The following is a 144,179-nucleotide window of genomic DNA, read 5'->3' on the forward strand; positions in this document are numbered from 1 at the left end:
CAAATTGTTGTTGGGTCAGCAGGAGGCTCTGGGTGAGCTTGGGCCCCATGGTGGAGGGAGTATACTTAGGTCGCCCAAGCCCAGCTAGGATGAGCTAGGTGAGAGAAGGTGGAGAGCAGCACTTTGTAACCAGTACAGGGGAAGAACCAGTGGCCAGAGAGGAAGGAGGAAAACCAGAAGGGCTAGATGGCACAGGTTCCAGGAGGGAGGAGTTTGAAGAAGGAGGAAAAGGCCAGTCATACCTAACCATGCCTAGTATCTAATAGAATATGGAGCTGCATAATCCCCCAAGGCATTCACAGAATTTCTCAACTTAAAAAATAGTTATTGGAAGTGTTGGTGAGGAGGTGGGGAAAAAGGTACACTCATACATTGCTGGTGGGACTGCAAATTGGTGCAACCAATCTGCAAAGCAGTATGGAGATTCCTTAGAAAACTTGGAATGGAACTAGCTTTTTACTCAGCTATCCCACTCCTTGGTCTGTACCCTAAAGACTTAAAAACAACATACTACAGTGACACAACCACTTCAATGATTATAGTAGCACAATACACAATTGCTGAACTGTGGAAGCAAACTAGGTGCCCTTCAATTCATGAATGGATAAAGAAACTGTGATACATATACACAATGGAATATTACTCAGCGTTAAAAGAAAATAAAATTATGGCATTTGTAGGTAAACGGATGGAGTTGGAGAATATCACGCTAAGCAAAATAAACCAATCTCAAAAAGCCAGGGGCTGAATGTTTTCTCTGATAAGTGGATGCTAATCCACATGAGGGGGCATGGGACAAGTGGAGGAACTTTGGATGGGGCAAAGGGCGGGAGGGGGCAAAGGGGTAGGAAAGATGGTGGAATGAGATGGACATGATTACTCTAGGTACATGTATGATTGCATGAATGATGTGACTCTTCTTCATGCACAACCAGAGAAGTGAAAATTCTGCTCCATTTGTGTACAATGAACAGAAGAGCTTTCTACTGTCATCTATACCTGACTAGAACTAATAAAAAAATAGTATTGGGCTGGGGGTATAGTTCACTGGCTAGGCCCTGGGTTTGATCCATACAGAGAGAGAAAGAGAGACTGAGAACAGTAAAGTACACAATTACACATACCTTAAGCACATAGCTCAGGGATTTTCTTTTTAAAAGCCATATTCATACATGCCTGAAACTACCACCAAATCAAGATCTACACTACATCAGCACTTCCTCAGGACCCCTCCCCATTAACCCCCCTCCTTCCCCCAGGTAACACCATCCTGGCTTCTACCCAATAGAGTCCTTTTGTCTGCTTTTGAACTTACACAGCCTGTACATTTTGGTGTCTGGCTTTCCTTCCACACACGTCTGTGAGATTCATCCCTGCTGTTCTTGCTCTGCATGGAGTGAGCGAGGACTGTGAACAAACTGCAGGTTGAAATCATGGAGAGGGAGCATAATAATCAGTGGGGAAAATTATGATTTTAATCATAAAAAATTTAAAAGCTTTTGTCAAAACAAGAAAAGCTTTCTCACTGTTGGTTATAAATGCATAATGAAATTTAAAAATTGTAAAACTAATACCCATTTAGTACATTGCAATTTAAGACATCAGAAATATTGAGAGTGTAAGTTTTATTTCATGGTGGAATAATTTACCAAGAACTGTTTGAACAACACTTGTCATGTGACTTGCAACGTGGCAAACATTCTTTTCTATGCCTTGGAAAATTGTTCTACTGTTTGCTGTTTGGATCAGCTTTTATCTTTGTATTTTCAGTGTTGTGAAGTATCTCTGAAAGTGCCTTCAGAATAAAGTCTTTGGGTAGGGTCACTTTCTCAGGAACATTCTCATCCTTTTTATCACAACCTCATTTATGTCACTAGGTTCCTTTGCTGCATGTCTACAAATAGCAGCCATGTCAACATTCCCACAGCCAGCTATTTCCACCTAAACTCCATTTGCCTTTGATGCAAATTTCACTTCCAGAATTATTGTTTTTTTTTTTCAATTCTCTGTTACACTTTCAGCTCTGTTAACTAAGTCATTCTTTTGATTAATGATGTTTGCAAGCTGTCCCATGGGTTTCTAACTTGGAGACAAGGAGGCAACACAACAACACACTTTGCTGTCTGTGTGTGAGCTGAACAGCAGAAGCCCAGTGTCTAGTCACCAACAGGCTTTGAAAAAAGTGACATGATTGATCACAGTTGGTGTTGTACATCTGCCATTTATGTAGCAACCTGTGGACTGAAGAGCTAGCAAGGAAGTTTGTGCTTCTTACCTTTACTTGTGTTTAAAAATGAACCATGGGCTGAAATTTAAACACCCTTTTGAGAGGCTGGTACTATATTTAACTAAACCATGGTAACTGTGCCTATTGGAACCCCATAAAATGAAGATGGCCTAGAGAACTAGTCTGTTTTCAACTGCTATGTACTATTCCTTGCACGGATGGCACTATTTCTTTATCCATTCTTCTACTGAGGGATGTGGAAGCCCTTTTCAGCTCGGCACTATTATAAATAAGTTTTTTGGAGTAAACACTGCAGACACTCCAGAGAGGGACCTCAGTGGGTCCCATAGAGGGGCCATCAGGGAGGCTTCTGGCTGTGATGAACATTCTCGCATTTGTCTTTGTCAACATTTGTACTCTTTTCTGTTGACTGAAGATTTCTCTACTTGGGTTTACTAGGTATTTCATGTGACCCCTGACAAGCCCCTACCCTTGCTGAACTGGGGGAATCTGAGCCAAACTGTAAAGAGAGGATTGACAGAGTCATGGTTGCACTGAGATGGAAGGAAGTGCTTGCAGGGACCACCTGATTTGGCCCTTTTCCTCCAGACCCATTTTACAGACAGGAAGACAGACTCTAGACAGAGGGACTTGTGCAAGGTCACACAGAGAGTTGGACCTTGGGTCCCTGAGCTGCCTTTGTGAGGCCTTACTGCTCTGCCAAGAACTGCCCTCAGGTGCCACTCCTCCCCAGCTTCTGGGCTGGAGCTTGCCTTATTCTGGAGCCACTGGGGCTCTCCCTTCCTCTCCAAGGGCAAATACATTTGCCACCCACACGAGGGTGGAGGCCAAATCAGTCGTGTAGGGCAGGAGGCTAATGGAAACCCTTCTTCTCCCTGACACCCCGGAAAATTTCAGCAAAAACTCAGCCCAGCCCAGCACAGGCGCCCCATTTAGTTCTCATAATTAGCTGACAGCTCATTAGCAGCTCATTAGAAGCCCTAGAAATGTGGTGACAGTAACAAATTCAGTGCAGCCAGGCAGCATGGGGGTATCCCCAGAGGCCTGACCCAGGCTGGGCTTCCAGGGGGCTGCTGGGAATGAGCCCACCTCTATGCCCAGGTCTGGATCCTCTGTTTGAATCATATTCTTTGGATTCCATGAAAGTGATTCAAAGCATCACCCTGGCCGACCTCCGGCCCCACCTGCACAGCTCCCAGCTGCAGAGCCTTCCTTAGCTCCTCAGCCTTCCATAGCTCCTCCCCTGAGAGCCTCATGGATGGAAGGAGGCTGGCACCAAGGTAGGAAGGGGACCCTAGCCTCTGGCCCAGTCGGGCCCATCACTGTGCCAAGGCAAACCTGCAAGGTCCATCTGCCCTCTTCCACCTCATTGTTCTTGGGGTTCCTGTTCTCCAACACCCCTGCCCATTTGTCCCACCAATTTTAGTCTTTGTCTTTCTGTACATCTTTCTGTCCATCTTTCTGTCTTGGTCTATCCCTATTTTTTCAACATCCATCTGGCAACTACTCTTTGTTAGGTTCAGTCCAAAATAACTACAAAGAATCATGAAAAGAACCGGATGGAGTAAACAGTGCAGACACTCCAGAGAAGGACTCCAGTGGGTCCCACAGAGGGGCCATCAGGGAGGCTTCTAGCAGGAGGCAACCTCATGAAGGAGGAGCAGGGGCTTGCTGCTCTGTCCATCTGTCCTCCTAAGACCATCTCTCTGCCTTGGTTTTCTTGCTGCTCTCCAGGCTCTCCCCTCTCCCTAGCCAAACCCCTCCACCTCATGGTCTCAACCACACAGAAGGTCCCAGCCACAGAGGACAGAGAATGGGAACGAGTCAGCCTCAGGGAGAAAGTGAGGACTTGGGGAACCGGGAGGGATGAAGGGTCTTCTCCCAAAGCAGGAAAAGGGAAGAGGAGCAGAGAAGAGGATGGGGGGTCAAGTGGGAGGTGCTGTGTTCTACATGGTCAGGTGGCCCCAGCCCCCAGCAGATAGGTGACTGAGGGCAAGCTGTTTATCTTCCTGAAATTTCCTTTTGTGCTCTATGAGGAAGCCTGCAAGGAAGGGCCTTGACACAGTTTTTGTGGAGGAACAGGGGCTCCTGGTGTGGCCACCAAATGTCAGGGATCTGCAGGGGAGGCCTGGACCCCAATCCTGAACTCGTAGCTCCACCTCGGGGCAGCCATACATCTGCCACAGGGATCGATGGGAAGTCATTATCATTGCCACATGTTAATGACACCAATTAATTCCCCATCTGTGGGTCCAATGCAGCCTTCAGCGCTGAAGGTTAAAGGGAGGGGACTGGCTCAGGGTGAGTTTTCCCCAGGGATGACAGTTCTAGGCCTGTTTGCCAGACTTGTGAGAGTCTGAGGCCTTGTGTTTGGGACTGTACACTGTGTGCTCATGTGTGTGCATGTTTTCATTATCCTGCGTGACTTGCATGTAAAGGTCGTGTGTACACACGTGAACATTCTGGATATGCCTGCATTGTGATTATAATGTTTATGTATACAAAATATAACTCTTGTGTTTGTGTGAATGAAGAACTTTATGTGTGTCCTGTCTGTGTCCCTTACTTGTGTACAAAGTATGTTATATAAATTATGCCCCTGTATTAGGTTGTTCATATGGAAGGTTTAAATCTGCAAAGATTATGAGTGTGAGTCCTATGCCTGTGAATGCTGAGAATACAAAATATTTGTGCCCTGCAAATTGTGTGTGGGCATCTGGGTGAGCGTTCTGTGTCTGTGTGATCATTGTACAGATGTGTACCAGCCCAAGTTGGTGTGTTTACTTACACATTTGTATCTTAATTATGAGGTATTGAGGTACGTTGTGGGGGTCATAGTCTCCTCCCTGCACTGAAGTTCTGCCCTTGAGCCTGGGATTCTAAAAGTAGATCTCCTTGTACAGTGACGTGGGCCTGATGCTGCCCAACCCTTCAGCTGGGTCTTGAAGGACAAATAGGATTTCACCAAGCAGAGGGACTAGTAGAGAAGGGAAGGACATTCTGGGCTAAAGATGCTTCTCCAGCCAAATAATAATGGCAAGCACCTCCATTGCACTTGTACACACCAGGGAACGTTCTAAGCATGTCAAACACATTTACGTAATCTTCACAGATTAGTGGGCAGCATTGACTTCATGGGGTACTATCATTATTCCCACTTTACAGATGAGGAATATGAACTATAGAGATGTGAGTAACTTGCCCAAAGACTCAGCTTGGAAGGGGGATAACTGGGATCAGAACAGACGTACACTTACATCCATACACATTCACATGCACACATGCACAATGATATACACACTACACACAGAGAGGCTATGAACACACACTCGTTATCATACAGGAACACAGGGAACACACTCACACTCAGGCAGTCTCCAGGTGTGCTCACCCATCCAGAGTACCCTAGGCCAGTCCTCTAGCTCAGTGCTTTGGGGAGGTGGGAAAGAAGGGCAAGGAGCACAAGATAGCGGGTGTAGAGGGAGGTGATTGGAGTTGTCTCCCTCTTGTAATCCCTCCCCTACAGCCAAGAGACAGAAGGCAGGATCCTTCCTACCCACTGCACTCAGAAAATTGGACCTGCTCTATCTGTGTCTGCTCAGCCTTGTTTCGTCCATCAGCTATGGGGGTTTTCTTGCTGCTGTCCAGGCTCTGGGTGGGGGGTGTGGAATGCTGTCCACACCCCCACTCCCCATCTGTGGAGAAGACTCTGGAAATAGGAGACCCCAAGTCCCCACCCAGGCCACACAAGTTCCCAGCCTCCTTGAAGACCAGCAACCACCAAGGTTCAAAATGAGAACAGCTAAAACTGCTGCTCTCCCCTGCAAATGCTGTCTCTTACCTGAGGAGGCTCCCTGAGGGCCAGGCTGTCCCTGGCCTGTGCCCTCAAGGTCACACTGTGCCCCAGCCACCCCCTCACCCACAGAAGGCCCAGAATTGGCAGGCGGCTGGCCTGTTGGTGCCAGACGCCTGGCCTACTGCCTCCCCTGGGCTCCCGCTCTTCTTAATTAACAGAACGCCATTGTGAATACTAAAGAAGAAATTAGCACATGTCAGTCATTTCCGGGTGTTTATAGATTTCTCAATCCATCTTTTATTAACCCCTTCAGTTCTGAAGCCCTGCCCAACTGGTTGGATTCCTGCTTCCTTTGGATGGGAGCCTGCCCTTATCCTCAAGGAGCCCCGCCTTTACAAGTGGCTTCCCACTCAGAATCAGAGGGATTCCTACACCACCACCAAGCAGGGCCCCAGCCAGCCCAAGATATGGAGCAGTCAGATGGAGACATGAAAGACTGGTGCATTTCACCTTCAATGCCACATCCAGGATTGGTGGAAAGCAATCACCTAAATGAACAATCCGCAGAAGATCCATCACAGAGCATTTATCACCGCAAAAACCCCAAACAGCCTGTGTCAGGACTACTGGGCCCAGAACGACAGGGATATGAACCCATACTGATGAATATGAGAAACATACTGTTTTGGGAAAACTGTAGGTTACTAAAGCATTTATAATATAATATTTAAATAATATCATATTGTTTCAGTCAGCTTTTTCCCTGATGTGACCAAAAGACCTGACAAGAACAATTAGAGAAGGAAAAATTTATGTGGGGGCTTATGGTTTCAGAGATTTCAGTCCATAGAAGGCCAATTCCATTCTTCAGGGTTGGAGATGAGGCAGAGCATCATGGCGGAAAGGTGTGGTGGTAGAAAGGAGCTCAAGACACAACAGGGAGCAAAAAGAGAGGAGGGAGGGAGAGGGAGAGAGTGTTCTGCTCAAAGACAAAATATAAACCCCTAGGGCACCCACCCAGGGACCCACCTTCTCTAGCCACATCCTATGTACCTACCCTTACCTACCAATTAATTCCTTTCAGGGGATTAATGCACTGATTAAACTTCTTATAACCCAATCATTTCACCTCTAAACTTTCTTGCATTGTCTCACATGAGCTCATCACACATTGCATTGACAAAGAAAAGGCAAGAGACGAATATTTTGAAGTCACCAAAAATATTAACAGTTATTATTTCTCTGTAGTGAATTCTCAGATAATTTCTTTTCTTTCTTTTATTTTGGTGCCAAGGATTGAGCTCAGGGGTATTTACCCGCTAAGCTACATCCCCAACCCTTTTTATTTTTTATTTTGCTAAATTGCTTAGGGCCTCACTAAATTGCTAAAGGTGGCTTTGAACTTGCAATTCTCCTGCCTTCGCCTCCCAAGCCACTGGGATTACAAATGTGCACAGCTCAGATGATTTCTTTAAACTTTCTTTGTTACACTTTTTGAAGGGAAAGCGAGGAATGAGAGAAGGGTAAGCGATAAATGAAAGACCAGGCAGAGATACACAGGAGAGTTTATTTGTCAGAGCTGGGTTCAGGGACTTTCATGGGGCAGGCTCAGGAATCAGAGCTGGGCGGGTCTTAATGCAAGAGGTTAGGGGTTGGGTTGGTGTGAGGGAGTCTTTCTCAGAAAGGCCCTTGGGCGGGAAAGTGAGACTTTTTCCTTAAAATGGTGGCTATCACTTAAGACGGCCACCCAGATGCTAAGCAAGGACCTTTTCTGTGGTGTTTTTAATCTGTGTGTATGTACATGTGAAGCCAGATTTAAAATTAGGTAGTCAGTGTAGTTAGGTAAATGGGGTCTAATATCAGTGAAATCTAAAATGGAGGCCATGCTGATAATGATTCCGGGAAAAGCAGGACAACTCATGGAATGTTAATGAAGTCCCTGAAAAGCCCTAGGCCAAAGTCCACCTCAAAGAAATGTTAATGGAACCCAGGAAACAGCCCCCAACAGATTTGGAGATAGCCCATCCCAAAGAAGTGATAATGAAGTCCTTCCTGCCCAGATTACTTGTTTGGCCCACCTGTGTCCCAACCCTTCCCCGTACATTCCATCACCAAAACTATAAATAGGTGAAACAACCACACTTCCACGGATTCCACCTCTTGGGTCCCCTTCTTCCTCTGGGAGAAGTCTTTTCTGCTGTCCTTTAATAAACTTCTAATTTCTACCCTGACCTTGCCTCAGCGTGCTCTCCCTCTATGGTGTTATTCTTCAACATTGGGGAACAAGGACTCGTCACAGGCCAACAGCAGTAACACGTGTGTGTGTGTGTGTGTGTGTGTGTGTGTAAATTTATTTATTTGTAATCAGAAAAAAAATCTGGGTTAGGTGTGCTAATTAGGGGCAAGGGAGGGGCTGATGGAATCTTTAGACCTAAATGGGGCAGCAAGGAGCCTCTGAAGGGTGAGAAAGCCCAGGGAGGCCTGCTTGGTGACACTGTGTGAAAAGAAAGATTATTTGTAGCGGAGGAGGAAGGCCCTGGGAAAGAAGACAGGAGCACATTGCTTTTCATCTCTTATCCTCCTCTCCTCCAGCCATCGTAGGGTGCAGGGGCCTGGGTTTCCAGCTCAGTGGCTGCACTCCCTTCTCATTGACCTCCAGCCTCCAGGATCTTTATTTATTTATTTATGGTGATTCTCCAGGTTAGCTTGCAGTACCTATAATACCTCCAGTTTCTTAACATTCAGAATTTGCAGTGCTTGAGAGCTCTTGAGAGGCTGAGCCCAGTAAGGCCCCAGGACCAAGGTCTGGGTAGCCACAGCCACCCTCCGGATAGCTAAGGGCTCCTTGCTCTCAGGGCCTCCCCAGTTGCAGAGGCCTGAGATGCTGGGCCTTTAAACCAAGTGGTCAGCTGAGGAAGGCTGGTAAGTAGGCCTGTTTTGTGTGCTCATGTGTCCTACAATTGAAAGACCCCAGCCCAGCAACCTTAGGCTTAGTTACAAAATTATTAGGGCACGTCACAAACCTGCAGACAATGTGTTTTTCAGATAATCAGTTAAGTGTGACCGATTGAAAAGGGAAAAACAGGATGGTTGGGAAAGAGCAGAAAAACAGATTCCAGGGCATGCCTGAATAAACAGGGGCTAATAAGCAGGAACAGAAAAATCAGAATGCTCATATGTAACTGTCATGTGGTATTGTTCCAGGAACATAAAATAAAAAATAACTTTACCCTTTAGGTAACCTACATGCTGGGTTCAAAATAGCCAATAAGAAACCTGTTGCTTACCGCGCGCGCGAAACCTGCCCCTTGACCCTATAAAAAACCTGTACCCCAAAGCCCGGTGTGCCAGCTCACCAAAGCTCCGGCTGAGGTTTCGCTGAGCACCCACAGGCGTCTGTGTCTGAATAAACCTCATGCGTTTGCAGCCAGTGCCTCGTGCGTCTTTCCTGGACAGGGAATCGGTGGGTCTTTCATTTGGCGAGCCAGCCAGGAGAACTCCTGTAACCCCGTCCGGATCCCTGCCCGAGGAACACCCGATAACCACTGGGAGGTAAGCTGGCCAGTTCGTGTCATTGTGTGTCTCTGTCTATGTCTGATTGTTATCTGTTCATGCGCAGCGTCTGTACAATTACGCGTAATTGCTCTGTATTCTGGGCAGCTTGAGAAGGAGTTGACGAACTCAGACTTCTCCCCTGCCACCCTGGGAGACGTCCCAGGGACTCAGGGAGGCCCATCTGGGGGGGCCTCCAATGTTCTGTAGAGTACACTGTACTCGTGGGTGACGGAGGTGACGGTATCCCTCCTCTCCCTAATCCGTTCGGTTTGTGCTCCAGCCGCGCAGCGTTCTCTGTGTCCAGTCTGATATTTGTGTCTGTCTTCTTGCCTTTGTACTTTCTCATTCCATCTAAGACTAACATGGGACCTTAAAACCAGTAGATATCCCTTAACACTTAGGTGGCTTCTTTAGTCTACAGATCCACCATGAGGAGAGAGAGAGTCAAGAGAAAAATTTGAGCCGATCAAAGTACATACCCTCTTCCCCCTTTAAGACCTAAGACAGATAAAAACTGACTCTACTGGAAAGTTAGGAGATATGCCAGATTGCCTGAAATTGGGTCTATCCAAAGAAGTTAATCCTGTAAGTAAAGGAGAGACTGAGAAACTCCCAGCAGCTGCCAGAGCCATCTTTGCTCTGGGGAATTTTCTCATTCTTTCCCTGCACTGCAAGGATTACTCCACTTGAATGCAGTAAAGTCAGTCACACTGAGACCCTTGATTTTACACCTATAGTTGCCCCTATGTAAAAACATCTGGTCCACTCATGGAAAAATCTATGGTGCCACTGATAGGAGTCATAATTAAATGGAAGTTCAAAACCTGGAGAGATATTTTCTTATCTAGTTGTCTGATTGTTTCTTGGGGATAATCTAGGTTAAATGTGTGTCTAAAAGATAATTTTTTTGTAACAATCTGGTACCTAAATAAGTTTGAAGCATTGCATAATCCTGCAGTTAAAAGTTGGGGTTAGGTAATTGTTTAGTTTGTGATTTCAGATAATTCATGCCAGAAAACTTAAATATTTAGGATAAAAAAAAATTAAAAAAACTCTACTTCCAAGTTGGCAAGTAACTCCCAATCATTCAGTTTTATTTTTTTCCATCAATTTTGAACTGGGTAGCCTAAAAAGATTTCACTAGGTGTACCAGTGCATTAATTTGGGCAAGGATAGTAAATTATGATTTGGTATCTGTTCCCCTTAGTGTGTAAGATTCAGAAAAAAAATGTTAAATTAAAATGTTGGTCTGGCTTATTAAAATAACATTAAATAGCAACAGTCTTGGAAATATTTAAAGCTTAATTTTGGATATACATGGTAGTGTGTGGTTCTTTTTTTAATTTTTTTTTTTTCCAGGTGATTTAATGTAACTTAGTACTACTTTAAAAACTTCAGAACAAAGAAAGTGACTTAATGATCCTGAAGGGATCTCTTCTGATGGTAGCTTTATATTATTAAGTAAATTCCTATTTTCAGTTTTGTGTGAGCAAGTTTTTCTAGTATAAAAAAAAAAAATAGTAAAAGTCTTTTTATGGGAACTCAAACTAGATTAAACCAGAGGGTAAATTGTATGGCATTTACTAATTACTGGCCAGTCAATTTTTTCTAGGATTTTTGCTTTTTCCTTAAATTTTGTATTTTTTTGAGCTCATGATTTTGATCCTACAGACAAGTTAATGTTTTTCTGATAAGTTCTATTTTTGATCAACTATGGCGTTTTTAAACATTGCAATGAGATATCACCTGAGAAAGCAACAAGGCCTTTGCTATTGTATTGTGTTACACTTGTTACGTGTTATATGTCAGTATGTCTGTATGTGTGTATGTCCGTGTATCATGTAGTGATATGACAATTGACAGATGAGGAGCGCTCATAAAATATTTTAAAAATGGATCCAAATATCTTTGACTCACGTGATTCAAATGGTTCAATTTAAATTGGGTAAACAGATAAAAAAAAAAAACTGAAAGGTTCTAGATATAAATTTAATAAAAAATATATTTCTGGATAAAAGTCTATATGATTAAATAATTTAAAAAGTTTAAGTAAATGATAAAAAAAAAGGTCTGTATAAGTTGCTTATAAGTGTAAGTTTTTGAACAAGTAATCTTAAAAAAATTAAACAGCTGGTTAAACAAGTGCTGTTGTTTTAAAAAAATTGTGCTATGTTATCTCTTTAAAAAGCTAAACTTGGTTAATATAAAAACATCAATGTAATTGTAGTGCCATTAATATGTTTATATCTTCCAGGTATACAAGTCTGTAAGGTAAAAGCTTCAAAAGAACATTATATCAAACTGGTGTCCTAAAGTTGTATGGTAATTTTAGGTTTAAAAAATGTTAAAAATTTATTTATGTCATTTGTGTTCTATAACTGGACTTGTTATCAATAAGATATGTAAAGTTCTATGTTACTTTTTACACTGAGATACAATTTAAATATATTTTTAAGTTAATGAGAGCCTAATCTGTGTAAAGGTTTTATTGAAAAACACAAAAGTACTTTGCCACTTTTCTACAAAAGGTTAAAAGCTTTCAGCCTTTCTTTAATTCATGTTTTAGATGTGATATTATGTTATGTTTGCTCAAGTTCACAACAATTTATGTAAACTTTATAAAATGATGTCTAAAAAGTAAAGATCAGTCTCAGAACTGCAGTAGTTAAGATTTATAAAGAGCCCCGCCTTACTTGAGATAAAGCTCTATGTCCCATCCCACTATATGTAAAAGTGACTATAAAAAAGTAGGCTAGATTTCAGTACATTTAAAGTTATGTCCAAAAGTTAGTTTTTGTTAAGATTACTAAGATCTCAAACAGGAAATTATAATGTATAACTCTGCCAAAATTCAAGGTAGCTATTATATGAACTAAATATGTTTTTACTCTTTGATAATTTTATCTTGTAGTTTTCAAAATGGCTAAAAGACTGCCTGTTAATGTTCTGCAGAGGTACTGATTTAAGAACTCACAACCTGGGTTAATGTAAGATAAAAAGTTATCACCTACAGGATAGAGAGATAGACATTAAAGCCCAGTGCTCTTAATATAAGGCTGTTGACTTATTTGCTGGATGTTTAAGATCAAGTTTTAAAATTAAAAATTTGGCTTTTGCCCTCTGAGTCAGTCTGAGTCAGGGGATAGGGGACTTTTCCAAAGGGCTCTGCAACTCTAGGCCACATAACCTCCTGAACAGGGAGATTAATGAGACCAGTGGAGGACAGAAAGCCAATCAGTGCATTTGCTGTGAAGAGGAGGGTCATCAAAAAAGGGAGACATCCCTGATGCTTCCAAGGGAAGCCACATGGTCAAGCAAGGCCTGGACCCATCCTAGCACAAATGGCACTAGCAGATCTGAAAAGCTGCTGTAAGTTCCCGAGGACTCCCAAGAAAACTCAGCTGACTGTTAACAATAGATGGAAACAAAAGTCAGTTTGACTTGCTTCATCTTGAACACTTAGCAAAGACAGTCAAAGCCAAAACACAGTTATTCCTGGACATTTTAAATAAAATAATAGTTAAATGTAACTTCCATAAATAAATAAACTGGAGGCTTCAAAAGAGATTCTTATGTAGAAATGCCTGATAACCATCAAAAGAAAACTGCCAGAGTAATTTTAGCTTAAGGTTAAGGCCTTTATTTCTAACCTATACAGGTGGGCTTAGTTTTTGCTAGTATGGTTATTCAGCCCTAATAACAGAATTAAAGATTTCACAAGATCAGATGACATTAAATTATTAAACTGTGTCTTAAAAAAGGACATCTGTAACCCTAAAAGTTAAATGTTATGTTTACAGTCCTAGTAACTGGAGATGTTAAAGCCTGATGAGGGAACTTATGTACAGTGACATGTTCCAGCTGCTGCAACACTTATTCAGTACTCATGGTTTTTGTTTCTCTCATAGAAGCACCCATCCCCAGATGACAGCCTGTTTTTCCCCAACCAGACCTCAAATGGAACTGACTTCTAAAAGGAAACTCACGTCCCCCACGTCGCTCCCCAACGTCTTCAAGCCCCCTCATGTTCGACACCCCTTTTCAGCTCTGAAGCAGCAAGAACGAGTCATCGCCCCTTCTCCACACAGCAATAAAGTTTCTAAAATTAGGGGGGGAACAAAGCCAAAAGTAGATAGATAGTATAGATAGGTAAATCGAGTCAGGTTGGATCTAGGAGGTCAATTTTAAGTTAAGTCTGGGAAGTTAAAGACTGTCCCCTGAGGATTACTGTTTACTAAGATGTAGAGCCAGCCCAAATAGGCCCCCAACTGAGGGAACCATGATTGGTTCCCAAGTTTCCAGACAAAGGGGGGAATGAAAGACCCCAGCCCAGCAACCTTAGGCTTAGTTACAAAATTATTAGGGCACGTCACAAACCTGCAGACAATGTGTTTTTCAGATAATCAGTTAAGTGTGACCGATTGAAAAGGGAAAAACAGGATGGTTGGGAAAGAGCAGAAAAACAGATTCCAGGGCATGCCTGAATAAACAGGGGCTAATAAGCAGGAACAGAAAAATCAGAATGCTCATATGTAACTGTCATGTGGTATTGTTCCAGGAACATAAAATAAAAAATAACTTTACCCTTTAGGTAACCTACATGCTGGGTTCAAAATAGCCAATAAGAAACCTGTTGCTTACCGCGCGCGCGAAACCTGCCCCTTGACCCTATAAAAAACCTGTACCCCAAAGCCCGGTGTGCCAGCTCACCGAAGCTCCGGCTGAGGTTTCGCTGAGCACCCACAGGCGTCTGTGTCTGAATAAACCTCATGCGTTTGCAGCCAGTGCCTCGTGCGTCTTTCCTGGACAGGGAATCGGTGGGTCTTTCACAATGAGCTCTGGGAAAGGGACCCAAAGGGAAGTAGGTGTGTTCTTGCTGCATTTCTGGCTCAGGTGGATCAGCTGTAAGCAGAACCCTCTCTGGTACTCCAACTGCAGCTGTGGCCAATGATGGAAGGAGCAATCCCTCCTGCTGGGTGTGGCGGTACAAGTCTGTATCCCCAGCTGAGGCTGAGGCTGAGGCAGGAGGATTACAAGGTCAATGCCAGCCTGGGCAATTGAGTGAGAATCTGCCCAAACATAGATAGATAGATAGATAGATAGATAGATAGATAGATAGGAACTGGGGGTGTAGCTCAGTAATAAAGTGCTTGCCTAGGAGGCCCCGGGTTCAATCCCAAGTACTGCAAAGAGGAAAAAAGGAAAAAGAAAGGAAAAAAGGAAGGAACGAAGGAAGGAAGGAAGGAAGGAAGGAAGGAAGGAAGGAAGGAAGGGAGGGAGGGAGGGAGGGAAACGGTGATGAGCTGCTGAGCTGGAGGGGCCACGTGACCTCCAGAAGGCCAGCTCTGGGGTTGCAGCTAGTTTGGGTAACTGGGGCAGAGTCACCAGAATAAAAGATTGATTTGATTTTCAGTTCTCAAAAGCTGTGGTTTTATAGGATTCTCTGGTGTTTCCTCCAAGCAGAGCCTCAAGGGAGTCACAGAACACATCCCTTAGCCAAAAATTCTCCATTATTGAGGTGAGAATTTTTACTGGGTCTAGACCTCCAGGATGGGATCTCATAGGAACAAATGTAACATCCTGAATTTAGGGTAAAAAAAAAAAAAATCAACCACTAAACTTGAGGATAGAGAAGATGAAATAGCTCATGTGAACAGGGGATGGAGAGAAATCTCCGGAGCCTCTGTATGATGCCCGTAGGCATTCGACGTCAGCCTAAGCGCTTTATTCAGGATACTTTCCAGCCACAAGAAACGACCAGCCGGGGTTGGTTCTTGGGTTCAGTGACACAGTGAGTGGTCCCTACATCTCATGACTGGTGTCCTTATAAGAAGAGATGAGGAGAAGACATACAAAGACACAGGGAGGGCTGGGGTTGTAGAATGCTTGCCTAGCACGTATGAGGCCCTGGGTTCGATCCTCAGCACCACATGAAAATAAATAAATAAAATAAAGGTACTGTGTCCAACTACAATTAAAAAAAAAAAAAAAGACACAGGGAGAGGCCATGTGGAGATGGAAGCGGAAGTAGAAGCCGGATGTGGTAGCACACACCTGTAACCCCAGCTACTCAGGAAGCTGAGGCAGGAAGATCACAAGTTCAAGTTCAAGGCCAGCCTGGGCAACTTAGTGTCTTTCCACAACAGACACTTGTTTTCTCACAGTTCCAGGGGCTGGAAGTCCAGGATCAAGTTCAGTTTCTGGTGAGGACCCTCTTTCTGGTTTGTATACATTCACCTTTCTGCTGGTCCTCACGCAGGTGGATGGAGAGCCCATAAGCACACAAGTAAGCTCTGTATTGTCTCTTTCTGTGAGACACTAATCCTTTTCCATCACAGCCCTACCTTAGTGACACATTTTACCTTAATTACTTCCATAAAGGCTCTACCTCCAGATACAGTCACACTGGGGGTTGGTTATTATTTGTTTGTTTATTTATTTATTTATTTTTTATGTACTGGGGATTAGCTACTGAGCCACATCCCCATCCCTTTTTTTTTTTTTTTTTTTTTTTTTTTAATTTTATAGGGACTCGCTAAGTTGCTGAGGCTGGCCTTGAACTCTCGAACCTCCCGAACCTCCCGCCTCAGCCTCCAACACACTGGGATTATAGGCATACGCCACTATGCCTGGCTGGGGGTTGGCTTTGACATAGGTAGGACACAAATATTTAGCCCCTAACAGGGATCTTCACTCATTGCAAGTAGAGGGTTTGACCATCTGGAATGCTTCTCTCACTTTCTGTCCCAGAGAAGTGGACACATCCTCCCCACCTCACCCTTCCCTCACTCTCCTCTCCTTCAATAGCCATACCAGGATTCATTCCTGTCAGGCATCTCATCTTCTAGCCTCGTGACCCATCTTGGGCTATTTTGCAAGCAAGCATGTTCCCTTTCTAAGGGGAACTTTAACAGGTAACATTTTCTCCATCCCAGAATTGGGCTAAACTTAAATGTGTTTCCAGAGGCTGTGAAAGATTGCAAAGCCAAACCCTCCAAGACTTGTGGCTGCATTCGTGCTGCAGAGCTCCCCACAAAAGCACATTTGCAGGGTTTAAGGAGCCACTGTCCTAAGTGGTGGTGGTTTTAATTAGCTACTATTCTGCTTTTAACTACAGACACCCATGAATTTAGCTTTGTTGTTCTCCATGTAGTTGCTTGTCGATCTACCCTGAAATTGCATAGTAACATTTATTTGCAGCAACAGGGTATCCAGGGTCTAACCTCCCAACCGTGAGCATTTGAAGTGGGTGTTCCTGTTGGTTCCCACCACTCTCACAGAAAGAAACTCATCATTGGTGATGTACCCCTTGAATTTGTGTTGAGAGACTAACAATACCATCCAGGGTAATAGAACTACCAGCCAATTTTCAGGCTCGCAGAGAATTGTTTTATAATGTGTTTAAGCTTATATTCTTGAATCATATGTAAGCAGTTCATATGTGCTGCCAGCAGCAAGTTGTGTACAACTCATTTACTTGCAAATCCCTTTTTTCTAGAAAGTAGAAGCAGATCAGTGAATCTTGGGGTTCAAGGGTCCTAGTCTGGAGGGTTGGGAAACTCAGTTTGAAGAGCACAACCTAATCCTTGGGCTCTTGGGCTACTTAGATTTCAGACTTCCAAAAGAACAACAAGTTCCCTTCCTTCTCTTCCTCCCCGCTTCCCACCCTCCTTCCCTTTTTTGTTCCTGAGCTGGCCGTGGACTGTTTCCCAGGTAAGTGAGCTTGTCAGAGCTCTAGTTCTGACCCAGCCAACACAGCACACTGGCCACACGGGGCAAGGGGGCTCCTGGAAACAGGGGTCTTTGTGGAGGCTTGGAATCCTGAGTCCTGGAGAGGAGGGGTGGCTGACATAGCCTCTGGGCTTCAAAAGCAGAATCTGAAGGTGTTTTCCTAGTACCTGTTCTTTCCTCCTTGCTGTCCCATTTCCTGCTTCTGTTTGTCCATTAATCAAAACCAGTGACCAGACTGTGCCCCATTGCACCTTGTAAACACTACCACTTTCCTCAACCACGTCACAGCCAAAGCAAAAACTCGAGATGGTGTCCTGTTGACCAAGAATGACCAGTAGATGCCCTACAGTCTTGATGTTGATACTGCTGTCTCCATTGTGCAGGTGGGTGCCACTGCAAATCCCCAGTATTCATCTTAGTCCCAAACAAGTTCCCCATAAACTGGCCAATTTAAATGTACCTCATTTTAAATCTCTTCACTTCCAAAGGCTGTGATGGGGACCTCCACATGATTTCTTAAGGGTACTCCAAGAAATCTAGGCCAGCGGAGAGTCTCCTGCCGGCCTCTTTTCCCCCTTATAGCAGCTAAGGGTTAGGGCTTCTGCTGCTCACCCTAGAGACAGAAGGTGGGCTAAGCTGTCGGGGGACCCGCTGCCAGAGCTGTGTGTGACTAAGCCATAAGAGCTGTGCCTTCCCTGACCCCGTGTAGGGGTCCATTTCGTTTCCACTCTCTGACACCCTGCCTGGCTCTGGTCTATTGAGCACTGAACCGCCACAATCCTCCTTCCCTGGGCCTGCTGCAGGGTAGGGAGGGCTGGGCTACTCCTTAAACTTTGCACCTCCAAAGATGCCTCTTAGTATCTCCATGATGGGCTCTGTGTTTTGAAAGATTTTGTCACTCAAAAACTTTAGGTATGAGTGGACCTGAGCCGCTTCATCACAGGCAGATATGCTCTTTGCATTCTGTCCCTTGACAGTTGGAAATAGCCTGCTGGTGTCTTTACTTTGGAGTCCAGATAGGAAGCAGACACATTGCATGTCAGGATTCCTGGAAAGCTTCAGAGACCCAGGAGTGGGGCCAAAGAAGCCTGAGCAATTTCTGAGGGCCCCTCCCTCCCACTCACATCCCACAGGACACCCCTTCCCAAATACTCCTACCTAGCTCCCACCCTATATCTTACATTGCGTGCTCCCCAGCACTCACTCACCACCCACTCACTCTGCTCCACAAGGCCAGTCTACTTAAGGGACACCCTGTGGTGAGGGAAGAAGGACCCAAGAGCTTAGGCAACTGCATCATGCCAGGTCAGGATGGATCCCTAGGATTCAAGACTGACCCTCACCACATTGGACATGTGGCATGTTGCTGGCAGCAGCTACCCCAGCCACTGGCTCACCAGAATCTGCCCAGTAGCCAGTAAAGCAGAGGCCTTGGAAGGAACAGTGAAGGCCAGGATATCAGAAGCAACACTTTGGTGTTGAGAGTCACACCTGAACTTCTGCTCTAGGAAAAAAGACACAGGTGATCAAGGACATGCAAGAGCACTCCTGGGAATTCTCAGAGATGTTTGGGTGGAGCTCAGAATTTTCTCTGAAAATAACCCAGATTCCTGTTAGTAACAGAGGAGGAACACTCAGAGCCATTGGAGCCAGTCATGGAGGTTAATTCCCACCCCACACGCCATGCCTGAGGATGGAAAGGCAGGATGCCCACAGCACACAGGCACAGATGACAACTCACACGTGTCTGCTAGAGGGCTTGGGACAGGTGCTGTCTGAGGTTGCCAGGCCTCTCCTCTGTGTCTTACTGCCCCTCCAGAGGTAGCTGGGCTGCTAATGCATTCCCTGGCAAGCAGGTCTGTAATTTGGTCTGTACCTTCTTACTTTTCCATATATCTCAGTGCACAATTAGCAAGACAGAGACTTATGGAAAATGATTCTGTCTTCTCTGGTAAACTCAGGGCTCTGTGACTCAGATCCAACCCAGGCACATCAGTATACTCTGTTACTCCTGAGGGCATTATGCAGCAAAAGGATTCTTTAGTGGTCACAGGAAGTCTGCCACAAGGACATAAGTAAGAAAATAAATGTGCTTCAGAGATATGTTGTCATTAAAGCCTGTCACAGGGAACTAAAGTCAGATAGCCATGAATCCTTGTTAACAGGAACACACGACACATGACAGAGGTGTGGCATCCAGAGTTCTGGGGTCCAGGTCACACTTGGAGAGACAGACAAGTTAGACTGGAGCCCAAGAGAAGTGGGGATGTTTGGACTGTAGAAGATGCTCGGGAATTTAGAGATCACCCTCAACCCTGAGGGGCCATTGCATGGCAGCTGGAGCCGACTTTGTAAGGTTCCAGAGAGTCTGGAGAGGAGCAGATGTCAGATAATGTGAAGACTCTTCTAGCATTTGTGTGTTTGCAGAGTAGGATTCATCTGTGTTGGAAGGCAGGGAGCCCCCATCCCAGGAAGCATGTCATGGAGGTGGGTGGGTGCTGACAGAACCATTCAAAAAGTTATTATCCCACAAGTTTCATTTGGGATAAATACATGGTCCACCGTCTTCTGACTTCTGCTGATGGGAGGCTATGGAATGATGATTTGGCTGCTGTGGCCTTGTTACCTGTCACAATTCAGATTTGGTTAATCAAGTTATTACGAGGTTTGGCTACATCCTCCTTGATCCATTCTACCTTTAAATCTGTTTCAGGCAACCATCTCCACTTCAAGATCTGCTAGGCATCTCAAATTTAATAGGACCAGATAGAAGTCTCCATCCCACTGTCAACTGCCAACTCCGTCTTCCCAAGCACATGTACTCACCATTAATCTGGTTACTGAAGCCAAAGGTCATTCCTGCTTCTCTCCTACTTTTCTTCACCCTTCACATCTAATCCATCATTGAATCCCATTAAATCTATTTCTAACGTATACCTCATGTATTTCTCTTCATCTTCTCTGCCACCACCTCACTTGATGTCCTCTTAACTAATCTCCCTGCTCCCCTTTTTGCTCCTCTTTGAGTCATTCCTTACACAGAAAACAGAGTAGTACTTTATACACACAACCATATGTCATTCTCCAGTTGAGAGCCTGTCAATGGTATTTAGAATAAATGAGATCTCCAAAGTCCTGAAGGGCCTGGCTGTGCCTCACTTCTTCCCCATCACCCTGGCTTTTGAACCAAGTCTTGGAATCCCCTGAGATCTTTCCCTGTTCCCTCTGCCTACAACATTCTTACCCTGGCTCTTCCCATGGTTGACTTCACTTTAGCCTTCAAGTTTCCTCAGAAAGGCTCTCCAAGGGGGGTCTTACCCTGCTGTTCTCTATTATAGCGCTCTATTAACTCTGTTCTTAGATCTAGTCACAAGATAATCATATTACATGTTTGTATAGACTGCTATCATGTCCCCTGTACCTCCAAGACTATGTGGCTCTTTAGCACACGTGCCCGTCACGGTGGCTGGTACATGGTAGATGGTAAAGGTGTTTCTTGAATGAATAGTTGAAGCTCTCAGTCTATTCTTACCTGGTGAACAACATTTGTGCAACTCCATCTTTCATGCTGCTGCCACAGAGCCAGAGGCTGGTCACTTTGGAGAAAAAATAGTTTAGCTATCCTCCAAGCAATCAGGATGCACTGCAGGTGAGACATTCTTGCTGAAGTTTAATATGGGATGGGGCAAGTGGCAGTGTTTCATGAATGTGAACTAGTCTAAAAAATCAGGAAGCAGAAAGTAGATATGAAACTTTAACTGAATAGCTGAGGTCTGTGACTAAGTTCTGCATTGCTGGGGAAAAGGGAGTACAGCTAGAACCAAGCAACTGCTCCTGTGGGAAACACATAACTCCTGCAAAAAATGACCTATTTCAGTATGTTTGGGAGCTTTCCCACTAGAAGGCGTTTCCTCCAAAAGTTCTAAACCAGCAGCGAGGACCCTGATTTAGATCTGCCTCTCTTCTCTCAGCACCAAGGAGCAGACAGCTGACTGAGAGATGGGCAGCCCAGGGGAGGCAGTACCACCCCTAGCTGTTGGTTTCATCCCCCAGATCAGAAGTCCTTCCTGCCTTGCACGATGAGTGTGTCTGAGACACCTGAGCTAGAAGGATGTCAGGAGGACAGGGGAAGATGTCCTTGTGTCTAGTGTTATCCTAAAGCAGTAAGTAATGGTAAAAATTAGAGGCACACAAATAAGGGTGCAGAGGAGAGTTCCAGCAGCTGGCTCTGAGCTCTGCATCCTCAGCCACACAGCTACCCATCCCACCTGAAGAAGAAATATAGAAATAGAAATATTATAATGATTCTTAACCCCAATTTACCTGAGATGGGAATTGCAAACCTTTGCTCCTGGGAAGCATCAGTCTACTACATTCACACAGAAGGAGTGCCCGCTGGAGGAAGTAACAGAGCCTTTGCTCTTTGGTCAAAGACATGTTCAAAGGCTGCTGAAGACTGTTCCAGATAATGAGTGACCAGTGAAAACACTGCAAATTTATTTTTATCATGCAGAGTCCTTCAGAATGTAGCCTTTCTTGTTTCATGTTGTTGGATCTTACTCAAATTTATCAAGATGTAAAATAATTCTGCTTTCTTCTGATATCTTAGATCTCAAGCTTGCCTATATTACTACTCTGGGAGACAGAGGTGTGCATGAGCCACTGACCTTTTGAAACCCTGGGATCAAACTTTACCACAGTCTCAGGCCTAAAGAGTAAGGAAGCAAAGCCACCAAGGCCTTGAGAGGCACGTAGTGCTACAATAGCACTTGAGCCTGGTGGGCTCGGATCCTGGTTCTGCTACTTATTAGTTACGTGACCTTGAACAAATTTCTTTATCTCTCTGTGCCTCAATTTGTTCCTGTGTAGAGATAAAAATAGTACCATCTTCGTAGTTTACTGTAAGGATTAAAAGAACTAATACACATAAAGGGCTTAGCATGGTGTCTGGCACAGGGTAAGTGCTCTGAAATGTTGCTGCTATTGTTACATCATCATTCTGGAGAGGGACTTTAGCTAAAAGACAGACTAATATAATCTAAAATCCCCTTACAAGAGGACTGTAATGTCAAGTAAATTCAGTGTAAATCAAATCTAGGACCAGGACATACTAGTGGCCACCTCCACACAAGGGTCAGTTGCTCTCCATCTTCCAATGCACCCATCTTGTCTCTTGGGGAGGCTGGAAATGCTGTTTCTGGGACTTTGCAATTGCTGCTATGGATGAAACAGATTTCTGGGCTGATGAGGGAAGTCTTCCCTGAACAACAGCTTGCTTTCAGGACCTTGCCTGCAGAAAAAGAGTGAAAGGTGTGCTTCAGTGCAGGGAGACAGGTGGGCCCCCTGTATCATTGCCATGGCTAGGGTGTGAAGATGCTGCCTGATCTAGTTAGGAGAGGGGTGAACCAAGTCTGTACTGGGGCAATAGGGCTGCACTGCATCTGTGGCCCTAACTTCAGATGCAGCAGGCCAGAAACCACTGCCTCCTGTGGGGAGGAGGTCCTCTGAGGTTTTGCTATGTGTTCCCAGATGGGATGGCACTGGTCAGCAGGGAGAAGAAGGTCTCTGAGATTGCAGCAACACCTGTGACGACCCCTTTGGCTTTCCCAGTGTTCTACCACCAATTGAGTGCTGCTGCTCAAAGAGAGGCCCATGGGGCACAGGTGAGAGGCCCCAAGACTCCTGCTGGGGGCTGCTCCCAGTAATTTAGGGAAATGTGGAGAATTGACACAGCCAGAACAGGGTTGATTACACCAGCAACTAAGGAAGGCAGACACTAAAATGCAAGACAGTTGCTGAATATGGCCTTCCTTTGAAGACAAAGGCAAAGAAAATTGGCTCACCAATGAGAATTAAGTGATAACAATTCACTGAACAGAAATAAAAAATCAGTTCGAAGTCAGCTGACTCAGAAAAATACAGGATCCTGAAGAGTAAAACTGAACTATGTAAGACCTTTGAATAGTGGAAATTTTACTTTAAAATGTTCTTATGAAGTGATTTTTGTGCTTGCAAAGATGAAGCAAAGGCAAAGCCCAGGGAGCCGTCCTGCCTTCAGGCCACTTGTGCTTCTGTCCTTGGCACAACTGGTCCTGGGTCCCCTGGAAGCCTCTAGGCAGATGTTCATCAACAGCCAGGAACCAGCAGGGTGGTCCCCCTCCCAGGCTGGAGGGCCTCTTGGTTTTTTATTTCTTTAGGCCCCAAAGCTAGGGTTGGAATTTAAGACAAAAACACAAGCCTTTTGGGTCGAGTCCATTTTGTATTTCAGATTCAGTTGGTTAATGCTAGGTTTATTTTACTCTGCTTAGATTCCAACCCTGGGAACAGTTCCCCTGCACCCCTGCTCCAGCCCCCAGTGACTATCCATGTGCCTCATGTTTTCAGGAAGAACTCATTTAGGTTCATGCTCTGCTCATTGCTTAACTCTAATATGATAGGAACCATCCTGGGTCAAGAACAATGTAGAGTTGGCGAGGAAAGGATCTGGATTGTGGGAAAGAAGAGAGTTCAAGGAAGAGACAATTTATAAAGAGACAGAGAGGGAAACCCACAAAGGAAAATATAGTACCCAAGGGCAACAGTGGCTGGTCTTGTCCTTAAAGGGACCAGGAGCACACTGCTAAGGGATGCCAAGGAGCTTGGCCTATAAAAGGAGGATGCAGCAAATGCCAAGTGGCCCAGCACACAAGGCACTGGGAGGAATGTCTGGGCCTCGCTCTCTATGGACAGAATCCTAACTAATCCAGGAGTCAGGGCAGCCCGATAATGCAGTCCCTAAAGATCAGCCTCTGGATAGAGAGGACAGAGCAGGCAGAGTAGTTCTGAAGGGGTCAATAGAAAATATCCAGCTCAGGGTCATTTCCCAGAGACCACAGCATCTTGATCTCCAGCCAAGTGCAGCCATTATAGGACACAACTTCCTCAGCCAATTTCAAAGCCCTGCTTACTGCTGGGAATGCATGTTTGAACAAAGCCTTTATTCTCTATTCCAACAGCAGGGCTGGAATTTTAAAAGATTCATTTTCAAGACTCACTGCTTTTGATCTGTCTAACCTGGAACTTACATTTTGGAGTCAAATAGAATTATTTAAACAAAGCATTTCCATGATAAGCACAAAATGTTTTTATTTTTTCTCTTCTGCTCCCTCCCCTGCCCATACCACATAACATTCTTACTCAAAATGTAAGGACTATGTGTGGACAAATCTTCAAACCACAGCCTCCCAGCTTCCATAGATCTTTGTTTCCTCGCCCTGTCTTTGGCTTTGATTATATACAGGCCAGGGAGGGGGCTAATTTTGTTTTAGACTGGCTATTCAATGAGCAGTGTTTCCCTTCTTTGACTTCTGCTTCCAGGTTTGGCAAAGCCACATGCCATTCTTCAGTTTTTTAACTGTACTTGCTTCTCATCTTGCTTTCCCCAACCCCAACCATTTTCCTTACTTCTCTGATACCATCTTCTGTTCTCAGATGAACTCATCCTCAGCTCCAGGCCTGCATTCCTATCTTTTTTACATTCTTCCTGCCTTGACTTACCTGCCATCAAGTCAGAGAGTTGATCAGTATTGGAAACAACTCCTTTGTACTGTGGAGACAAAGTGTGTCCCTCTGGGCAAAACCCAGCTCTCTGTCCTGTGGTGCATGGAAGGTGTCAGATTGTCATGGATGCCTCAGAGATAGCCTTTTGGTCAACGAAGCCAAACTGAAAGGGAAGAGCAACTTTTTTCACAGCAATGGAAATCAAATGAAGAAAGAGGACTGGGGCTAGGGATGTGGCTCAAGCGGTAGTGCGCTCGCCTGGCATGCGTGCGGCCCGGGTTCGATCCTCAGTGCCACATACAGACAAAGATATTGTGTCCGCCAAATACTAAAAAATAAATAGTAAAAAAAAAAAAAAAAAAAAAGAAAGAGGACTATTAGTTGGAAAACAAAGCTCAGATATGGCCCAGTCTCAATGTGTTCCTTATGAATAAATAACAGAAATAATAGGGAACTTCTCTCTCCAAAGAGTGAGTTAAATTTCTATCAGAAAGATTCTATGCAAATAAGATGAAGATATGTAACAGAATATCTCTGTTATTAGGAGAGCTAATAGAATGCATCTTATGATAGGAAGGATGGCTGGTTCTTGCCTGGTGTGTGATGGGAAAAGGTACAGAGACACTAAAATGTTATAAAACAACTTCAATTTTCAATAAGCAGATAGTTCTGGTGCTTTGCTCAGGCTTACTGAACAGAATCATTAATTTAGGGCCCAGAGAAATGTGGATAGTACTCAAATTTACCACAGATTCCTCTAATCCCCAAAGACAATATCACTGTAAAAGTAAAAGCATTTTGAACACAGGGAATAATCCATTTTCAGGCCTGGGAACTCTGCAGAGTCATAGCCACAGTCTTGGTTGGCTTTTTTGCAAGGAGACCAGCTCTCCATCAAGGTCTAGGTCCCTACTCTTCCCTCCAGAGGTGACAGACTATAGTTCTCCCCTCTGCTTCCAAGTACTACTAGGAAAAGGAAATTTCCATATAGCTAGTGAGGCCATGGTTATGATCTAGTGGACAGAACACACTCCTCAAAGGCTGGCTCACAAAAACCTAAGAGAATACTTAAAGCTTAGGAGATGCTGTACAGCATTCCAAGAGAACTGGAAATAATTATCAAAAAGGGGAAAAGAACTTGAAGAAGCTACATCAACTTCAGTTTTAAAATAAGACTAAGACTACTTACACTAGACATGTTTGGCTCACAGATTCCCTCAATGGAAGCAGGTTGAAGGTATTAAGAAAATACTGGCAGAACCCTTTGGCCAGGGTAACTCATGCCAGTGTTATCTCTGATGCATTCAGAATCACAGCAGTGTCTTCTAAATTAACTGCAAAAAGCACATGTACGTCCTTTAGCCACTGAATGGATTTATATATACTAGTACTTGCTTAACTGGCCAAGTATGATTCACTTTGGAGTCCTAAATGACAATGCCATGAGAGTCTGAAATTAAGCTAGGTTATTACTTTATAAAGAAAAACACAAACTGATTTTTTTTTTTTTTTTAAATTGGGAAGCCAAAAGAAACATTCATTCACCCAGTTTAGCCTCTGGATAACAAAATTATTTAACTGGGTGGAAAGGAGATATCTCCAATACTAAGATTAATGATGTATTTTCCCTATATCCAGCCTCATGCCCGTCCCCAAGGTGTGCACCTACCATTGCAGCAACAGGCCAACCATGGTCTAAGGATTACAAGACCTTAATATATTCCCTTCTCGTTAACATAAAAATTAACGTGCATGGGTAACATCTGGTTTTTATTGACTTAATCAATACATTGAAAATTTAGCAGCAAGTTAATGGTAAGTAGTTACAAAATGTCCTATTTTTTTATGTTTAAAATAAGTTGTCCTAAACAATCTACAGCAACCTAAAATCACAAGAACACGTGAAGGACTGAAGCATTTCTGCCATAATGCCTATGGCAAGTTTATTAGTAATTTTCTAACAAAGTCTTCTAGTGCAAAGTGCACATAATTATTTGGAACCTCCATTACCATATTCGGCCTTTTGTTTTTCCCTTGCAAATAATTGTGCCTAAATGCAAAATCTTAAGTAAAACTGAGCAAGTATGCCCATAGTCTTCCATTGAGGGCATTTGCACCCCTCCCAAAGCAAACTTCAGGTACAACTTATGTTGATTTCAGCTGCAGCCTGACATCAAGCCTGTTGGTGACTGTCCTCCAACACCCTGTGCAGTTTATACTGCTTTGGAGATAAAAGCTTCAGTTTTAACCTGATGCAAACACAAGGCAGGGCCCAGCCGAGCTAAAAAAAAATCTCCGTATAGTATTGTCCTTTCCCCTCCTATGCCCTGCCTTTAGCACTAGAGAGAGCAGTTTGTTTTTGTACTATTCAGCACTGGAGGGAGCCTTAGAGTTTCTTTTTGGATCGAAGCAGGGCAGTGGATTTAGCAGTGGATTTGGTTGGAGACACAGGGGTTTTCTCTAGTTCTCCCTTGAGATCAGCTGGAAGGAATTTGCTAGAGGTGGAAAGAGAACAGCACGTGTCAACGTCTTCTGTATCTGCCCTCTTACTGGTTCCAAGTAATTTCTTGGACTATAAATGAAAGAAGAGACCTGAATTAATTTTCAGACATGAAAATAAACATCAACTCAAAGAACGACACTGTCATTAAAGATTTGCAAGTTGAAGCATTCTATTTTTGGGACACAAAATAGTCACACTGTAAACTTATTATTTAATCTCTCCAAAAAGATCCTTTAGTTGTTTTTTTTTTTTTTTTTTACATTTTATTTTGAGACAGGGTCTCACTAAGTCCTTAGGGCCTTACTAAGTTGCTGGGATTGGTTTGAAACTTACAATTCTCCTGCCTCAGCCTTCCACATGTGACACCACACCTGGCCCTTTATCACCTTTAAGCCAAGTGACTTTTTTAGTGTTTGGTGTGAAGCAAACCATATAGGCTCAATTTCAAAACTTCTGTCATGCAAAATGACATGTGCCCGCCCAGTAGGGTACAAAACTGCTACATACCAACCACTCTCATATCCTTACCATTCTCCTGCATGAATCCAGGAACTAACTTATAATCCTAGTCACACCATTTGGGCAGGTCTGTAGACCCCTTGAAGTCTCAATTCTTCACTGGTAAAGGGATATGGAAAACAATAATTGCATGTTTACTTTGATTATGAGAATGAACAGAGGAGGTAGCCATGAAAGTACTGTGTGAGCTTAAAGCACAAAACAAGCAGATGAATTTTCACAGGCAACTGTAAGTTCTCAGATCACCTCACTCCAATAGTAGAAGAGGAACTAGTCTCAAATTCTGATGTCATGAGGGAAGCAGAGTCTACTTTGACCTTTGGTTCATTTTAATTAATCACTTTTAATTAAATTAAACTGAGCAAAAGAGTTATAAAAGAGAGCAGAATGTTCCTGGATGCTATAAAACAGGACAGGGGCCAGGGGCATGGGATATAGATATAACATGCTCTCATCTACACACAACAGTCTGAGAAAGGGTTCACAAGTTTACTCTTCTGGTTAACTGAAAGAGTACATGTGGATTAATAATCAGGTGAACAATTTTCAAAAATGTGAAAAAATTATACATAACACAAAGCAAATTAATCTGGTGTTTCTTTGATCATTCAAACTCATATATAATAAGTACATTTTATAACACAAATTATAACTACATTTTATGCACAGTAGTGTGTGTATGTATGTATATATATATATATATATATCTCCAATGAATAAACAACTTCCCAGAGATGCAGCAAAGTTTCAGGTCATTTACACTTTTTGATATCTATATTTAAAGAAAGAGAAGAGCTACCTGGTGTCTGTTTATGGCAGACAATTCTTAAATATGTGCCTCTTCAGAGCCTCACTCATGTCTGACTTTATAACCATGTATGCTAATTCTTGAGCAGGTAATACTCAAAAAGCATTTTGTACTTTGAATAATTTGTATAAATCTGAAATGCAAAAAGGTTATTTTCTCTTCCTTTTTACCCCCAAGAAGACTTCTCAGTTGCTTCTATGTATTCTTTCAAAAAGCAGAATATATTTAAAAGTCTTTAATATTCACTAACATGGGTTGTTTCCTCTTGTTGAAACTCCTTATGTTCGTCAATACGGTGAGATTATGGCACCCTTAATGTTCTGGTATCTGACTGAGGACACATGGCTTTCTTTATTACAGTCCAAAACATAAAACCTATTTAGGAGTTTCAATTCATAAAATTTAATTAACTTTATATACAAATCCTATTAAAAGACAAATCTAAGTGTAACTCTTTCTCTCTTTTGATATTTCTACTTGGATTCTGAGTTATTATTCACATAGTTGAGGGAATGTTTTTCAATATTCCACTGCAACTAATATTATACAAATATTTCCTTTTAATTTGCTTATATTCATATCTGGCTTAATGTTTCCATTCTTCCTCGCTGTTTCATTTGTTAATGTATGTCAGTCCTTAAAGTAGACTAATGGGTCCAGGAAGAAATACTCAGAAATACAATCTCTATGGTCAGGGATAGCAATATTGTTCCCCACAACACACACACACACACACACACACACACACACACACACTATCCTGAAGATCATTCTATGACAATTTTTTTTAAAAAAGATTGCTCATTGTTTTTTTCTGGCTAGGCAGTAATTCTTTTCTTTCAATGTACTATATTTATTTAGTCAGTCCCTTCACAATGGACATTGAGGTTGTTTCCAGTACTTTACTAATACAAATAATGCTGCTATCATAGTCTTAGACTTGTGTCATTTTGCATGTGTCACTATTATTGATTGGCTATATATTTTAAAAGTAGAATTTCTGGATCAAAAAGGTATATGAATTTATAATTTTAAAAGATGTCATCATATTATCTTCCACAGCAGTTATAGGAATTAATAATCTTACTCTCAGTATAAAAAGGAGTCTGTTATTACTTCTTTGTCAATTTGATGTTTAATACAAGTTCGAACTAATATAGAGGACCATAATTTAAGTTTCAAAATTGGCCTAAAACTAGCTGCATTGAAACAAATCCCTTGTAGCATCAATGCAAACATGCTTACCTTTATTTCAAATGTTTATTGCAAATACTCAGAAGCTTCTGTGTATATGGGTTTAACCTATAAAATACTGTGTGTGTATGAGCACAATTATACCTTACAATTTTTCTTTGTTCATTTGCAGTTGCATTAAGTTTAGAATGGCATGGCTCAGGAAGCAGAACCATTTTTCTAAATAGTTTTTCTAAAGAGTTTCCTACTTCCCTTTTGAGCACCCCTCAACTGAAACCTTTCTCCAATGCCAACAGAGCATAGATGCAGAATGGCCATCACAGGGCCTTTAGGTCAAGCTGTCGTTTTCTTCATAAAGAGCCAAGTCCTTGGAATATAAACAGCCAAAATAAATTCCAGCTTCCAGGCTTTTTCTAGGACTGTGAACAAATCTTACTTTTTCAGAGATTTCTTGTTAGGTTATAGATTATCTGAGTTTTGGGTTTCTCCTTTTCTTCTCTCATAGCTGGTGGGATTCCTCGGGGATCTATGCTGTCACTGATGCAATTTTACAGTTTTGTAAGTAATAGGACAGAGAAATGAAAAGTGAAATTGCCAAGGCTACGAGATCTTGCAGGTCATGAAAGGCAAATAGAAGGAGAGGAGCTCCCATAAGACTGTACAAGAAAGATGACAGAAGAATTTCAATATTCAGTTGTAGGGGAAAAGGTCCTAAATGATCATCATGAGACTATTGGCCATCTATTTGTCAGTTCATGAGAAGATCTAAAAATCACTGTAGATTGTGCTCTGAAGATATGCATCTAAAGTACCACTGTACAGTGGGCAAGAAAACCTTACTATCATCAGAAAGCATCTTAGATATCAAGGGAAAATACTTCTATCCTCATATAAAATTATGATGAATTTTACTTAAAACACTGAAACCAGGTGAAAATATATGTAAAGGAACCAAAGAAGGTTTATAGTCAGACTACTATTGTAACTAAAGGGTGACAGTTTCTTTATAAGAGAGCTCTTCAGTCTAAAAAGAAAGAAGAATAATTTATAAATACACACACATATAAAATTAAAATCTATAAAGTGAAGGAGATACTGTGAAGATAGAGGTCACCCCTAGTGCTATAGTCAGTCACACTAGGGGCTTCCCCAAGCAGCATTTCAATTGTTCTTCATCTTTGACAAATTCTTAACCATTTGTAACCGTTGAAGAATAGTCAGTCCTACTGGAAGCAGAATGATGGAAAAGATGACCTTACAAGGTCCCCTCCAGTTTCACCTTCTTGTAATTCAATACCCTTGGCTTGATTTCTTCACCTCCTATTATTAATCTTGAATAAGGGGTTCCATGTGTGTAAGGGAAGATATGTAACAAAGATTGGGCTAAATATATTTCATTTATTCACTGGCATAACCTTAACCTGATGAATTTATCTGGCGATAATGGATGCAAAACCTGTAAGCTTTAGGCATACCCCTGCAAGTTAATACCAGTGCATGATTACTAGAAACTGTTACCATTTCTCTGAATTTTGAGTAAAATACATGCTATTTAAGTAAAGTGGTTTATCACCATAGCAACCATTTCTAGTGTCACACATTCAAATTATAGGCCTGCCCAAGGTCCAAATGACAAAATTCCAATGCAAGTTTTCTTTTTTTTTTTTTTCAATGTTCACCCACCTTATCTCACATACTATGGTTTTTAGGAGGAAGTGAAAGAAAAACAAAGGGAAGATAAATCAATTTCCAAATATATAAACTTCTTTTATAAGGTAACCCAAATAAAGACTTGGGTCTTATATGGAATTAATGAAAATGAAATCTAATTTGCTCATTGGAGAAAAATGTAAATATCTTTCTTTTCATATTAGCTAAGGTATAATTTATATACAGTAGAGCACACAAATCTCAAGTGTACAGTTTGAGGAGTTTTGAAAAATACATAGATCTATATAACCAACACCATTGTCAAGAAAGAGAACAATTTCCCAGAAAATTTCCTGTGCCATATTCCACTTAATCCTTTTATCTTGGGGTCATGACTGTTTTTGATTTTTCTAAACACAAATTAGTTTTGCCTTTTCTAAAACTTCATATAAACAAAAAAGAATATAATATGTTATCTTTTGTATCTAACTTATTTTGAATTGATATTTTAATTGAAAATTTTATTAAAATATTTGTGGATTATTATGCTAAACCTTTAAAATTTATATTTTTTGAGATTAATTTACTTATTGGTAATTTTTTTTCTTGCCAAGTTTTACTCCATGTAAGTATATCCCTTAATTTGTTTACCTATTATTCTGTTAATGGACATTTGGGTTGCTCCTAGTTTTAGGCTGTTTATATATGAAGCTTCTATAAATATATCTGACAAAATTTTGTGAATTTACAAGTCATTCTGTGAATTTTGAATTTCTGGGTAAATGCCAAGTGAATACTTAACTTTATAAGTAACTGCAACGTGTATTTTAAAAGGACTACATCCTATGAGGAATGTAGGGAAATTTCACTTGTTCCATATTCTTGCCAACATTTGGACTTGCCCGTCTTTAATTTGGCCATTTTAGAGTCTTTGACTCTCTAAATTTTAGAAAATTTATCTCATTCACAATATTTTGTAAATTTTGGTATAAATATTTTGTACAATTTTGCTAGGTGATATTACAAATAGTATGTAGATTTTTTTTGTTTGTTTTCCTGCTAGTAAAAAAAAAAGAATAAAAAATGCTCTCACAAAAATAGAAGGGAGACTAACAGAATAGAAGATGGGGATCAAGAGGGAGAGAGAATAGGAGGGCATGGGTAAGTACTGGGGAATGAAATCTACTATGCTTGGATGAAAATACCACAGTGAATCTCACTTTTATGCATAATGATAATGCATGAATTAAATAATGTTAGAAGGGAGACCAGTACAGTACAGCAAAGAGATGGCGGGAGGGGAAGAGAGAAGGGAAAAGAGAGGTAATGGAGAATGAAAATGATCAAATTATGTTATGTGCATGTACAAATATAGCATAATAAACCCCACTATTATGTATAGTTATAATGCTCCAAAAACTTTAAAATAACTTTTTCATTTTCCAGTTGTTCATTGCTAGTGCAGAACACCACAAGTGGTTTTTTATGTACAGATCTTGAATCCTGTAATATCCTCAATTCAATTTTGGTAGATTTCTTGGGATTTTCTATGTACACTACCATGTCATCAAATAAAGATAGTTGCATTCTTCCTTTTCAACTAATGTAAATTTGTTTATTTTATATGCTGGTTGCATTGGTTAGGAGCTTTAGTACAATGTTCAAGAGAAGAAGAGAGAACATTCTTGCCTTTCTCCTATTTTTATCAGGAAAATGTTTACTATTTTACCATTGAGAATGATACTAGTGTTAGTTTTGGGGTTTGGACTTGATTGTTTTGTAAAATCCCTTTTGTAAAAGAAGTTTCCTTGTATTCCTCACCCAGGGTTGAATTGTCTCTCCTATATTTGAGTTTTAAATTTTATCAAAAAAATTTTGAAATTATTGAAGTAATAATATGGCATTTCTCCTTTACTTAACAATATAGTGAATTACACTGATTGCTTTTTAGATGTGAATCCAAAATTGCATTTCTGGAATGTACTGTATATTTGAATGTGATATATTATCTTTTTTTATATATTTCTGGATTCAATTTGCTAACCTTGTGCTGAGTATTTTTGCATCTATATTTATTAATTTTCTTCTCTTGTAACATTTATGTTATGTTTTGGTATTAATGATTGTTCTTGCCTTATAAATCAGTTGGGCAATATTCTCCAGACTGTTTGGAAGTTTTATCTTATATCTTCTTTCAAGATTTAAAATAGTTAACCAGTGAAATCATTTGGGAATAAAGCTTTATGTATAGTTCTTTATCATATATTTTGTTCTTTAAATAAATACAGAACTATACTGATTTTCTATTTTTGTGTTTCTATTATGGTAATTAATTTATTGACATTAAATTACTCTTGGGAGTCAGTAAACCTAAAGATAGATCAATAGAAAGTATCCAATATAAAGAACAGATAGAAAAATGTTTTGAAGAAATGAATACAGCCTTAGAGACCTGTAGCACAATTTCAAACTGACATATGAGTAACTAGAATCAGGGGGAGGGGAGATAATGACAAAACTTCCTAAACATGGCTAAAGATACAATTTTACAGATTCATTAAGCTCTGTGTAAACTGAAGCAGGAGAAATGTGAAGAAGAACATGTTTAGTACGTTCATTGTCAAAGTGCTGAAAATCAAGGATAAAGAGAAAATCCTAAAAGCATCCAGAGAAGAATGACACATTACATGTAAGAAAAGAACACTTCAACCTACCACTAAATCCTCATCAGAAAAACTGAAAGCCAGAAGGCTCTGGACTAGCTTTAAAGTGTAGACTTTAAAAAATCTGTCTGAAAAGAATTCCAAATGCAGAGAATATACATTTCAAGGTTTAAGACAAAACTGAGATGTTTTCAGATATAAAGAAAAACCACGAGAATTCATTGCCAGCGGACATGCAGAACAAGGAAAGCAAAGGAAGTTCATCAGGCTGACGGGAAATGATACCATATGGTAACTCCAATTTCCAGGAAAGAAAGAAGAGCATCACAAATGGTAAATAGCTGGATAAATATAAAAGACAATTTTTCCTCTTACTTTCTTGAAAATACACATGGCAGTTTAAAGCAAAACTCATAACATTTTTTTGTGGAGTATATAATTATATAAATATAAAACATATAATAATTATGATATAAAGTCAGAGTCAGAGATGAAGGGACCTAAATTAATACATTTGAAATTAAAGAATTATTTGTTATAACCCAACACAGTTTTCTATTGAGAAAGGTTGTACACAGAATAGCTAAACAACTATAGGCCCCTAAGGGAAGCTGAGCAAAAGCCATCTTAGGAGGACAGGGAAATGATTTAAAGGATTAACCAACAGAGCCCTTTAACCATGGGAATCTCGTTTAGCTGGTTGTGAAACCTTAGCAGTACACAGGAAGTTTGTATGTGGGAGCAGAAGTAGGGACACAAGGTCCCTTTACAACAAAAGATTTCTTATTTATAGAAGCCTATGAATCCAAACAAGCAGTGGCATTACAAACAGCATCAGAACACCAACAGGTCATGAGTCATGTTAGTACAATCAGTTATTTGCACCTGTATTTGCTAGTGCAGCAGTTACTGAACTGTGTTTGGGAGGTCTCCAGATTAGCCCCAGGTTTGATGATTCACAAGGACAACTCACAGGACTATGATTTATTACAGTGAAAAGATGCAAAGCATAACCAGCAAAAAAGGTACTTAGGGTGAAGTCCAGGAACATCATACACAGGATTCCAAGTGTTGACTCCCAGTAGAGTCACTCAGGATGCCCTCAATTTCCCCAACAATGAGTTGTGAGGATACAGATGAAATGTTGTTTACCAAGGAAGCTTAGTAGATATTCAGCATCAGTGTTTTTTTTTTTAAATCAGGGGAAGGTCACGAAGCAAGACTTTGACTGATGCATACCAAAAGCCCACACTCCCAGAAGAAAAGCAGACACTCAGCACAAACCATATTGTTTGTGCAAATAGTGAAGATACAGTTGTAGCAATGGCCTGAAATCAAAGTTTCAAGAAGCCAGCAAAAGCCAACTTTACAAAGAGGGCTTTGCAAGAACAACAACAGTTCAGGATGGGGTTATACCTCAGTGGTAGAGGACTTGCCTAGCATGTTGTGAGAACCTGGGTCCAAAATCTCCCAACACTGCAAAAACAACAACAACAAAAGGACAGCAGTTTAGGTCTACTATATTAACATTTTTTTTCACAGCTATCTAACAACTGCAAAAATATCAGGCTCTCATAATGACAAATATTTATTTTTCTCAATAAGCTGCAGGGCTTGCCCTTAATATGCTGAGCTTTAGGCTTTGGATTGATTTCACATCTATTACAAAAATCAGAGTTCAGGAACCTGTGGCTCTCTGCAGGTAAATTCTTCTCATTGCAGGTGACAGACATACAAGAGGGCAAGCCCAATCAAGAAAACACTTTCAAGAGCTCTATATACATCACATCCAAAGCAAGTCATGCAAGCAAATCAACACTTGGTGACAGAATAGCCTTCCACTATTCTAGTAGGGGAGACTGCAAAAACAAATGGAAAAAACTGTGGATGTACAAATCCTGTTCAGGGAGGGGTTAAAGAATTGAGAAAAAATAATGCAATCTACTACTGTACCTAGGAACCTCAAAAATTCAGAGGGCAAATGAGGTTAGAAGCATCACTTTATTACCTTTGAAAATGACACCTCTTAGTTTGTGTATTAGTTTATTCCCACATCTATACCCAAAGGAGCCCTGAGACAGGGAATAAAATATAATTTTAGTAATATTCTATGCAAATACTTTAGTGATATAATAATGAAAGTAATAATAGCTAACATTACTGAGAACTTACCACATGCCAAGAATGTCACATGAGTGATTTCATTTAGCCCTTAGTTGATGAAATTATTATTCCTACTTCACAAATGAGAAAATAGAGGCTTAGAGACTCACCCAACATCATTCAGCTTGTAAGTGGCAAATCCAGGATTTTAATCCAAGCAGAGTAGAGTCAGAGCTTGTACTTTTAAGTGTACAAGCTGCATTGCACACATGCCAAACTGCATTGCTTCAATATTGGAATATAATAGTGTAAGAGTTCTTTCCATTAAATATAAGAATTCTGTAGTTCTATCAAGAATTCTGATAATTCTATCACAGAGATTCTAGACCTTTCCTCCATGGCCATGGAGAGGTTCATTTTAATAATAGATATTTATTTAATATCTATAACATTTAATATCTATAATAATAAATATCTCCAGTTGTTTTCTGAGTTTATGAATAATGCAGCTGGTACCATATATCAGGAATCCCTAAGGACTTAATGTTAAAAGGCATGCTACTGTAATAAGTAGGTTCTGCCAAGAGTCTCATCTAAAGATGAGCAAATACTGCTGTAGGAGTGAAAGTTGGGTCGGATAGAACTATTGATTAAAACTCCATCCTAGGGAAATTGGAGGGTTACTAACAACACAAAATATCATCTTGAGGTCCTTGTGCATAAACACTTTTGTCTTCAAGGAGTACCTTTATCTAAGAAAGGTGGAAATGAAAAAAGGATCATGCCAAGTGCCACCTATTTGAAAAACTAATTTAAAAAAGTATAGTCCAAATATGAACAGTGAGGAGATCAGATTGTATTTTTCCACAAGGTCTGAGGCATATGGGGAACTAAGGGACTGTTACTTGGGGAAGAAGAAAAGTGCTTATTTCAAAGTATTTTTTATTTTAAACAAATTTTCACTTATTCTTTCTGCTAGTTTTCCAATAGCTATGCCACTTATTTAAAAGGGGTGATTTTACCCAGCTTGTGAGAAATGCAAAATCAGGAACTCCAATGAATTTATGAGAACTATTATCCAATGGAAAATAGAAACTGCTGAGATACTTCCTTTTACAGTAAAGTCAAATTTCAAATATTTTAATGGAAAAAAAATCATATATTTCATTAGTTTAGTAGATCTAAATTATTTACATTTTCCACACCAAATTGTCCATGTAATCTACTTTTAACAAAGAAATATTTTCTAATAAGAATGTATTTCAAGATTCATAGAAAAATTTTGATAAAATTCAAATTCAAATTTCACTTTTAAGAATATTAATTACAGGCTGGGGCTGTAGCTCATTGGTAGAGCGCCTGTCTCATACGTATGAGGCACTGAGTTTGATCCTCAACATCACATAAAAATAAAGATATTGTGTCCAACTACAACTAAAAAAATTTGTTACATCCCTAATATTAAAAGAATATTAATTACTATTTGAATCATGTATGCACTCAAGAGTAGTCAATTATTTCTTATCACTTCAGACTTATTTTTTTTATCAATACATAGTATTTGTACTCATCTATAAGGTACAATGTCATGTTTTGATTTATATATATTGCTTAATGATCAACTCATGGTAATTAGCATATCTATAATTTTAAACTATGATCATTTCTTTACAATGAATACATTCAAAATTCCCTCTTTTATTTTGTGTTGATTTTGTATCCTGCAACTTAATTTTATATTCACTTATTAGTTCCAACAGTTTTTCATTGGAGTCTTTAGGGTTTTCTATAAACAAGGTCATCTCATCTGCAAAAAGTGACATTTTGACTTCCTTCTTTCCATTTTAGATACCTTTCATCCTTTTTCTTGCCTAATTGCTCTGGCTAAAATTTCTAGTACTATGTTAAATAAAAGTGGTAAAAGTGTATCCTTGTCTTGTGATCTTAGGAAAAGAGCTCTGAAATTTTTCCATTATGTATGATATTAGCTGTGGGTTGTCATAAATGACCTTTATTGTGTTGAAGTACATTCCATATATACTTAAATTGGTGAGAGTTTTTACCATAAGCTGAATTTTATCAAATGCTTTTTTCTGTATTTATTTCTGTATCTGTATCTATCTATTGATCATATGATTTTTTGTGTTTGATTCTTTTAATGTGGCATATCACATTTACTAACTTGCATGTATTGAACCACCCTTACATCAGAGATAAATCCCATTTGATCGTGGTAAATGATTTTTTTAATGAATGTGGTTTCCTGTAATTTTATTGCAGAATTTTGTATCTGTGTGCATCAGGGATATTGGCCTGTCGCCTTCCTTCCTTCCTTCCTTCCTTCCTTCCTTCCTTCCTTCCTCCCTCCCTCCCTCCCTTCCCTCCCTCCCTCCCTCCCTCCTTCCTTCCTTCCTTCCCTCCTCCTTCTTCTCTTCTTCCTCCTTCACCTTCTCTCCCCACCCCTCCTTATTTTGTTACTGTTGTTGTAGCTGTTGTTGTTACATCCCTATCTGGTTTTGTATCAGAGCTACGCTGATTTCATGAAATGAGTTTGAAAGGATTCCCTTGTATTCAGGGAAGAGTTTGAAAGAACCAGCATTCTTTAAATGTTTGGTAGAATTTAGCAATGAAGCCATCAGGTCCTGGGCTTTTCTTCAATTGAAGACTTTTTAAAATTACAAACATTTAATCTTTTTGCTCATTATTGGTCTGTTCAGGCTTTCTTTTATCATGATTCAAATTTTGGTAGTTTGTATGTATCCAGAAATTTATCCATTTATTCGAGGTTTTCAAATTTGTAGGTGTATATTTATAATATTCTCTTATAATCCCCTGTGTTTCTGTGGTATCAGTATCAGTTGTAATATTTCCATTTCATCTATAAATTTTAGTCTTTTTCTTGGTTTGGTTAAAGATTTACTGATTTTTATCTTTTTGAAAAAATACAACTTTTCATTTCATTGAACATTTGTGTTTTTTAAGTCTCTATTTTGTTTATTTTTACCAATTTTTCCTTCTACCAATTTTGGGTTTAGTTTGTTATTGCTTTTCTAGTTTTTGAGATGCATTATCAGGTTGTTCACTTGAAATCTTTCTACTTGTTTGATATAGATGTTCATTGCTATGAACTGTCCTCTTAGATTTGCGTTTGCTTTTACTCCATAAGTTTTGATACACTGTGTTTCCATTTTCATTTGTCTTAAAAAAAAAAAAAAACCTTTTAAAAATTTCTTTCTCTTTCTTCCCCAACGCCACCCCCCTCCCACTTTGTTTTGGTGCTGGGATCACTTTATTACTGAACTACATCCCTAGTCCTTTTCGTTTTATTTTCTTTAATTTTGAGACAGGGTCTCACTAAGTTGCTGAGGGTCTTGCTAAATTACCAAAGCTGGCCTCAAACAACAATCCTCCTGCCTCAGGCTCCCAAGTCACTGGTTTTACAGGTATGTGCCACCACACCCAGTTTTAATTTAACATCCAATGACCCACTGGATATTTGGGAATGTGTTCTTTAATTTCCATGTTTCAAGTTTCTATTTACAGATTGCAGAGTGCCTCCTATTGCATAGTTATCAGAAAAGATATTGGATATTATTTTAATATTTTTCCATTTGTAAAGACTTACTTTGTGTCCTAATATCTGACTTATCCTGGAGAACGTTCCATGTGCTTTTGAGAAGAATGTGTATTCTGTAGGTGTTTCATAAATGTTCTGAAAAAGTTTGTTAGGTCCATTTGATCTAGAGCACAATTTAAATTTGATATTTCTTTGTTGAATTTCTGTCTGGATGATATGTCCAAATCAAAGTGGGGCATTGGTCTCCTATTATTTTATTGCAGTCTATCTCTCCCTTTATATCTATTAAAGCCTGTTTTATATATTTAGTTGTTCCAATATTGTGTGAATATACATTTATAATTATTATGTTTCTTGCTGTATTAAACCTTTTATCATGATATCATAGTTTTTTATAGTTTTTGACTTGAAGTCTATTTTATCTGATAGAACTACAGGTACTCCTTGGGTTCCACTGCATAAACTGTCTTTTTTAACCTATTCACTTGTAGTCAATGCACCTCTTTACTGGTGAAGTACATCTTTTGCAGGCAGCATATAGTTGGGTCTTATGTTTTTTTACTCATTCTTCTATAGGTCTTTTAATTGAAAAATTTACTCCATTTATATTCAAAGTAAAAATTGATAGGAAGAAACTTAACTCTCTCACTTAGTTGCCTGATTCCTACTTTTCGTAGAACCTTTGCACTTTTCTTCTTCTTTTACTATCTTCTTTTGTGGTTAAGTGATTTTTCTCTAGCAGTAAGTTTTGGTTCTTTGTTTTTTAATTTTAGTGTATCTATTATAGGCTTTTACTTTGTCATTACCATGGGGCTTACTAAATATGTTTTATAACAGGTTATTTTTAACAAATCACAACTTTAATATTGATCACAGGAAAAATGGAAAAATTTATATTTTAACTTCACTCCTCCTCACAGTTTGAATTCTTTTTGGTTTATTTATCAGTGCCTTATAGTTATACATAATATTTGGTTCATTTTGGCATAACCGTACAAGCATGGAATGCAATTTGCTCCAGCTCAGTCCCTAATACTTCCCTTTTCCCTCTCTCCTCCCTCTCCTCCTGTTCCCTTTTCTCTGCTCTACTGGCCTACTCTATCTCTTTATATTTCTTTTAAATTAGGGCATTATAGATATATGTAAATGTAAAATTCACTGTGATGTGCACACATACACACACACACACACACACACACACACACACGGCGGGGGGAAGTTTAGTCAGATTAATTCTACCATTTCTTGACTTTCTGGATCTAGTTTATTTCACTTAGCATGATGTTCTCCAGTTCCATCCATATATCTACAAATGCCATAAAATTCTTCTTTATGGTAGAGTAAAACTCCATTGTGTGTGATGTGTGTGTGTGTGGTGTATGTATGTGTGTGTGATGTGTGTATGTGTATGTATGTGTGTATATATATATGTGTGTGTGTATGTGTGTGTGTGTGTGTGTGTGTGTGTGTATCACATTTTCTTTATCCATTCATCTGTTGAAGGGCACCTAGCTTGCTCCATAGCTTGACTATTTTGCTGCTATAACATTGATGTTGCTGTATCACTGTAGTAAGCTGATTTAAATCTTCTGGCTATAAATTGAGGAGTAGGATAGCTGGGTCATATGGTGGTCCATTCTTAAGTTTTTTTGAGGAATCTCCATATTGCTTTCCAGGGTGCTTGTACTAATTTGCAGTCCCACCAACAATGTATGAGTGTATGTTTTTTCCTCACATCCTTGCCAACATTTATTGTTACTTGTATTCTTGATTCAATCAGTCTAAATGGAGTGAGATGAAATATCAGTGTAGTTTTGATTTGCATTTCCCTGATTGTTAAAGATATTGAACATTTTTTCAAATATTTGTTGGCTCTATGTTTTTCTTCTTTTGAGAAGTGTCTCTTTAGTTCTTTTGCCCATTTACCAATTGGGTTGTTTTTGTGGTGATGAGTTTTTCGAGTTCTTTATATATTTTGGATATTAATCCCCTATTTGATGAACAGGTGGTGAAGAACTTCTCCCATTCTGTAGGCTCTCTCTTCATGCCCTTGTTTCCTTTGCTGTGCAGCAGCTTTTTAATTTGATGCCATCCCACTTATTGATTCCTAATTTTATTTCTTGAGTTTTAGGAATCTTGATAAGGAAGTCAGTGCCTTATCAATATGTTGGAGGGTTGAGCCTACATTTTATTGTAGAAGTTACAGAGTTTCTGGTCTAATTCCTAGGTCTTTGATTCACCTTCAGTTGATTTTCATGCAAAGTGAAAGATAAGGATCAAGTTTTATTCTTCTATTTATGGATATCCAGTTTTCCCAGCATCATTTGTTAAAAAGGCAACCTTTTCTTCAATGCATGTTTTTAGCACCTTTGTTGAATAACAACAGGTGACTATATCCATGTGGATTTGTCTCTGTGTCTTCTATTCTATTCCATCGATCTTTATTTCTGTTAGGTGCCAAAGCCATGCTGTTTTTGTTACTGTAATTCTGTGGTATAATTGTGATGTTTCCAATATCATTCTTCTTGTTCAGAATTGCCGAGGCTATTCTGGGTATATTCTTCTGTATAAATTTCAGAACTGTTTTTTATAGTTCTATGAAGAATGTCATTGGTAGTTTGAAGGAAATTGCATTGAAGCTGTATAAATTTTTGGGTTAGTATGGCCATTTTAATAATATTAATTCTAACTCTTCAAGAATATGGGAGGTCTTAATATATCTAAAATGTTCTTCAGTTTCTTTCTTTCTTATTCTATAGTTTTCATTGTAGAGGTCTTTCATTGGTTAGGTTTATTTCTAAGTAGTTTATTTATTTTTAGGTTATTGTGAATGGGATAGTTTTCCTATTTGCTTTTTCAGCAGATTCATTATTGGAATATAGGAAAACAATTGATTTATATATTATGAACTTGTATCCTGCCAATTTGCTAATTTTTTAAATCATCTCTAGAAGTCTTTTTGGTTTTTTTAGAATAGCATCATGTCATCAGCAGAGATAATTTGATTTCTTCTTTTCCCATTTGTTATTCTTTTAATTTCCTTCTCTTGCCTGATTGCTCTGGCTGGAGCTTTAAGGACTATGTTGAATAGGAGTGGTGAAAGTAGAAATCCTTGCCTTGTTCCTGTTTTTAGAGGAAAATGCTTTCAATTTTTCTCCACTCAGAAATGTTGGCCTTGGGTTTGTCATATATAGCCTTTAGAGTGTTAAGGTAAGTTTCTCCAAACCCTAGTTACTCTAGTGTTTAAAACATGAATGGGTGCTGTACTTTGTCAAATAATTTTTCTTTATCTATTGAAATGCTTATGTGATTCTTTTCCTTAACTCTTTATATGTGGTAAAGTACAGTTATTGATTTTCATATGCTGAACCAACCTTGCATCCCTGGCTTGAAATCCACTTGACCACAGTGGATTTATATATGGATTATAATAATAATCCATCTTATTAATGTGGTTTTTGAATGTGGTTTGCCAATATTTTATAAGATTTTTTGCATCTATGTTCATCAGAGGCATTGATCTGCAGTTTTCTTTCCTTGATGTCTCTTTATCTGTTTTGGTATCAGAGTGATACTTCATAGAATGAATTTAGCAACATTTTCTCCTTTTCTATTTTGTGGAATAATCTGATGAGAATTTGCATTTGTTCTTCTTTAAGATCTGGTACAAGTCAGCTGAGAATTCATCTGGATCCTCAGCTTTTCTTTGTTAAAAGTCTTTTAATAGCTGCTTCAATTTCATTGCTTGATATTTTCTATTTAAGTTCTCTATATCCTCATGGTTCTATTTGGGTAGGTCATATATCTCTAGGAATCTGTCGATTTCTTCAAGATTTTCTACAGAAATATACATTTTCAAAACAGTTTCTAATGATCCTCAGGATTTTAGTGCTTGTGGTGATATTTCCTTTTTCATCTCTAATTTTGTTAATTTGTGTCTTCTCTCTTCTTTTGGTTAGATGGCTAAGGGTTTAACAATTTTGTTATCTTTTCAAAGAACCAATTCTTTGTTTCATTGATCCTTTGTGTTGTTTTTTATTCTCGATTTCATTACTTTGGGTTCTGATTTTAATAATTTCCTATCTCCTACTGATTTTTATATTAGCTGGTTCTTTTTATAGACTCTTGAGGTGTAACATTATTTATTTGGTATCTTTTAAATGTGGGAACTCAGAGCTATAAAATTTCCTCTTAGAAATGCCTTAATACTTTCCCAGACACTTTGATATGTTGTATCTTTATTCTCATTTATTTTTTCTAACATTTTTTCCTCCCCTGATTTCTTCTGTGATCCATTTCTCATTCAAAAGTGTATTATTTAATTTCCAGGTATTAGAATGGTTTCTGTTTTTTTAATCTTGTCATTGATTTCTAATTTCATTCCAGTATGAACTGATAAATGCAAGGAACTATCTCTATTTTTTGCCCTGAAACATGATTTTAGAGAATGTTCCATGTACTGCTGTGAAGAAAGTGAATTCAGTTGTCAATGGATGAAATACTCTGTAGATGTCTCTGAAGTCCATTTGATTAGTGGTATTTCTTAGTTCTAAAGAGTTTTTTCTTAGTTTATGACTGGCTGACCTATCAATGGTGACAGAGTTGTATTGAAATCACCCAGTATTATTGTATTGTGGTCTATTATTGTATTGAGAAGGGTTTGTTTGGGGGCATAAATATTTATGATCATTATATCTTATTGTTGGATGATTCCCTTAGACAGTATGAAGTGACCTTCTTTGACTCCTCTGATTACTTTGGGCTTGAAGCCTACTTTGTCTGATATGAGAGTAACTATCCCTGCTTACTTCCAGTTTCCATTTGCATGGTATATCTTTTCCCTATCCTTTCATCTTCAGTCTGTGGATGTCTTTGTCTGTAGAGTAAACAACATACAGTTGGGTTTTTATTTTTGTTTTTTAAACTCAATCTGCCAATTTATGTCTCTCTTTTTTTTTTTTGAAGAGTTTAGATCATTTACATTCAATGTTACTAAATTTTTATTTCCTGCCATTTTATTTTTAATGCTCAATTCAGACTTTATTCTCCTTTAATTGACTATTTTTCTAGTGCAAATTCTTCCCTATGCTGGTTTTCATTTTTATTTTTTATTTCTTCTGCATGAAATATTTCATTGAGTACGTTTTGTTGTGCAGGCTTAGTTGTTATGAATTTTTAGTTTCTGCTTATCATGGAAGAATTTTTTTTCATCTTCAATTCTGAAGGATAATTTTTTTGGATATAGTAATCTTGGTTGGTACCCATTTTCTTTCAGGGCTTAGTATGCATTAAACTAAGCTCTCTTGGCTTTTAGGATCTGAGTTGAGAAATCAGTTGAAATACAAATTGATTTACCTCTAAATGTGACCTGCCATTTTTATCTCATGCCTTTTAAAATTCTTTCCTTACTCTGTATATTAGGCATTTTCATTATAATGCATTTTGGAAAGGTTATCTTTTGATCTTGTATGTTTGAAGTTCAATATGCCTCTAGTGTTTAGATTTCCATCTAATTTCTAAGATTTGGAAATTTTTCTAATATTATTTTATTGAAAATATTGTGCATTCCTTTAGTTTGTATTTGGAGCCTTCTTCTACCCCAACAATTATTAAATTTGGCCTCTTTTAAAACATATTTTTAGTTGTAGATGAACACAATACCTTTATTTTATTTATTTTTATGAGGTGCTGAGGATTGAACCTAGTGCCTCACATGTGCCAGGCAAGCACTCTACCACTGGCCTCTTAATGTTATCCCAGATTTCTTGAATATTCTGATCATGGTCTCTTACCATCTTTTGTTTATATAAGATTATATATTTTTGTCTTCAAGGCCTGAAAATCTACCTTCAAAGTGGTCTCATCTGATGGTTATGTTTTTCATTGAATTTTTTATTTTATTGAGTCTTTCATTTCCAGAATTTGTTTTTTTTTTCAGAATCTGTATCTCTTTATTGAAATGATCTTTCACTTCCTATATTTTCTAAGTTCATTTCTGCCACTGTGGTGTCAATGGGATCAGCTGTTGAAGTATTGTGGACTGTCTGGGTCATTTGCTCCCTTACTTCTTCATACTGCTTATATGTCCTACCCATCAATTGGGATGATTATTGCTACTTCTTTTATGCAAGGGACTATTTTGTGAGCTTTTTTCTCCTAAGAGCCCCAGGCTGGGCTAATATCCAGGTATTTATATTTTCACTTAATATGTGTCCTCTGCTGGTCACCACTTTAAGAGAAAACTCTAAACCCTATTTACAAAATAACTTCAGCAAAGCCACATACTATTCAATCTTCTTAGGAAAAATGAAAAACTTGTTGATACTGTTCTCCACAGCTTGTCTATACCTGGGTATAAATTTGTAGTAAAGTTCTGAGATTTGTTGAAAAAATAGTTATTAAATATAGTAAAATTGCTATATAGTACATAGAGGCTGAAGGGGGAAGGAGAGAAAAATTGGAAAAAAGAAGAGAGTAAAAAAGAAAAAAGAAGAGAGAAAAAAGAAAAAAAAGAAAAACAATGGACAAAATATTAGTACACACCAAGCTAAAAAGAAAAAGGTGGATGGCAGGGGCAGGATTTGAGGCAGTAGCAGGTAATGTAAGAGGAGAAAGCAGGTAAGATAAGCAAGTATAAACCTGAACTAGGAAAACAAAGAATGGTTCCAATTCATGTATTAAAACATTAGAAGAAATACAATCAAACGGGTTGAGTATAAAACATCAAATACTAAAATAACAACTATCAAATCAAGATGAAGAGTTGGGCATTGTGGTACATACCTATAATCCCAGCTGCTCTGGAGGCTGAGGAAGGAAGATTGAAAGTTCAAAGCCAGCCTCAGCAATTTAAAAGCCCTACACTACTTTGCAAGACTTTGTCTCAAAACAAAAATTTAAAAGGGCTGGGAATGTGGCTCAGTGGATAAGTGCCCCTGTGTTCAATCTCTGGTACAGAAGAAGAAGGAGAAGGAGAAAGAGAAGGAGAAGGAGAAAAAGAAGAGTGATATACATGTAATCAAAGTTGAGGATGGAGCTATTTATAATAAATCATGCCAAGGTAGAGAAAATTCTTAATGAGTCTTGGTTTGCATTTCATCAAGGTTTGGGAACTTTAGAAGATGTTCATCAGTTTTGTTTGATTTTTTTTTTTTTTTTTTTTTAGATCCTCTTATAGGTGCTGGGTCACGTGAGCCACTCCTTAGTTGCTATGGACCTCCCATCAGCTGTTCTCACTTATCAGCCCAGGGTCCCAAGGTGGATGATCAGAGGGTGCTGGGTTGTTTCTGTTAGCTGTTTCTATAGAGTGTAGGAGCACAGGATGAAGGGCATTAGGTTGTCGCTCTGATTGCAAAGGATCACCACACGGCTGTTCCCCTCAACAGGGTCTTTTTCAAAGTGGCACAGAGCCGATTGTCTTTCTGCAAGAGGAAAACCTGTGGTTGTGGGTTCTCCATGGTGGTCTATGATACAGAAGCATAGCTCCTGTCACAGGTCCCTGGGGCACCATCCCTGCTATTGGGAAAAAGACTCAGACAATTAGCCTAGGTTCAAGCTCCCTCTGCCCAATGTTGTGAATCATGGACACCATTCCTCTTGACTGCCCTGGACAGAGACTGCCTTCCCATGTGTGTCTGAGTTATCACTTCCCACGCCATGAATATGGGCATTGCTCCCATCCCTACCCAAGCTCCCATGGAGGTTGTATAGAGAGTGTTATGTTAAGCTAGCACTTTCTGGGTGTGTTTAGCTCTTGGGTCTCCTCCACCCTACTCCTCTTGTTTCTGGAGAGAGGGAAGATATTTCAGCAACTTTCAGCTAGTAGGGATCCTTCTACAAGTTCCTCCTGGATATATTATTGAGACATTGCATCTCAAGGGTACTCCCTCTGGTTTTATTTGTTGCTATCTGAAGGTGGGAGATGTGGTGTTGATTTATCTTCTAGGGAGGCTGGCCAGCTGTGTACTCCACAAAATGGCTGCCTTGCCCAGCATGGCTGGCTGGCTTTCTTTCTTTCTTTCTTTAATTTTTAAATATATGACAGCAGAATACATTATAATTCATATTACACATATAGAGCACAATTTTTCATATCTCTGGTTGTATACAAAGTATATTCACACTATTCCTGTCTTCATACACGTACTTAGGGTAACGAAGTCTATCTCATTCCACCATATTTTTTATTACCTTCTTGCCCTCTCCCTTCCCTTCCCTCCCCTTTTAAGGTCTGGTATAGTGATGCTACCTGTTTCACTCTTCCTGCTAAGGATTGCTTTAGCTATTCTGGGTCTCTTATTTTTCCAGATGAATTTCATGATTGCCTTTTCTGTTTCTATGAGAAATGCCATTGGGATTTTGATCAGAATTGCATTAAATCTATATAGTGCTTTGGTTAGTATGGCTATTTTGATAATATTAATTTTGCCTATCCAAGAGCAAGGTAGATCTTTCCATCTTCTATGGTCTTCTTTGATTTCTTTCTGTAGGGTCCTGTAGTTTTCATTGTATAGATCTTTCACCTCTTTTGTTAAGTTAATTCCAAAGTGTTTTTTTTTTTTAGGCAATTGTAAATGGGGTAGTTTTCCTCATTTCCCTCTCAGAGGATTTGTCACTGATATACAGATATGCCTTTGATTTGTGGGTGTTGATTTTATATCCTGTTACTTTGCTGAATTCATTTACTAGTTCTAGAAGTTTTCTGGTGGAGCTTTTTGGGTCTTCTAGTTATAGAATCATATCATCACCAAATAGTGCTAAGTTCTTATTTTCCTATATATCCCTTTAATTTCTTTCACCTTTTTAATTGCTCTGACCAGTATTTCAAGAACTATGTTAAATAGAAGTTGTGAAAGAGGGCATCCCTGTCTTGTTCCAGTTTTTAGAGGGAATGCCTTTAATTTTTCTCCATTTAGAATGATGTTGGCCTGAGGCTTAGTGTAGAGAGCCTTTATGATGTTGAGATATGTTCCTGTTAACCCTAGTTTTTCTAGTGTTTTGAATATGAAAGGTTGCTGTATTTTGTCAAATGCTTTTTCTGCATCTGTTGAGATGATCATATGATTCTTATCTTTGAGCTTATTGATGTGTTGAATTACATTTATTGATTTCCGTATGATGAACCAAACTTGCATCTCTGGGATGAATCCCACTTGATCATGTTGCACAATCTTTTTGATATGTTTTTGTATTCAATTTGCCAGAATTTTATTGAGAATTTTTGCATCTATGTTCATTAGAGATGTTGGTCTGAAGTTTTCTTTCTTTGATGTGTATTTGCCTGGTTTTTCTCTCCTTTATTTCTAAAATGCAGCTTTGCCAGGTACAATATTCTTGGTTGGCAGGTTTTTTTGTTTTGTTTTGTTTTGTTTTGTTTTTCATTTAGCACTTTGACTATATCATCCAACTTCTCCTGGCCTTCAGCTGGGAAGTCTGATGCTAGTCATCATTGTATAAAAAATGCATTTCTTCTCTCTCTCTTTCAGTATCAGGGATTAAAACCAGGAGTCCTTTACTACAGAGTTAAATCCCCAGCCCTTTTTAATTTTATATCTTTTAAAAATTTGAGTCAGGGTCTCACTAAGTTGGTTAGGGCCTTGATAAGTTGCTGAAGCTTACCTCTGACTTGGGATCCTCCTGTCTCAGCCACTTGAGTCACTGGGATTATAGGAGTGTGCCATTATGCCCAACTCCATTTCTTCTCTCTTTCAGTTGATGCTTTTAGAATTTTTCTTTGTCTTCAATTTTTGATAGTTTATTGTGTTCCATGCTGAACTCCCCTTTGGGTTGTATTTGATTGGTGATATTTCCATTTCCTCTACCTAGGGTGGCTTCTTTTTCAGATTAGGGGTATTTGTATCCGATATTTTGGCCTTTTATCATCTTTAATTTGCATTCTTTAACTCCTATTGTGTATAGGTTAGGTCTCTTGATGGTGTCCCATAATTTATATCAGCTTTCTTTATTCTTTTTTTCCTCTCCTCTGTTTGGATAATTTCAAATGTTCTGTCTTCAAGCTCACTGATCAAGCTAGTTATTAAAGCTTTCTATTGCATTTTTCAGTTTAGTCATTATATTATTAATCTTTTTAAAAGATTTTTAAAAAAAGTTGTTGATAGACCTTTATTTTATTCATTTATATGCAGTGCTGAGAATCAAACCCAGTGCCTCACACATGCCAGGCAAGTGTGCTACTGCTGAGCCACAACCCCAGCCCAGTATTATTAATCTTAGGATTTAAAAAAACATTTCTACTTTTTTGTCAAACTTTTCATTTTGTTCATGTAATTTTCCAAGTTTGTTTGTTTGTTTATTTATTTATTTATTTTATCTGTATGTTCTTGGAGTACACTGAATTTTAAAAAAATTATCCTGAAATTTTTTTCTGACACTTTGTAAATATCCCTTTCTCTGGGGTCCATTGTTGAACTTTTGTAACTCTTATGTCCTTACATTGATGTTTAAACATATTCAGAGGAAACTATCTTAAGAAATGATAGATCTTCACTGTTTATACTAGCCTATGATTTTGTCTAGACCAACTAGTAAAGTCCTTGGGCCAGCAGAGCTTGATTTCAGGTTCTCTAGGTGGCTAGGCTTCTGCCTTTGCTCTGAATTCAGGTGTGGCAGCTGTTTTTGTTCTATCAGGCAAGACCACCGGCTATATTCTGCAGTTAGGCTGAGCTTCTGGGTGGGCCCTGCAATTGCCACTAATCCAGTAGGGCTACAGTGTGTGTTTCTTTGCATTGCACTGTTCTTGTTCCTCCCTGGGTGGGGTCTGTAGGTGTTCTTTGCAGTACCAATGAGTACTATTTAAACTCCCAGATGTGGCAGAACCAGTGCCTGTTAGTGGTTCTAATTCACAGCCTTGGTAATATCCCTTTCTGGGTGGGATCTGAAGTGTCCTTAAAGCTGCAAAAAGTGCTGTTTAAACTCCCAGGGGTGGCAAAACTGGAACCTGGTTTTTTGTTATTTTCAGCTTTGCTCTTATTCCACTCTTGGCAGAGTCTGAAGGTTTTCTTTGTGGCCACTGGAAGCACTCTGTAAACTCCCAAGTGAGACCTGTAGATTTGGGGATTTGATGTGGGTCTTTTCCCTTCCTGAGTAGCCTTGGATTATTGAGTAAGGCTATGCCTAGAGGTTGGCCATTTGGGGAATCAAGCCACATAGCACTCCCTTTAGGAGAGACCAGACTGGCTTTGCTGATGGGTTATATTATTACCTGGTATCTCTGATTGAGTGTCACTGCTGACAGGTGTACTGTGCTTTTCCTAAAAAACAGTGTGATGGTCTCTGTGGGTCCTCCTTCTCTCTTTGTTTCTATCTGGCCCTGCTTGTTCTAGCTATTCAGTTTCCCAAAAGGTTCCCTGAGCTAAGAACACACTGAGCTTCTCAGGAGTGTTTCAGACTGCTAGCAAAGCCTAGTGTCTGCTACTCCTATTCTATTTTTCCCTTTGTAGGAGCTGTGGACCTGGGGGATTTCTCTCTGTGTGGCATTGTGTTTCCTTGGGAAGGGTTGAAGGAGGATATAGTTCAAGCAAGATTATTTTTTTCTACTCTATCAATGCAGATTTTTTACTCAGTTTTGCAGAACACACAGGTGACTCCATCTTATTTCGTCGTGGGGCTCTCACCAAGGGGTTAGTTTCTGTGGACAGCTGCTAGTTGATCTATCAGGCTAGGGGAAGGCTGATATCTCCTAGTCAGCCATCTTGGTGATATCACTCATTCTAAAATTTTTTATGAAATAAATGTACAAAAATTTATTGCTGATAAAGGTTTGAAAGAACAGAAGTAATTTATTAACATAAATGTAACTTCACTACAATTAACAAAATAATATATTTATAAAAATGCATACAAAGCAATATGTTTAAACACATGAAAAGTCTGTTTCTTTTAAGATGCATCACTTTTCAGAGACAAGCTCATCCTAAAATCTAAGCATGGGAATGTTTCTTAGAGGACAAGAAGTCAAATACCATCTTACAGGAATTTCTGATATACCATTTATAACAAGCAGTTTTTCAAAGTCTGATTGATTTTGCTACCTATAGATCAGACTCTTCGGCACTGGTGAGGCCTAACTATGGAAAAGTTAGACCTATTGATGAAATCCACTTTCTTTGAATTATATATTCTTAAGTTTCCAACCTATATTCATAAAATATCTATGTTCTACATTCTTAAATTTTTGACCTACTGTTTACATTTCTAGCATCCATAAATAACTCAAATTCCAATTCTCTTGTTCCCCAGTTGAAGTAGCTGAGAATAGCATATCTCATATTATTTTGTGATATGCCAGAAGTCTGAGGGAAAGTTAGGAAGGAGGTGTAAAAAAGCAATGGTCCAAATTGTCTTCCATCTCCTTTTCCATTGTCAGACTCAGTGATAAATATAAACCAAGACTACAAATAGTGTGTATACAAGTATTTGTATATATGGATGCACAAATATGTATATGCATGTGTACAAATATGAGTATATATAGTACATATGTTAAGAGTATGTATATGTATATATATGTTGCTAAATCAGCCAACAGAGAAATATTCAAACTGTGTTCAATAAGAAATGCAAATATGGGATTTTAGGATATTATTTTTAAAAATAAGATAAAATAAATACATCTGCTATGCAATGCAGGATTCTTGTCAGACTAGATAATAGGAAGGGAATTCAATAAACTTATGTTTATATTATGGTAAATTTTTTTCCATTTTGGATCCATGTTTATTGTGTTAAAATTATGGAAGAAAATATAGGAATTGAAAAGAAGGTTAGAAGGAGGAGAAGGGGGAAAGGTGAAAGGAGACAGAAGAGGGAAAGTTAGAAGAAATATTCAAGAAGAAATTCATGAAGTGCAAATGCATCTTTGATACTGTAGTAGGTTTTGATCAACTAGCAGCAATAATTATATGGCAGGAGATTTGCTGGTATAAAAAATGATTAGTTTTTTTAAAATTCAAATATTATGTTAAGCTTGATATCTAGACATTTACTATCTAGTATAGATGAAGAAGTGCTCAACAAGTAAATAAAACAATCACTCTCCAGGTCCCCTTCTGCATGTTACTGACAGGACACTTAACATGGAAGAATATGGGCAAGCAGTATTCCACTTTCCTGGGTCTGGTTCAGGATCCCTGTCAGTACCTCTCTATACTCTAACTATCAACAGCCTGCAAAAACATTGAAAAGGAGTGACTGCTCACAAGAAGTCTGGGCTGTCCTAGGTGACCATAACCCCCACTGGCAGAATACATGTTTAAGTAAGAGTTAAATGATGGTTGGAAAATAAGCATACACAGAAAAAAATTTCCACAAAGAAAAAAGGGCCAGAGTGTGGCATTTTGGGCAAACTTTGTCAGGATACCCAGTTAGTAGACCACAATCTAAAATTAATCAAAATAATAGTAAAGCTCTATTTATCAAAAGGAATAAAAATGTATTCACATCTAATAAAGTAAAATTAGTGTGATTAATCTACACAGAGAAGTTTGGTTGTCATAAAATTAAACACAAATAACAGATGATACATTAATTTTCTAGGTTATATACAATCTAATTCCAAATTCTATAACCTGTAAAAAATAAAAACTTTTTAATTTGGACACATTGGCCAAATCTGTCAAACTATCTGTTTTGTTAAAAATAAATAAATAAATAAATAAGCAAAAGATTAGTAGAACATGGTCATGCTTATTCATTTGTTGTGTATGGTATTCTTCATGCTCTTCTATCAGAGTTGAGTAGTTATGATGGACTAATATGGTTCATAAAGCCTAAAACATTTACTACAGGTTGAGTAGCCCTTATCAGAAATGGCTGAATTTTCAGTTAGGAATGCACAATCTTTATGTGTTCCCTTACAGAAAAAGGTTTGCAGATCCCTGATATATAATCACTGATCTTAAACATGTAGAGCACATCACTAAATCATTATAGCCCAAAAGGCAGAAAGAGCTTTATTTGCTATATAATGCAGATCCTTCATTACAAACTAATAACAAAATAGATAGTGCAGAGAAGGAAGAAGAGGAGGAGGAGAAAAGGAAGAGAAGAAGAAGGAGGAGGTGGGCGGGGGAAGGAAGAGGTGGGGGGGGGAGGAGGAGGAAGAAGTAGTAGAGTAGTAGTAGTAGTAGTTGAAGTTGTTTCCAGCATTGTGAGAGTATTTTAGAGTTTGGAGAAATAAACAATTGTTTTTTTCTGGTTTTGCTGGTTCTTCCTACCTGTTTTTCATCCTGTTCATCTGAAGTGTTATAAGGTAAAAGATGATGTAAAGAGTAAAATCAGAAAGAAAGTACAAGAAGTAAAAGATCATTTCAATATGAAGATAGAGATCGTGAAGAAGAATGTTTCCTGATTGCAGAAGAATAAATCAAGAAATCCTCAAAATGAAAAAAAGTCAATAAAACAAATTAAAAATGCAGTGGAGTGGCTGGGGCTGGGGCTCAGTGGTAGAGCATTTGTCTGGCATATGTGAGGCACAGGGTTTGATCCTGAGCACCACATAAAAATAAATAAAATAAAGGATAAAAATTCTGTGGAAAGTATCACCAATAGATTAGATTGTTTGGAAGATAGAGAGTTTCCAGCAATGATGACAACGTATATAATCTTGAAAATAAATTTGTGGAGAAAAGATCTTAAGAGACCATGAACAGTACTTTCAAGAAATATTTATAGGGATAGATGAAGGCTCTGAAGTACAAATTAAAGGAATGTATAATCTTTTCAATGAAATACAAGGAGGGTCTTAGAATAATACCAAGCTCTAAAAGAAAATGGATGCCAAGAATACTATTTTCAGCAAAATTAAGCTTCATAACTGAAGACAGAATAAACCTTTCATGATAAACAAAGTTAAAAGAATTCACAACTAGGAAGCCTGTCTACAATACATATTCAATAAAGTATTTCATGAAGAAGAAATGGAGAATAAGAATTAAAACCAGAATAAGGGAGAAACTATACTAGAAGAATAGTCAAGCAAAGGAAAATCAATTCAATGTAAAAACTAAAAATAAATCCAAATGACAGGAAATAAAAATAATCTCTTAATAATAACGCTGAATGTTAATGAACTAAACTCATCAATCAAAAGACATAGGCTGCTGGGCACACTGGTGCAACACCTGTAATCCCAGCAGCTCAGAATGCTAAGCAAGAGGATTGCAAGTTCAAAGCCAGCCTTAGGAAAAGTTAAGCAACTCTGTGAGACCCTGTCTCTAAATAAAATACAAAATAGGGTTGGGGATGTGGCTCAGTGGTCAAGTGCCCCTGAGTTCAATCCCTGGTACGTATACACACACACCCACACACACATACACAGACATAGACTGGCATACTGGGTTAAAAAACAAAACCCAACAATATGCTGTCTCCAAGAGACTCACCTCATAGGAAAAGGCATTCACAGATTGAAGATAAAAGGATGGGGAAAAAAACATGTCACTCACATGGATCTAGTAAATAAGCAAAGGTTTCTATCCTATCCTCATATCAGATAAAGTAGACTTCAAGCCAAAATTAATCAGAAGAAACCAAGAAGATCATTTCATACTGCTTAAGGGAATAATACAACAATAGGAAATAGCAATCATAAATATTTATGCTCCAAACAATGGAGCACTATATACATCAAACAAACCCTTCTCAAAATTCAGAATCAGACCTCAACACAATAATACTGGGTGACTTTAACATGCCTCTTTCATCACTAAATAGATCTTCTAAACAAAAACTTAATAAGGAAGCTACAGGACTTAAAAATACAATTAATAATTTAGACTTAATAGACTTACATAGAGTATTTCATCCCTCAATGAATGAACACCCTTTCTTTTCAGCAGCACATGGATTATTTTCTAAATTAGATCACATCACAGGCCACAAAGCAATTCTTAGCAGGACAATACCCTGCATTCTATCAGATCATAATGGAATGAAATTAAAAATCTACAATAAGGCAAAAAATAAAAACTACTCTAACACGTGGAGACCAAAAAATTCACCATTGAATAAAGAGAGCAGAAGAAATCAGGAGTGAATAAAAAATAGAATAAAATAAAAATTTTTAAAAAATAAAATAAAAATATAATTTAAAAAATAAAATTAAAAAAATACTTAGAACCAAATTAGAATAGAGATATAACTTATCAAAATCTCTGGGATGCTACGAATGTGGTTCTAAGAGGAAAGTTCATTATATTGAGCTCATTCATTAAAAGAACAGAAAAATACCTAATAAATAACCTAACATTACATCTCAAGATCCTATACAAGGAGGAATAAACCAATCCAAAATCAATAGAACACAGGAAATAATTAAAACCAGAGCCCAAGTCAATGAAATCAAGATTTTAAAAAAATTTTTAAATCAATGATACAGCAGCTGTAGCTCAGTGGTAGGGCGCTTGCCTAGCTCGTGTGAGGCACTGGGATCAATCCTCAGCACTAAATAAAAATAAAAAAATAAAGGTTTGTATACATCTACAATTAAAAATAATTTAAAAATTAATGATACAAAAAGTTGGTTCTTTGAAAAAAAATTAACAAAATTGATAAATTTACCATTAACCAAACTAACGAAATGAAAAAGAGAAAAAGCTTAAATTGTTAAAATCTGAGATGAAAAAAGAAATATCACTACAGATACTACTGAAATACAGAGAATAATTAGAAATTATTTTGAAAATGTATACTCTATAAAATAGAAAATCTTGAAGATATTAACAAATTCCTAGAGGCATATGACCTACCCATGTCAAACCAAGAGGGTATAAAAAGTTAAACAAACCAATTTCTTTTTTTGTTTTGTTTTTGTTTTGTTTTGTTTTCTTTTCTTTTTTCAAACCAATTTCAAGTAAGAAATTGAAGCAGCCATCAAAAGCCTACCAAAAAGAAAAGCCCCAGATTGTATGAACTCTCAGCAGAGTTCTACCAGACCTTTAAAGAAGAACTAATACCAATTCTCTTCAAATTATTCCATGGAATAGAAAAGGAGGGAACTCTTCCAAACACATTCTATGAAGCTAGTATCACTCTCATACCAAAACCAGACAAGGACATATCAAAGAAACAAAACTTCAGACCAATATAATTGATAAACATAGATGCAAAAATTCTTTTTTTTTTTAAAGAGAGAGTGAGAGAGGAGAGAGAGAGAGAGAGAGTTTTTTTAATATTTATTTTTTAGTTATCGGCGGACACAACATCTTTGTTTGTACGTGGTGCTGAGAATCGAACCCGGGTCGCACGCATGCCAGGCAAGTGCGCTACCACTTGAGCCACATCCCCAGCCCGCAAAAATTCTTAATAAAAATATTGGCAAATCACATTCAAAAATAAATTTAAAAGACAGTGCACCATGAGCAAGTGGATTTCATTCCAGGAATACAAGGTTGGTTCAATATATGGAAATCAATAAATTAACTCATCATATAAATATATTTAAAAACAAAAATCACATGATTATATCAATAGATGCAGAAAAAGCATTTGACAAACACAGCTTCCACTCATTTAAAACACTAGGAAAAATAGGGATAGAAGGAACATTCCTCATCATTGTAAAAGTTATTTATGACAAACCCAAGGCAAACATTATTCTAATGAAGAAAAATTAAAAGAATTCTCCATAAAAACAGAACAATACAAAGATGCCCTGTTTCACCACTTCCATTTCACATAGTCCTTGAAACTCTAGCCAGAGCAATTTGGCAAAAGAAATAAATTAAAGGGATAAAAATAGGAAAAGAAGAGCTCAAAGTATCTCTGTTTGTTGACAACGTAATCTTACAGTTAGAAGACCCAAAAAACTCCATTCAAACCTTCTAGAACTCATAAATAAATTCAGCAATGTAACAGAATATAAAATTAACACCCAGAAATCAACTGTATTCCTATATTGCAATGATAATTAAGCTGAAAAAGAAACTAGGAAAACCATCCCATTCACAATAGCTTCCAAAAAGAAAAATAAAATACTTGTAAATCAATCTAATAAAAGAGGTGAGGGACCTCTACAATGAAAACTACAGAACACTGAAGAAAGAATTAGAGGAGGAACTTAGAAGATGGAAAGACCTCCTATGTTCTTGGATAGGCAGAATTAATATTATCAAAATGGCCATACTACCAAAAGCACTATACAGATTCAATGCAATTCCTATCAACCTTCCAATAATGTTCTTCATAGAAATGGAAAAAGCAGTCATGAAATTCATCTGGAAAAATAAGACACCCAGAATTGCCAAAGCAGCCCATAGTAAGAAAGGTGAAACAGGGTGAATCACAATCCCAGACCTTAAATTATACTACAGAGCTATAGTAACAGAAAAAGCATGGTATTGGCACCAAAGCAGGCAAGAAGACCAATAGAACAAAATAGAAGAAGAGAGACAAACCCACAAAGATACAGTTACCTCATACTTGATAAAGGGGCCAAAAACAGACATTGGAGAAAAAGCCTCTTCAACAAATGGTGCATGGAAAACTGGTAATCCGTATGTAGTGGAATGAAATTAATCCCTCTCATCATGCACAAAACTCAATTCAAAGTGGATCAAAGACCTAGAAGTTATACCAGAAATCCCAAACATACTAGAAGAAAATGTAGAAACTGATATCCTTAACAAGATCAAGATCCTAAAGCACAAGAAGTAAAATCAATAATCAATAAATGAGATGGTATCAAATTTGAAAACTTCTTCAGAACAAAGGAAATAATCAATCAAGAATGTTAAGAGAGAACCTACAGAATGGAAGCAAATCTTTGCCAACTGTACCACAGACAGAGAAATCATTTCTAGGTTATATAAAGAACTCAAAAAATTTAGCACCAAAAATACAAATAACTCAATCAATAAATGGGCAAAGGAACTGAACAGACACTTCACAAAAGAAGAAATATATGAAAATGTTCACCGTCTCTAGCAATTAGAGAAATGCAAATTAAAACTACACTGAAATTTCATCTCACTCTAGTCAGAATGGCAATTTTCAAGAATAAAGTAACAGTAAATGTTGACAAGGGTGAGGGGGGAAAGGTACACTCATACATTGCTGGTAGGACTGCAAATTGTTGTAACCACTATGGAAAGCAGAATAGAGATTTCTCAGAAAACTTTGACCATTTGACCCAGTTATCTCACTCCTCAGTAACAGCATACTATAGTGACACAGACACATCAATGTTTATAGCAGCACAATTCACAAAGATACAGTTACCTCATTCAATGGAACCAACCTAGGTGTTCTTCAGCAGATGAATGGATAATATGGTATATATACAAAATGGACTATTACTCAGCCATAAAGAAGAATGAAATTATGTCATTTTCCACTAAATGGATGTTACTGGAAACTATCATGTGAGTGAAATAAGTCAATGCTACAAAACCAAAGGCCAAATGTTCTTTCTGTTATGCAGATGATAACACAATAGGGGAGGCAGTTGAGAATAGAAGTTCATTGAATTAGACAAAAGGCAATGAAGGGAAGGGATGGGGGGATGGGAATAGGAAAGACAGTAGTATGAATTAGACATAACTTTCCTATGTTCATATATGATACATGACCAGTGAAACTACATCATGTACAACCACAAGAATGGGATCCTAATTAGAATTAGTATGTATGTATAATATGTCAAAATACACTCTACTGCCATGTATATCTAAAAAAAACAAAAAAAATTTAAAAGACATTGAAAAATACAAAAATGTTCCCAGAATTGTAAGAGTATTTTATAGTTTGGAGAAATGAAACAATCGTTCTATTACTTGTTTTGCTAGTTTTCCTACCTGTTTTTGATTCTTTACATCTGAAGTATTATTGACTTCCTGGATATTTTCCTTGAGCTGGGAACTTTCCAACTTTTCTTGAAGAGATGAGTTATTCTTCTCAGCTGTCTCATCATCTTCATCGGTTTCTGGGTTATTTTTCCATTCTTTCATCATTTCTAATACATTGGTAGGCCTCATTGAAGAATGTGTATTTCCCTAATATAGATAATGATTTTTGGTGTTATAAATAGCTTAGATGATTGAAAAGATTCCTATATCTTTTAGTATTATATACTCCCAAATAAATGATAGTCACATGGGAAAATTACAATGATAAATAAACACAAACCTTCCGATGTCCAAGGAATCACACTCCTAATCCTGCCATGGCTCACACCTTTTGAATAATATCAGTAATAATATGTCAAAGTTTAAAGTGGAAATATTGTCTTGAAAGAACAATGCAGTATGATTGTGCCAAGGACACTATATAGAGCCATTTCCTGAAAAGTAAAGACCCCTTTTCTTTGAAACTGATAGGGGGTTGAAAAAAATGAAAGAAGTTGCCCAAAGGTTAGTGGGTCCAGTGCTAATGATAAGTCTATAAAAATGCCTAGGTAAAAACAAAATCTAAATTCCACTGTGTAGTTAAGAAGTATGTCTAAGAAGACAGATACTTGATTTGAAAGCTCTTGTTTGGAATATTTACATATAATGTGATCATTTTGATTATAATTGTCTAATTGTATTTTTTATCACAGATATGACTATATCAGACCCAAACTGACCATTTTGTATTAACTAAACTTTACTGAACATAATATGCCATTTAATATGCCAAGAAAAATACATGAATACATGTTCAAATGGCTCCTGCTTAATTAGGCAAGTATTGTTTTTTATCCTACTTCATACTGTTAAACAAAATTTGAGTAAGAAGTTTGGATTGCTTTTTAACTAACATGACAAGTTCAAGTGTATGCACAGCTATGGGGCAATTCTAAATTAATCTGATGTGTAGGTGGATTGTTAAGCATCTGAATACATTGTTGAGTACATCTGAATATATTGTTAAGGATTTAATGATATTAACTGTATTTATGGTTGAAGACAAACTTTAAGTATGGAATAATAATCAGTTGGACTTTCATAATTATTATAAAGTGAGATTTCTCAATGATGATTTGTCAAATGTATTTAATATTAATTCAGCTATATTCAGCTACATTTTGTCTTTCAACATTCCATGCCTTTATGTTTCAAACATGTTTCTTGTAAATAGCCAGATTTTTAAATATTCAATTTGACAATATATCTTTAAACAGATATTTTTGTCCATTTACTTGTATTCATTTCTATATTTGGACTTGTTTCAACCATGTAAATTTATTATTTCAATTCATTCCTCCCATTATATGTTTTTTAAATTCTTTCCTACTTTAACATACTATAGAAATGATCCCTGAAAGTACAGTCTTTCTTTCTTACTTTAAAAATCTGATACCTATATATTCTCTTTTAGCACACTTTCATGTACCTTTGTTCTTGCTCCCTTCCCAATGCCCATCATATAGATATTACCTCAAATTTTAATTTTAGGTTATTATGAATATACTTTTTCTTCTTACTCAAGAAGATACCAAGAAAGCCAACCAAGGTATTTAATGACTATTGCTACACATAACTCTATGTAGCATCTCCTGGATTTATTTAAGTACTTCTTTCATCAAGTGTTTTAAAGTGTTAGACTCAAGTAGTAAACCCTCTGAGACTATGTATATTTGAAAACATTTTTATCATTCTCTTTCATACAAATGACAATTTCTTTCTTTTTTTTCATACCAAGAATTGAACCCAGGGTAGCTCTACTACTGAGCTACATTCCTACCCCACTTTTTTTTTTTTAAGAGAGAGAATGAGAGAGAGAGAGAGAGAGAGAGAGAGAGAGAGAGAGAGAGAGAGAGAGAGAGAATTTTTTAATATTTTTTTTTTTTAGTTTTCGGCGGACACAACATCTTTGTTTGTATGTGGTGCTGAGGATCAAACCCAGGCCGCATGCATGCCAGGCAAGTGCGCTACCGCTTGAGCCACATCCCCAGCCCCTCCTACCCTACTTTTATTTATTTATTTTTTAAATTTTGAGACAGAGTCTCACTAAGTTGCCAGCTGAGCCTTGAACTTGCAGTCCTCTTGCCTCAGCCTTCCAAGTAGTTTGGGTATAGGTGTGTACCACTGCACCTCTTTTTCCTTTAATACACTTAAAATTTTACAGTCAATCTTGCATCCAATACTGCTGCAATGTGATTGTTCTGTTTGATATGATTTGCTCTTTCTTTTTAGGAGATTTTAAAAATGTGTCTTTATTTTTGATATTCTCAAATTTTGTCATGTCTCTCAGTTTTTTCTCATCCCCCCTAACATCTGAAATCTTTTTTCTTGCCTTAAATCTGATGAATTCATCTCTATAATTTCTTAAAAGATTTCCTTCTACTCCTTTATATTTTTCTTTCTGAGACTCTTATATGGTTTTTAGCACCTTTAATTTAAGGACCCTGGCTTCTACTCCTTAACTCCTTCTCTTATATTTTCAATCTCTTTACCCTCTCCTACTTTCTCTGTATAAAACTCTACACTCTGATCTTTAACTGCACCTATTTTACTATATATCCTACATAACTGCATTCTATACGTCAACTATTATATTTTTATACCTAAATGGTTCTACTTGGTTATTTTTTTAGCATTTCATATTCTTGTTTCATATTAGTACTACTTTATTTTCTCTTTCAGTATGTTCATTTTGTTGATTTTTAAATTTGGGGGTTGCCTATTCTAAAGTCTATTAAAAATTTTAAGGTATAAACTAAAAATATCTGGGGAGACTCCCCATTTTTCAAAATTATTTTCAGAAAAACTAAAGCATAAAATTTTGAATAGACTATTCCAAAAAACACATCATTTTTTCCCCAATCTACAAAACCAGCAATTCTAAACTTTATTTTACCTTATAGCATTTTCCCAGTCACCTTTCTCTCTGTCACCTAACACTAGTACTTAGTTTCAATTTGTGTTGATTTTCTTTTAATGTCTTATTTCTCTCCTCTTTTCTGTTCCTACTCATCACCCTAGTTCAGTCTTCTTTGTCTCAGCCAGTCCTACTTCAGTTCTCCCAGCCTACTTCAGTTCTCCAAATTCTGCTTGCCATCATGAAGATTATATGATACACTGTTGCTAGAAAACTGTTCTTGAAGTTCTGTCTGTTCTGGCCCACAATCCACACACCAACCCACAAATTGAAGGTGTTGACTTATAAAAGTCTCAGGCACGTGCTACTTGTTCCCAAGTTGCTGTTCCAAGTCCCTTATATGGCTTTTAGTTCATCTCCTTACTAAGGATCCTGTTTTCTACTCCTTAACTGTGTGTACATGTTTTTGGCTCCCTGGAGATTTTTCAACTCAAATTTATTCCTAGGGCCCTTCCAGCTTTAAGCTATTTCAGGCAGGAGTTCTTCTCTCATCCTAGAGTCACAGGTATAGCCCACAAGCACCATCCAGGTCCATGCACACTACCCTACAAGGTCTGAAGGACAAAAGAGGAATTCACACAAGCCCAGCTGTGATCATGGTACTTCAGTGACTTGTAGTAGTAAACCATTGCCATATGAGCCAAGTGTAAAATAAAGTCTTAGTCAATGCCCAAGAGCAAAATAGCTCTTTCCTGCCTTTCCAGCTTAACTACTACTCCCCTACATGGTTTCTATAGGTCTAGAAAAAGAAAAGTACTAACTAGTCTCTGAATATACTTCATGTTTTTTCTGTCTTTACATAGCTTTTATGAAGTTATTTCCATCTAGAATTACCCTTCTTCTTATCCTAACTCCAAACTAATTTATATGCTTACCTATTTTTTTATAGTCAGATCACATATTACCTTCACTTTCAAGCACTTTTTTATAACTCCCTAAAAAGAATAATAGCTCTCTTATTGTAAATTTAGTAGTAGTAGTGCTACATATATATTTGTGTAGATTTATCATCCTCTTCCTGTGGTTTTGTTTTAAATCTTTTACTAAAACTGTGGGCAACCTGACCACAGGGACTATCTAAACTGATCCTGTGTCCCCCACAGTGTGAAGAAATTATTCAATAAATATCTGTTGTATTTTTAGTATATATCAGTAATTAAGTATCAAATAAATCTCCAAGTGTCTTGGCTCATGAACTTCTTCCTAACATAATTTTTATAAAAAGCCTCACTGAATATCTACTCAACAACATATTCATATATATACACATAATGTATATATAATTAAGAATATAATAATAATAATAATAATAATAATAATAATAGTCTGAACACACTTTATAAATCAATGAGCAAGGGCCCTGTTCACACATCAGGAAAGACTATTGTGAAATTCAGCCTTACACCCAATTACAAGTGTCTTTGCAAAATATGACTATAAAGTGCAGAATGGAACTTAATTATTCAAGGAGAGGGACTATTAATCTTTGTACTCTGATAATGTCTGATGGATTAAAATCAAAAGATACTTATTAAAATCAGTATAGACATTTAAATGACTATTGTCCTATTTCAAATAAGTCACCTTTGGGACTGATGAATTGTAAAAATAATTTCTTTCATTTCAAAGAGCATACAATTGTTCTTAATTCTGGGAAGAAGCTAAAACTCTTTAACCTGAGATTTAAGCCCCCTCACAATTTTCTTTCCTTTGTAGACTCATTTCCCACTCCTTTCCTTCAAGCATGTTTTCTGTCAATCATACTGAACTTCCTGATTTCATACTTGCTTGCCTCTGTACCTCCAGCCATTTAGCAATTTCTTATGTCATTTATCATTTTCTTCCATGCACTGTATCTTATGCATAGCTTGTTTTCCTTACAATATTGTAAATTCTTTATATCTTATATATCTTTAACTATATTTTACTACAAAGGACAGGACCTAACATATGGTAGGCATAAAAAAAGTGTTGAAAGATTTACTTAATCTATGAATAATAATAAAGCTCAAAACTAGGGACTATCTTATGATAAGGCATAGATTAAAAATAATTTTCTTAACTTATACCAATGGTTTGTAAAATGTAAGTGGGCATAAGAAATTCTTGAGAAACTAGTTTTAAAATATAAATTTTTGGTGTTACCTGTCACTAGAGGATCTGAAGAAATACCAAGATGTCATTGCAACTGTCTAATAAGAAACAATTATTTCCTGAATCACTATTGATGGTAAAGAGGAAAAAAGGAAAAAACAGATACAAGAGACACATAGGACAATAGACACAATCCTGGCAACAGTAGTCATTATCACACTCTTCCTTTGTAGGAGAGGCACTTTTTTTTTTTTTTTACTGTTTTTCCTTACATCTAACATTTAATTTTTGAAATCAGAATGAAATATATGTTTACTTTAAAGTCCATTCACTTAAATGTAGATAGAGAAATAATTATTTTTCTCATAATACTTTTCAGATATATAACGTTTCAAAATACACATTATACACGAGTTAAGCCATAGATAATTTTTTGCCTACTATGGTCTTTGAAAAACATGTTGTTAGGTGGTAGGTAGTGCAAAAGACAGTGTAAATTGATTGATTCTAAAGCAGTAAAGTACTGAGAAAATGATTATGTTTTCTTTTGATTATTTCAAACAGAGGATAGGAAGTAAGACTTCAAGTGGTTAAGAAGAATAGTTTTGTCTTTTAGAAGTTTGTAAAATGCCAGTATTCTAAATTTCATACTCTGAACTCCTCACTATAGTCCAATATAGTACACAATATCTGTCACTTCTCTATCCATTTGGCAAAGACTTCATAGAGACAAATGTTACGGAGGATCAAAAATGGAGACTTCTGGAAAAATGACCAAAGCCAGAAATAAAGTTATACTAATTAGAAAACAAATAATTAAATGGCCAAACCCGAATGTTGTGCGGTGCAGAGAAGAGATAAATTTTTAAGACACGCCATCTGTTTTACAACTTTATTTTCCTTTACTACTAAATCTACTCAGTACATTTTTGCAGTGATCTATCTAGTTGCAAACTCATTTGCACAATTACTGTAAGCCAAAAATAATTACTGTACAGAATCCTATGAGATATCAGCATATTCACAAAAAAGGGCAGATATAATTCATTCTTGAGTGAAGACTATTTTTTTAGCCTTTAAAGAACAATATGATATTCAAAGAAATGATCAAAAATTGTCAAAGGAAAATTAGAGAATTTAAAACGGTAATACACTGTATGTTTACAGAACCTAAACTTATCTGGATCTTTTCTAAATGTTGTAGTGTTTAAAATCATGTTGCTAGGGCCTCTTCTCTCTATCTGTATTTTATCTCTTTAGACCAATGGCTTAACATGGCATCTACATACTCATGATTCTCAAATTTACATCTTTGGCTCAGAATTCTCCTGTTCCAGACTCACATATTCAATTAACTATTTGATATATCTACTTGAATGCCATGTAGGTATTTTAAACTTACAATTTCTAATGTAGAACTCTTGATTTACCACACTTGTTCCCCGTCAAGCAGTCTTCCACACCTCAGTAAATGGCCCCACTGTGCAACAGTTGTTAGAGCAAACTCTGGATGTAATTCTTGTTTCCTATATTATCCTCATTGCTCATCTAATCAATCACCAAATTCTGTCATTTTTTACTTCTAAAAAATATATTTCATATGTATTTCTTTTCATCTATTGCCATGTTGATATTTCCTATGTTCATATATGAATACACAACCAGTGTAACTCCACAGCATATACAACTACAAAAATGGGAAGTTGCACTCCATGTATGTTTGATATTTCAAAATATCAAACATACACTCTATGTATATTTGATATGTCAAAATATATTCTACTGTCAGGTAAAAAAAATAAAAATTACCAGTGGCTCGGGAGACCAAGACAGGAGGCACAAGTTCATAACAAGTTCATAGCAAGCCTCAGCAACTTAGCAAGGCCCTGAGCAACTTAGTGAGATCCTGTCTCAAAAAAAATAAAATGAGTTGGCTCAGTGTTTAAGTGGCTCTGAGTTCAATCTCTGGTACCAGAAAAAAAAAAAAAAGTTCTGGTAGTACTTCAGCTGAGAATCTATCTAGTCCTAGGCTTTTTTTTTTTTTTTTTTGAAGGCTTCAATTTTATTACTTGATATTGATCTGTTTGAGTTTTCTGTATCCTCCTGGTTCAATTTGGGTAGGTCATATGTCTCTAGGAATTTGTCAATATTCTCAAGCTTTTCTAGCTTATTGGAGTATAAATTTCAAAATAGTTTCTGGTGATCCTCTGAATTTCAGTAGTATCTACAGTGATACTTCCTTTTTCATCTTGAATTTGGTTAATTTCAGTTTTTTCCCTCTTTCTTTTGGTTAGTTTGGTTAAAGTTTTATCCACCTTATTTATTCTTTCACAAAAACCAACTTTTTGTTTTGTTGATCTTTTGTATTGTTTTTTATTACTCTCAATTTCATTGATTTAGGCTCTGATTTTAATAATTTCCTATCTTCTACTGATTTTTTAAAATATTTATTTTTTAGAAGTAGTTGAACACAATACCTTTATTTTATTTACTTTTATGTGGTGCTGAGGATTGAACCCAGGGCCTTGCACATGCTAGATGAGTGCTCTCCCACTGAGCCACAACCCCAGCCCCTCTTCTACTGATTTTGATGTTGGTTTGTTCTTCTTTTTATAGGGTGTTGAGATGTAATGTTAGATTATTTATTTATTATCTTTCTATTCTTTCTCTTTCCTTTTCTTTTAACATATCAGCTCAATGCTATGAACTTTCCTCTTAGATCTGCCTTTATATTGTCCCAAAGATTTTGATATGTTGTATTACTATTCTTATTTACCTCTAAGTAGTTTTTAATTTCTCCCCTGATTTCTTTGCTATCCACTCATCATTCAAAAGTGTATTATTTAATCCCCAGGTATTAGACTGGGTTTTTATCTTATCATTGATTTCTAGTTTCATCCCATTATGATCTGATAGAATGCAAGGCATTATATGTATTTTTTTCTATTTGCAAAGATTTGACTTGTGACCTAAAATATGATCTGTAATAGAAAATATTCCATGTGCTGGTCAGAAGAAAGTGAATTCAGTCATTGATGAATGAAATAGTCTATAGATGTCTATTAAGTTCATATTATTAATTATATTCTTTAGTTCTATAAAAACTTATTTTATATTTGGATGATTTATCCAGTGGTAAGAGAGGCATGTTAAAGTCACCCAGTATTATTTTATTGTGGTCAATTTGATCCTTAATATTTAGGAGGATTTGTTTCATGTATGGGGCATAATTATGTATGTTTTATTATTTGGGGCATAAATATTTATAATCATTATATCTTCTTGTTATATGATTCCCTGAAGCATTATGAAGTGACATTTCTTGTTTCTTCTGATTTATTTTGGCTTGCAGTTTACTCTTTATCTAATATAAGAATAGCTATTGCTGCTGTTTTTTGAGTCCCATGTGAATGTTATGTCTTTTCCCATCCTTTCACCTTCAGTCTATGGATGTTTTGCCTATGAGTTGAGTTTCTTATAGATAGTATATTGTTGGGTCTTATTTTTTAATCCAATCTACCAATCTATATTTTTCAATTAAAAAGTTTACAAAAAAAGTTATTATTGTGAGATGATTTTTAGTTTCTGCCATTTTGATTTATTTCTAATGTTTAAATCAGACTTGATTCTCCTTTAATTGACTATTCTAGTGTAGTTCCTCCCTGTGCTGGTTTTCATTTTTATTTTTCATTTCTTCTTTGTGAAATATTTCAAATATGTTTTGTAGTACAAGCTTTCTAGTTACGAATTCTGTTAGCTTCTGTTTATATTGGAATGTTTTTATTTCATCTTCAATTCTGAAGCTTAATTTTTCTGGATATAGTCTTCTTGGTTGGCATCCATTTTCTTTCAGAGCTTCATCTATATTATTCCAAGCCCTCCTGTCTTTTAGGGTCTGGGTTGAGAAATCAGTTGAAATTTGTACTAGTTTACCTCTAAATGTGACTAGCCATCTTTCTCTTTTACATTTTATTTTATTTTATTTTATTTCTTACATATATGACAATAGTTGAATGCATTGCATTTATAATTATCCATTCACAGCACAATTTTTTATAACTCTGTATATAAAGTATGCTCACGCCAAATTATGCCAATATATATGAGCTCTTATTTTTTTTGGATTACAATTCTTAATACACCTTTATACCACAATTTATCATATCTCTGTTTGTATATAAGGTATATTGACACCAAATTCACATTTTCATACATGTATTTTGTATAATGATGACCGTCTCCTTCCACTATCCTTGCTATTCCCCTTCTCCCTCCCTTTCCCTCCCACCCCTATTCCCTAAGGGGTAATTTTCCTCCCATGCTCTCCCTCCCTACAAATCCTATCCTTACTCTGTATGTTAGGCATTTTCATTATAATGTGTCTTGGTGTTGGCATATTGTAATTTTGTATATTTGGAGTCCTATATGCCTCTTGTATTTGAATTTCCATTTCATTCTTAGATTTGGAAGTTTTCCTGATATTATTTTATTAAAAAGATTTTGCACAGGCTGGGGTTGTGGCCCAGAGGTAGAGTGCTTGCCTATCATTCATGAGGCACTGGGTTTGATCCTTAGCACCACATAAAAATAAAATAAAGATATTGTCTACCTCTAAGTAAAAAACATTTAAAAAAAGATTTGCATTCCTTTAGCTTGTATTTCAGAGCCTTAATCTCACCCTGATAATTCTTAAATTTGGGCTTTTAATATTATCCCAGATTTCTTGAATATTCTGTTCATGGTCTCTTAATATCTTTTCTTTATGGTCAACTTCATTTTCAAGATTATACACTTTAGGGCTGGAATTGTAGCACAGTAGTACAGCACTTGCCTTGCATGTGTGAGGCACTCAGTTCAATTCTCAGTCACATATAAATAAATAAAAATAAAGGTCCATTGGCAATTAAAAAGATTATACACTTTGTCTTTGAGTCTGAATAATCTATCTTTAAAATGATCTGGTGATGCTTTGCATTGAATTTTTATTTGGATTATTTAAAAAAATTTTTTTTAATTGTAGATGGACACAATACCTTTATTTTTATTTTTTATGTGGTGCTAAGGATAGAACCCAGTGCCTCACACACGTTAGGAAAGTATTCCACCACTGAGCCACAACCCCAGCCTTTATTTGGTTTATTTAGTCTTTCATTTCCAGGATTTCCATTTGGTTCTTTTTCAGAATCTTTATCTCTTTATTGAAATGATCTTTTACTTCATGTATTTTTGTCTCCAATTTCACTCTTTACATCATTATTTAACTCATAGAACATTTTAACTATGAACTTTCTAAATTCCTCCACTATGGTGTTGATGGAGTCAAGTTGTTCAAACATTAAGAGCTGTTTGGTATGACATATTCCCTTGCTTTTCCATATTGTTTGTATGTCTATCCATCTGCTGGTATAGTTCTCACTTTTTTTAAGTAAGGGAATATTTTGTGAGTTTCTTTCTCTTAAGAGCCCTAGGCAAATATCCAGGTAGTGATATCTTTAATCAATGTGTTTCCTCTGCTGATCCCAATATCAGCCCATTTTAAGAGATGCCACTGAACCTTATTTACTTTAATCACTTCAGAGCCAACCTGATAAGAAAAGAAAAAAAAAATTGTTGCTATTATTCTACATGGTTCCTCAAATCTAGAGATAAGCTTGTAATAAAGTTTTCTCAATTCTGCTTTTCCTTTCTGTGTTGTGAGGAGATCAGAATTTATTGCCTTGCTCCCTTCCATCATCTGTTTCCACTGCCAAAACCATGGATTTTAAGTATGTGCAAATATGCCATAACGGAAACTACTATTCTGTATAACTGAGTTGCACCAATTAAAATAAATTTTTAAAATGAAATGACTACTCAAACTCCAGCCACCACAACATTATTCCAGTAACTAGGAAACAGGAAGGGCATAAACAATGCTATCCTCTCGCCATATAAAGTGAAAATATACCCATTTCCTTTCACATCTCACTGACCATCATTGATGATTAGCAAAGAAGACTGGGGTATAAAGTCTTAACTAGATAGCAAAGTTTCCAGCTAAACATCAGGATTCTTATTATAAGAGAAGAGAGAGAAAAGAAAAAGAAAAACTGAGAGGTAAGAAGCAGCTTCTTCCAAAATTCCTGCTATGGCCAGGTTGATATTCTGGGAGCAGGGATACAGAGGAAAGGTACTGGGTCTATGCTCAAGGTATTTAATCTAATGGTGGAAAACAATATGTAAATAAACAATTACTTAAGATTCAAAACTAGATAACATCCACTGTTTGGAGACTTTCACTTTTCTGAATCTCTGAAGATTCCTTATATCCAAGAGTTAAAAAGAGAGGTGAATGGTTCCACTGCTTTATATCACTGAACTATAGAGACTGCTTCAATATTCCACAGCTTCAATAATGAACATTTCTCAACCCTGTTCTACTGGACATGATATCTTCAAGACAAATAACAGAGCAAAGTTCATTTAAGCACCTATAAATATATATGAACAACTATGGTAACAATTTGAAAATGCTCAATTCAGAAGTGTGTCAAGATTTAATAATTGGGAACTAAACCCTAGGGCACTTAACTAACCACAGAGCGACATCCCAAGCCCTTTTTAAAAAAATATTTATTTTTTTAGTTGTAGTTGGACACAATACCTTTATTTTACTTATTTATTTTTATGTGATGCTGAGAATCGAACCCAGGGTCTCAACAAGTGTGAGCACTCTACTGCTGAGCACCAACCCCAGACCTCAAGACCTTTTTTGCATTTTATTTGCCTTTTTTTTTTTTTTTTTGTATTTTATTTTGAGACAGGATCTTGCTGAGTTACTTAGGGCCTCACTAAGTTGCTTAGGCTGGCTTTGAACTTGATATCCTCCCACCTCAGCCTCCCAAGACCCTGGGATTATAATAGTGTGCCACCACTTCTGGTAAGACTCAACCTTTTTTAACTTGAGTATATGCAAAACTTCAAATCAAATGAAAAGATGTGAACAAGGGCACCATGTCAGAAATAGAAAAAAAGTATTATTACAACTTACTGTTAACCACTGGTTATCTAGTAGTTCCTTAGCGGTGATTCTGTGAGCTGGATCTACTTTCAGAAGTTGTTTCAAAACACTTTTAGCTGCAAATAAGGGAAAAGTCCTGAAAAATTTTATTTCTCTTAACTACAATTAATGTCATATATTTTCTAATTTATTTAGGATTAGGTCTGTATAATATAAGAGAAAGATTCCAAGTATTATCAGTAAAAATACCTAATACATTTTTTAAAAGCCTAAAGTGAGTTTTATTGTATAAACTACCTCATTTAATGGTCTATAGTAAAAATCAGCTAGAGATCAGCAAATTTTCTCTTCAATTTTTACTATGTATTTTCTGGCTTGGGGAAGTTTTGATTATGAATAATCATAGTGAAGATATCACTATTTCTAAAAGTAACTAGCATTTACTTCCAAAGTAAATGTTATGAGTAAATAGAGATGTAAAGCAGTTTTACAACTGGCCCACTTTCCTATAATAATTATATTTGCATTAGTAAATAACAGCAAATCTATACTTACCACAATCACTAACGGAATTCCAGATTGGATTTTCAAAATGTAGTTCTCCCTTTTTTATTAACTCAAAAAGGGTTTCTTCTGAGTTTGCCAAGAAGGGTGCTTCTCCACATAACCTAAACAAAGGCAATTATTTTATTTAAATATTTAAAATGTAATCAAAATAAAGCCATTGCAAATTAAGTTCCTGCAGGTTTTTGAAATAGTGGTTCTTTCTATTTACAGAAATGAAGAAGAGATCTCTCCAGGTATAAGAATGATCTGGCAGAGGAAGTATACATATATACACTGAAACCTTCAGATCTGCAAATGATCTAAAGCTCTTCCAGGTGAGGAAACATAAGCTTAAATGGGGTTCAAATACAGGAAGTGTGTGAGTCTAATTACAGCGTAACAGGAGCAGCTAATAGGAGAGATACAGTTTGATGTGAGCAAGGGTAAGGCTTAAGATACATAATGGAAACTGAACTTATGAAAATATTCAATGAGTTGTTAGAATCTAATGAGAGTTTAGAGAGTAGAATGACTATATAAGAGTTTTATTCATGGTGAAATACTACACAAACAAAAATAAATAAAGACAATGCTGATAATTTCTATAGGCTCTGAGACAAAGCCAAAAAGCCATTAAAATGGCCACAACTCATTAATCATGGTGAAATGAAGGCTTGGATGAGGAAAATCAAATGATGATTTGACCCTTGTTCTGAAAGAGTGAAAGCTGAGTATACAGAACAACCAACATCAGTAAAACCACAGAAGTATATTATAAAGTAAACCTGGGCCTGTTTATATATTCTATACTTCAGTAATTATAGTTACATTTTTTACTGATTTTCTTTAGTGATGTTTTCCAAGTTCTCCAAAAATCTAACTCATGAACATTTTTGAATAAGTCAAATTTGATAAATGTTTTTCATGATGATTACTTTCCCAGGAACTAAAGTTACTTTCATCCTACTGGTTTATCAAACTAGGCTGGACGATTAGAGCTCTTCATTTACCAGAAGCATCTTGTTAAGAGGTCAGTATTTATCAAATTGCTATGGAACCTTCATTTCAATACTTAATGACCTGCCTCTCACTCATCTTATTCGCCTTGCTATTTTTGGTTTAAAAACATGATTTTAAAAGTCATAAAAATAAAGGGCAGAAAAATGGCTTTATGGATGATTACTATGTATTATAACAAGTACAGGCCAGCAAAAGCCCAGCTCATTGAGTCTGTTATCAACCAGTGATATGCGAATCCCCCAATTCCTTAGCTGCTCTGATGAGCATGCAACTATAGCTTAAGGGCTACATTTTTAAAAGTCCACTTTTTTTCAGTCCTTTGCAAGTTTATTTACGTAAAATGTATCTAATGGTTGGTCAATCAGCAGCATGTGAAATTTTATGATGGCAATTTTCTTGCACATTCAGAAAAGGGAATCCAAGACATGAAAAAAATGCCTCTTTAAGTCCTCCTATCCTTTTCTTTTGTATCCATAGGAATCAAAAAAGCAGATGATAGTAACCACAGAAAGTATTTATTTTTGTTAATTGCACCTTGTGAAAGAATATTATCATTGTCCAATTAAGTAGAAATGAATCCAAGGTAACTAACTGATAAACAAGAAAATAACCCCCCTGGAGAAGGTAATGTGTTTGTGTTCCTGGTGAAGGAATTATCTATAACACAACTGGGATCAGACAGATTAATGAATATGCACTGATTAGCTAAGGAAGAATACCTTAAAAAATAGAAGAAGCCATTATGAAGTTATGCAGCTACACTCTGGAGCAGAACAATGAAAATGACATCTTTAAGAAAGAGAAAGATTTTAAAGATATGTAATATACTCACTTGCCTTAACATCATATTCAAACTAAGAAGAAAACACTGAAAATGTAGCTTAGTGGTAGAACACTTGCCTAGTACATGAGGGGCCCTGGACTCAATCCCCAGTACAGTAAAAATAAATAAACAAAAATTTTAAAAGGCAGCAGCAAGCAAACACCATGTGAATTATAGAATAATTGATTATACATATTATGTTTGACTTGCTTAGAATGTCTTATGAGTATAAAAGCTTAATTTAAAAGAGTTACATTTTAGTTAAAGACTGGGGCTCAAAATTTTTGCACTATGATTCTAGTCAGCACAAAACAATGGTCAAAAATTTTGCAAATACATTTATACTTTTTGCTGTATATGCAGTGATGTGTGTTGACCAAACTGAGTTACAGCTACAATAACATCATCCAATTTCTACTGCCTGTGTATTCCATTTCACAGAGCTGTGAAAATGAAACTACTGTGATGTCAATATTTAGAAACCATCTGGAAGAGGTAGTAAGTAGTGAAATCTTCAATATGACCATAAAACTAATGTTGCATCAACATAAAACATTCATACTCACCAAGAGGCAGAACAATGGTCACTAACTTTTCAGAACACCTCTTAGTCAATTCACTTAATTCAATTTAGCAAACATATTGAGCACATGAACACGTGCCTGTTATTGTATTAGATATCAGGTATACAAAGATGAATAACATAAAATCTCTGTTCTTCATGAAATTTAGAGCAAGAAAAACAGGTATAATCTATATAATTATAGTTTCAAAATACATTATGTTCACACATCAAAGTAAACAATTATCATATTGACACAAGTACAAAACAGATGACTTGAATGTTTGAACTGGGCCCACTCAGGAGAGAGGTTTGTAGAAAAGAATACATGTATGCATGGGTGCACACATGCACACACATCCAAAGGCAAGCAGCGCAGGGTGTGTTTGAGTAATCTAGAGTGGCCACAAAATAGGGTAGGGACATAGGAACACACACCTAGGCCAAAATAGGAAAGGCATGCTGGAGACAGGTCATGAAAGATTTGCTAAGCTATGCCATGCCAGTTTGCTCTGACACTTTTCTATAGCAAGGAGTAATTATCAGAGGTTTTAAAATCAAGAAATAATATGATCAAATTTATGATTTAGAAAGACAACCTTAAGGGCTGGAGTTGTGGCTCAGTGGTAGAGTGCTTGCCTAGCCTGCGTGAGGCACTGGGTTCAATCCTCAGCACCACATAAAATATAAAATAAAGATATTGTGTCCACCTAAAACTTAAAAGTAAATATTAAAAAAGAGAGAAAGAAAGACAACCTTAATAGCAGCAAGATTAACTGTGGAGGGTGACCAGAGCAGGAAGAACAGACAGAAAGACAAGACACTAATGTTATAGAAAAGGGATTATAAAGAGAAATGAAAAAGGTGAAGAGAAATCAAATAGTTAAGGATACTTCAAAGGAAAAAAAATCACAAGACTTTGGGTTTGACTGAATCTAGAGTGAGGAAGAAGAATCACTGTAGTCTCCAGTAACATTAAAAGAACTAGGAAATGCAGAGCACTCCCTAGACCCTGAACAAATTTCTACCTAGTTAGTGCCATTACCCAAATATGTCCTGTCCACATGGGTAGCTCTACGGCCAGGCTGCAGTACCTTCCTATACCTGATGGATTAAGATTATGAAAAAATACAAAGAAGTTCTTGATTTGTAAAAAGGGATCAGGAAAGTGTTTAGGACAGTTTTTCACTTTGCTCAGATTATATAGTGAATTGTTGCAATTATAGATCAATGAAAAGCAAAGCTGAAAGTTATAAATTTATAATATTAAAAAATACCTAAGGGATGAACCTGATAACTAATAAGAGAACTTTTTAGAATGACTCTCCATTTGGTTTTTAAATCACTTTTTAAAAAATATATCGCTCAGTTCTAATTTAAAATCATTGTCATTCTACCATCAGAGACTATCCATTTATTTTACCCTGTACAATAAGCAGGCTACTTACAAATAATACATTATGACACCTATGCCCCAAATGTCACATTGCTGGCTATAGTCGTGGGCATTGATAACTTCAGGTGCTGCCAAGCAAGCAGAAATAAAATAGTATTAATAATACAATAAACGACTTTTAAATGCTTAACACAAAGCATGAAAAAATGTGCTGATGTGTTGTAATTTATTCCCCCACTGGGGGGGGAAAAAACCAACAGCAGATGTTAAATGAATAATGTACAGACCTTAACAATTGATGTCACTGTATTCTCATGCTTATCATTTAGCTTCTAATGGAATGATGGAACTGTATAACCAAATGTACTACTCTTTATTCCTGGGAAAATGTTAGGAAATGATTTTGCAAGATTGTGTAGTTACAGTAAAAAACAACAAGATCTCAGCCCTTTCCCCCAAATAGAATTGAAAACATGCCTTAAATAGAAGTAATTTAAGCAAGTCCAATGTGTAGAAATCTGAATTCACAGAAAAACTAAGAGAAATGGTTATAAATAACTTTAGTGAAAGAATAACAATAATAACATCACAGTACTCCTACAACAGAATATAAATTATTTCCCACATTTTATAAGTGAGAAAACCAAAACAAAGAGAAAAAGCTCCTACAAGACAGGATCAAAAAGCTAGTTAGAGGTTTTGTGAAACTTCAAAAAAACCAGTCAGTTAGTCACAGGATATTCAGGTATTCATGACTCCCCAATTCTGTGATCCTTGCTTTACAAAGATGTTCAAAAAACAACTGATTCCTTAAGACAACTTTCTCAAAATAACATCATCTTTCCATTTTAAGGGAGTACATTTTTAAAAAACTGGATTTTATTTTTGCAATAGCTGACTTTTTAAAAGGTACATATGATATTGCAGAAATATGTTCATTTCACTTCTATAGCAATAGATATCTTTAATGAAAAAAAACAGTTCTAAAAATTATATATATCTTAACAGAACTTTGAAATTTACAAAGCATTTTTGCATAAAAGTTTTTAATAAACTGTGTTAAGAATCCTGTGACATGGGTATGTAGGCATTCGACTCCTTTTAATCAATAAAAAAATAAGGTTGGGGCTGGGATTTTGGCTCAGCGGTAGAGCGCTCGCCTAGCACGGGCAGGACCTGGGTTCGATCCTCAGCACCACATAAAAATAAAGGCATTGTGTTGTGTCCATCAACACCTAAAAAATAAATAGAAAAAAAATATTTAAAGAAAATAAGGTTGAAGTATATTAAACAACTTCTCTAAAGTCACACAGCTACAGAGCACATCCCACAGAAAAGGCATGTAAACAACTTTTTTAGAAAACAGTTTGAATCTCCCACACTTACACACTGAAACACACACACATACACACACACACACACACACACACACACACACACACCTTTATAATAACTACTGAAAGCAAACAGAATTCCCTTTCTACTTTTTTACTCTGCCTTTTACTTTAAAGGAATGAAAAAGCAACACAAGTCGAAAGAGAAGAATGAGAAAAGGCTATACTATAGATAATTAATAAACTTACTAATTTTCCTTCAAATGATTAAAAATTTAGTAAAAATTTCCTTTAAGCAACTACTGTACTTGTATTCTTTAATATTACTTAAAATCTTTAAATATTGCATCATTATAGTACAAGTTGTTCTATGATTGTGTCTATCACAAGGGTAAATCCTGTGACTGGAGACAATGAAGGCTCACCATATTGATGCATCATACAGCAGGGGCTAGGAATTCCTAGGCTTCACTTTTTCAGAATGTTCTTAATTATCAGGGGCATTTCTACTTACACTGTCATCCCAGCCCTCAGGGAGGCAGAAGCCAGAGTAACTGTGCCAAGGAGCCATTTAGAAAGTCAGCAAAGCTCCACAAACCATCTGTCTTCTCTCTAGTTCTCTCACTTGTTATAGTGTAGACAACTAATAAGCAGGCATAAAACTCAGGGTGTGCTTAGATATATTTTCCCCATGTAACTACAGACCAGCTGTCTTTTGCCAACGGGAAGATATGAACAGAATCTAAAGTAGCCTTTTCCAAAATAAGATAAAACAATTTAAAAACTTTAGTATCAAGCAGGCAAAAAAGCAATAAAAATGAATACTGATATAACAACATGCAAAAAATCTCAAAATCATATGGAACCAAAGAAGATAGACACAAAAAATGTATACTATATAATTAAATTTACATAAAATGTCTAGTCAAGCAAAACTGATTGTGGTGGTAGAAATCATCAGTGGTTTCTGGGACCTAGATAGGAGGTTGACTGAAATGGACACAGGGGAACTTTATAGGATGATAGACATGTTCTAAATCTTCATTGAGGTGGTGATTACATGAGTATATGAAGTTTTTAAAACTCATTCAACTTTACATTTAAAATGTGTGTATTTTACTGTATATAAATTTTATTTCTATAAAGTGAATTTTTTTTTAAAAAAAATCTACTATGACTACAAAAAGAACTAGTTAAAGCCCTGTTTTGGTGGGTGATTTTAATAGCTTTCAGAGATCAAGGGAAATTGAAAATCTTCAAGATACAATCATAAAGATACAATAAGAAAACTAGACAGATGATCCAAAAGGTCATGAAAATAAACTCACATTTACATGAACATTAAACACATCCCAATCACCTGGAAAAAACACACCTCTAAATAATTGTTGGCTTAAAGAAGACTAAATTTAAAATTACAGTGTAGTAAGAGATGAATCACAATTAGAACACTATATGCCAAAAGAGAAGAAAAATTCATAGCTTTACATGTACTTATTAGAAAACAAGAAGACTGATAATAAACAAGCATTCAACTGAGGATTTCCATTTTTTAGGATTTTAGGATTTCAATTTTTTCACATTCTTGCTAACTTCCCCCCCACCCCCAAGTACTAGGGATGGAGCACAGGGCCTCATGCATGCTACATTCCTAGCCTTTAAATTTTTTTTATTTTGAAACAGGGTCTCACTGAGGTTGTTGAGGCTGGCCTTGAACTTCTTATCTTCCTGCTTTAGCCTCCAGAGAAGCTGGGATTAAAGGCATGTGCAGACCAAAAGAAAAAGAGAATGAACTCAGAAAGATAAAAGTAGAAATTTATGAAAAAGCCATCCAAATACTGAAAGATATGAGCTAGTTCTTGAAAAGCCCAAGAAACTGCCCTAACTACTAACAAATTTGATAAAAAAAAAAATAATAAAAATTTGTGTTAGTACAGGGGCAAAAATTGAGCTCTAAGTGCCAAGCACTGTTTTAAGCTCTTTACTCCCATTTTCTCATTTAATTCTCATTTTAACTTGATAAAAAAGATACTATCATCCTCCTCCTCCCTGTTTCATTTTTTGTCCTCAGCACTTCTCTTTAACACTATATATATATATATATATATATATATATATATATATATGCAATATGCACATTTATGCCAATGAAATAACAATTTCTAGAAAACAGTCAATATTATCAAAATTATTCAAGAAATGAAAACTGAAATAATGCAGTATAAATGAAAAATATAACAGAAACAATATTTGCAAAGGATAACAGGACCAAAAACTTTTAAAGGGAAATTTCAAACTATTAATATATAACATCTATTATGTAAAATGTTCATGGGCATATAAAAAGTGAACATTGTTTTTAAGTTTTAAATGGTGCCAGCATACCCTAGCACAAAAAGAAGAAAGCAACAGTCAAAGTTCCTACATAAAGTGGTAGAAAATTGAATAGAGCAATATATTAAAGCAACCTTGCAAATATGCAAGAGTGGTTCAACATTTTATAATCTATTAATGAAACTACATACACACACACACATATTAAAGACATTTCAACAGAGAGGATATTATGAATAAGACACTCAACAATATTAACCATTAGGAAATGCAAATTAAAAACCACAATGAGATAACACTTTATACCCACTACAATGCTACAATTTAAAAGATAGTTAATATCAAAAGTTGGTAAGTAGCGAAGGGCAGTGGCACATGCCTTTAATCCCAGCTTCTCCATAGGCTAAAGCAGGAAGATAGGAAGTTCAAAGTCAGTCTTAACAACCTCAGTGAGACCCTGTTTCAAAATAAAAAATGTTTTAAAGGCTAGGAATGTAGCAGACCCTGGGCTCTATCCCCAGTACTGGTGCGAGGGGGGTTCAGGGTGGGGTGGGGTGGGGGGAAGAGTTGGAGAGTTGGCAAGGATGAGAAAAAATTGAAATCCTAAAACATTACTGGTGGAATGGTAACAGCCACCATGGAAAACAAGTTTGTCAATTTCTTAAAAAGTTAAACATACACTTAACATATGACTCAGCAATTTCACTCTTAGGTAACTACCCAAGAAAAATGAAACAACATGTCCTTACAAAGACTTGAGCGTGAATGTTCATAACAGCATTATTTGTAATAACTTCACACTAGAAACAACCCACGAGTGCATCAGCTAGTGTGGCATACCCATGCTATATAACTATTTAGGAATATAAAGGAACAAACTAGAGACAAATTCTACAACATAGATGTAGCTCAAAAATATTATGGTAAGGCATAAAAGTCAACATAGTATAAAAGACCACATTATCATATGATTCCTTTTGTATGACATATCCAGAAAAGAAAATTCTAGAGAAAGGGGGGAAAAAAGAGGGAAATCTAGGATAATCAGTGGCTACTTGAGGGTAGGATAAAAATGAGATTGAGTACAAATGGGCATGAGGGAACTTTTGAAATAGAATTGTGATAATGGCTGTATACTTTGTGAATATGTTGTTTTAAAACTGAATTGTGATGATGGCTGTATGACTCTGTGAATATATGAAAAATCAATTGATTTTACCTATTTATGGTATTTAATTAAACCTTAATAAGCTGTTTAAAATTACATTTAGAAAAAGGAAATGTGTTGGTTTAAAAAATATATTTAATCAACCAATCTTTATGAAAAACTGATGACAATAAAATTGAACAAAAATGCAAAGAAGCAAAACATGCATGTGATTTTAGTGTGATTTAACAAAAACAGTAAGTCTCAGGTATGATTACCTAAGAGATAAAAATAACTTTAAGAAGATCCCAGAGAAACAACAAAAATTTCAACAATCACTGAAAGTAAGAACTATGAGAAAAATGCTAGAACAATTGAAATTATTTAACCTAAGAAAGAAAATGTTGCTTGATCAAGGGCCATTAAGTCATGATGGCAAAATCAAATCATTCAAATTGCACTCTATACTATTGTTCTACTTTTTACAGAGGAAAAAATCTTCTTTTAAGTCTACAAACTTACCCATATATATAGGAGTCCCACATGTGGCCTGCATCATGGCTTCAGCCCTACCATGTTTCTTTACTGCCAAGCCAAAATCAGTCACCTTGAAGAAAAAAAGCAGGCATAGTCACCCATTTTCCTATTCCAGACTTCACTCATTCTGAAGATAGGATTTTCACCACATGGTAATTGCATTTACTTAGATAATTCCTATGGGTGGGAACTTTATTAACTAAAAAGACTTTTATTAACTAAAAAGATTTTTGTCTCCCCACCCACCTCTCTGTGTGGGGAAGAAACCACAATCTGGTTTCTCAGATCTTGAGAGAACTTGTTCATGCCTCTGATTAAATTCACCAGTTCAAAATAGGAGTTGTATCTTGAAAGAAAGGATCTAACTTTTTTCATTGCAAAATACATTCTAGCCTTAGTGTATTATCTATTTTCCTGATACTCAAGATATGTTCCAGTTTAAAGCACTGTTATAAATCAAATCATTACCCTTATGGGCATTCACTGAAATACCCTTTTTATAGTTATTTATAATTGGTAAATACTACCTTTTCTTTACTATGATTTCCTTTTGATTCTAGAGTATACTAATTAAAACAATTACTATCCTATTAAAAACTATGAGAATCAAATTAACAAGAAAAAAACTCATAATAATGCAGTGTAACTATGAATACTCTAGAGGCCTACTGCTTGCAGCTGCAGTCTTTCTGCTCCATTCTAAATCTTAGTAATTAAACATTTGGTTATTAAATATTGAGTGTGTACCCTTGGTCTTGTCTCCCATGGTAGAAGACTCTTGAGCCAAAAGCAGAAAAACAGACAAATCTATTCATCATACAACCAAATACAGCCTCTTGGTACTCACTAAATGCAAAGCTTTTAGTACCTTATGGAGTAAGAAAATGTTCCTAGTTAACATTGATATCACTATTTTTCTAAAATGTGAATCAATTTTTCCAGGCATTTTCACAAATACCTACTTTGAGCATTATGATACATCTTTCTCTATAGAAAACCTGTACATACATCAAGTAGACCAAAGCCTTCACAATCCAATTTAGTTCTTGGAGAGCATCAATTCCTTCATTTGCCAAAGATTAGTTGAGCACATTCTATGTCTCAGGGACTAATCAAGGTTCCAACAGAGCATAAGACATACACAATTCCTGACTTCATGGAGTTTACAATGGAACTATCTAGGAACATTTACTTCAGTAAACCAAAAGTACTGCATTGAACTTTTTCTAAGGACTTAGCTTCAGCAACAGCAAGTTACTCACAGACAACATTTTATTCCGAGATAAAAACATGTACATATTTTGAAAGCAGCCACTATTAAAGTGCTGAGTAATAAATAATATATCCTATCATTTATTTGACATTAAGGAATAAAATCTTCAAGAATAAACACTTGGCACAGTAATTGCGCTTAAGACATAAATATTAACACCCAGGAAAATTTTCAATGAGAAATACAGACTGTAGCATTAATTTAGCATCAAAAGCACAGCCAAGGTGTGTTTTTCTCTAAATCTGTAACACATTTACATCAAATTACCAGGCATAATTCTGAAATTAATTAGAATTCAGAGCATCTGTTTGCTTGCTATTAACTAATGATTTAGAACATCCAAATGAGTATGTACTTTAAAAAACACCATTTAACTTGTAAAATTACTCTTGTCAGTTACAACCTCTTTTGTGAATTTTTTATTTTTAGCACAAATAACTTATTTTCTGGCTGCTTAAAAGCAATTGATATATATCTAAAAGTTGTACTCTGCCACTTTGCTAATAAACTATTTATAGGGAAATATTTATCATCATTTTTAATATCTTACCTTTATATTTAAGTTCATTTCATTGTTAGCATCAACAAAGCTGCTTTTTACCAATATGTTTTCCAGTTTTAGATCTCTATGTACTATATCTATCAAGAAAACAAACAAGTCAAATGAAATGTATAACAGAAAAATAAAGGGTACATTAATAAGACAAATAAGTGTATTTAACAAATTACAATCCACTGCTGAAAATGGAATGTTGGGGGGCAGGGTATAAATCTTACAAACCATCTTCCCTACATTTCTAACCCTATGAAGCCTTTTTTTTTTTTGGTCTCCCTCATCTCTACCCATTCCCTTGTTGCCCCAACTGGTTGCTCTTCATGATGTGTGGCCTGGTTAAGTGTGGAGGAGGATCCTGGCCAAGGTGACCTTCCGAGGAGGAGGGAGACAGTGTTAGAAGTACAGTAATGTTGCCCATATCCTTAGAACTTCAAAAGAAGAGATTAATTCTTTACTTCTAAATATGTGCTACTGTCAATATAAGAATTTTAACACACTTTAATTTGGCTATATGTATATAAACTATATTTATTTCAGTGTATTTTTCTATAACATCAGCATACATTTCATACTCTTGGTATGTTAAAATAAAAAAATCCTTGAGACATAAAATCTTTAGTTGAACATGTTAGAGTTTAAGTAGTATTTTTGTATACCTGCAAATAATCATGTAAAAATTCTTCCTTTGCAAATAATTAACTCAATTCATATCCATAGCAATCATTTCTCTATATTTAAAAGTTAAGGGTTTAATTGCTGGAAAAATGGAGTTGAATGAGCCCTGCAGTGGTAATTATATCTAGTCATTTATATTTTCCTTACACAATTTACAGGTTTTGTTTTTGGAATTTGTATTGTTCTGTTCCTCTACCTGTCTTTTCTTACATAAATACCACACAGTTTTAATTAATATATCCTTATGGTGTATTTTGATCCCTGGCAGAGCAAGTCTCCCTGCTCCCTCATTACTGTTCATTGTTGTACTATCTATTCTCACCTGTTTTAGAATAATCTAATCAAGTTTTAGGAAAATGCTATAAAAATTTGGTTTGGAATTATACTGAAGTTATAGCTTAATATGGGAGGATTGGCATGAGCATAATATTAAGCCTTTGCAAAAACAGTTTCCCCTCTGTCTGGAATGCCCTCCCTTTTTTGTCTAAGTTTGTATTCCTAGATTGAATATTGTTTCCTCTGAATTCTTTTCTGACATTCAAAATCAAATGATATATTAACACTTCTGTGTTTCTTGAACTTCACATGGTTCTTCACCAGAGAAATTTTCATATTTGATTACAAATTGTTTTTTATGCTCAATCTCTCACTAGCTTGAGTTCCTTGAGGGAAGATGTCTTATCTTTTAATCTGTGTAACTCTTAAGATCAGTAACAGTGCAATAGGTGCTCAGGAAAAATCTGCTAAAGGAACCTGAGATCTAGTACCAGCTCTGCCCACCAAACCATGTCACTACACCTTTTGGGAACAAATTTTTTTCTCATCTGAAAGATGAGACAGTTCTAAAGTCATATGGTAAGCCAAACTAACCTTGAAGAAAAAAAAAAAAAAAGATGCATGAGGCAAAGCAGCAGCAGTAACATCAAAGAACAGAAAAGTCAAAGAATAATTACAATAATCGTTAAATGTGGTTTTTAAAGTACTGTGAAACTACTCTATATGATGCCTTAATGGTAGATAAATATCATTATGCATTTGTCAAAACCCACAGAATGTACAACACCAACAGTGAATCCTATTATAAACTATGTACTTTGGGTGATAGTGATGTGTCAATGTGGGTTCATCAATTTTAATAACTGGGCTGGGGATGTGGCTCAAGTGGTAGCCCGCTCACTTGTCATGCGTGCGGCCCGGGTTGGATCCTCAGCACCACATACAAAGATGTTGTGTCCGCCAATAGCTAAATAAATAAATAAATATTTTTTTTAAAAAAAGGATATGAGGTAGAGGGAATAGTATTTAAAAAAAAATTTTTTAATAACTGGACCACTCTGGTATGGGATTTTGATAGTGGAAAATGCCTTATATATGTGAGTGCAGGGAGTTTAAGGGATATTGCTGGACCTTTTGCTCAATTTTGGTGTGAACCTAGCACTCTAACAATAAATTTGAAAGTACAAAAAAGCCTAGAACATACACATTTTTAATGTTATTAATATATAAAGTTTTAGGAAATTTCACCTTTAATATTGTTTTTTCTACTTTGGATATATTGTCTGCTTTTTAAATCACTAAACAGAAATGTTCATAGGACTCAAGGTGCAGCTCAGTGGTAGAGTGCTTGCTTAGCACATGCAAAGCTCTGTGTTTAATCCCCAGCACTTAAAAAAAAAAAAAAAAAAAAAAAAAAAAAAAAAAGCAATGTTCATAACTGCTTCTTTGTCTATGTAAAATGTAATTGTGTATCTGTTTGTTTCTAATTAAAAGGTATCTATGCATAAAGTGAAAAGGGAAAAACTACAAAATAGCAAACAAGTCTTCTAAATTACCAAGTGTTATTTATATGACTGTGAATACAATTACCCTTAAACAAAAGTGATATCTGCATTTATGGACTCAATGAGTTGGATGATCCTCTTCTTACCCTTAGTATGAAGGTATGCTATAGCTGATGCAAGACTTTGAATGATCCACCTTGTCTCATTCTCTGAGAAATGCCCTTTCCTATCCAGAACTGCTTTGAGTTCTCCATCCTCACAAAGCTCCATCACAAGGTACATTTTCTGACATTATGTATTTAAAAGAGAGAGCAAGAGAGAGCAAATTATATAGCTGAGTATCTTTAAAATGTTATATATTGTATTACATGATCACAATCATTAATTCATTCAAAAATAATTTTATCTATTATGTACAGGATACTGAACTGGATACTAGAAGAACATAAAACATAGTCTTTACTCCCAAAAAGTTCCCAATTTAGTTACAATTACAGAATCATTGGTAAATGCTAATGGCCCAAAATGTGATAGGGTTATGGGGGAGGGGCAGTTCTTCTCTGCCTAAAGAATGCTCACAGGAGGGCTGGGGCTGTAGCTCAGTGGCAGAGTACTTGCCTGGCATGCGTGAGACACAAAAAACAAACAAACAAAAACCAAATAAAATAAAGGCAAGCCATCCAACTACAACTACAAAAAAAAAAAAAAAGAATGCTCACAGGAAAGACATTAAAGCCAGATCTAGGTGTTTGAACAGGGATTTGTGGGTAGAAAATGTAGGAGAAGATCAGGCAGAGTACACAGTATAAATTTGAAACAATATCAGCTATTAAAAGGACAACAAATATCTCAGCATTAATAACATTAGAAACTTGATAGGGTGAGGAGGAAAGAAGTGGTGGGGAAGAAGCTAGAAAGAACAGGTTGGTGCCAGTTGGTAAAAAGTCTTGGATATCATCCTCAAGAGTATAGATTTTTTTTCCCACATGCAATAAGCCACTGAATATTTTAAGATAGTGTTTTGGAAGGGGGAATGTTATATGATATTATTAATTTTGCATTTCCAAATGAACACTCTAGCAGTAGTGTAACATCAGGGCTCAGCAAAAATTTTCTATACAGGCCAAACCCAGGAGTAAATATTATAGGCTTTGCAAGCCAGTCTCTTTCATAACTACCTGGCTCTGCTGCTGTAGTATGAAAGCAGCCATAAACAATACAAAAACACTCTATTTATGGACTTGGAAATTTGAGTTTCATATAATTTTCACAAGTTATAAGATATTATTCTTTTGCATTTTTTCCAATAATTTGAAAATGGAGAAAACTTAGTTTATAGGCCATAAGAAAATGGGCAACAGACCAGTGCTGACTTCTGTTGATAGTGGGCAGGTATGAGGAACAGAATACAAACAAGGAGGAGGAGGAAAAAAAGATTTGAAAAATACCTAGGAGGAAGAAACAGTGGGGTTCAATGACTAATTGGGTGGAGCAGTAAGAAGATACAGATGAAAGGCCTCTTCCATATTTGCTGTTTCTTTCTTCTTCTTTTTTTTTTTTTTTTTTTTTTTTGAGAGAGAGGGAGAGAGGGAGAGGGAGAGAGAGAGAGAATTTGTTAATGTTTATTTTTTAGTTTTTGGTGGACACAACATCTTTATTTTATTTTTATGTTGTGCTGAGGATTGAACCCAGCGCCCCGCACATGCCAGGCAAGCGCGCTACCGCTTGAGCCACATCCCTAACCTTGCTGTTTCTTTTAAGGCATATTAATATCTCTTTAGATATTCCAATAGTTAAGTCATCTATTGAGTCAAAATGATTCACAATCAACCAAAATGCAAGTCTTTTTCACATGTATTGCTATGGATAGAGACTACTCTCTGCATCTCCATTCTAACCTCTGTTGCTAGATTTCTGTTGTTCTTAAGATTTGGGGGGCTGGGGCTGGGGTTGTAGCTCAGTGGTAGAGCACTTACCTGGCAAATATCAGGCACTGGGTTCAATCCTCAGCACCACATAAAAATAAATAAAATAAAGGCATTGTCCATCTTCAACAAAAAAAACTTTTAAAAAAGATTTGGGGGTCTGATTCTGCTCTTATAACCACTGCTAATACAACTTCAGTGTTCAATCCATAAACATTAAAGCAGGAAGAGAAGGTTAACATCCTTTCTTCTTACAGACACAATTCTGATTCACTGAACTTCAGACTGCTTTAGAATATCAAAAGTTATCTGCAAAGTCTGACACATAAATAAGCTTTTGAACTGGGCCATACTTTCTTCATTGACAGGATCACTGGTTCACAGAGGGAAAGTTGCATTAGTAGGGGTTACAATATTAACTGATGTCAATTTTAAATGCAATTTGATCAAAATTATATCAGTAACATTTATAAAAACAAATTCTTTTTATAATCTTTAGAAACAATTGGGTAGATCTAGAGAATGTTTAGATTCATGATAAACTAGCATATGCAGACTGGATGATCAGAAATGGTTCCCATTTCTTTAAAACGGCTTCAGTGGAAAGTCTAAACATTTGTGAGTGTTTACAAGTTAGGGGGAGGCAGATTTGACCTAAAAACAAACAAAAATGGCAGCATAAAGAAGCAATCTCTGGGAGAAAGGAAACACAAGAGGCAAGCCCCATGATTATCCTTGCTTCCTGACTGGAGAATTTCCAGACTACAGGCAGGGAGAAAGAAATCAAGCAGAGGCCAGCAGCCTCCATGGATCAAAGAGGTGGAGCTGGGAGTTCATAGGAAAAGTATATCAGAAGGAGAAAGCTATACAGACAGAAAGCTCCAGAGATTTGCCTCCTCAATTCTTCAGCATATGATTAGAGTACTAATCAGCACATGATTCATTCCCAAAACTGGGAAAATAAACATGCAAAAGGAGCTGAGGGAACAATCACTTGAGCTTACACATGGCCAGGAACAGTTTGTGTTCCCATTAACTACTGGATAGAGCAGAGGGGTTTGAAGGGAAGAAAGGGAGCATGGGGTTAGAAACGATGGAGGAATGTGATGGTCATTATTATCCAAAGTATGTGTACGAAGACACAAATTGTTACGAACATACTTTGTATACAATCAGAGATATGAAAAATCGTGCTATATATATGTAGTAAGAATTGTAATGCATTCTGCTGTCATGTATAAATAAAAAGAAAAGAAAAATATCATAATTCATGGGACATTGAATAGAGTGTGTATACTCAGAAGGCTTGAACCTTGGTAGTAGGGAAAATGAGTCCTGGACTAAGGGCTGCTCTGGTGCCACCTAACAAAGATTAAAGCAAGATTCAAAACTATTTCCAAGTGACTTAACTATATGCTAGATTAAAGGTCAAGAACAGTTTTAAGAATATAAAAATATCTGGTACAGGTACCAATTTCTTAATAAGACTTCTGAAGCTCAAGAGATAAAACCAAGAATCAAAAAGTAGAATGGCATCAAATTTAAAAGCTTCTACAAAGCAAAGGTAACAAGAGCATGAAAAGAGAGTATACAGAATGGGAGAAAAAAATTTCTAGTTACTCTTCCAACTGGGGATTAATATTCAGAATATATAAGGAATTCAAAATAACTTAACTTCAAAAAACCCAAATAACCCAATCAATAAATGGACAAATATTATCAACACATTTCTCTAAAAAAGAAATATAGATGGCCAATAAATATATGAAAACATATTCAACATCCCTATCAATAAGGGAAATGCAAATTAAAACTACACTTGAGGTTTCATCTGACTCCAGTTAGAATGGCAGCCATCAAGAATACAAAGAATACAAAGGGGAATGAAGGGAAGGGAGGTGAGAGGGGATAGGAAAAGACAGTGGAATGAATCTGACCTAACTTTTCTATGTACATATATAAATATGCCTCAGTGAATCTCATCATGTACATCTAAAATACACTAATAAAAAAAAACCTATAAGTAAATAGCAGAAAGATCGATAGAGTAGAGGGAAGGTAACAGGGGGAGAGAAAGGGGTAGTACTGAGGATTGAATTAGAACAAATTACATCCTATGCTTTTATAATTATGTCAAAATGAATCCTATTGTCATGCATAACTAAAAAGAACCAATAAAAAGAATACAAATAATAATGCACGGTGAAAATAATGGGGAAAGGTACACTTATATATATTTGGTAGGATGGCAAATTAGTACAACCACTTTGGAAATCACTATGGAGATTCCTCAAAAAGACTAGAAATGAAACCACCATATGACCCAGCTATCCCATTCCTTGAGATTTATCCAAAAGAACTAAAATCAACATACTATAGTGATACATGTACATCAGTACTTATAGCAGTGCAGTTCACAATAGCCAAGTTATAGAACTTGTCTAGGTGCCCCTCAACATACAAATGGATAAAGAAAATGTGGTATATATACTCAATGAAGCTTTTCATAAATTATGAAATTTAGTCATTTTCTGGTAAATGTGTAGAACTGGAGAACATCATGCTAAATGAAATAAACAGGGCTTAGAAAGTCAATGATTGAAAATTTTTTCTCATATGCAAATGTAGAGAGACAGAGAAAAAAGGGGTGATTGCATGAAAACAAAAGGGAGTCAAACAGAGTAGAGGAAGGGTATCCAGAGAGAGGGAGGAGGGGAGAACATGGGAAAGTAAAGGGTAACAAAATCTACCCAATTATACTATGTCCATGTATGAATAAACCCCAGTGGATTTTGTATATATATATAATATATATACTTTGTATATATGTATTCTATGTATGTATGTATGTATTCTCTACATATAACATATGTATTCATATATATATATATGTATATATATATATATATAATGTACTAATTGAAATAATAATAAGAATGGAAGGGAGATTAGAAGTGTAGAGCAAGCAGATCAGGGGGAGGAAAAGGGAAGATACTGGGGAATGAGATTAATTAAATTATGCTATGTGCATGTATGAATGGGGCATAATAAATTCCACTATTGTGTATAATTGTAATACATTAATTTAAAAAGAGAAAAGAAAATAAAAGCAATAAGAATTTGAAAAAAATAATATAAAAATGTGAAGTATCCAAAAAGGTAAAATTCACAATGCCTGGTATCCAACCAAAAATTAATACGTATACAAAGTCTGAAAATATAACCCATAATAAAGGGAGAAAAATATCAATCAGTTGAAACTGTTCTAGAAATGATACAATGTAAAATTAGTAGCAAAAGGACATTAAAATAGTTATTATAACTTCAAGAAGGAAGAAAGATTAGGTATGTTAAGTAGACACATGGAATGTTCATATATATATATATACATACCCACACACATACACATACATGCACACACATATATACAAATAAAATTTCCACTGGAAGAGATTAATAGCACACTTAATGTTATAGAAGAAGAGATTACTAAACATGAAGACACATCAATATAAATTATACAAAATAAAATAAGAAAAAATGTTGGAAAAAATGAACAGAGGACCCTTAAAGACTGTCAAAGAAAATGAAAATCAATAACTAACATTTAATGAAACAGATACTTTATATCCATTTTCCCATTTAATCCTTCAATGTACAAATGAAATCAACACTATTATTAAATCCATTTTACAGATGAGCAAATGAGGAATAGAGAAATTGAATGCCTTGGTCATGGTCTCATGGCTAGTAAGTGGTAGAATCAGGATTCAAATGCACAGGAAATCTGATCTTGGAATCTACATAATTAACCACTATATCATAGTACTTCCAAGCCGAGAAACACCCAAGTCCACAAGCACTAAAAAATCTAGAGGCAAAATTGAAAATAAGCCAGGCTTCTGAACAATTCTAAGTGAAAATTACAGGCATTTAAACAGAAAAATGATAACATTTAGGAAAGAAAAAAACACATTGGAATGATACAGATGATGGAATGTTTTATACGTAATACCAAATATACTATGCCAAGCTGATTATAAAGCTAATTTTTCAAAATTATGACAGTATTCCAAGAAACTCTAATGGAGAGACTAAGAACCAAAGCTAAAGGAATGCCACCTCTAAGGAAGCTCTAATCACTAACTGGTTGAGTATGAAGTTGTTGTAATTTTAAACATTTGTTTCCACCATGCCACCCAGAACATATTACTGAAGACATCAATCAATCATCAGACACCTAATTATACAATCAATAATAAAAGTCCTCCAGAATATTCTCATCAATCTCCAATGTCAGACTCATGCCAAGGACATGAACAACTGTGCCCCAAAGGAATTACTGCAGAATGAAATGATATTCATTTTGCAATAGTAACAACTTTCAAAACATAGTATCCGATAGAACTTTACCTTAGGTGTCTCAAATACTTGTTCCAAATGTATGATGTGTTTATGATTTACACTTTTTAGGATATTCACCTCCCGTTCAAGTAACTTCACAGCAGAGCTTCCAGCCTTAATCAATGAAAAAACACAGATTTCACATTTGAATGTCACTCTCACATTCCTCGATATAAAATTGCTTTTTGCTTTTATCTATATTACCTGAGAAATTTCCTTTTTAAATGATATCATTTAGTTTATCCCATGATCAGACTAAATTATGCTCTTCTTTCCTTCATGCAATTTCAAATTATATTTAGTTTGGCCTCAAACTATATCTATCTCTTAAACTGTTTCTGTAAATTAGCTACAAGATGGCATCTGTCCCCTCACAAAATTATTCTAATTTTTAGTATACTTTTTGATATTTCCCTCAAAATCATATTGACCTTGTGATGTTAACATAATAAAAACAAAATTTTCTAGGGACACAAATTGGAGATGTTTTTATAACAAAATGTTTTTCTTTTGTTGCTGTTTTGTTTTTATTTAACTTATGTATATCAAAGGAAATACATACATTTCCTGGAATCCCACCTGGTATCCCACCTACTTGGGAGGCTGAGGCAGGAGGATTGCAAGTTTGAGACCAGTTTGGGCATCTTAGTGATACCCTGTCTCAAAATTTAAAAAATAAAATGGGCTGGGGGTATAGTTCAGTGGTAGAACACCTCTAGAACCAATCCCTAGTACCCAAAGAAAAAGAAAAAGTACATAGGCAGTGAGATTCTGCATTCAACCCTGGATTATGTTTCTTCCTGATCCCCTGATTAACCTAAAGAGGCAGAGACTACCTTGCTTTCAGATCAACCTAATCCCTACTTTATCTCCTAACAGCTAACATTTACCATGCCTGGTAGCAAAGGTAAAGGCAGGAACACTCCAGGGAGCACAAGGACTTCATTTAGCATGTAGGTAACTATGTACAATGTCATCTAAGAAACTCTAGAGAAGTTTTCTCTACCCTCACCACCATCCCCCCACCCCAAATCATCAACCCTACTGATAATTTCCATTATTTGAGGGTAAGTACTATCTTCCTTTATGAGTCCTATTTCCACATAAAAATGTCTTTGAAAGGACAAATTTTAAAATGTCCTTGACAGGGATAATAAAGGACTTACTCCTTCACTTACCACCCAACCCCACTTTGGAAAGGTACATAAATAATTTGAAAGGAAAGTGACTTATCACAAAGCTCACATCATCCAGTTAAAATTTTATCTAAAGTTATTCCTGCTTCCACTCAACTTCATTTTTCAATCTACACCATCTTGGGATGACTAGGATACTGACACTCCCCCTACCATGTATAACCCACCCATATAGGATGAAAACACATTTTAAGATTAACCTAGAAGATCAAGAAAAATAGTGACTGTAGGAGTGAATTCTTGTCTAGACTAGATATGGAAAGTTAACATAATTTCTCCTAATAGCCATCTTAGTTCTGTTCCTTTCTCTCTACCCAAATATCTTGACCTGTTCATAATGCAATAATTTTGTTCAATTATATATTATAATTTTAACCTATATAATTTTATTGTAATATCATAGTTTCCCATAAACTCTCAACATCAATATGTATGTGAAAGAGTAATTCCTAAAGTTGCAAGTAAGTATCTTGTCTATATAGCCCTAAAACTGGACCCCTAACCTACCTGAAACCAAAATAAAGGTGGAAAGGATACCCTGGGTAGCATTGTGGGTTGCTTCCTAGAACCTTAAAGAATTCTAAAGATTTCTAGAAAGACTCTTAATTGCCTTATTAATCTTATTAAGATTTGATATGTGCCAGGTGCGGTGGCACACAACTGTAATCCCAGTGGCTCCGAAGGCAGAGGCTAGGAGGATTGCTGGTTCAAAGACAACCTCAGCAATGGCAAAGTGCTAAGCAACTCAGTGAGACCCTGTCTCTAAATAAAATATAAAATAGGGCTGGGGATGTAGCTCAGTGGTTGAGTGCCCCTGAATTCAATCCCCTGTGCCCCCCCCCAAAAAAGATTGATCTGTTACCTTATTGAACATTAGGGAGAAATTTGCTACAGTTTATTTTTAAAGAATATATTCAAAACTTACTGTTTAATTTTATAAAAGTAATATTTATCATTATTTTCAGGAGAAAACACTATAATGTTGTGATTTTTTTCCAGGCATAGAAATTTTTTACAGTTGATAAAAATGATCTGGTATAAAGTATTTTAGACTCCACTTCAAAGAGAAGCCCATTTGTTCACTCCAAGAGTGAATGTAATGAGAAATAGAGTACAAGTGACAATGTATTAGACAATTGTGAGACAAAGTGGTTCAAACTGAAAGAGCAGATAGGATGTTAGCTAACAATGAGGAATCAAATGGAAGGATAGGTGAAAAGTATAACAAAACCCCACAGGGACAATCAGGACTTACTTATAGCTAAGATGTCTCCAGCCCACAGCCCTGTGCCCATCCTAATGAACACCAGCCCTTACCTTCAACTCATTCTGGTAAAAATTTACCTATTTGGTTATATTGATTGTGTTATCCTTTCATTTGCTTTTTCCAAATAGCACTTGTCTACTTGCGCTCAAGTACCAGTCCCTTCCAAGGAAGCAAGAGAAATGCCCACACTTCTCCAGTAGATCAGTTCAGGCCCTGGCCCTCAGGCTCAGACACAGCTTATATTAGTGTGAAAAATTGCACTGCCCACATCAACCCACACCACACTGTGTCCTCAATGGGATTCTGCTAACAAGCCCTACCTTTTCTTTATTCACTGTTTTAATTGCCCACTTAGTTTCTGTTTCCTTGTCTGTAGCTTCAACGACCAGTCCAAAGCTCCCTTGTCCCAGTATTCTTCCAAAGGTATAGAAATCCTGGAGACAAAATAAGAGTTCTTTTGTCTTTCTTTGCCATTCATCGGGTATTAAAAATGAGCACATAAAACTGACAGGTATCGGCTCAAGGGAAGAGAGATTCTGTTACAGGATAAAATCAAAGAGATGACGCTACTTATTTGCTTCAGTATTCATGAAAAATCTTAATTAACAAAAAATAAGTTTTGATGAATTTTATTAACTATCCCCTTTGTAGGGAAACTATAAAATTCCAAACGGTGAAATACGAAAAAACTCAAAAGTGTAAAATGAGTCCCTTTCAAACTATAATATTAATGAAATATCTTTATAAATATTAATAAAATATTTTCAGAAGAAAAAAGAAATGGAATGGTAATATACACACACATTTGCATATATATATATATATATATATATATATATATATATATACACACACACACACACAATTTATACAGTCACCAAAAAAATTATTCCAAAACTCAGAGTTATACTACAAAATCAATATATACACCCATTGAACAATTGCTTTATTGTTTACAATTAATGTTTTCTCTTTTTCATTATCTCTATTAGTTATTACTATTATTTTTTTTTCTCATTTTGTTTTAGAAAAAGCAATATGTGACAGAAATTTGAATAAAAATTAGCACTGAGGAGAGGAATAGCTGTATCAAATGGTGGTTCCATTCCCAGCTTTCCAAGGAATCTCCATACTGCTTTCCATATTGGCTGCACCAATTTGCAGTACCACCAGCAATGTATGAGCGTGCCTTTTTCCCCACACAATTCACAATAGATAAACTGTGGAACCAACCTAGATGCCCTTCAATAGATGAATGAATTTTTAAAATGTTGCATACATACACAATAAAATATTACTCAGCAATAACAGAGAATAAAATCATGGCATTTGCAGGTTAATGGATGGAGATGGATAAGATAATAAATACTAAGTGAAGTTAGCCAATCCCCAAACAACAAATGCCAAATGTTTTCTCTGATATAAGGAGTCTGACTTATAGTGGGGTAGGCGGGGGCATGGGAGGAATAGACAAACTCTAGATAGGGAAGAGGTGTGGGAGGGGAAAGGAGAGGGCAGAGGGTTAGCAATGATAGTGGAATGTGGTGGACATGATTGGTGTGAACATACTTTATTTACAAACAGGGATATGAAAAATTGTGCTCTGTGTGTGTAATAAGAATTGTAATGCATTCCACTGTCATGTAGTTAAAAAACAAAATTTAAAAAATTAGCACTGAGAAAAAAATGAACACATCCACAATTCCACCATCCAAAGACTCTTTCTGCTTATCATTTAACAGCTAAATTAACTGCTCCTATTCCCCACTGCTTACACTCCTTTCTTACTTTTCTACAAGAAATGCCCAATGACTTAACTCCTTCTCAGAGGGCTTTCCTTCCTAACTCTGCACAATGATGACTGTTACTTTATTTATACTCCCTTCAGCATGTTTATATTAGTCTTCAAAAACTATTATTACTATCATGCTTGTTTTGGCTTTTGTTTTATTCCAACACAGAATAGGAGCTCCTTAAAGAGCTGTTTCTGTTGTATCCATTAAAAGACCTAGTTCCTCCCTCTTCCCCAATACTACATAATAGTGTAGTAGTGAGAATCAAAGTCAGAAAACTCAGATGATTAATTAGAAAATAGAACAAAGTATAATTTTATTTTTTATTATATTTACATATAACTCCCACATATATAGTATGTTAAGTGAATTAAATCTCAATTAACATAGTCATTTACCCTTTTTTCCCACAGAATAATCTCTTCATAACTATGTCCCAATTTGTCTTGTCCTTTAAAACAAAACCAACCTTAATTTTCCTCTTTAAATATACGGAACCACATTCTAAATACAGTATTTTAGTACTGATTAAGTTGGATTTTTTAAAAATGAGGAGTGCACAGTGTTTTATAACTTACAGTTTTCTTCAACTAACTGCTCTGATAGTGTTATATACTAGTTAAAATAAGGAGAAAATGATTTCTTGTCTCTAATAATTTTAAGAGGATGCTGTTAAAATGATCATTTAAATCTATTTTTATTGATACAGAGGAAGTTGATGATATAGCAGAGTGTGAAAACCATGTACTTACAATCCTTTTAAAACACGTGGGTATGATAAGGCACTTACATTGGTGTGTGGACAGATGTCATCTAAATATTAAGAGTGGTTATAGGTAGTAGACTTGCAGATGATTGTAACTTCATTCTTTATACTCTTTGAAATGATAAAAATATTTATAGTGAGTTTGTCCATGCTATGGGGGAAAGAAGTTTGAATTTCAACTATACAAATTAAGATTTCTTTAAAATGTACATATACTTGAAATATTTCTTAATTTAAAACAGACTTTTTGAAGAAAAATAGAGTATAACTGGTACATAAATAGAAAAAACTGAAGATAATAAATTAGATTGGCTAAAACTGTGTGATGATTTTTATTTTCTTCACTTTTTATCTGCATGTTCATGATCTTTCACAGTGAACACATTTTGCTTTTTGAAAAGCTCTTACAACTAAATTTGTGGACTTTGTAAAGTGCGGAACTTTTATTTAAAGGAAGAATGTTTAAACTTTTCATGTCAAAGTTTCCTAGGAAGTTTTCCTGATCACTCCAGATAAATTGCCAAATATCTCCTAACACAATTTTAAAAAACTACTTAACATGAATGAAAATTCTTCTTGTAATTATTTTTATTACAGTTTCTTCAATCTCGTATTAAAGGGACACAATTTAATTTTTAATGGCTCTAATATTTAATTCATATTCTTATATAATAATCAAAATCCTTGAAGAATAATACTGGTATTGATCCAATCTGGAAAAGATAGAAAGATCACAAGGGAAACTGTGGCCTCCCTATCAATCACCAAGGAGATGAACAGCTAAAGTATCAAAAGTCATGTGGCTTCTACATCTTCAAGGAGTCCACATATGCACTGTACTTTGAGGGACAGTCAACATTACACCAAAATGTTCTCCTTTTTTCTAGTAAAAATGCCCTCTTCTTTATTGAAGTCCATTTCATCCTCTATGAGCAAGAAATTAAGCCCGCACTTTCTTGAGTAAACACTTTGGAGTGGGTTACAGTGGCACACACCTGTGATCCCAGCAGCTCAGAAGGCTGAGGAAGGAGGATCACAAATTCAAAGCCAGCCTCAGCAATGGCAAGATGCTAAGCAACTCAGTGAGACCCTATCTCTAAATAAAATACAAAATAGGGCTGGGGATGTGGCTCAGTAGTTGAGTGCCCCTGAGTTTAATCCTTGAAAAACTTTGACATACTTGAAAATGGAAATTTTCCTCCTTACTTTACTTCTTTTCCTTAAAAGCTGATTTTGAAATCTTTTTTTTTTTTTTGCCACTAACCACTGACTTAGAAGCAACCTGCAAGTCCCTAGAAGCTTCAGCTTATTTCCTGTATACCTCAATAGAAGATCCATCCTCCATCCTTATGTGAGGAACTTTTCCTTCTGAAATGTTGCACCGACTCCACTGTTGTTGACATGGTTTTCTTTCTACATTTGAGGTTCTGGAGGTCTAGAACCAAAAAGGAATTTTGAAAATAACTTTAAGATACAATATTCTTGTTGATAACGAACTCTAAATTAAATAATCCAATATTCTCTGAATTAAGATAACATAGTAATAACTCACTCAGAGACACCTACATGGCCATAACTATATAATTCAAGTAGTAAATAGTAGTTGATGGGGAAAATGTGAAACGGGTTCAATTTGGGGGAGTGAGAACATGAATTTTCTTAAACTTAACTGCTTTCTGTCTCATAAATTGTACTATATCAACTATACTCTTCTATACTGCCTCTTCTTTTTTTAAAATTAATTTTTATTGTTGGTTGTTCAAAACATTACATAGTTCTTGATATATCATATTTCACACTTTGATTCAAGTAGGATATGAACTCCCATTTTTACCCCGTATACAGATTGCAGAATCACATCAGTTGCACATCCATTGATTTACATATTGCCATACTAGTGTCTGTTGTATTCTGCTGCCTTTTCTATCCTCTACTATCCCCCCTCCCCCCTCCCATCCCCTCTTCTCTACCCCCTCTACTGTAATTCATTTCTCCCCCTTATATTTTTCCTCCTTTCCCCTCACTTCCTCTTGTATGTAATTTTGTATACCCCTGAGGGTCTCCTTCCATTTACATGCAATTTCCCTTCTCTCTCCCTTTCCCTCCCACCTCTCATCCCTGTTTAATGTTAATCTTCTTCTCATGCTCTTCGTCCCTACTCTGTTCTTAGTTACTCTCCTTATATCAAAGAAGACATTTGGCATTTGTTTTTAAGGGATTGGCTAGCTTCACTTAGCATAATCTGCTCTAATGCCATCCATTTCCCTCCAAATTCTATGATTTTGTCATTTCTTAATGCAGAGTAATACTCCATTGTGTATAAATGCCACATTTTTTTTTTATCCATTCGTCTATTGAAGGGCATTTAGGTTGGTTCCACAGTCTTGCTATTGTGAATTGTGCTGCTATGAACATGGATGTAGCAGTGTCCCTATAGTGTGCTCTTTTTAGGTCTTTAGGGAATAGACCGAGTAGGGGAATAGCTGGGTCAAATGGTGGTTCCATTCCGAGCTTTCCAAGAAATCTCCATACTGCTTTCCAAATTGGCCACACCAATTTGCAGTCCCACCAGCAATGTACAAGTGAACCCTTTTCCCCACATCCTCGCCAGCACTTGTTGTTGTTTGACTTCCTAATGGCTGCCAATCTTACTGGAGTGAGATGGTATCTTAGGGTGGTTTTGATTTGCATTTCTCTGACTGCTAGAGATGGTGAGCATTTTTTCATGTACTTGTTGATTGATTGTATGTCCTCCTCTGAGAAATGTCTGTTCAGGTCCTTGACCCATTTGTTGATTGGGTTATTTGTTATCTTATTGTTTAATTTTTTTAGTTCTTTGTATATTCTGGATATTAGGGCTCTGTCTGAAGTGTGAGGAGTAAAAATTTGTTCCCAGGACGTAGGCTCCCTATTTACCTCTCTTATTGTTTCTTTTGCTGAGAAAAAACTTTTTAGTTTGAGTAAGTCCCATTTGTTGATTCTAGTTATTAACTGTTGTGCTATGGGTGTCCTATTGAGGAATTTGGAGCCCGACCCCACAGTATGTAGGTCATAGCCAACTTTTTCTTCTATCAGACGCCATGTCTCTGATTTGATATCAAGTTCCTTGATCCACTTTGAGTTAACTTTTGTGCATGATACTGCCTCTTCTTTATGTGGAAAAATATAGACAAATCAGTTCAACTGGGTACCTATAGATTGTTTGTAACTAATGCAAACTGATTTTGTAAAGTATATTTGAAATTCCAGTTAGAAAACCAGAAATTTCATTAAATAATAAACCAAAATCACACTTTATTTAAACACAGACATAAGTCTCATTCTGCATCAGTGGAAGAAAATGCTCAAAAATTCAGATTTGATTCAATTTGAAAAATCAATCCTTATAGCACATTTGTTTAAAGGGCTGGAAAGACATTGCTAATTGTTGTGGATCCTCAAAAATAATTAATTTGGGTATTAGTTGGAAACATCATAAAACATACAATTAACCAACTTTGCTCACCTCTTCTGTAAGAAATGTTTCTTTTTAAAATATTTTAGTTGGACCTTTATCTTTATTTATATGAGGTGCTGAGAATCGAACCTAATGCCTCACATATGCTAGGCAAGCGCTCTACCACTGAGCTACAATCCCAGCCCAGAAATGTTTCTTTTATGGTTAAGAAGGAAATGAATTACCTGACAAGGGCTCACGAGAGGGAATTAAGAAAGGGATTAAATAATGGGATGCTAACTTATTTTTTTTTATATATGTTTTTAGTTGTGAGTGGACACAATACCTTTATTTTATTTTTATGTGGTGCTGGGGATCGAACCCAGTGCCTCACACATGCTAGGGAAGTGCTCCACCACTGAGCCACAACCCCAGCCCTTAACTTATATAAGATGTAGAATCCTTGATATTTACCAAATCTTTCCCAGAAGGTTCTCTGCTGATACTTTTTTCTTTTTTTCTCTCTGCTGAAACTACAATTTCTGAACTGGCAATGCTTGATGTCTGTGACATTTCTACCACCAAAACTGGAGAATAGTTTGATGCACAAGAACATAATCTAAGTCCATTATTCTGCAGGGTAGATGAACAGTGGGGGCATTGTCTAGATATTTTATTCAAGTCACTATCAGCCATTTGTTTAGCTCTGCAACAAAAATAACTTGAAAGATGTTTACACTTTTTTAGGAAGAGAATAATCAAAAAGGATATGGTAGGTTGAAGGTGAAAACTGCAATTTCCAATTGGTAAGGTCCTTAGGTTAATGATGCACTAGATTTATATTCACACATGAGATCTGCAGAAAGAAAAAAAATCATTTAGGAAATTCCTATCTCACAATCCTCCTAAAGATTACAGAAAAACTAGTAACTAGCACCAAAATCATCTCTTACCACAGGAAAAGTTAATGTCAACAACAAAATTGGACTACAAGGATGCTGAAAAACATGTTCTAAAACAGTGTTTTATCAAATTATAGTGATGGGTTATAAAATCATTTTGGTGGATTGATACCAATTTTTGTAAATGAAGTAGAATAGAACAGATAATATCAGAATTTGCATAGATCCTCAGTAAGTTCTGTGAAATATTTAATTATACAAATATGTTATAGAATGTGTGTGCATTGTGTGCATACTTCATCAAGGTGTAAATATTCCTTAATGTGGGTTATGGCAAAAAAATAATAAGATCTATAAATATTGGTATAAAACATATATCAGTGTTTTCAAAATTTAAAGCCTTTGTCTATTTATTATCAGAGCAAATTATTATGCATTTCACAAAGGAATAGATAATTTGATTTTTAAAAACTACTCAATTCTAAAAGTTCAAAGAAAATATTACCAGTAACCACATTTTTACACAAACATGGAAAACAACAGGAATGAGTGGGTGCTATTTTTCCATGAATCTAAAATAGGTATATTCAGAATCCTACCAAACTAGGTTCATTGACTACTATATGGTTGCAAGTTAAAAAGATCTGACCTGCAGAGGAAAGGAGGAATGTGCTAGTAGTATATATAAGAGAATCTTATAACAAGTTTCCAAAAGTACCTAGAAATACATTATTATGGTTTTTTGTCAGACTATTTCAGATACTCTTTATTTTTTTTTTTATTTTTTTTTAAGAGAGGGAGAGAGAGAGAGAGAGAGAGAGAGAGAGAGAGAGAGAGAGAGAGAGAGAATTTTAATATTTATTTTTTAGTTATCGGCGGACACAACATCTTTGTTTGTATGTGGTGCTGAGGATCGAACCCGGGCCGCACGCATGCCAGGCAAGCGCGCTACCACTTGAGCCACATCCCCAGCCCCTCAGATACTCTTTAAATGTGTATTTTGAAGTCACAGAATCAAAAGTTTTGAGATATGTAAAATACACTGTTGTCCTTTGAAATGGAATAAGCTTGGCCAGAATAGGAAGATAAATATTTTTATTTCATTAAAGAAATATATTTCTAGCCAGTTGCAGTGGTGCATACCTGCAATCCCAGCAGCTCGGGAGGCTGAGACAGAAGGATCACAAGTTCCAGCCAGCCTCAGAAACTTAGCAAAGCCCTAAGCAACTCAGCAAGACCCTGTCTCAAAATAAAAATTAAAAAAAAAAAAAACCTGGGGATGTGGCTCAGTGGTTAAGTGCCCCTGGGTTCAATCCCTGATACCCTCCCTGCAAAAAAGAAAAGACACAAAGAAAGAAAAAAAGGGGGGAGGGAAGGAGGAGAAAGAAAAAAATCTATTTCTAGTCTTAGTTGTCTAAGCCTAGTTTTTTAATCAGAAATGAACGCTGACTTTTATCAAATCCTTATCTACTTTATCATATTTTTTCTTATTGGATCTTGTTATATGTCATATTACATTAAAATCTTTTCTAATATTAAAGTGTTCTTGCATTTATAATATGAACCTTATGTGATCATGATGGATGATTCTTTTAAAAGTACTAAAAAACTGGCATGTTTGCATTTTGGCAGCTTTATACATAAGTTAACCTGGTCTACAATTTTCCTTTTCAGCCATCTTCATCAGGTTTTAATATGAGCTGCTGGCTACTTTCATGAAATAAATTGGATACCTTTCCATGTTTTAATGCTGGATAGCAATCCACATAGTATGGGAATCTACAGAAATATTTGCCAGGTCCAAAGGATTTATGAAAGATATTGCTAGCAGATTATCCAATATTTATTCTCTCATCCTTCCTTACTAACAGAATCCTGATTCCATTTGTGGCAGCAAACAGTGTGCTCATTAACATCATATATTTTTCTGACCTCTCTTGTAGATTAGGGATAGTTATGTGACTTATGGCCTAGAAGCTTACTTAAAAACAAATTTTTTAAAAAAAATTATTCTTTTTAGATATACATGAGAGTATATTTTGACATTATACATACATGGAGTATGACTTGTACTAATTAGGATCCCATTCTTATGGTTGTATATGATACGGAGTTTCACTGGTGGTATATTCATATATGAACATAGGAAAGTTATGACCAATTCATCCTGTCCCTCTGCCTTCCCTTCATTCCCCTTTGTCTAATCCAATGAAATGCTATTGTCCTCCCACCCCTTGTTGTGTGTTGGCATCCACGTATCAAAGAGAACATCCAGCCTTTAGTTTGGGGGAATTGGCTTATTTCTATTAGCGTGATAGTCTCCAGTTCCATCATTTACCAGTAAATGCCATAATTTCATTCTTCTTTATGGCTGAGTAATATTCTATTATATATCACATTTTCTTTATACATTTAACTGTTGAAGGGCATATAGGTTTGTTCCATAGCTTAGCTACTGTGAATTGAGCTGCTGTAAATATTGATGCAGCTGAGTCAGTAATAGGCTGATTTTAAATCCTTTGCATATATACCAAGGAGTGGGATAATTGGGTCAAATGGTGAGAGGGAATTTAAGATGAACAGAAATAATAAAAATCAAGCTTTGTTGAATTTTGCCAATAAGTCCCCAAATAAACTGATTCCTCACTACCTCTCAGATTTTATATCTTCACATTTTCTCTCTCACTCTGGATACCCCGATCTCCTGTTGCTCCTTGAAGATGCCAAGCATATCCCTTTTGAAGTCTTTTGGCTTTCTTTTTGCTCTGCCTAGGATGCTCTTCTCTTAAATATTTGCCTGCTCTATTGCTTTCTTATGGTTTCTGCTTATTTGAGAGGCCTTTCCTATCCACCTATCTAAAAAAGAAGGCCTGCTTACTCAATCCCCTTACCTTACTTTATTTTTCTTTATAGCACTTATCATTTCACTCAGGAAATTTTATAAAAGAGTTCTTTCCCTCCTTTAGAGAAGAGATGATTCCCACATAAATTTTCAGCAATGCAAAGCCACTTAATTCATTTCATTGAGTTTGATTATGGCAGTGTTCCCCAGAAGGGGAGAGGTCCTTCTGGCCAATCTCATTTATGCATAAATGCAAAAGTCCTAAATGTTCTATTTGTATTTACCCTAGGTAATGTATACAGTGTGTTCCAAGATAATTGGATATAAGTAATAGACAAGTCATCCCACTAAGCATGACCTTTCATCAAAGTAGCAGGAAAAAATGATTCTGTTGTTGTTAAAATTCATAATGGCGAGCTTGAGGATAGGTGCATAGAAAGTACCTCCAGACAGGCAGAAGAAGAAAAGAATATACCTGATGCCATACACAATGCATGCCTGGACAAACATTTAACCTTGTTTTTCAAGTACGTGCAGCAAGACAAAGGTAACTCAGAATTTACCTGTATACACTTTGTGAAATGATTTAACTTCAAGCCTAGAAGAAAATGCTTTGTATTTCAGGTTAAATACAAAGCCTGTAACCATCAATGACTTAGAGCAGTAGAACAGATCTGCAAATAACAGCCTTTACATTTAGCAAAAATAGTGCTTTCTCTCTACAGGTGTAGAAAAGTCCATGTCAGATGTATGCATTTAGAATACTGATTTTATGGTACTTTTTATAAGAAACTGTAAGAAGCATTCACAATATAAAGGTTTATTTAGACTGTAGCTGAGTTTCTTCACTATAAACAGTACTTCTAAAAGCATGATTATCATGTTCTTCAAGTTAAAAAAAATTACATAATTCACAAAATATGTGTGCAGATATATATACATATACTATTCACAAACTTTTTTACCAGAACTGTTAAATATTAAATTTCCCATTTTTTTACTACTAAGTTATAAGGCAACTTAACTATTTCTCAGATATGTAGTTTGCAATTATTTTTCCAGGTCTGTGTGTTTCCTTTACATTCTGTTGATTCTTTCCTTTGTTGTGTAGAAGCTTCATAGTTTGATATAATCCTGTTTGTTTTTGTTTTGTAGCCTTTTGATGTAGTATTTAAAAAAATCATTGTCAAGGCCGATGTCAAAGAATTTTTCACTTATGTTCTCTTCTACAAGTTTTATGGTTTTAAATCCTATAGATCTTTTGTTTCTTTTGAACAGATTTTTGTGTATGGTATAATAGTGTAATCATCCATTGTCAAGTAGAAATCCCATTTTCTCAACAACATTTATTAAAGATGCTATCCATTCACCATTGTGTCCTTTTGCTACATTTGTCAAAAATTAGTTGACCATATTTGTTTAAATTTATTTCTGAGCCTTCTATTCTATTCCACTTGTCTGATGTCTGGTTTTTTTTTTATACCACTAGTATTTTTTTGTTTTATTTTGTTTGTTTGCAGTGTTGAGGATTGAACCCAAGGCCTTTGCACATGCTAGGCACTTTGTAATATAATCTTAAAAAAAAATCAGAATATGATGTTTCTAAATCTGCTTTTCTATTGTAGTATTATTTTGATTATTTGGGGGGTTTGTAGTTGCTTAAGAATTTTAATACTGGGCTGGGATTGTGGCTCAGTGGTAGAGCACTTGCCTGGCATGTTTGAGGTACTGGGTTCAATCCTCAGCCCCACATAAAAATAAATGAATAAAATTAAGGTATTTTATCCATCTACAACTAAAAAAAAGAATTTTGGTACGATTTTCTATTTCTGTGAGGAATGCCATTGGAATTCTTGTAGGGATTATGGCATATTAATTCTGCTCCTCCATGAATATTTGTGTACAAATCTTTTATTTCCTTGGTTAAATTTATACCACATTTTCCTTTTGATACTATCATGAATAGGATTATTTATTAATTTCTTTTTCAGCTATATTATTATTTACATATAAAAGTGCTAACTTTTGTATATTGACTTTGTATCCTGAAACTTTTCTAAATTCATTTATTAGCCTAATAATTTTTTGTGGAATCTTTATAGAGTTTTCTACATTTAGGAGCATATTATCTGCAATGGGAAAAAATGTTACTTCTTCCTATCTAAATTGGATGGCTTTCCCCCCATTATCTGACTCTTATATTTCCAATACTATTTTGAATAGAAATGGTGAGAGTGGGCACCCCTGGCTTATATTGAATCTTAGTGAAAATTTTTTAGTTGTTTCCCACTGATCATGATGTTAGCAGTGGGTTTTTTAAACCTTTTTTATGTTGAAAAACTTTCCTTCCACACATAAACTATTAAGATTCTTTATCAAAAAAGGATGCTAAAAATGGCCAACAAATATATCAAAAAATTTTAACATCATTAGCAATCACAGAAATGCAAAACAAAACTACACTGAGATGAATGACAATCTTCAAGAATATAAATAATAATAAATGCTGGTGAGGATGTGGGGAGAAAGAAATGCTTATTTATTGTTGGAGGGACTGCAAATCAAAGCAATCACTTTGGAAATCAGTATGGAGATTCCTCAAAAGACTAGGAATGGAACCACCATATGACCCAGCTATCCCATCCATTGATATTTAGCCAAAAGAATGGAAACCAATATAAAATAATGATAAATGTATTCCACAGTTTATAGCAGCACAATTCACAATAGCCATGTTATGAAACCAGCTTAGGGGTCCATCAGCAAATGAAGGGATAAAAAAATGTGGTATTTGTACATAACATAATTCTACTTAGCCATAAAGTATAATGCAATTGTGTCATTTGCTGATAAATGGAGTAACTGGAGAGCATTATGCTAAGTGAATAGGCCAGATTCAGAAAGTCAAGGGTCAAATGTTTTCCCTTATATGCAAAAGCTAGAGAGAAAAATGAATTTTAAAAGGGAGGATCTCACAAAAACAGAGGGGAGTCCAGTTGAATAGAGGAAGGAGATTGAGAGGGAGAGAAGAGAGGATGGAAAAACATGATACTAGGAAACAAAATTGACCAAATTTTGCTATATTCATCCATTAATATATCACAATGAATTTTACTGTTATGAATAATTATCATGTACCAACTAAATATATATAGATATATAAATAGTAGAGAGACTAGTAGAGTAGAAAAAGTGGATCAGTGGGAAGGAGAAGAGGCAGGAACTGAGAAATGAAATAATATTATTGTGTCACAATGAACCCTACTATCATGTATAATGACAATGTACCAATAAGAACATTAAAAAGAAAGAATGCTAAACTTTTTTCAAGTGCTCTTTCTGTGTCAAAATGTCATGTAGTTTTTATCTTTCTTTCTGTCAATGTGGTATATCACAATGATTGATTTGCAAATATTAAGCCAGCCTTGCATGCCTAGGTAAATCTTACTTGGTCTTGATGTGTAATCTTTTGATATGTTGTTTAATTCAGTGTGCTAATATTGTATTCAGATTTTTGCATTGATATTCACCAGAGGTACTGTCCTGAAGTTTTCTTTTCATATGGCATCTTTGTCTAGCTTAGGTATCAAGGTGAGGCTGGTCTTATACAATAGGTATAGAAATGTTATCCCTAGCTCTATATTGTGGAAGACTTTAAAAAGTATTGGTAATAATTATCCTTTGAGTGTTTGGTAGAATTCAGCTGCGAAAACATCTGGTCCTGGGCTTTTCTTTACAGGAAGTTTTTTTAAAAATTATTTCTTCTTCAATCTCTTTCTTGTAACCCAATTGAAAAGTGAACAAAGGATCTGAAGAGATATTTCTCCAAAGACAACATAGAAACAACCAGCAAGTATATGAAAAGATGTTCAGCTCCACTTATCATAAGCAAAATGTAGATGAAAACCACAATGAGATATCACCCTACATTCATCAGGATAGGAATTATTTTTAAAAAGACAAAGGGATAATAAATGTTGGAAAGGATGTGGAGAAAAGGGAACCCTAGTACACTATTGGTGGGAATGTAGATTAATAGAGCTATTAGGGAAAACAATATAGAGTCTCTAAAGAATTAAAAATAGAACTATCATATGACCCAGCAATCCCTCTTCTGGGTATATGCCCAAAGGAGAAGAAATCACCACCTCCTAAAGATATCTGCACTCCCATGTTCATTGTAGCATTGTTCACAATAGTCAAGATATGGAAACAAACTAAATGCTATCAACAGATGCAAGAATAAAGAAAATGTGTTATATGAGTACAATTCAACCTCTTAAATAAGAGATTCTGCTATTGACCACACCGTGATGGATTTGGAGGATATTATACTATGTGAAATAAGCGAAACTGAAAGAAAAATATTGCAGTCTTGCTTATATGAGGAATAAAAAAAAAAGAGTTTAGATACACAGAGATAGAGAATGAAATGGTAGCTACCACACTGGAAGGGGAGAGAAGATGGAGAGATTATAAGTCAAATGATACAGAACAGCAGGCACAAAACATTAGGACTAAAGTTAATAAAATTGCATTAGGGAATTTTATTAAATAAGTACATTTTAGTTGCTCTTATCACAAAAAAAATGTAACTATGTGAATTGATTAAATATGTTAATCTGCTTCACTATATTAACCACTTTACTATCTACCCTGTATTTCATAACATAATGTTGTAAACCTGAAATATAATAAAATTTGTTAAGTAAATAAACAAATAAATTTTCTATTTTAAGATTGGTTAGGAGTTTGGTTTTTTTGTTGTTTTTGTTTTTGTTTTTGTTTGGGTTTTTTTTTGTTTTTTTTTTTTTTTGTTTTTGGGTACTGGGAAACGAACTCAGGGGCACTTAAACACTAAGCCACACCCCAGTCCTTTTTTAGAGACAGGGTCTCCCCGAGTTTCTTGGGGCTTCTCTAAGTTGCTGAGGCTGACTTTGAACTCATCATCCACCCTCCTGCCTCAGCCTCCAGAGTTGCTAGCATTGTAGGTGTGTGCCATAATGCCTGGTAGATTAGGGAATCTTAAAAGCTGCTATTTTCTTAGCTTTGTGCAGAAAGCATTTCCTTTATTTTTCATCAATTCTCAATAAATCATCATCTTCATATCACTGACAACTAAACTTCTGAGTACTTTTTGCTCCAGTTTTCTGATTTATATGTTGCCTTAGAGGTATTTGGTGGCTACATTCAGAAAGCACAGGCATTCCTATTACTTACTGAAGAGTTTTATTTCTATTCTCCAGTCTACCAACCACTACATTTGCCAAATGATGTTCTACTTTCTTAACACAGCAATTCTAAAACAATAGATTGAATGTCTGCATGCAAAACTTCTTGACAAGAATAAGATTTCAAATTTAACTTCTTTTTGGCTGGCTGAATTAAATTATCCTATCTTAAACAAAAACCAAAATAGAACAGATGTTTACTCACATTTCTTTCTCTCATTTATGAATGGATTTGAAAGATTTTTTACTAAAATATATCTACTATCTAACAAGCCAATGGATGTTATTCATATTTTAGAGGCATAAAATTAATCAAGTGTTGCAAGCCTAACTTTATATAAACACAAAGATTAATAGTTCTTTTTCTATAGAATCATGAAATTATGTTTTAACAGGGCTTTAGACATAAAAAAGATATATTAGAAAATCAAAGACACTTTGGATATAACAATGTTTCTTTGTGTCCCCAAAGACTGGACATACATAGGTATTAGAGATACTGTAAGCAAATAAAATGAGTTCCAATCATGCCAGTATTTAACTAATGCATGAGCTTTCCTTTAGCTAAAGATTTTCATTTTATTTTCAGAACTAAGCCGAGTCAATAGAAAAATTCTGATACTGAAAATCTCGGAGCTTTTATTTAATCATAAAAAGGTCTCTTACATATTGGCCCTAGAAAATACACTTATAGCAATTTCCTCAAGAAAATGAACACAAGAATGGTTTTATGAGATAAAACCAGTTACAATTTTCTTCCCCAAAAGCAATTTTTTAGTTTTCTTTGCTAAGACTGTGTCTACAAGGAACCTAAACAGTCAGTCAATTCAGTCAAAAATGTGTTCTATTCAAGTGAAGAAAAAAATCTTATGAATTGACACTATGCAGACCAAGCTGAATGACTGGATATTAACTTTTTAACTATGTATTTTTGTAACATGTTTACAAGCCTAAAAAGGAATCAAATGAGAATTCTAGATCATATTCTTATATTTTAAAGAAGACCTACATTTGTTTATTATTTCCATTAATAGCATGATTAGGAAAATGAGTCTGTATTATCTTGTAAAAATATTTATAGCATATTTAAGATTTATATTGTTTCAGAGATTTAAAAAAGTTCAATGTTTGCTGTCTGCTATTGTTTTTTTTCTATTTTAATTTGCATAATGTTCCTCACTGATGAAATTATAATAGGGAGGGGCAATCTTCATTATATTCACTCCATGATAGATTAATTTAAGAACAGAAGTGTTACTAAAAAATTTGACTCAAAAATGCTGGATAAACCCAGGAAACTCTATCCCTGATTCCTTCTTGTTGTTTATCAAGATTCTTTTCTCCATATACAACCAGAATCCAGGAATGTTTATACCAGCACAGACCCTTCCTTGTGCCTAGCAGGCACTCAGAGAAAATTTGACTGAGAATTTTTGTGAGAAAAATCACAAATCACTTAGGCAGAAAAATATGCAAGTATATAGAAAAAAATCATCAAAGAAAGGAGGGAACAATAATAAATACTGGAGAGGATACAGAGAAAAAGGAACACTTTTACACTATTGGTGGGAAAAATTTATAGTGCAACCACTATGGAAATGATTATGGAGATTCCTCAAAAGACTAGGCATAGAACCACCATATGACCCAACCATACCACTCCTCAATATTTGACCTTAAGAATGAGTCATCATACTATAGTGATACATGTACACTCATGTTTATAGCAGCACAGTTCACAATAGCCTATGGAACCAGCCTAGGTGTCCATCAGCAGATGAATAGATAAAGAAAATTTTAAAGGTATATATACACAATAGAGTTTTACTGAGCCATAAAGAAGAATAAAATTATGTCATTTGCAAGAAAATGGATGGAACTTAAGAAAATAATGTTAAGTAAAATAAACCAAACTCAAATGGTCATATATAGAAGCTAGAGAGGAATAAGGAAAAGAAAGTTGGGGAGTCTTATGAAAATTGAAGATAGATCAGTAGGTAGAGGAAAGGGACCAGGAGGAGGGAGGAGGAAAGTAAAAGGGATATACTGGAGAACTATATTGCCCAAATTATATTGCTATATTTTGTGTATGTATGAATATGTAACAACAAATCCCACCATCATATGCAATTATAATGCAACAATAAAAAAAAGTGGGATAAAAAGAAAGGAGGAGATAATTTGGGGGAGGGAAATCTCAAAGGGAATGTGAGGCTCTCTTCATAGATGTAAAGAAGAATAGGCATAAAAGATTAGGCTTGTACACAGTTCAAAGAAAGAGTATATGCCAATTCCAATCTAATATAAAGAGCCTCCTAACATTCACAACTGCCAAAGATGAAAAGAAAGACTATCTGAGTTACTAGAAGGGTTTGAGCAGAACTTGGAAGGGCAATTGGCAGGGAAGCCATAGAAGGGTTTTAAGTATCTTGAGGTTCCTTTTAGCTCTAAAGGTCTATGAAAAGGAATCACTCCTTCTAGTAATCATCTGAGAGCAGACATTTAAAGAACTGACGTACCAGGTGACCTTATACCAGGTTTCAATATAATAATGGGGATCCTGCTTTCTACCACAGTCCAGACCAGTTAGAGAGCTAAAATTCACCTCAGCCTACCTGGGTTTAAGCTCTAATAAAACAGCCTCATTAAAGTTTAACTTGGAGTGGGGTGGTTATAAAATGGAAGAAGGAAATGAGTTGAAGACTAGATGCTCTGAAAAGTGGCCTTGGCTAGAAAAGAAAAAAATTGAAGAGTAGAAGATATTGTAAGAAAAAGGAAATAAAACCTACTTACCCCTCATGAAATAAGAGGTAGTAGGTTTAAGAGTAAGAAAGTGGGCCCATGTTAAATTCTGTGATCAAAGGGTCCATCCTCTATGGTGAATGTTCTCAGAAGTAGTGAAAGAGAGGAAACTTCCAAAGCCAGCAATTTCCCATAAAACTACTTAGTGAACAAAAGGTATAAGGCTCAACTCAGATGTTTTGTACCATGTAAGAAAAAGCAATATGCCCTCAAGATCATGTTGAAAATCTGGAAGCACAGTTTTAGAAGGGTTCTGTCAACTTCACCTTGTGGCCAGACCTCTGCAAACTGAACAACAACAACAACAAATCCCATGACCCCTGTTTTTAAGTTTCAGAGAAGTGATATTAATTTAATAAAACATAACAACAAAAATTACTTTCCTGAAGTGTAAGCCCCTCCAGAGCAGGAATCATGTCCTAGTCAGCTCATTATCTTGTGGAGCAAACGGCCTCCATTAAATAAGAATTATTGATTGAAAGTGATTCACCAGTTGGAGGAAAGAGTTTTGGAACTCAGGAATATAATACACAATGCAGTTGCTTACTCTAAGTGGCCTGATGTGCAAAGAATGTATCTGTGAGGTCTCCTGGCCAAAAAAAAAACAGCACCACAGTTCAACCTCCATCCCATCTTGTAGTTTTCATTCCAGAGCGAAACACCAAACCCCTACACCAATCCTGATTCCAATCAGGCTAAACTTCCGCCTGATTCTGAAAGGATTTCTTTCACACTAAATGCTATAACTGCACTTCCATCTTTATTTTCTAGTCAATACTTTTGGTTTTCAAGAATCTGGAAGTATATGAACACATAAGTATGTATTTTGGTAATGGACCATAATGCCAAACCCAAAGGGTTTCTTCCATCTTTATCTAGTCTCCAACAACTATAGGTACTAAGATTCTCATTTTCCTTTTGTGTATGTATGTGTGTGTATGGTTTATGTCCATTGATATTTGATTTAAAAACTAGAACTACGAAATTTTTAAAAATTAATTTGCTAAATTCACTTAAAATAATGATTTAAGCCTCATTAAAGATCACTATTTTTTTTTTTCAGGAGGCAGGGGTACTGGGACTGAACTCAGGGGCACTCAGCCACTGAGCCACATTCCCAGCTCTATTTTGTATTTTATTTAGAGACTGGGTCTCACCAAGTTGCTTAACTCCTTACCATTGCTGAGACTGGCTTTGAACTTGCTATCCTCCTGCCTCAACCTCCCTAGCCACTGGGGTTACTGGCGTGTGATACTGCGCCTGGTAAGATCACTATTTTTTCAGACTCTAATCAGCAATAACTGGTTCATATTTCTTTCATGATAAAACAATGTAAGTCATAGCCAAGACCAAAAAATTTCCCATGAGACATAGTGTAACTTTCCCAGGTTTCCTAGCCACATCATCTTAAATAAGGATGCTTCTTTTCTAGAAGAACCTACCTCCTTCCGTCCTAACAAGGGAGCATTCACCTGTAGCACATAAAACCCAAACTTTTAGGCAGAACAAAAGCATTATAGAATGCCATACCCAAGAAATTGACATTTCAAATGGCTATTAATGTCAGTAAAACAGGAAGGAGAGAGGAAAAGTGTGGCTCCTACATCAGTACTACCCTAGAAGACAAAAAAGGCACTTCCTGGCAAGAGTTCTGTAAGTTTAAATGGGAAGAGTGATCAGCATGCAGTTGGGAATGAAATGAAAAACACCAGAGATGGAAGTAGGAGATCAGGTTCACTGAGAATCTGGTTGTCTGACAGTATGTATCCAGCAAACACTTTAATACCTATTATATACCAATGATCATACTGGGGCAAGAGATAAAGAGATCATCAAGACAAGATTATGACAACAATGATAACTATGGACAAAGTGCAAAAGTGACCCAAAAATGGGAGTGACCATGATCTAGTTGGGAACATAATTTTAGAATGAGAGAAACAGGATTTGAACTCCACCTCTCCCAGCTTAGTCCCCCCATATATAAGTAGAGATAATAATAAAAGCTATCTAATACAAATGTTGTGAGGATTAACTAGATAACACTTGTCAAACACCTAGTACTTTGCCTGGCACATATTATTGCTTTAAAAATCATTATTGCTGGGGCTGGGGTTGTGGCTTAGTGGTAGAAGGCTTGCCTAGCTAGCATGTGTGAGGCACTGGGTTGGATTCTCGGCACCACATATAAATGAACAAAATAAAGGTCCAAATAAAATAACATCAACCTTGTAAAAAAATCATTATTACTGATTTGCTGAGGGAAAGGCTACAGAGGCTTCATGGGGCAAGTAATACTCAAACTAAGTTGGTTGGAGTTCTAATGGAGAACAAATTAAAGAAAGGCTCTCTAGATGGACACACCAACACATCCAGGGGTAGAGTCCATGGCTCCAGAGGAGTAGAAGAAGGAAGTTTTCATCTGAAGCAAGAACAAAAGGAGTGAGAAAGCCAGATCTCGATTAAAATGAGAAAAGAAAAGAAGTATTTCTACAAAAGATTACAGCTAAACAAGAGTGCCTTCATTGAAAAGCAGTAGTCTATATAAGGCACAAACGAAGGAGGGATAGAGCAGGATATCAGGCTCTTGTTTTGAAAGAGCTGTCACAAAGGACCATTACACTGCAACATTTGTAGGTGGTCACATCCAATCCCAACATTAATCAGCCACAGACTTGAAAAGACTGAGTGACACCAAACTGCCAATATTAAGTAAGCATGTAAAGCTCAGCTATGGATGAGGTATAGGACATCAATGTCTGCTGAAAATACAAACTGAAAAGTTCAAAAGTATGAAGAATAGGCTCCAGCCAATACAATCAATCCAAATCTACTGCCTATGATATTATAATTTAGTAAAAAATTAATTGAAGCCAATTTTAAAAATTTCTTTAAATATATTTTTAGTTGTAAATGAACACAATACCTTTATTTTATTTGTTTATTTTTTATGTTGTGCCTAGATTGAATCCAGTGCCTCATGCATGCTAGGCAAGCACTCTACCACTGAGCCACAACCCCAGCCTTGAAGCCATGTTTTAATTCCATAAAATATATGGTTTATTTCCAATTTGTGCCAAAATAACTAAAAATTAAAGGACATTTCTATTATAGCTTTCACAATGAAATATTGTTCTTTATTCTATATACAACATACACACACACACACACACACCTAAATTGAATGATGTTATACCATCTGAGAGTTTAATGACTCCAAATTTCTAAACAACTCATAAGCATTAAAATCTCAGAAGTTGTCTGAAACAATGATTCTATTTTATACATACAGGAACATAAAAATGAAATGCACCTGCTCTTACACAGTGTTAGACCAAGAATCAAATTACTAACTGGTAACTTAACTTATCTGATCTCAGCTTCCTCATACCCAATATATATAGATAGTGTCTATATACCTGCAGAATTGTCATAGGGAAAGGATATAATTTATTTATCCTTTACATTTGTCCTGATACATTTTAAGCTCTTAATAAATGGATATTTTTATTATTGTTGTATAGCTCTGGCAAAAAAAAAAAAACAATGGATGGTAGCATCTGAAATTATTTTTATCAGTCGTAATCTCTCAACATAGTGCTCTAAATACTGTTCTCCATGGATTCCAATATACAAATTGTCATCTAATTATCTCATAGATAGTTTAGAATATAACCTTATGGGAGTCTGCTCTAGATGTATGCAGCTGAGTTGTAGAGGAAATGATTTGATGAACTAGCCCATAAGCTACTTGTTTTATGAAAGCTAGAAGGTACCCAAATACTGTATTTATAAACATTTTAATTTTTAAATAGGAAAGTGCTCAAAATCAGGAACAGCTTAGCTTTGGCTAGACTATTAAATACAAAATATCACTACTTTATATTATACCTTAATAACTGATTGAAAAAATAATATGTAAATGATTATGTTTTCAGAGAAACAAGGCATCTGTATCCACAGATTTATTTGTTTGATGATTTTTTGAACATTGCAATAGTACCGTAAAAGCAATGTGATTAAAATCGATAGAGCACATCATTTGCTGATACTGTTGCCCAAGAAAAGGCAATAAGCCTTAGGCGTGTTATTAGTAGATTATATGATTTTACTGACAGATTCAAGATTTTTAAAGGCAACTGAGAATAGAGGGGACTTCTCTTTTAGAGCCAAGGAAATCATTATGTCCCTTTTTTTCATCAAGGTTTAAAATGTCCTCTATAAAACTTGAAAAATAATATTAGTATTAAATTTCCCTTTATTTCCTAAAATAAAAAGAGATTGCTAGGTCTAATGAGCACCTTCAGTTCCAGCTGCTCAGGAGGCTGAGGCAGGAGGATCACTGAAGTCCAGGAGTTTAAGGCCAGCCTGGGCAACATAGAAAGACCCTGTCTCAAAAAAAAAAAAATTATCCTGATTAAAATTAAACTGAAAAATCACTTTGGGGGGTAGAGGTTATAAGTTTATTGCTTTGGAAAACTATACAAAGAAGAATATGAAAGTCCAATAAACATGAGTTTCCAAAACTTTTCTGCAAAAATGATCAATGACACTCTTTCATATGCTAATGATAAAATTTTAGACACACCTTCAAATTCAAAGAATGCTATTTTTCAAAGTATACTTTTAGCTGGGTACAGGATACACACCAATAATCACAGCAATTCAGGAAACTAAGGCAGAAGGATTACAAGGCTAGCCTCAGCAACTTAGCAAAAGCCTGTCTCATAGAAAAAAAAACAAGGTATACTTGTTAACTATTCAGCAAAAGTTGTTGTTATAGAAAAATTAATTTGTCTGGAAAGCAGTAAGGATATCCCCAAAAAAACTAGAAATAGAATCACCAAATGACCCAGCTATCCCACTCCTTGGTATTTATCTAAAAGAACTAAAGTCAACATACCATAGTGATATGGCCACATCAATGTTTATATCAGCACAATTCAAAATAAATAAATCATGGAACAAGCTTAGATGCCCATCACTAGATAATGGAATGAGAAAGTGTGGTATATGTATACAATGGAGTTTTAATCAGCCATAAAGAAAAATGAAATTTTGTCATTTACTAATAAATGGATGAAACTGAAGAACATCATGCTGAGTGAAAGAAGTCAGACTCAGAAAATATGAAAGTTTTCCCTCATATGCAGAAGCTAGAATAAAATAAGGGGAAAGAGGGGCAGGGATCAGATATCATAAAGATATAGGGAAGATCAGTGAAGTAAAAGGAGATTGAAAAAGAGGGAGGAAGGAGAGTAAAGGGGAGGAAACGTGAAACAAATTTAACAAAATCAAGTCATGTGCATTTATAAATGTACCACAGGGAATTCCACCTTTATGTATATGCATAAAGCACCAATCAAAAATGAATACATAAATAAGTGAAAGGAAGACAAGCAAAGTAAAGAAAGGAGAATAGGGGGAGGGAAAGGGGGCACTGGAGACTGAAATGGAGTAAATCAAATTCCACAAATGTACAAATTTTGTCAAAATGAACCCAGCTAATATTTATAAATATTAAGCTCTAATTTTTTTTAAAAAGTGATAAAATTAAACTAACTCTAAAATAAGCTTCATCAGTATGCACATTCAACATAAACATGACCATCCTAATCCCTAAACAACTAAAATCCATTAGTTTTCTCTATTCCAAATGTCATACCCTGGTCCACATCATTGTCATGCCTAGATTACTGCAAGAGTTTCTAATAGTCATTCTGGCTCCAATTTAGCCTTCTCATTCAAGGTATTTTCCACATTTAGCCAAGGTACTCTAATATGCAAATCTGATCATGTTTCTTTCTCCACACACTCACAAAATCATTTCAATGGCTTCCAATAGCACTGAGATTAAAGCAGACTACTTAGCATGACATACAAGAGCCTGTGTGATATGGCCTCAGCTTACTCCTTCAGGCTTATCTAATACTACTTCCTCAAAGTTTTCTGCAATGAACTTCTTTCATTTTCATTTTCTGCAATCCTATGCTTTCTCAAGATCTCGAATACATGCTTACAGCCTGGAATACTCTTTCTGGTTCCTCTCTGCATCTGAATAATTCTTATTCTTGTTGCAGATCTCAACTTTGAAATTCTCTGAAATTCTCCTGAAACCTTGAATCTCAATTGAGCATGTGCCTCTCCTAAATATGCTGTCTTTGTTATATCACATGCTGAATTGCTCTTAGTCACTTATCTGTACCTTTCACTATTTCCAAACAATTCTAAAGGTAAGGTTGTTATCTATATTGTTAGTGTTTACACAGTGAGACAATGACATTATGAAAAGTGCTTTTTAGAAAACATAGTCTACATGCAGTATAAAGAATATACGGAAGGCAGAATAAAACTAGAAATTCTAAGGCAAAAAAATTATTATAATAGCTTATTGATGAAATTGTGAACTTACCTAGGAAAGCAGTGTCCAGGATAAGGAAAATAGCCAAATCCTAGAGATATTTAAGAAGTAAAGTGACAGAACTTTGCAATTGATCAGCTATGAGCTGGTGAGAGAAAAAGAAAAATCAAGAATATATGGAATATTGAGTTGGATGGTAGACATTCAGTGAGAAAAGAAAGGAAGAAGAATTGATATAGATAATCAGTTTGCTTTAGTATGTGCTAAGTTTGCTTTGCCTTCAGGGTAATGAAATGAAGATGTCTTAAGAGGTAGTGAAAATGCAGGTCCAGAGATGAGAAGAAACTTAGGTTGGAAACTTGGATTTAAAAGTTATGACCTAGAAAAGGAAACAGAAGTCATGGATATAGATGAGATTATCCAGGAAGAATATGTGGAATGAAGCCATGGAGATAAGAACAAAGCTCTTGGGAACATTAACTTCTAAAGGATAATAAGAAGAGCCTAGTGAAGAATGAAAAAGGGTATCCATAGAGATAGCAAAGAGGGCATTTTAGGAAGGAAAGACTGGTCCAGAGGCAAATGGCTCAAAATTTTCAAGCAATGAGGACAAAAAAAAAAAAAAACTGTACTTAAAATGAGCCAGGCATTATTGGCACCAAAGTAGACTGGTAGACCAATGGTACAGAATAGAGATCACATAATTACAGTTATCTTATATTAGACAAAGGCACCAAAAACATACATTGGAGAAAAGACAGCCTCTTCAACAATTGGTGATGGGAAAACTGAAAATCCATATGAAACAAAATGAAATTAGACCCCTATCTCTCACCATGCACAAAAATAGAAGTGTATCAAAGACCTAGAAATTAAACCAGAGACACTGCACCTATTAGAAGGAAAAGTAAGACCAAATTTCAATAATTTCATATTAGGCCCGGCTTCCTTAATAAGACTTCTATAGCACAAGAATTAAAATCAAGAATCAATAGATGGGATGGATTCAAACTAAAAAGCTTCTTCTCGGCAAAAGAAACAATCAGTGAGGTGAATAGAGAGCCTATATCTTGAGAGCAAATTTTCACCCCTCACACATCAGATAGAGCACTAATCTCTAGGGTACATAAAGAACTCAAAAAGTTAAACCCCCCAAAAAACAAATAGCCCAATCAATAAATGGGCCAAGGAAATGAGCAGACACTTCTCAGAAGGTGATATACAATCAATCAACAAATATATGAAAAAATGCTCAACATCTCTAGCAATCAGAGAAATGCAAATCAAAACTACTCTAAGATTTCATCTCACTCCAGTCAGAATGGCAGCTGTTAAGAATACAAACAAGGGATGGGGTTGTGACTCAGTGGTATAGCACTTGCCTAGCATGAGTGAGGCACTGGGTTCAATCCCCTGCACCACATAAAAATAAACAAATAAAAAATAAAGGTATTGTGTCCATCTACAACTAAAAAAATATTTTAAAAAAAAGAATACAAACAAAGGACTGGCATTGTGGCTCAGCAGTAGAGCACTATATATAACCTAAAAAATGCAAACAATAGTCAATGTTGGCAAGGATGTGGGGGAAAAGGCACACTCTTACATTGCTGGTGGGACTACAGAATGGTACATCCAATATGGAAACCAGTATGGAGATTCCTTGGAAAACTGAGAATGGAACTACCTTTTGATCCAGCTATCCCACTCTTTGGTCTACACCCAAAGGACTTAAAAACAGCAGACTACAAGGACACAGCCACATCAATGTCTATAGCAGCACAATTCACAATAGCTAAACTGTGGAACCAACCTAGATGCCCTTCAGTAGATGAATGGATAAAAAAAATGTGATACACACACACACACACACACACACACACACATATACATACATACATAATGGAATATTACTCAGCAATAAAAGAGAATAAAATCATGTCATTTGCAGGTAAATGGATGGAGTTGGAGAAGATAATGCTAAGTATAGTTAGCCAATCCCAAAAACCCAAATGCCAAATGTTTTCTCTGACATAAGGAGGCTGACTCATAGTGGGGTTGGAACGGGGAGCATGAAAGGATTAGATGAACTTCACATAGGGCAAAGGGGTAGAAGGGAAAGGGAGGGGGAATGGGGGTAAAAAAAAGATGATGGAATGAGATGAATATCATTACCCTAAGTACATGTCTGAAGACATGAATGGTGTGAATACACTTTATATACAACCAGAGATATGAAAAATTTTGCTCTGTATGTGTAATATAAATTATAATGCATTATGTTGTCATATATAACTAATTAGAATAAAAAAATAAATTTTAAAAAATGAGCCAGGCATGTGGCACAGGCCTGTAATCCCAGCTACTTGGGAGGCTGAAGCAAAAGAATCACAAATTCAAGACCAGCCTGGGCAACTTAGAAACATCTCAAAATAAAGTAAAAAGGACTGGGGATTAGTTCCATGGCAAAGTGCTTACCTAGCATGTGGGAAGCCCTGGGTTCCATCCCCAGTACTGAAAAAAAACCTGTACTTAAAACTTAAATGATTAAATATTCTTAGCAAAAATGGAAAATTAGAGACCTCAAAAATTATGCCCATCCATAAAAGCAATGAAAAAACTGGTTAAAAAATGAGAAAAAACTTTCTCAAACCCTGAAAATTACACAAAGGCATGTAGTACACTGGAGAGCATGTATATATGAATGGATCAATAAATGAATTTCAGTAAGAACAGTCAGCTTGGTGGAATTTAACCTGCCAAAAGCTCATCTCCTACTCTCCATCTTGACATCACATTGAAAAATGATATCCTAAAATTTTATGTTGCCTAGCCACCTCTGGAAAGAGTAAAATGGTACAGTAGCTCTTCCAAATCCTCATTCTCAAAGAAATGTCATTATTGGATCTGTCTGGTAGTCTAGAAGACATCATTGATAAGTTAATCTGCATTTGACCTGATTCAGGGTTCATCAGCACAGAAGCCCTCTTCCCAAAGGGCATTTGTTGAAAACAATTAAAAGCAAGTGTTTTAACTTCATAACTGTCTGAGGCAGTGGATATTTAATCAAAAGGGTTAAAAGGAAAAGGTATAAAGTAAGAGTCCATAGGGTCTTTAAAAAGCTCCAGCATTTTCCTTGGAATCTAACAGGCTACACACAAACATAGTGATGTACTCAGGCACAGAAAGACTCAAGAAACCTCTAAACTCTGTCTGACTTTGAGGCTCTGCAAATACAAGAAGTGAAGTCTGAGGTAAAGTTGCTAACTAGCTTTCTCAGTGTTGAAAATGTGCCCCAAAATGTACAGAGTTCAACTATTTGAGTGATTTATCAGTCGTAGGCATTTAAGGAAATCTCTTTCAATCATTAACTGACAACTAAGATAAACAAGTAGACACTTTAGAGGGCACATGCAACAAAGAATATGGATCCAAATAATTGATTCAGAAAAGCCAACAAACAACAATGACAATTACTACTAAAATCAGCAGCAGCAACAACAAAATAAATCTAAAGAGGGGAGAATAACTGATTTCCAGAGTTGCCACATCTTAAAAAAAAAAAAAGAAAAAGTGAAATAATATATTTGAAATTCTGGGAAAAAAACACAAATAAACCTATCAACCAAACAAAACTATCATTAAAAAATAAAGTAACTATTCTGAGGCCAGTATCCCAATGATACCAAAACTAGTCAAAAACATATCTTTCTCTTCCTCTCTCTTGAATTTTCTCTCTCTGCCCCCCCACACAAAATAAACTTACATCTGTATGACCATAAATGCAAAAATCCTTAACAAAATACTATCAAACTGAATCCAGCAGCATTTTCAAAGTATTAGACACTTTGACAAAGTGGGATTTATTTTATCTTGGGAATACAAGGTTGGTTCAACATATAAAAGTCAATGCAACACATTGTATTAATACAATATAATACTTCTAAAAAGTAAAATAAATGTATGATGATCTCAACACATGCAGAAAAAAAAATCAATAAAAGTCTCTCATGACGAAAACATTCAACAATCTAGCTAATAGAGGGAATTTCCTCCACTGATAAAGAGGTATCCACAAAGAACTCATACTTAACATTATACTTAATGATGAATGACTGAACACTTCCCACTATGGAATATCGGAATACGACAAGTAATCTACTCTTATTACTTCTATTTAATTGTACTGGGGGTCTTAGACAATAGAACAATTCAGCAAAATAAAATAATAGGCATACTCATGGTAATGGAAAAAGTATAAAATAATCTCTATTTGCAAAATAACATACCTTGTATACAGAAAATCCTAAGGAATACATGCACATACAAGCCAACAAATTACTTTAGCAAGGTTATAGGTTGAGATATCAATAAACAAAAACAGTTGTATTTCTATAACCAGCAACAAACAATCTGAAAGTGAAATTAAGAAAACAACCCTATACTATCAAAAATATTAATTAACAAAATAAGTGCAAGACTTATACACTGAAAACTATAAAATTTTGTAGAAAGAAATTAAAGAAACAAATGTAAAGACATTCTGTCTTTGGTTAATACCACCAAAATCAATCTTCTAATTCAATGCAATCCTCATCAAAATTCCAACTGCTTTCTTTGCAGAAATCAACAAAATAATCCTAAAATTCATGAAAATGCAAAGGACTTAGAATAGCCCAAACTGGAGGATCCATACTTTGTGACTTCAGAGCTTACCTCAAAACTACAGTAATTTATATGGGCAAAGATGGGATGAGAAGGGATTCAAGAAGCAGCATTCACTTGTCGACCCTGCAATTCAAGAGGCTGAGGCATGAAGATCACTTGAGACCAGTCTACACAATATATTGAGACCCCCCATCTCCTAAAAAATAATAACTATTGGGCTGGGGTTGTGGCCTAGAGGCAGAGTGCTTGCCTCACACATGTGAGGCTCTGGGTTCGATCCTCAGCATAAAAATAAATAAACAAAATAAAGATATTGTGTACCTCTATAACTTAAAAATATTTTTTAAAATAATAATTATTATTACTTAGTAATTAAAAGTGTAGCACTGGTTGCTGACCTAGGATGAATATATATAAATGGAACAGAAATGAGAGTCTAGAAATAAACCTATTCCTCTATGGTTAATTAATTTTCCATATGAAGACAACTTAATGAGGAAATAATATTCTTTTCAACAAGTTGTGCTGGTACAGTAGCTCTTCCAAATCCTCATTCTCAAAGAAATGTCATTATTTGACCTGTCTGGTAGCCTAGAAGACATCATTGATAAGTTAATCTGCATTTGACCTGATTCAGGGTCAAATGATATTGAGATACAAAAGAACAAATGTGGACCCCTACCTAATACCATACTTATTAAAATAGATCAAAGTCCTAATATAAATGCAAATCATATCACTAATTAGGGTCTAGTATTCAAAATATGTTAAGAACTCTTAAAACTAAACAATATAAAAACAATCCAATTTTTAAATGCTCATGGGATTTGAATAGAAATTTTTACAAAGAAAGTATACAATAAGCACATGAAAAGATGCTCAATATCTGAGTCACTAGGATAACACAAATCAAAACCACAATGATACAACACTTCACAGTTACTAGAATGGCTAGAGTTTAAAAACAAACAAATGAAAAGCGACAAGCAATGACGAAGAGGTACAGAAAATGGAACCCATACACTGGTGATGTGAATGTAAAATGTTGCTCTGGAAAACCCTTTGTTGGTTCCTTAAAAAGTGAAACATAATTGTCAAAACAGCAATATTTGTAATCACTGAGAAGTTAAAAACAACCAAAATGTCCATCATTGGATGAGTGGATGAAGAAAATGTGGTCATATTCATACAATGAATATGAATATTTAATGAACATTATTTGGCCATTCATATATATACTGTATGGATTAATCTTGAAAATCTTGAAACATAAAAGAGACAGATCTAAAAGTCATATATCATATGCTTCTATTTACATGAAATGTTCAAAAATAGGCAAGTTCTGTGAACTTGTTTTGTTTTGGTTTGTTTTTTTTTCAAGATTCAGAAGGGAAGAAGGCAGGAAGAGAATATGAGTAAGACGAATCAAAGTATCCAAAGAAGCAAAGACATGACTCCATTATCAGGAGAAATTTTAAAAAGCAAGGCCATCACATTCCTTGGGTCTGTCTCCTCCTTGACTGGGATATAGCAAAAAGGACAAGTTCCACTTTTTAGTCTAGCTCCCAGAAGTCCCTGGTTTCACCTTAACTGGATCAAGTTGAGCTTTGGGCCCTTCCTAAAACCATTATTGTAACCAAAAGAAGAATTTTCCTGATTCACTAAGTTTTTGTCATTTGCCTATCCCTGAACCAAGTGTTAAAAATTAAGGTCTTGAGTCACATGTCGTACTTCTGAAGCTGTAAGTGAGGTCTTATTAATTCACACGGAGAAGACAGTTGCCCCAAAGAAAATCAGGGAACAACCATCAGAAAAAGGGATATTGAATGCTAGGCAGGCAAAAACATTAAATGTAGTTTCAATTTCTGTGTAAAATTGAAATTCCATTACTGGTGGAAGGGAAATTATATACCATTTTTTTGGGGGGGGCAAGTCGAAAGTTTCTATAAAGCTTTTAAATGTACATATCTTATAATCTGCTATTATATTAGTAGGAATCAGACTAGAGAAATGAACACAAATGTGTACTGAGGCATACAGAAGAGTATTTACTCTATTACTACTTCTAATAGTTAAAAAAAAAAAGTAAGGGGGACTAACTAGATGCTCACCTATAAGAAACAGTTAAAAATATCTAGTAATTTATTCATACCATAAAATATTATACAGTTGTTTAAAAGATATTCATGTCAAAAGATCTCTAATACATTGATTTTAAAAATAAATTTTAAAAATGAGTGGAGTGAGATAATATTGGAATATTTATACATTTATGTTTGTAGACATGTTGGAAAATGAATACAATACACATCAGACTATTAAGAATGCCCAATCATAGAGATGGAAATGGACTTTGGGTTTCATAGTATGTAAAAGAGAGATCTCATTTTTATTCTGTCACTTATTTTAAACATTTTACAATAAGAAGGCATTTGTGTATTTTTTACTAGTTTTAAAAATGTAAGAGAATTAATTGACTTTCCTTGTATTACTGATGACTGTGGATCAAGCCATGCACTGAGCAATAGGCTATAGTGATGAAGGGGCAGAAGCCTCCTCCTGCATCTAGATGCCTCCCAGCTCAGAGGATCTATGTGTTTGACCAGCTTTTTTAGGCCATTCCACTTAAAACTTCCTGCTCTCTTTTCCTTGGTTGAAATGAAAAGCCCTTTTTAACTTCTCACAGTCTACACCTTCTAGTCTCTTACCATGATGATTTACCCCACGAGGCCTCATTCTTTTATATCTGACTTTTCAGAAATCTCCTTGTCCAGAATAAAGAAACCCCAAGTGCTCCCTTCTCTTTCTTACAACTCTCTTGAACTAAAACTAAATAAGACTTCTGTGTTTTAAATAAGAGGGACCTTCTTTCTTTTTCAGCAATTAAAAAAAATCAAATGAAACACAATAGCTTTAAACAAAATTACATAGAAGTTGTTTTACAATGGATTTAAAACTATATTCCTCTGGTTCCCAGTGACTAAAAATAGTCATGTCTGCCTAGCCAAGAACACATATGTAAAAGGAAAAATTTCCCTACTCCATGTTCTATCCTCTACACAATAACAAATTAAGGGCAACAGACTATTTTAGCCAAACTTAAGACCAGAAGAGCTGAAAACAGGATTCAGGAGAAGGGGTAAGTAGGAACTTTTCTACTCTAGTCCCATGAAGCTAACAGCTACTGTGCTTATGAACATCATTATTTAGACTGGGTATCAGAACACGTAAGCCTTGTAAGAAGCATATAGAGCCCTCTGACAAGCAGGTCAATCCTCACAATGCCAAAGCTCTATGCAGCACTTCCAGGGGTAGCTGCAGTGGTGTCAGCTTGCAAGGGCTGATTGTTAATTTTCAGAAACTCTGAGATCTAATACAAACATTACTAAAAATTAAATTATAAAAACTTTCAACTAAATATATTTTAAACAAAAGAAGTACTCAAAACTCATCACTTCCTAATTTTTTATATTAAATTTTTTATTTGTTTTAATTAGTTATACATGACAGTAGAATGCATTTATTCACTTTGATATATCATATACAGATGGGATATAATTTCTCATTTGTCTGAGTATACATGTTACAGAATCATATGGGTCGCATATGTTAAGAGCTGAAGCCTAAGCGGCCCCAGCAAACTTCCAGCTGATTGGATCCTCTGCAGTGAGGCTCATTGGGCTGTTTCCCAGCCCTTTCAGACCACGGAGCTGCTCGTTGGAGGACTCTTTTGGCTCCACCCACACGACCCAGCCAGTCTGCCTCAAGAGCGGGAAAATTGAAAATGACCTAGGAGTTCCGGTAGAGTGCTGGTCGGAAGTGCCAGTGGTGGTTGAGCTCTCGGGGAATTCCTAGAGAGCTCTTGTGGTGCTGTGTGCATGCTAAAAATAAAGTTTGTTCCTGCTTGACAAGTGGCTCGTGAATTGTGCCCAGCCAGACTGCGGCACTTGGTGGCCCTTACGGGGAACGACTGAGGGTAAGGCATAAGGTAAACTGCTCGCCCCTGAGGGCAGGGCGAGAGGATGGGTAGCCATTTTAAGATTCTTCTTTCCTTTTGTTTCACTTTTGCTTTAAGTTGCCTGTCCCTGGAGATGAGTGAGATGGAAGAAAAACCGCTCACATCTGAGGAAAAACTATTTGCGTCTGAGGAACAGATAGGGAGAAAGGACGGATGGACATTTCAGGAGGATAGAAAGGCTGATATAATGAATTTTTGTTCCATTTTTGTTTCATTTTGTCTCATTTTGTCTCAGTTTTCTTTTGCATTATCTTAGTGACAGGTATCTTCATCACAGAAATATGGAATTAAAAATTAGTAAGAACCTAACCTAAAGGGTGTTAAGTAAAGTGCTAGAGGAAGGAGGCATCTCAGTAAAATCAAGAACAGTTAGGGCATATGTTAAGATGATACAAAGGTGTAGCCCATGGTTCATTAAAGAAGGGTTGTTAAATATATCACAATGGAACCATCATGGTGAAGATTTTAAAAAGATACAAAAGGAAAGTCCAGGAACTCTGCCAGTTGGCACATTATGGACATTGGTACAATCTTTGCTTAGTCTAGGAGAAGACATCTTACATCAAGTAAAAGAGGAAATCTCTCAATTTAGTCAGACAAAGGAAAAAGGTCTAGAGGAGGAAGGGCTATCAGAGGAGAAGTTACAACAGGAGGCCTCTACTAACACCTTTCTATCACCAGAGGATGTAAATGTCCAACCAACAGCTCCACCTATGGAGACAACATATGCTGGGAGGCCCCCAACCCCCATAGTTGATAGATGGGATCCTGAGACAGGACCTCAAAGATTAGCATGCCCTGTAATTGAGCAGGCAGGAGGGCAGCGAATTCACAATGCTTTAGATTTCAAAACAGTGAAGCAGCTAAAAGAGCCTGTAACAACCTATGGTCCTCAAGCACCTTTCACCATAAGCATGGTCGAATCCATTACCAACTTGAACATGACGCCAGCAGATTGAACTAGTATGTATAAAGCTGTGCTAAATGGAGGACAATACCTGTTATGGAAGGTTGTCAATGAGGAATTTTGCACGGAGACGGCTAGGCGAAATGCAGCAGCCGGTTATCCTAAGAGAAATCTAGATATGTTGTTAGGAAAGGGACCTTATGAAGGTCAGCAGCAACAAATTGCATATGATCCTGCCATATACTCACAAATTGCTGCAAATGTGGTTAGGGCATAAGACTTTACAAGGACATGGAGATTTACAAGGTTAATTATCCAAGGTAATACAAGGAGCTAATGAACCTTACATTGAATTTGTAGATAGGCTTATTCAAACAGCTACCAGACTTTTTGGGGATACAGAACAAGCAATGCCATTAATTAAACAGCTAGCCTATGAACAAGCAAACAGATGGTGCAAGGAGGCCATTAGACCATGGAAACATGGAGATTTAAACACATATATTATATTATGTAGAGACATTAATGAACAAGGGCAAGTCTTGGCAGCTGCAGTACAACAGGCTTTAGATGCCAGGCCAAAAACATGCTACAATTGTGAACAAACAGGACATTTTAAAAGGAATTGCCTCATAGGAGGAGGGTTTAACAAAACTAGGTATCAAAGGGGTAGAATACCGGGTATTTGCCCACAGTGCTGTAGAGGGAGACATTGGGCTAATGAATGCCGTTCTCAAACCACCATAGAGGGTACTCCATTATCAAAAAACGGACAAGGACCAGGTGTTTACCCACGATATCGTGGAGAAAGGCATCGGGCTCTATTGCCAAAAAACGGACAGGGGGGCCCAATGCTCTGGGGCCCACGACCACAAATATACAGGGCACTGGAAGAACCCAGCCATACCATCAGGGAAGTGCCCAGGACACATTACCCATTAGATCCCTCACTAGACAAACCAGAGGGATTGGACATCTGCACCTCCGCCAGAGCAGTACTAACTCCAGAGATGGGAGTTCAAATCATTCCCACAGGGGTAAAAGGTAAAAGGTAAAAGGGCCTCTTCCCCAAGTAGGCTTATTATTGGGATGCAGTTCTTCTACTGTAAAAGGACTTATGATAAGTCCTGGGGTAATTGATTCCGATTATGAAGGTGAAATAAAAATTATAGCCAGTTCTCCAAGGGGTATATCAGTAATTTCACCAGGAGATAAAATAGCACAGTTATTAATAATACCCAGCCTACATGATAAATTTTCCAGTCATACTGTGGAAAGAGGTTCCACGGGATTAGGCTCCACAGGTGTAGATTGGGCTATGCTTTCTTTAAATTTAGATTCTCGCCCCATGCTAAAATTAAATATTCAAGGACATGAATTTAATGGGCTACTGGATACAGGTGCAGACCTTAGCATCATCTCTCATCAAGAATGGCCCAAACATTGGCCATTACAACAAGCCACTCAAATGCTTTGAGGCCTAGGAATGGTGGCTAATCCCCATAGAAGTGCGATGGTATTAGATTGGAAGGATCCTAAAGGATGTAAGGTAACTATACAGCCATATGTATTGGATCATCTTCCTATAAATTTATGGGGACAAGATGTCCTAGATCAATTAGGACTAACATTAACAAATAACATCAATTCAAATGCGCCCAATATTATGGCTAGACAAGGTTTTAGGAAAGGAAAAGGATTGGAAGAAAAAGGATAAAGTGTAGTGGCACCAATACAAATAGATCAAGAAATAGATAGACATAGATTGGGTTTTCAGGAGGGATCACTGAGACAATAAAAATTACTTGGAAATCAGAAAGACCAGTATGGGTTCCTCAGTGGCCCCTGACTAAAGAAAAGATACAAGCAGCCCATGACCTGGTCAAACAACAATTAGCGGAGGGACATATACAACCTTCTGTATCTCCCCATAATACTCCCATTTTTGTCATCAAAAAGAAATCTGGTAAATGGAGATTATTGCAAGATTTAAGAGCCATTAATAATGAGATGGTTATTATGGGACCTGCTCAATCGGGGATTCCCCAATTGTCTGCTTTGCCAAAAACCTGGTATGTTTTAGTTGTAGATATTAAAGATTGTTTTTTTTCAATTCCAATTCATCCTGAGGATAGTCCACGTTTTGCATTTACTATTCCTGCACTGAATCATGAAGGTCCTGATCAGAGATATGAATGGAAAGTACTCCCTCAAGGGATGGCTAACAGACCAACTATGTGTCAAATTTATGTTAACAAAGTAATCCAGCCACTTAGAAATCAAAATCCTGAACTACAAATATTTCACTATATGGATGATGTATTATTAGCACACAAAGATAAAAACACATTGCTAGAACGTTATGCCACACTTAAAAACTTCTTAAAAAACTATAATCTAGAGATAGCAATAGATAAAGTACAATTAAATCTTCCAATTAATTACTTAGGAGTTCTATTATCCTCAACCATGGTCTGTCCACCAAAAATTCGAATATGAGTAGATCAACTCAAATCACTCAACGACTTTCAAAAGTTATTAGGAGACATAAATTGGATAAGGCCTTATCTAGGCATACCAACAGGAGAGTTGGGACCTTTATTTGATATCCTAAAAGGTCCATCAGATCCAAATTCACCCCGCATGTTAACGCCTGAAGCAAGAAAGGCATTAAAAATCATTGAAACATAGATGGAAAATATGCATTTGGATAGAATTGATATAAGTTTGCCTTTATAATTTATTGTACTACCAACAAAAAATATTCCTACAGGAGTATTTTGTCAAGAAGGTCCATTATTATGGATACATCTATCTTATTCTCCTAACATTATTCTTACTAGGTATCCTGAGGTTGTAGGACAATTAATACTCAAAGGAATAAAAGCAGCAAAGGGAGTGTTTGGGATTTCTCCCAATAAAATTATTACTCCATATACTATGGATCAAATTGATGAGTTAGCTAATGACTTAAATACTTGGGCAATAATCATGTGCAAATCTAATGTTTCATTTGATAACCACTTACCATCTAATCCTTTGTTGTCTTTTTGGTCTTCACATCCTGTAGTTTTTCCAAAAATGACAAGAAAAACACCTATCATGAATGCTCCAAATATATTCACTGATGGGTCAAATAATGGTACAGCATCAGTAGTTACCCCTGATCAAACTTTTACATTTTTAGTACCCAAACAATCAGCTCAAAAGGTAGAGCTTAATACAGTATTACAAGCTTTTATGATGTTTAAAGATTCTGTATTTAATTTATTTTCCGATAGTCAGTATATAGTTAATGCTATAGTATCCCTTGAAGATGCTGGTGGGATTTCTCCTTCCTCTACTGTTTTCTCTTTGTTTTCCGCTATACAAAGTCTAATCTGGGACAGAAAAGATCCATTCTTTATAGGACATATCAGGGCACACACAGGATTGCCTGGAGCCCTTAGTTTGGGCAATGATTTAGCAGATAACACTTACACATGACATACATATTTTCTCTACACTAGAAGAAGCTACAAATTTTCATAAAAGGTTCCATGTCAATGCTAATACTTTATAAAAGCATTTTAAAATAACTAAGGAACAAGCTAGACAAATAATAAAACAATGTCAAAATTGTGTGACCTTTTTACCACAAGTTAATCTTGGAGTCAATCCTAGAGGATTGATACCTAACCATATTTGGCAGATGGATGTCACACACTTGCCAGAATTTGGAAAATTAAAATATTTGCATGTTATAGTTGATACTTCTTCCAGATTTTTGATGGGCTCCCTTCATGCCGGAGAAAAAACTAAAGATATTATAGCTCATTGCTTACAAAATTTTGCCACTGTGGGCATTCCAAAACAGTTAAAAATAGATAATGGCCCTGGTTATACGTCTACCTCTTTTTAAAAAATTTTGCTCATCATTTGGCATTACTCATATAACAGGAATCCCATACAATCCACAGGGACAAGGCATAGTTGAAAGAGCTCATCAAACTATTAAAATATACTTATTAAAGCAAAAAGAGGGAATTGGGAAGGGATATATATCCCCCAAAGATAAACTTAAAATAACCCTTTTTACTCTAAACTTTTAAAATTTGGATTCATCAGGGCTTAGTGCTGCGGAAAGGCATATGTGTCCAAAAAATGTACATAAGCCCAAGGTACTTTGGAAGGATATTCTAACAGGACGATGGAAAGGTCCTGACTTAGTAATTGTCTGGAGTCGGGGGTCTGTTTGTGTGTTTCCACAGGGAGAACAGCAGCCGATTTGGATTCCAGAGAGATTAACTAAAGTGATTTCTACAGACCAAAAAGAAGATGATTTGGCTCAAATCCATAACAGCTGATATCCAGAACTCCAGTTTGGCTATCCTTATATCTGCAACAGTGGTTCTCCCACACCTGGAGGCTAATGAAACCAGGATGCTTTTTTCAATATCTATTTTATTATTGCCCTTTCCCACATCATGAAGTTCTATTTTGTTTTTTGAGTTCATACAGACCTAGGTTAATGTTTTGCTGATCAGTTCTATTTTTTGACTATGGAGTTTTTAAACATTGCAATGGAGATTTCACCTGTAAAAAGTTATAAGGCCTTTACTATTATGTTCAGTATTGTATGTATTATATTATGTGTGCACACTTGTGTTTTGTGTTGTATGTCTGTATGTGCCTATGTCCATATATCATATATGACGAACACTCATGAAAAAATGGATCCAAATTTTTTTTTCTTATTCACGTGATTTAAATGGTTTAATTTAAATTGGGTAAATAGCTGTTGAGGATTGTTTTAATATGTGAACACAAGAGGAAGTTAACAGATCTGTTTGTTTACTTTCACCTTTCCTTTTCATTATATTTAATAATTCTGTTCAGGATAATGTAAATTGTTCAGAAAATTGCTTTCTTTTAGTGCCTGCTGGAATGTTACATAATTTTTTCTTTAGCCAACATTGCCAGAATTCCTATCTTCATCCCAGTGCCAGTGAAGACAAAGATAAAACCAAACTACAGCTTCTGCAATAGCTATCACAACAAACTGTATAAACTGATGCATCAATGAATAATGTAAGTCAACAAGTGATGCTCAATCAAAAAGTTGATTCGCTTTGGGAGGAAATGGACATATTAATGGATTCCTCTGCTTTGAACTGCTTGCAGAACTTGCCTGGACCATGTATCACTTGTATGCATTGTGAAATATCTGTTGGTGCAGCGACTTGTGGTAGTGACGGTGTACTTTTGCTGATGGTGTCATCAGTGGTACAATTTTTCCAAAAGGAGCCGTCAATTGGCTTGGTGTCGTGGCATTTTGTATCCTCCTCCCTTCTGCTTGTGATGGTTGTTCAGCTAAAATTTGGGGGCCAACAGAGGTGAGGCAAAGAACCTCACCCTCCCCACTGGTACAAAGGCCTATCCACAGGTGTGGCTGTATGCTGGACCGGTAGTCAACGACGGGTAAGATCCAATTGCAATGGTACCAACCTAAGACAGGAGGCTGACGCCCTGAGGTCAGCTCATCTGATGATGGGTAAGAACCATATGTAGTATTGGACAACCTAAGACAGGCACGGTCCCTAAGCCACATGCTTGTTGTTTAATTAAACAGAGAGGGGGAGATGTTGAGAGCCAAAGCGGCCCCAGCAAACTTCCAGCTGATTGGCTCCTCTGTGGTGACGCTCATTGGGGGACTCTTTTGGCTCTGCCCACGCGACCCAGCCAGTCTGCCTCAAGAGTGGGAAAATTGAAAATGACCTAGGAGTTCCGGTAGAGTGCTGGCCAGAAGTGGCAGTGGTGGCAGTTGAGCTCTCGGGGAATTCCTAGAGAGCTCGCGTGGTGCCGTGTGCATGCTAAAAATAAAGTTCGTTCCTGCTTGACAAGTGGCTCGTGAATTGTGCCCAGCCAGACTGCGGCACAAGTAGTCACATATATACATACAGTAATAATGTCTGTTTCATTCTACTCTCTTTCCTATCCTCACATCCCCTACCCTACCCTCCCAACACTTCCCTCTACCCAATCTAAGGTAATGCTACTCTTCCCAAGTAGCCCCCTACCTTACTGTGAATTTGTATCTGCATATTAGAGAAAACATTTGGCCTTTGGTTTTGTGGGACTGGATTATTTCATTAAGCATGATATTCTCCAACTCCAACCATTTATTGGCAAATGCCATAATTTCACTTTTCTTTAAAGCTGAGTAATATTCCATTGAGTACATATACCACATTTGCTTTATCCATTCATCTATTGAGGGACACCTAGGTTGGTTCCATAGTCTAGCTATTAGCTGCTACAAACATTTATGTGGCTGTGTCACTATAGTATGCTGGTTTTAGGCCCTTTAGGTATAAACCAAGGAGTGAGATAGCTGGGTCAAATGGTGGTTCCATTCCCAGTTGCTGAGGAATCTCCATACTGCTTTCCATAATGGTTGCACCAATTTGCAATCCCACCAGCAATGAATGGGTGTACCTTTTTCCCCACATCCAACGTTTATTGTTGCCTGTATTCTTGATGATTGCCATTCTGACAGGAGTCAGATGAAATCTTAAGAGTAGTTTTGATTTTAATTTCTCCAATTGCTAGAGATGTTGAATACTTTTTTATTATTGTTGATTAACTGTATTTCTTCTTCTGTGAAGTATCTGTTCAGTTCCTTAGCTCATTTATTGATTGGTTTATTTGTTTTGTTTTTTTGATATTAAGGTTTTTTAGTTCTTTATATATCCTAGAGATTAATAAAGCTATCAGAAGTGCATGTGGTAAAGATCTCCCAACCTGTAGGCTCTCTCCTAACGTTATTGTTTTCTTTGTTGAGAAGAAGCTTTTTTAAATTTGAATCCATCCCATTTATTGATTCTTGATTTTACTTCTTGCACTTTAGGAGTCTTGTTAAGGAAGTCAGATCATAGGCCTACATAGTGAAAATCTGGGCCTATTTTTTCTTCTATTAGCCATAGGGTCTCTGTTATAGTGCCTAAGTCTTTGATCCACTTTGAGTTTATTTTTGTGCAAGGTGAGAGATATAGGTTTAATTTCATTTTGCTACATATGGATTTCCAGTTTTGCCAGCACCATTTGTTGAATAGGCTATCTTTTCTCCAGTGAATTTTTGGCACCCTTGTCTATTATGAGATAACTATATATGTGGGTTTTTCTCTGGGTCCTCTATTCTGTACCATTGGTCTACAAGTCTAATTTGGTGCCAAAACCATGCTGTTTTTGTTACTATAGCTCTGTAGTATAGTTTAAGGTCTGGTATTGTGATGCCTCCTGCTTAAATTTTCTTGCTAAGGATTGCTTTGGCTATTCTGGGTCACTTATTTTTCCAAATAAATTTCATGATTGCTTTTTCAGTTCTGTGAAGAATGTCATTGGGATTTTAATAGGAATTGTACTAAATCTGTAATAACGCATTTGGTAGTATGGCCATTTTGACAATATTAATTCTGCCTATACAGGAGCATGGGAGATCTTTCTATCTTCTGAGGTTTTCTTCAATTTCCTTCTTTAGTGTTCTGTAGTTTTCATTATAGAGGTCTTTCACCTCTTTTATTAGATTGATTCCCAGGTGTGTGTGTGTGTGTGTGTGTGTGTGTGTGTGTGTGTAGGCTATTGTGAAGGAATAGTTTTCCTAATTTCTCTTTCAGTGGATTCATCACTGATGTATAGGAATGTGTTTGATTTATGAGTGTTGATTTTATATCTTGCTACTTTGCTGAATTCATTAACAGCTCTAGAAGTTTTCTGGTGGAATTTTCTGATCTTCTAGATATAGAATCATATCACCAGCAAATAGTGATAGTTTGAGTTCTTCTTTACCTATTTGTAACCCTTTACTTTCTTTCTTTTGTCTAATTGCTCTGGCTAGAGTTTCCAGGATGATGTTGAATAGAAGTGGCCCCACAATTCACAAAAGCTAAACTGTGGAACCAACCTAGATGCCCCTCAGTAGATGAATGGATTTTTAAAATGTGCATATATACACAATGGAATATTACTAAGAATAAAAGAGAATAAAATCATGGCATTTGCAGGTAAATGGATGGCGTTGGAGAAAATATGCTAAATGAAATTAGCCAATCCCAAAAAAACAAATGCCAACAGCATGGTACTGGTACCAAAACAGGCAGGTGGACCAATGGTACAGAATAGAGGACACAGAGACCAATCCACAAAATTACAACTACCTTATATTTGACAAAGGTGCTAAAAGCATGCAATTAAGAAAGGATAGCATCTTCAACAAATGGTGCTGGGAAAACTGGAAATCCATATGCAACAAAATGAAACTGAATCCCTTTCTCTCGCCATGCACAAAAGTTAACTCAAAATGGATCAAGGAGCTTGGTATCAAACCAGAAACTCTGCTTCTGATAGAAGAAAAAGTTGGCCCTAATCTCCATCTCGTGGGGTTGGGCTCCAAATTCCTTAATAGGACACCTATAGCACAAGAGTTAAAATCAAGAATCAACAAATGGGACATACTCAAACTAAAGAGTTTTTTCTCAGCAAGAGAAACAATAAGAGAGGTAAATAGGGAGCCTACATCCTGGGAACAAATTTTTACTCCTCACACTTCAGATAGAGCCCTATCCAGAGTATACAAAGAACTCAAAAAATTAAACAATAAGAAAACAAAATAACCCAATAAACAAATGGGCCAAGGATCTGAACAGACACTTCTCAGAGAAGGATATACAATTAATCAACAAATACACAAAAAAAAGCTCACCATCACTAGCAATCAGAGAAATGCAAATTAAAACCATGCTAAGATACCATCTCACTCCAGTAAGAATGGCAGCCATTATGAAGTCAAACAACAACAAGTGCTGGAGAGGATGTGGGGAAAAGGGTACACTTATACATTGCTGGTGGGACTGCAAATTGGTGCAGCCAATCTGGAAAGCAGTATGGAGATTCCTTGGAAAGCTGGAAATGGAACCACCATTCGACCCAGCTATTCCCCTTCTCGAACTATTCCCCAAAGATCTAAAAAGAGCATACTATAGGGATACAGTTACATCTATGTTCATAGCAGCACAATTCACAATAGCTAGACTGTGGAACCAACCTATATGCCCTTCAATAGATGAATGGATAAAAAAAAAATGTGGCATATATACACAATGGAGTATTACTCTGCATTAAGAAATGACAAAATCATGGCATTTGCAGGGAAATGGATGGCATTAGAGCAGATTATGCTAAGTGAAGCTAGCCAATCACTAAAAAACAAATGCTGAATGTCTTCTTTGATATAAGGAGGGCAACTCAAAACAGAGCAGGGAGGAAGGGCATGAGAAGAAGATTACCATTAAACAGGGACGATAGGTGAGAGGGGAAAGGAGAGAGAAGGGGAACTGCATGGAAATGGAAGGAGACCCTCATTGTTATACAAAATTACATATAAGAGGATGTGAGGGGAAAGGGAAAAAAAGAAGAGAGAGAAATGAATTACAGTAGATGGGGTAGAGACAGAAGATGGGAGGGGAGGGAGGGGGAGGGGGATAGGAAGGGGTAGGAAAGGCAGCAAAATACAACAGACACTAGTATGGCAGTATGTATAAACGTGGATGTGTAACCAAATGTGAATCTGCAATCTGTATACATGGTAAAAATGGGAGTTCATAACCCACTTGAATCAAATGTATGAAATATGATATGTCAAGAGCATTGTAATGTTTTGAACAACCAATAAAAAAAAATCCCAAATGTTTTCTCTGATACAAGGTGGCTGACCCATAATGGGGTAGGGAGGGGGAGCTTGGGAAGAATAGACAAACTCTAGATAGGGCAGAGGAGTGAAAGGGAAAAGAAGGGGGCAGGGAGTTAGCAATGATGGTGGAATGTGATAGACATCATTATCCAAAACACAGGTTTAAAGACATGAATTGGTGTGAACATACTTTATAATACAGAGGTATGAAAATTGAACTCTATGTGTGTAATAAGAATTGTAATGCATTCTACTGTCATGTATTTAAAAAATAAAATCAATTAAATATTTTTTTAAAGTGAAAGAAAGAGGACATCCTTGTCTTGTTCCATTTTTTAGAGGGAATGCTTTCAATTTTTCTCCATTTAGAATGATGCTGACCTTGGGTTTAGCATATATAGCTTTCACAATGTTGAGGTTTTTCTAGTGCTTTAAACTTGAAGGTGTGCTGTATTTTGTCAAATGCTTCTTCATTGCACACGGCTGCACCCATTTTGGGATACCGGCCAGGGCCTGAGGCCTTGGTGCGATCTGACTTCCTAATTTTTTAATGCTATGCTCTTGAGGTATTATTTATGCCTATTATGTGTGTGAAAATATCAAATAGTGGTGTGTTTATACACATCTCCTCCCAGCTCCATCAGTGATGGTAGGTGAAAATTAGCCAGGGGTTGGGAGTATATTTATACCACAGAATTTGCACCTGCTACAAACAATACCTTATTTTTCTGGAAAGCTACCTGTTACACACTGACCAACATACCACTGGATAGCCATAAACTATAGTCTCCTTTGCTCCTGGAATAGTCCACTGGCTCTACTTCAAAACTCTTTTGTTCAATGCTTAGCTTCCTGACCTATACCTATATATGCCTGATATATAATATTGGCTAAGATAAAATCCAAATGAAGCCATGTATTCTGTTACCTATAAAAAACACTTTTTCCAGAAAGCATCTACCCAAGCTTTTAATTCAAGGAAGGAATAAGGCAATCGGAGAAGTACTGGTTTCCTATTCCTAAAATAAAGCTCCACTCCCAATTCTGCTCTTTAATAGCTTGGGCCCTCTTACATTAAGCCCTCTTAGCTTCAATTTACTTACACATAAAATAATAAATCTAATGCTAACTCACTGAATTGTTAAGAGTTAAATGGGATGATTTATGAATGTAAAGCTCTTGGTAAAATCATAAAATGTTTTACAAATACCATGCATTGATATTTCAGAGAAGGGGAATTCATATTTTGCAATACCATTCAGTCTGATTTTGACAGCTATAATTTTCACACTCTTTAACTTCAACTCTTGACCTAATTCTTCCAACTCAACATAATAACCTTATCTTTTTCCATGTGACAGTCTTTAAATACTGAAGTCTGGATTTCAACCACCCTTGTTAGCTCTATCTTCTCAAGGCTAAACAGCTTCAGTTTCTTCAAGCATACAGAAGAAGTCCTTACCTTCCTAGACCCTCTCTTCTGATAATTTGGGAGGTACTAAAGAGCTCTAGATTCCTTTTTTACTGCTATTGTAACAAATCGCCATAAACTCAGTGGCTTAAACAATACAAACATTATTTTAGAGTTCTGTGGGTTAAAAGTCCAACAGTTTCATTGGGTAAAGTAAAGGTATCCACAGAGCTGAGTTCCTTTCTGGAGGCTTTAGGTGAGAATTTGTTTCCTCGACAGATTCTTCACAACTGGAAAAGGCTTTCCAATTTCAAAGACTCATGTGATTAGACTGGGCCTACCTAGATAATCCAGGGAAATCTCCCTATTGTGATTTAGATACGAGGTGTCTCCCAAATGTTCATGTGTGAGAAAATGCAAAAATGTTCAGAGGCAAAATGATTAGATTAAACTAATCAGTGGAATAATCCACTGATATGGATTAACTGGGTGGTAACTGCAGGCAGGTAGGATGTAGCTGCAGGAAGAAGGTACTTGGGGTGTGCCTTTGGGGTATATTTTATCCATGGTGAGCAGAGCGCGCTCACTTGCGCTCGTTCTCTCTCTCTCTCTCTCTCTCTCTCTCTCTCTCTCCCTGCTTCTTGACTGCCTTATCCTGAGTTGCTTTCTTCCGTCACACCCTTCTGCCATAATGTTCTGCCTCACCTTGGGTCCAGAGGTGTGTAATTGGCCAACCATGTACTGAACCTCTGAAACCATGAGGCAAAATAAACTTCTCCTTCTCTAGGTTGTTCTTGTCAGGTCTTCTGGACACAATGATGAAAAAGCTAACTAAAACACTCCCATCTCAAGATTCTTAACTTTAATCAATTCTACAATAGTTCTTTTGCTCTACAACATGTACAGATTCCAGGGATTCCAGCCGAACATCTTTGGGGGGGGGGTAGCATTATTCTGCCTACCACAAGCTCCTTTAGGACTTTCATTGTATGATTTTTCTTTCTTACATTTATCAACATAATTTACCATATCCATAATTTTAATTTTAAAGTTGATACAGATAAATAGATAGATAGAGTCATGCACCACATAACAAATTTGGTCAGTGATGCACCACATGTGCAATGGTGGTCCCAGAAGATTATAAAGGAACTGAAAAATCCCTATCATCTAATAACATACATCAAAGTGAATGGAACAACATAGCACAATGCATTACTCAGGTGTTTGTGGTTATGCTGGTATAAACAGACCTATTGCCAGTCACATAAAAATATAGTATATTCATTTATGTACAGTACATAATACTTCATAGTAAATGACTATGTCATGGGGTGGGGTATTCTTAAAGGCACCCCTAATGAAGAATCTCTATACCCACATCAGAAGTTGTGTGGGTAAATAAGTCTCTCTTTTTTAATACACAGTGGCAACTGAGAAAAATAAAATAATAATTCAATTTAACAGGCATTTAATAAGAACCTATAGTATGAAATTGATTTTTGAATGCAAAGATAAATCAGACTCCTATCATGAAGATCTTTCAGTCCGTATTTCTCAGACATTAAACCTGATCCACAGTAACAAATACAATTTGACATCATGACTCAATACACACACACACACACACACACACACACACACTGAAATAAATGTTTCATAGAAAATACCAGTAGTATTTGTAATACACTCTATATTCTAGTCCCTTTTTAAAAATTCTTGTCACAACACTCCCCACCCCACTAAATTGATTTTACTGCCCAGTAATGATCATGGTCCAAAGTTTGACCAAATTGGTATTGAAAAATATCAATCTGGACATATGACCAATTAATTTTAACACAAAGGAGAATTAATTACATGTTCAGTACAGATTGATACCATGGAAACACAAAACAAATAATTTTACTGGGCCATCCAGGATCTACCACATACAACTGTACACATGGATGGAAAATCAACTAATAGAAATTAAGAATGGATCATTATTGGTCTCCTTTTTACTATTTTCCCAGTCTAAATGGAAGACAAGCGGCTAAAATAAAAGGATGTTGAGAGCCACAGCCGAAGGGGCTCCAGCAAACTTTCAGACTGCCAGCTGATGATTGGCTCACAGCGGCCCCAGCAACACCTAGCTGATTGGCTCCTCTGTGGTGATGCTCATTGAGCTGTTTCCCTGCCCTTTCAGACCACGGAGCTGCTCATTGGGGGACTTTTTTGGCTCCGCTCATGCGACCCAGCCAATCGGCCTCAAGAGCAGGAGGATTGTGGGAGGAGGAGGTTGTTGGGGTGTGTGGCTTGTGGGAAGCCGTTGGTGGCAGTTGGGCTCTGAGGGTTTTTTCCTGAGGAGCTGTTTTGTTTATCTTGTGTGGTTCTAAAAATAAAGTTAGTTTCTTTTGACAAGTGGCTCCTGAATTGTGCCCAGCCAGACTGCGGCATTTGGTGGCTCACACGGGGAGCGACTGAGGGTAAGTAAACCGCTCGCCCCTGAGGGCAGGGTGAGAGGATGGGGAGCCATTTTAAGATTCCTCTTTTGTTTTGCTTAATTTTTGTTTTAAGTTGCCTGTCCCTGGAGATGAGTGAGACGGAAGAAAAACCGCTCATTTCTGAGGAAAAACTATTTACGTCTGAGGAACAGATAGGGAGAAAGGACGGATGCACATGTAAGGAGGATAGAAAGGCTATAATGAATTTTTGTTGTTCCATTTTTATTTCATTCTGTCTCGGTTTTGTTTGGTGTTATCTTGTTGGGTTGTATTATAGTAGAAATACGGGATCAGAAATTAGTAAAAAACAAACTGAAAGAGTGTTAAGTAAATTGTTAGAGGAAGAAGGCATCTCAGTAAAATCAAGAACAGTCAGGGCATACGTTGATACAATGCAAAAATGTAGCCCATGGCTTTTTAAGGAGGAGTTGTTAAATATATCACAATGGAACCATCATGGTGAAGATTTTTAAAAAATAGAAAAGAACAGCCCAGGAACTCTGCCAGCTGGCACATTGGCATTGTGGGCGTTGATATCTGGTTTTCTTAGTCCAAAGCCTTCAATTCAGACAAAGGTAGAGGAAGGAGAAGACATACTGATTCAAGTAAATGAGGAGGTCTCTCAAGTTAGTCAGAAAGAGGAAAAGATTCAAGTAAAAGAGAGGGTCTTTCGAGCTAATCAGACAGAGAAAGAAAGTTTAGAGCAGAAAAAGCCATCAGGGGGAAAGTTACAAAAGGAGACTGCTACTAAAACCTTTCTATCACCAGAGGGCTTAAGTGTCCAACCAACAGCACCACCTCTACAGGAGACTGCTACTAACACCTTTCTATCACCAGAGGACGTAAATGTCCAACTGACAAGGCCACCTCCATATGCTGAGAGGCCCCCAACCCCCGCAGTTGATAGTTCGGATCCTGAGACAGGATCTCAAGTATTAACATGCCCTGTATTTGAGGTAGGAGGGCAGCGAATTTACCATGCTTTAAATTTCAAAACAGTGAAGCAGCTAAAAGAGCCTGTAACAACCTATGGTCCTCAAGCACCCTTCACTGTAAGCTTGGTTGAATCCTTTACCAACTTGAACATGATGCCAGCAGATTGGGCTAATATGTGTAAAGCTGTGCTAAATGGAAGACAATACCTGTTATGGAAGGTTGCCAATGAGGAATTTTGCAAGGAGACGGCTAGGCGAAATGCAGCAGCTGGTTATCCTCAGAGAAATCTAGATATGTTGTTAGGAAAGGGACCTGATGAGGATCAGCAGCAACAAATTGCATATGATCCTGGTGTATATTTACAAATTGCTGTAGATGCAGTTAAGGCATGGAAGACTTTACAAGGACATGGAGGTTTACAAGGTCAATGATCTAAGATAATACAAGGAACTAATGAATCTTATGCTGAATTTGTAGATAGGCTTATTCAAACAGCTACCAGAGTTTTTGGGAATACAGAACAAGCAATGCCATTAATAAAACAACTGGCTTATGACCAAGCGAATCGTTGGTGCAGAGATATCATTAGACCATGGAAACATGAAGATTTAAACACATATATTAAATTATGTAGAGACATTAATGAACAAGAGCAAGTCATGGCAGCTGCAGTAAAACAGGCTTTAGATGCCAGAGACATTAATGAACAAGGGAAAATTGTGGCAGCTTCAGTAAAACAGGCTTTAGATTCCAGGCCAAGAACATGCTACAATTGTGAACAAACAGGACATTTTAAAAGGAATTGCCTCATAGGAGGAGGGTTTAACAAAACTAGGTATCAAAGGAGTAGAATACCGGGTATTTGCCCACGATGCTGTAGAGGGAGACATTGGGCTAATGAATGCCGTTCTCAAACCACCATAGAGGGTACTCCATTATCAAAAAACGAACAAGGACCAAGTGTTTATACACGCTATCGTGGAGAAAGGCATTGGGCTCCATTGCCAAAAAATGGACAGGGGGGCCCAATGCTCCGGGGCCCCAAACCACAAATATACGGAGCACTGGAGGAACCCAGCAACCCCATCAGGGTAGTGCCCAGGACACATTGTCCATCAGATCCCTCATCAGACAAACCAGAGGGAGCGCAGGGTTGGACATCTGCGCCTCCGCCAGATCAGTACTAACTCCAGAGATGGGAGTTCAAATCATTCCCACAGGGGTGAAAGGACCTCTTCCCAAAGGAACAGTAGGCTTATTATTGGGACGCAGCTCTTCTACTCTAAAAGGATTTATGATAAGTCCTGGGGTAATTGATC

At 36.4% G+C, this 144,179-nt stretch overlaps 1 protein-coding gene across 1 annotated transcript; it reads right to left on the minus strand.

Moving 5' to 3' along the window:
• Positions 1-27,255: 27,255 nt before the first annotated feature.
• On the minus strand, positions 27,256-101,265 carry Stk33 (serine/threonine kinase 33). Its single transcript, XM_076844193.2, has 13 exons — positions 101,044-101,265; positions 98,455-98,568; positions 94,895-95,008; positions 92,121-92,225; positions 85,929-86,067; positions 83,321-83,409; positions 81,483-81,567; positions 76,198-76,273; positions 72,354-72,466; positions 71,829-71,914; positions 59,677-59,895; positions 59,253-59,258; positions 27,256-27,414 (listed from the first exon to the last, which is right to left on the minus strand). Exons 1-13 carry the CDS (start codon positions 101,263-101,265, stop codon positions 27,256-27,258), a joined length of 1,527 nt encoding a protein of 508 aa, XP_076700308.1.
• Between the last annotated feature and the right edge of the window lie 42,914 nt (positions 101,266-144,179).

The sequence above is a fragment of the Callospermophilus lateralis genome, chromosome 2, assembly GCF_048772815.1.
Source record: "Callospermophilus lateralis isolate mCalLat2 chromosome 2, mCalLat2.hap1, whole genome shotgun sequence".
NCBI lineage: Eukaryota > Metazoa > Chordata > Mammalia > Rodentia > Sciuridae > Callospermophilus > Callospermophilus lateralis.

Bases quoted from the DNA above. Each gene is read 5' to 3' on its own strand.
- Stk33 (XM_076844193.2), bottom strand. From the start codon at position 101,265: ATGGCTGATAGTGACTTGAATAAAATATCTAGACAATGCCCCCACTGT. The intron at 95,009-98,454 runs GTATACAGGAAA...TTTTGTCTCCAG, and splicing joins AGGATGGATCTTCTATTGAG to GATTTCTATACCTTTGGAAG. The intron at 92,226-94,894 runs GTAGGGCTTGTT...TCATTGATTAAG, and splicing joins AAACAGTGAATAAAGAAAAG to GCTGGAAGCTCTGCTGTGAA.